At 41.4% G+C, this 144,179-nt stretch overlaps 1 protein-coding gene across 3 annotated transcripts; it reads left to right on the plus strand.

Annotated features, from left to right (window-relative positions):
- The first annotated feature begins 21,460 nt into the window (after positions 1 to 21,460).
- Positions 21,461 to 100,402, plus strand: LOC125750481 (delta-sarcoglycan-like). Of its 3 annotated transcripts, XM_049028343.1 has the most exons (9): positions 21,461 to 21,997; positions 66,056 to 66,244; positions 81,389 to 81,490; positions 83,922 to 84,009; positions 84,745 to 84,864; positions 89,116 to 89,188; positions 92,379 to 92,502; positions 99,638 to 99,724; positions 100,220 to 100,402. In XM_049028343.1, the coding sequence occupies exons 2-9, from the start codon at positions 66,056 to 66,058 to the stop codon at positions 100,373 to 100,375; spliced, it is 939 nt and encodes a 312-aa protein (XP_048884300.1). In that variant the 5' UTR covers positions 21,461 to 21,997; the 3' UTR covers positions 100,376 to 100,402. The 3 variants fall into 3 exon arrangements, with proteins under 3 accessions (XP_048884300.1, XP_048884298.1, XP_048884299.1); XM_049028341.1 differs by lacking the exons at positions 21,461 to 21,997; positions 66,056 to 66,244 and adding an exon at positions 78,097 to 80,056 and having other exon boundaries at positions 100,254 to 100,379; XM_049028342.1 differs by lacking the exons at positions 21,461 to 21,997; positions 66,056 to 66,244; positions 99,638 to 99,724; positions 100,220 to 100,402 and adding exons at positions 78,097 to 80,056; positions 96,248 to 98,098.
- Positions 100,403 to 144,179: the final 43,777 nt, after the last annotated feature.

The following is a 144,179-nucleotide window of genomic DNA, read 5'->3' on the forward strand; positions in this document are numbered from 1 at the left end:
CCCTCATTACTCCAAGATGTCACTGCCTACTTGATGTGTATTTTACCTGATGCTTGAGAGCTTGAGATATGTCTGCTGTTGTGGAGAAGGGGGGGGGGCAGTCTTACCTGCAAAAGACTGTGTATGCAGGTGTTTGGGGTAACCTTTACGTCAGCTTTCAAACCCAGGAGTGAGAACTCATCAGTCGTTCAGTCCTATAATTAGTAATCTAATTAAGGAGTTTCACCGACAACCCGCACACCCAACGGCCCTTTCTGGATAAGACCGGCAGTCCCTATTTTAGAGCATTTCCTTCTGTTACGATCTCAGCTTCACACCTTACCTTTGTATTTTATGCTGTTGCTGTCCATCTTCTCCAACATACTGTTATTTGGAATTAACTGCCGTATGAGTCCATTGGTGTTGTATGTAATTAATTGTAATTCAAGGCAAAGTAGGGCAAGGCGAGGTGCATCTCACTTAGTCTCTTGAATTACTGAAAATAGATGCTTGTCTGAGGGGTGTCATGGTGCTGCAGTGGTCAGCACTGTTGTCTCACATCCCTGGGGTCAGGGTTCAGGTCTCCGCCATGGCTCCAGTTTGCATGTTCTCCCCAAGTCATTGTGGGGTTTCCTCTGGGTACTCTGGCTTCCCCCATGCAGGTCAAAAACATGCTGGGGTTAATTGTTGTGTGTCCTATGTTGGGTTGGCACCCGATTTTGGGTTGTTCCCTGCTTTATGTCCACAGGCTCCAGACCTCCTGTGGTTACAGAAGATGGACGGATGGATGGAGACACTTGTTTCCAACCGGAGCTGTGAGCTCCTGAGTGGGCAGAAGGGACTTTCGTTAGTGCCACACTGCAAACCCATGGTGATCATGCTGTAACGTTAATGGCTGACAGTTTGCTTGCCCTTCATTGCTGCCACACAGTGGTGGTCTGGAGTCAGGCAGCCTGTTATTCATCCTTTCACTCGCAGACACTGCAGATTCCATCCATCCATCTTCTGTAACCTCTTGTCCTATTCAGGATCGTCGGGGGACCAGATTCTATCCCAGAGGCTACGGGCGCAAGGCAGGGAACAACCCAGGATGGGATCCATCCAACCCATCGCAGGGCACACTTCAAATTCCTGAAGGCAGTTTACATTTCTGCTTGTGCTTTTTCATCCAGTTCAAATGTGACACAGTTGCATATATGCAGACAAAAATGATTCCCTTCTTTCAGTTGATAAACCTCTGCTTAATAACGAAGGTAATAATTATTTTAATTGATTTGTCAGACATGGCAAAATTTAACACCATTACTTTAGCGTGAAGTTAATAATATCAACAAAGAGAATTTAATAAACACAATTCCCTTATTTTCACTAAACTGTGAAAACCAGAATACACAAATAAAGCAGATTTCTTTTTACAGTGTACTATGTAATCGGACCAGCTTGCTTCAGCTTCACTGTGAAGAATAAAGTGGCTGCTTTATCTCTTCAGCTGTCTTCGGTGCAATGCATTAACCAATGATCCTGCCGGTTTCAGACCATTGTTATATCTCTAGGTAGGATTAGCCTGCGTTTATCACTAATCATCCTTCAATATTTCGCGGATCTATTCGTGAACATTGCATTTTGCGTTTAAATTAGTTATTCAAATGTGTAATTGCCAGATACGCATGTTAAGCTGTAATGCTACAGAGTTCCAATGAGGTTTGTGAGGTTGATGATGTGTATAGGCTGATGCGTAGAAAATGTGCCTGGTCATTTTCATTCATTCAGTTTTCACTGGAGTCATTTTCTTTGATTTTCCTGCAATACCCGAGGTTTTCTTCCTTTCAGGCATTACTTGGTCTCATTCCGTCATTGACTGGGGAAGTTTCCATCTGAAACCGAAGCTCGGCCGATACAAGCCTTATTCATTCTTTCACATTTTTCCATATGTTAAAAAAAAAGCCTACAATCTAGATATTGTAGAAAAAAAACACAGCTGGATGTCATATTTAAATACTGTATGTTTAGCTTTAAGTATTTAGCTTTGGGAACATGGGCTCCTTTTCACCTGTGAAAATACAGCTTGTCTTTTACTGACCTTTTATAAATACAGTCGGCCACGGGGGATCGGTTCCCGGACCCCGCGCTGATACCAGAATCTGCAGATGTTCAAGTCCCTTAAATAAAATGGCATAGTATTTGCATATAACCTACGCACATCCTCCCGCATCCTTTAAATTATCTGTAGATTACTTATGATACCTAATAGAATGTAAATGCGGTTTACGGAATAATGACAGGGAAGAAAATCAGTATTTGTTCAGTGCAGATGCAACCATGTATCATAGTAGAAACAGAAAATATAATTGCATTTAGAGAAATTATAAATTCATTTATATGACCAGGCCATGGGATTGTGAGGGTCAGTTGGTCATTGTGCCACAACGATGGGGTGTGACGGAGGTGTGGTGTTGTGACAGTGAGGGAGACCAGAACCAGAAGGGAACCACGAGTGGCCAAACAAAGGGAGGCTGGTTAATCCAGGATATACAACTACGTGCTGGGGGGGGGGCACAAGGAAAAGCACCTAAAACAATCGCACAGAAACTCAGGCAAGTAATAACCTACAACACCTACTTGGAGCATGCAGGAAGAAAACACAATGACTAGCTGAGGAGCGGAATAAAGCATTTTACTAAAATTTTACTAACATACTCTGGTCACGACCCCCACTGTGGGAACCTCTGTTATAATCACAACCACAGTACCTTAACCTGCTGATCCAGGTGTTACTCCTATGTATTGTATGTTTAAGAATAGAAAGGCTTAAAGCGATATATTTAATATTATGACATTAAATTTACAGCTCTACACAAGTTCTAAATTGATTTTCTAACATTGCCCAAGTGATCTATATTAGTTAAATAGTTGGTAAGAAGCTTGGCAAACAAAATAAAGAAATAGTGAGCCAAACTGTCACTAGTGCTTAGATGAACAGACCTCGTTTTTCCTTTTTAAGGTGACAGTTATTCATTCCTGTGAAGTTTGCCTGGTTCTCTTCTGTAGAGGAATAAGAATTATGTGTCACGAAGAAAGTGCTGCACTGTGAATTATAGCACTGTAGGGTGTGAGATTTAGGATGATCAATTTTACATGGCTACACTGGAATCATAGTAGAAAAGAAATGTCAAAATATGACAAGCGTGAGGCAGAGATTAAGAACCTAATTCAATCTCACAGCAAACCTTTTTCTCTCGAGTGAGAGGCTTTTGCTGGAAGTGCTGTGCTTAGCGAACAATCGTTGCAATTTATTTGCATAATAGAGTTTGAGGGGATGCTGTAATGCATTTGCAGATAGGTAGTCTGCTTTACCGACAACAAAAGAACCGTCATAAGGTATGAAGAAGTCCAAGAGTATTTCACACACAAGACAATGTTTTTAAAAAGCTCTTGATGGAATTACCATGGTAGAACTGGAAATGGAACCAAGCCTAGATTACAGAAGCTTTAATTAAATATTGCATTAGAATGGAACTGTAGCACTGTTGCCTCATACCTCTGGGACTAGGGTTCGAGTCTTCGCCATGGAGACGTGTGGACTTGCATGTTCTCCCAGTGTCATCATGGGGTTTCCTCCAGGTACTCCAGTCTCACCCCGCAGCCCAAAAACATGCTGAGGTTAATTGGAGTTATCAAAATGCCCTTAGGAGTGACTGGTGTGTGAGTGTACCCTGTGATGGGTTGGCGTCCCACCCTGTGTTGTTCCCTGCCTTGTGCCCAAAGCCTCCAGATTGGCTCCAGACTCCCTACACAGGGCAAGCGGGAAAAGAAAATGGATGGATGGCAGTATCATGATCATGCGTGTTATCAGTATCACCTTGCAGTGTTAATGCTACTCAGTGCTGCAGGGTTTGTGGCTCTGTGGATTAGCGCTCCGTAATTTCACAAGACCCTTCAGCAAGTAATCAGACCCTTAGCCCCCGTCCCTCCCAGGAGCTTCGCTGCTCCCACTTTGTCGGCGGTATGTTGCTTTTCATAAAAGATACATACATACTAAACATTAATTCTCTCCTAATAAATACAAAGAAAAATTAGTTTGTGATTTTTTTCTAATTCTAAATGTAAACACACCAGACACTTGCACAATTTAGATTAAATATACCTTATATCTTATTACAAAAGGCATTTATGCTAATTTAAAGTCCCGTTTGGCGCACGATGAAAGGAAAAATACTAAACCAAAAATGGAAGAACATTTCACTTTCAAAACTCCAGTAGCTGGTCTCCTCAGTGCCCAAACGTTTATGTCGTTAAAAGAAGAGGTGAATCAACATAGTGGGCAACATGCCGCTGCCCCGGCGTTTTTGAAACATGTTGTTGGCATCAAGTTCAAGTTGCGAACAAGGACATGATTTGGAAGGAACATGTGAAAAGAAGATGAGAAATTACACTAGATGAGCATTACACTATATATTGGAAAAACGGTGCAAGTGACGAGTGATGCACGGTACTTACAGCGATGGTCATTATGTATCCCTGCACCCCGATCCCGGGTAAGTGCTTATCAAATGGATATATGGCATAATTATGCATGCATATGTAACTGAAGTATTAAATTCCAACGTACCTGAGCAAGAATGAAAGAAAAACACATGTAAGAGATATAAGCAAATGTATGTCAACGAAAACATGTCACAGTTGCATGGTAACAATAATATTCTTGAATAAGTATATATAGGAGTGAAAGAAGTACATAATTCATTATTTTTACATGTAACAGAAGAGAATCACACAATGCTTTTTATTAAGCTAAATCCTGTCCTCTTGGTGTAATTGGATCAGCAAAGACGGCTCTTGGCAAAGACCAGTACAACGTGCACGACAGTGTTATACCCTTCACCTCACGTGGAAAAACACACAGGTTGACTGAGAGCCATCAGTGAATATAATGCTTGTTTTGCTTCAGTGCTGCCTGTTCCCTTGAAATTAACACCAGGTTTCAGGTTTTGCATGAGTGAGTATCCCATTCCCACAGAAACACCAACAAGGCAGTTATAAATAAAAACCTACAAAAGGGTAATGCAAACTCTATTCATTATGAACTATTTATAATCACTATTGCTTTTAGCAAGGATATTAATGTTACCACAAGATGTTAGTCTGGAAGGACATCGATGGATTTCCCTAAAGAGAATTTGTTTTGAGAGATAAGGATCGGCTTCACGTGTGAACCTGTGAGGAGAAACAGCACTACATGGAAACTGGTAACACTACACAAATATAGTATTATATTATTAATTATGTATTAATTAACCACAAACTAAGTCTTAGTAACATACTGATCTTATGTTAATTCGTTATTAATGAATTGTGACGCATCTTTTATCTCAAGCAGTTACTATAGTTGTTACTATATCTGTTAATGCTGTAAACCGCTGTGAACTATTGAAGGAACAAGTCATGAACAACGGAAATTAAATACTGATCTCATGTTTGTTCATCATTAATGAATTGATGCATCTTTTATCTCAAGTAGCGATTATATTTGTTCTTGATTTGTTCAGAATTTGTATTTCAGTAGTAATGGAGTCATTGTATTTGGAGTAATGGAGTATTTGTGCCCCGTCGAGTAAAATGTTACCTGGAAACTACATGATGTTGGCTGCGTCTTTTTACTTACATTAAACGTAATGTAGATTTATTTTTGCATATGTTTCTATATACAGATGTTTGAACCTATGAAATTATGTTTGCATGCATTTATAATAATCATATTCCTTGTAGAATAGCCCTGTTCTAGTCGATATTTTTTGGTATTTCATTTTAATGGTTTCATTTAAAAATATGAAGCTGTATTATTGGTAGAGAGACAAACTGGGCCATATCTAACTGATGTCAACGGCATCTTCTGCTTTCCTAAATCAAACATTTGTTTGGTTTGTCTTTTGTCCTTTTATGAATCAGACAGAGCCGAGTCTTATCATTATGTTAATAGTTTGTCAATGCAAATCTTTGCATTCATTATTGAAATCTGAATGAATTGTTTGCTTCACAAACTCCAGTAATCACTCTGTCTCAAGCTAACCCAAGCGTCTTGCTGAATTGTTGACTGAAATGCCTGCAGCTCTCATGGCAACAGCTTAGAGTGAATATAATAATTGAATCCTAATATTTTGGACCTTGCTACATTGTATGTAAAACAAACAAACAAACACAGAGATAAATAAATAAATGTTTTCTTTCCATTTACATTTTTATTAAGTAGTTTTATTGCAAATCGCCGGATGCCAGGATTCTTGATGAATTATGAATAGCTGCTGCAAATTCTCTGCTGAGATCCGCAAATTCACACGTAAATGAGGTTCATGGCTCACTGCCTTGTGAGCTGACGGTTGTCGCATGTCAGGTTCTCACCGTGCTGGAGTGCTTCTCTGCTGCTTCTCTCCCTGTGCAGTGCGAATGGAGTCTGTGCCAAATGCAAATCCACAAGTTATTTATGAACCAGACGTATGTTTTCATAAAGAACATAATTAGTGGACACAATCTTTTCTTTCACCACCGAACAAGGTGCCACTTCACACCTGCACTCATATAAATAACTATGAAGAATTTAGTGATGTCAGTCAACTAAACTGCATGCCTTTGGTCTGTGAGAGGAGACTGGGGTACTCAGAGGAAACCGGCACAACAGGGGAGAGCATACAGCGCATGTGCCCAACACAGGAGAGCACACAGAACATACACGTGACAGGGGAGAGCATACAGAGCCTGTGCCCAACACGGGAGAGCACACAGAACATAAACGTGACCGGGGAGAGCATACAGCACATGTGCCCAACACGGGAGAGCACACAGAACATACACGTGACAGGGGAGAGCATACAGCGCATGTGCCCAACACGGGAGAGCACACAGAACATACACGTGACAGGGGAGAGCATACAGAGCCTGTGCCCAACACGGGAGAGCACACAGAACATACACGTGACAGGGGAGAGCATACAGAGCCTGTGCCCAACACGGGAGAGCACACAGAACATACACGTGACAGGGGAGAGCATATAGAGCCTGTGCCCAACACGGGAGAGCACACAGAACATACACGTGACAGGGGAGAGCATACAGTGCATGTGCCCAACACGGGAGAGCACACAGAACATACACGTGACAGGGGAGAGCATACAGAGCCTGTGCCCAACACGGGAGAGCACACAGAACATACACGTGACAGGGGAGAGCATACAGAGCATGCATGCGACACGTCAGAGGATAAAGAACATATACGCAACATGGGAGAGCATGCAAAACATGCATGCAACAAGGGAGAACATGCAGAACATGCATGCAACATGGGAGAGCATACAGAGAATGCTCGCAGCATAGGAGAACAAACAGAATCGATGCATTTTGAATGAGTATTCTCTCTTGGCAAGCGGAAAATGCATGCAATCTACATGTGAATAAAGATGTAATATGTATAGATTGAGTCATCCAGCCAGTGACATCAATTTCTCTAACATGGGTCACTGCTGCTCATTATAAAGTAGCCATGCATTACAGTGTAAGGCAGCAGTTAATGGTTTGTAACAAGGATAGATATAATTTTTCTTCTCATATAGGAAGAGTAAAGTTTTATGAAAGACATTGCACTTTCATGAAGGGGAACCACATTACATTTTAAATATACAACAAAGCACAGGAAGGCAGATCCTTAAAAGGATATAAGTTCATCTTCAACAACTGTCTCCCAAAAATAGCTGGATTTGGCTTTACTTTGTTGTAACGGAGCAGAGGACAGTCATCGCAGCCTGGCAGACTGGCAGTCATTTCATTTCTTGCAAAAAAGCTTGCAGAAAAACTTCGGTTAAAATTTCTACAACAAAAAATTGCAAAATACAGTAACTGCCATGTGTTTTCATTAAATGTAAGATTATCAAGATGATTTCATACAGCAAACAGATTACTAGTCCTTAAAATGGCTGTAGGATAAATGAATCAGTAGCTCATGGTTTATACAGAAGTGTTTGGGGTGTTTTATGCAACAGCGCTTAGAACAATTTACGTACTAGAGAGACTGGTGAATGATGGAATATCGAACGTATGTCGTGGTCCCATGGATTGAGTGGGTATCACTAAGACCTTACACATCCAGCATTGTCAGTGTGATGATGCCCTTTCAGCTGGCCCGGATTAACCACATGGGCCATCTTGAGACAATGTAATGTTGTGGAAATGTACTATATAAGTAAAATTGAATTGAACTGAAAAAGAAAAAAACAATATGAAAGGCTCAGCGGGCCATTGTTTAGGAAATTCCTGGTACAAACCATTTACAGTACTGGCGAGAGCTCCTCAGGATGTAAGAATGAGGGATATTTATGCATTATTTCTTGACCGGTGAATGTTGGATGATTGCTTTTCTTGCATGAAATTCCAATCGCTTCAGTGCAAAACACATTCTTTTTTTGACATATATACTGTAAAATACAACATGGAGCATAAGAAGAAGAAAAGACAACAATGAAATAGTGCTATTTGACATTAAATCAAATTGATCTCAATTCACAGAGTCTGACATTTGAATATGAAGAAGAGAATCAACGCGTGGGATTGGTTCAGGATTCATAACCTTTCGTAAATTGTTTCGAGGAAAGCTGACTGAGTATGAGGCAGAATGACAAGAGAAAGATGAATGATGTGTTTTTCATTAAATTACTTGCTTCCATCAAGAGAAAACTCGGCTTTTCTCTGCCAACCAATGATCGTTGCTGGGCAGCCAAAACGCTTCACTTTGCTTTCATGTTTTTTGCATGAGTGCATAATTTCCTCTATACAGTACAGTAGTTTTTGCCAGTATATTTGCACATGTATATAATATATGAGTAATATTTGGATGTCTATGCATAAAGGTGCTAAAAACTCATTACATCATCCATCCATCCATCCATTTTCCAAACCGCTTATCCTACTGGGTCACGGGGGGTCCGGAGCCTATCCCGGAAGCAATGGGCACGAAGCAGGGAACAACCCAGGATGGGGGGCCAGCCCATCGCAGGGCACACTCACACACCATTCACTCACACATGCACACCTACGGGCAATTTAGCAAGTCCAATTAGCCTCAGCATGTTTTTGGACTGTGGGGGGAAACCGGAGGAAATCCCACGAGGACATGGGGAGAACATGCAAACTCCACACACATGTAACCCAGGCGGAGACTCGAACCCAGGTCCCAGAGGTGTGAGGCAACAGTGCTAACCACTGCACCACCATGCCACCCCTCATTACATCAGACAACTGAAATTAATGTGCAATTCCATGTGTATTTCCTATTGTTTCATTTCCCTGGCAATCAGTGAAGAAACTGTGAGTGACTCTGCCTGTCCGGTGATTGTGATCAGAAGGTTGCAGGTTCAAATCCCATGGCCGGAACAATGACTTCACCCTTGGCCCCCCTGAGCAATACCTCTGTGTCTGTCCAAATTCTTGCTTGGTATCAATCGATTTTGAGCGACTGGCAGAAAGTGGATGAAGGCCTGCAAGGCTGTGATGTCATCCTGTAAGTGGAAGAACATGGGGTGTAATTACACACTTCATGAAATGTTGCTTCACACCTCCCAAAACAGCAGCCATGCTCTGTGAGGTTTCGGAATCAGAAAGGAGGTCTGGAAATGATGCCAGACTGACGGCTCCTCTGCACCTCGCACCCTTAAAGGAAACTCCCCTCGCCAACCTCCACCTCCAGTTTACCTTAAAAATGTTCATTCACTATTTCTTGGAGTGAAGCTTCAGACAGTCGCCACCCATTTTCTTATCTTCTGTCTGTACGTTCCTTTAAATCAGTGCTTCTCAAACTTGGTCCTCGGGCCCCACTGCCCTGCTTGTTTTCCTGCTATCCCTGCCCTACGCACAAGTCCCAGCTGTCGTTCAGCTTCTGATTGACTGAACACACCTGATCCAGGTAATCAGCAGTGTGTGGGGCAGGGACAGCTAGAAACCGAGCAGGGCGGTGAGGACCGAGTTTGAGAACCACTGCTTTAGAGTTTGGACACTTTATTTCCTTGTTGATATATATCTCTGTCCAGCTTAAAGGTTAAGCCCCAAGTCCCTCTGGTTAGCATTTCCTGCAGTGGCCTGTCCAGTGATCTCAGGGACCAGCAGGCAGAGAACCTGGCGTTATGGCTGGATGGCCCAGTTTAGGGTGCACTGCCAAAAATGCCTTTTTTTAAAACTGCGCAACTGTTGCAGTTGTGAAAATAATTCCACATTATTCATACAAAGCATGTATAATGCATTTTGTTCACGTCATATTTATAGTGCGCGGTCTATTGGAAATTCTTTCACCTGTAAAACAAACATATCTAATATAAACACCCTACCCTTTCAAAACAGTTAGAAAGTTGGGAGAAAAAAATAGACAAAAATATACACGACAGCAAAGTTCTTAACTGAAGTGGTACAAGGGTCCAAACTACAACTTTAAAATGTATTTCTTTCATGGTGCTCCTATTACACCTAAAATTAAGAAATTTTATAGTGATTTCTGTTCGGTGGTGAAAGAAAAGATTGTGTCCACTAATTATGTTCTTTATGAAAACATACGTCTGGTTTATAAATAACTTGTGGATTTGCATTCGGCACAGATCTTTAAGAACTTTCTACCTTATGCTGCTAGTTTTAGATGTTTTTTGGATGCAGTAGAAGCCAATAATGTACCAACCACTAATAATATAATACATTTTTAATTCTTAATGTAATAAAAGTCAATAATGTAATATCTGGCCAATTATGTAATACGTAAACTTTCTGAACTAATATCGTAATAACTTTTTGCCAGCTATGTAATTTGTTATTACATTATCGACTTGTATTACATTAAGAACAGAGACATTTCCATTGATATTAGCATGTTGGTACATTATTGCTAGTAATTATATTATTGGGTGATGCTCTTTTCACATACAACTTGAAGCATGTATCTGCTAGTGAGATACTCACTGGCCACTTTATCAGGTTAATAGATGCACCTTGCTAGTTAAGGGGCGGGATGCTCTCTTACCTTCTGATTGAGATCTAGTGACCTTGGAGGCCATCTGAGAACAGTGAACTCATCGTCATGTTCAGGAAACCACACTGAGACGATATGAGCTTTGCGACATGGTGTGTTATCCTGCTGGAAGTAGCCATTAGAAGCTGGGTACACTGTGGTCATGAAGGGATGGACATTATCAGCAAGAATACTCAGGCAGGCTGTGGAATCTACACAATGCTGAATTGGTACTAAGGGGCCTGAAGTGTGCCAAGAAAATATCCCCCACACCATCACACCACCTGCAGCAGCCTGAATTGTTGATGCAAAGCAGGATGGATCCATGCTTTCATGTTCTTTATGCCAAAATCTGACCCTATCATCTGAATGTGGCAGCAGAAATCGAGAATCAGCTGGCAGCGTTTTCCAGATCTTCCCGTGTCCAATTTCGGTGAGCCTGTGCCCACTGTAGCCTCAGTCTCCTGTTCTTGGCTGACAGGTGTGGCACCCGGTGAGATCTTCTGCTGCTGTAGCCCTTCTGCTTCAAGGTTTGACGTGTTGTGCATACAGAGATGCTCTTCTGCATATCTTGCCTGTAACAAGTGGTTATTTGAGTTACTGTTGCCTTTCTACTGTTGCCTTTACAGTATAATGCAGTACAAAGCATCCTTAGTACTTATACCGACAATTTTAATGCATGATGAAGGTATCTATAGTATATTATAGACGAAAGCTTCATAAAGCACTCATAATGCATAATAACATGACTATAATGTGTTATGCCTATTGATAAATATTTATAGCCATGCATAATGCTTTATGAATGCATTATTATTTGTTATAAATGTGTTTATAAAACTACAACAACTATTCTTCTGTTCTTTCTTGGTTGACCTCTGCTCTGAAAAAGTCAGTGCTGCCACCTACTGGAAACAATCGATTTCCTTGCACATGCACCTGCAATGTGGCCAGACACACATGATTTCCAACGGACATAAAAGTCTGGGCTAAACCTGCGTTGTCTGGTGCAACCCCCTGATGGCGAAATTAACGTCACCCTGAGTGGTTACCTAAAGTGCCGCAGAAAAGCAAATTATAAACTGGCCTTTATCTTGTACCGAGTTATGGCAAACCTGGAGCCAATCCTGGGAACTTTAGAGCTCAAGCAGGGGTAGCCGCTAAATGGGATGTTGATCCATCTCAAAATACATACTCTTACAATCAAAGACATAGGTAATTTCAGCTAGTCCGCATGTTTTTGGTCCTTTGAAGGAAATTGGAGTTCCTAGAAGAAACCCATATGCAGAATGAACGTATGACATAGACTTAGACTATATGGACAAAAGTACTGGGACACCTGGCCATTACACCTACAGGAACTTTTATGACGTCCCATTCTAAACGCTTAGGCATCAATATGGAGATGATCCCCCTTTGCAGCTATGACAGCTGACGCTCTTCTGGGGAGGCTTTCCACAAGTTTATAGAGAGGTGTAAAGGCCAGGTGTCTCAATACTTTTGTCCATATAGTGAATATCCACATAGAGCAGGGGTGGGATTCAAACCTTCGACATGTGAGGCGTTAGTCATACTGACTGCACAGCACAGAAATGTAAGACTTATGCTGCAGTTTCCTGTCTATCCAGGAAGTAGGAAATGCAGGAACTGAATGAGGATGTGGAGTATGTGCTGAACTAAGTACACGCTGGAGATAAGAGATAAGTAAAAGGTACAGGTAAAGCTGATAACTGCTACAGGCATAAAGCAGAATTGCAGATACACAGTTTAACAAATTATTCAATAGATATAATTGGAAACAAATCATTTTGACGAAATGCAAAGCGATAAAAGAGGAATAACAGGAAAAATGATTTCACTGTTAAGGGTTAATATAACGCTGACTGCAGTATGATATCCCAGGAGTGGAGAGATCGCCCTGCAGTAACCTTCCTCAGGCTTCCTCTAAATGTGGGGGCTGAACTCTAAGGTGTGGGTGGAGGGTACAGTTTTACTTACTTTACTTCTCCCTGAAAACTGACGCCCCAGCAAAAAATAATGACAGTGACTGCGCCGAGAGCTGAATTCATTTAGAAAAATTCTGAAGTCATTGTTCTGAGCTGTTTTGGGCTTTTGCTTTAATTGGACCAGTCCATCAGTTAATATAACATCTCAACACATATTTTTAAAGCATAATAATCGAATAATAAAATGAATATAAAAATCTTTCTGAACGTTAAAGCTGTTCAACCTTCCCAAAATAAGATGAAGTGAAGTATTGCTCTTTTTAAATTTTCCATTAGGTATAAATCCCATTAAAATGCACTTACAGCCACAATGTAAATTTGGTCACTTAATTTAATTTAAAGAAATTAACATTAGTAGTTTCAATGGAAAATGGGCCAAAAACATACTTTACACCCGGATATGGTTATTTCTGGCTCAAATATTGACATTTACAGTATAAATTGGGCTTGTTATTCCAAGGATCTTCTAACACAAGTCTAAAGGACGGAAGAAGGTCGAGCTGAGTTATTAAAATACTACTGCATGGATCTCAGAGTGAGCCAAGAATTACAGGTAAAGTTAATTGAATTGGATCAAAACTGAAAATGAGTTGTTTTATATGACTGGCTTATTGCTTCCATTCCATTATGAATGTATAAAGAATTAATGCAGTTTTATACATACATCCTACAACTTCATCTCATGACTAAACAAAGTATTTAGGTTTAAACTGTGAGGGAGTGCGTGAGTAAGTGACTGAATAAGTGAGTGAGTGAGAGTATGTATGAGTGAGTGAGTGAATGAGTGCATGTATGAGTGAGTGAGTGAGTGCATGTATGAGTGAGTGAATGTATGAGTTAGGGAGTGAGTGAATGAGTGAATGTATGAGTGAGTGCATGCATGTATAAGTTAGCGAGTGAGTGAATGAGTGCATGTATGAGGTAGTGAGTGGGTGAATGAGTGCATGTATGAGTGAATGAGTGAGTGCATGTATGAGCGAGTGGGTGAGTGAGTAAGTGAGTGTATGTATGAGTTAATGAGTGAGTGCATGTATGTGCCCTGGGATGGACTAGCATCCCTTCCAAGGTGTATTCCACTCTGGAATAGGATCCCAGACAAACGGTTGGCAGATAGATGGATTATAAATGACCTTATTTTTTCTTTATTACTAGTGATATTTATTTATCTTTAAAAATAAACTATTCTGAGATCAAGCTAAAGTGCAGGGCTAGTTTTCAATGAATTGGCATTTGTTATAGAGACAATGGACATTTGTTATGCTCCATTTGGCAAAGGAAGAGGCAGAGAATGAATTTTAGTCAGCTTTGAATGAAAAATAAAATTGTCAGAAATAAAAGAGAACAAGATTGGTAGATCCAAGAAAGGAGAGAGGACATAGGTATCTGAAGCAGCGACCCTCGAAAAGATCTGCATAGCCATGTGGCAAAGTTATTTGACAGCTAATTATTGATATAGTACACATTTATTTACTTTAGTGACCATCCATCCATCCATTTATTTTATTCTGCTCAGCATGAGGCGGGGCTTGCACCCTGTCCTGGGCACAAGGTTGGGGTACATTCTGGACAGGCTTTTAGTCCATGACGTACATTATATGGTCAAAAGTATTAAGACACATCTCTTAATCACAGGTATTTCATTAAGACCTAATGCCACAGGTGTTTAAAATCAAACACCCAGCCATGCAGTGAGGTTTATAAATGTTTGTTAAAGAATCGGTCATTCTGAAGAGCTCAGTGAATTAAAGTGTGGTATTGTCATTGGATGCCACCTTTGTAATAAGTCAGTTCATGAAATTTCCTCTCTGCTCGATATTCCATGATCACTTGTAGGTAGTATTATGGCAAAGTGGAAGCGTTTAAGAACAACAGAAATTCAGCCAAGAAGTAGCAGACCATGTAAAGTAACGGAAGAGAATTGCTAAGTGCTGAGGTGCATAGTGCATAAAATTCACCAACAAGTTCCACACCTCCACTGGCATTAACCTCAGCACAAAAACCATGTGCTTGGAGTTTCACAGAATAGCTTTCCGTTACCAAGCAGTAGTAATGGACAAAATGAGGCATGAACCATTTGCTGTATTTTTTGACCCCACTAGGTGGCTCTCTTGGTTTACTTTGGCCCATGCTCTGTGCCCTTTTTTGAACAGAGAGCACCATCTAGTGGAGTCAAAAAATACAGCAAATGGTTCATGAAGTGTTATTTTGTCTATCTCTACAGAGCAACTGCATGCAAGCCTTACATCACCAAGCACAATGGCAAGTGTTGGATGGATCGGTGAAAAGCACACTGCCACTGGACTCTGGAGCAGTGAAACCATGTTCTGAGGAGTGAGGAGTCATACTTCTCTTCTGGAAGTCTGATGGATGAGTCTGTATTTAGGCCAGAAAAACGTTACCTGCCTGACTGCATTGTGCCAGCTGTAAAGAGTGATAATGATTTGGGGTTGTTTTACAGGGCTTGGGCTTGGCTCCTTAGTTCCAGTGAAGGGAACTCTTAATACTTCAGCACATCAAGACATTTTGGACAATTATATGCTTCCAACTTTGTGGGAACAGTTTCGGGAAGGAAGGCCCTTTTCTGTCCCAGCATGACTGCACGTCAGAGCACAAAGCAAGGTCCATAAAAACATGATTGAGTGAGTTTGGTCTGGAAGAACTTGACTGGCTCACACAGAGCCCTGACCTAACCCCCATCAAACATCTTGGGATGTGGGATGAACTAGAATGGAGGTTGTTGGCGAGGCCTTCATATCCAACATCAGTGCCTGACCTCACAAATGCTATTTTGCATGAATGAGCAAAAATTCCCACAGACACACTCCAAAATCTTGTGGAAAGCCTCCCCAGAGGAGAGGCAGCTGTTATAGCTGCAAGGGGGGGGGGGCATCTCCATATTGACGCCTATGGGTTTAGAATGAGATGTCATAGAAGTTCCTGTTGGAGTATTGGCCAAACGTCCCAATACTTTTGTCCATATAGTGTATGACCACAGTCACATAAACTACTAGGAATATTGAGATGCCAATTAATTATTGCTGAAAAAGAAGATTTATATAAATTTCTGTGGCTGTTTATTACAGTTTCAAGTAAAATTTAATGAGTTTATTCTTTTATAAATACAATATATTTGACTGTTGTCTCTTCATAAATTGCGAGTACAGCATACAAAACAATTCAAAGGAATAAAAACTTGCACTTACATTTTAAAAATAGTATTCCATGAATAATTTACTAAAGGAAATGTATGTTATTTGTTATTCTGGTCAGTATGAAATATGAATGTATACTTTTGCTTATTGTACTCATTACATTTTATATAACTCTTAATACCATTTACCCAATGCTGAAAGAAGGAAAAAAAATGTTTCAGATGGCTAATAATGTCACGAGCCAAAGGTGACAGAGGAAGGAGCAGGAGTAAAGGCAAACAATAAGGAGTTTATTAGGGTGACTGAACAGGGCTAACAACAGTGGGAAGTTCACAATGGGGTGAGGTCAATGACCGGACTGGGGAGCACAGGACTGGGAGACACTCTTATAACCACTGATGAGAAGCAAACGAGAGGCATCTGGTGTGAATCACATGAGGGCCGAAACGATAAACAAGACAAAATTAATAACCGATATGGCTCGTTAGAGCCAAGGGGGCAGGAAGGAGGGCGTGACATACAAAGCAGCACTTGTAAACAAATGAATGACAAAAATGGCACAGTAATGTTGCTGTAGTTCTTCATTTCTGGAGGTGATTTGTCTTGTTGGCATTTCCTTTAATGGTTTGCTCCTTGTGGGTCAATAAACTGCAAACATACAGGATAATTTAAAGCCCGCCTTATTAGACAACCATACGGTAAATAACTGCACAACATGTTTATGGATTTTTTTTTCTACAGATCAGCTGATGTACGAACTGGACAAAAATATGAAAATAAACAGGAGTGAAGTCACAAGTGTTGCGTGAGCCATAAATAAAAGGGAAGTGATCCGCAAATGTGCAAAACCCATTTTAGGTGTACAAATCGCCCAATGTATTTGTGGATATGATTTTAAACATCACAAATAAAAATACATATTTGTGGATAGTGATACTTGTGATTTTTTTCTCTACAGATCAGCTGTGGTAGGAATTTGGACAAAAATCCATAAATAAATAGGAGGGAAGTCACAAATGTCAATGGACAGGACGGGATCCACAAAGGTGCAAAACACGCTTCATGTATATAAATTGCTCTGCATTTTTGTGGGTATGATTTTATACAGTACAAATAAAAAATTCATGGATAGTTAAATATTTGTGGATTCCATAAACTGGCTAACTTAATTGCTGATAGCTGGGAGCACCAGTGAAAACGACGCTTCGTGAGCCATTTGCAGTATTTTCTGACCACGTAGGTGGTGCTCTTGGGTTGCTTTGAGTCATTTTCTGAACATAAAGGATGATTGAGCGGGATCAGAAAAGACAACAGATTGTCCATGAATCAGCGTTTTGGCCATGTACGCAGCACAAGTGCAACAGATTACGGTATGTGGAGGGGTACCATGCGGCCAGGCATTCACGCAGCACAAGTACAACGGATTACGGTATGTGGAGGGGTACCATGTGGCCAGGCATTCACGCAGCACAAGTACAACGGATTATGGTATGTGGAGAGGCACCATGCGGCCAGGCATTCATGCAGCACAAGTACAACGGATTACGGTATGTGGAGGGGCACCATGCGGCCAGGCATTCATGCAGCACAAGTACAAAGGATTACGGTATGTGGAGGGGCACCATGCGGCCAGGCATTCACGCAGCACAAGTACAACGGATTATGGTATGTGGAGAGGCACCATGCAGCCAGGCATTCATGCAGCACAAGTACAATGGATTATGGTATGCGGAGAGGCACCATGCGGCCAGGCATTCACGCAGCACAAGTACAACGGATTATGGTATGCGGAGAGGCACCATGCGGCCAGGCATTCATGCAGCACCAAGACAACGGATTACGGTATGTGGAGGGGCACCATGCGGCCAGGCATTCATGCAGCACCAAGACAACGGATTATGGTATGTGGAGGGGCACCATGCGGCCAGGCATTCATGCAGCACCAAGACAACGGATTACGGTATGTGGAGGGGCACCATGCGGCCAGGCATTCATGCAGCACCAAGACAACGGATTATGGTATGTGGAGGGGCACCATGCGGCCAGGCATTCATACAGCACAAGTACAACGGATTATGGTATGTGGAGAGGCACCATGCGGCCAGGCATTCATGCAGCACCAAGACAACGGATTACGGTATGTGGAGGGGCACCATGCGGCCAGGCATTCATGCAGCACCAAGACAACGGATTATAGTATGTGGAGGGGCACCATGCGGCCAGGCATTCATGCAGCACAAGTTCAACGGATTATGGTATGTGGAGAGGCACCATGCGGCCAGGCATTCATGCAGCACAAGTACAATGGATTATGGCACAGTATGTGGAGGGGCACCATGCGGCCAGGCATTCATGCAGCACAAGTACAACGGATTATGGTATGTGGAGAGGCACCATGCGGCCAGGCATTCATGCAGCACAAGTACAACGGATTATGGTATGTGGAGGGGCACCATGCGGCCAGGCATTCACGCAGCACAAGTACAACGGATTACGGTATGCGGAGGGGCACCATGCGGCCAGGCATTCATGCAGCACAAGTACAACGGATTACGGTATGCGGAGGGGCACCATGCGGCCAGGCATTCATGCAGCACAAGTACAACGGATTACGGTATGTGGAGGGGCACCATGCGGCCAGGCATTCACGCAGCAGAAGTACAACGGATTATGGTATGTGGAGGGGCACCATGCGGCCAGGCATTCACGCAGCACAAGTACAACGGATTATGGTATGTGGAGAGGCACCATTGCGCTCGGGCAGGATACTGAAGGCAGCTTGTGATTTGCCTTGTAGATTTTTATATGATCATTTGCCAAATATTTTCAGAATCTGAGACTGTATCACTGGCCGCCTCATTCAACGCTTCAAAATAAAAGTCTGTTTCACTTAATGGATTAATGAAAACTCATGTCCTATTATACTTCTCTGTTGGGTATTTTGCACTGATTATTGTAAGTTCACAATGAAGTGCGAATGAATGAACCAGTCAGTGTGAGAATGAACCAGTCAGAGCAGCAGCGAATCCAAGTAAGCTGCCACTGGGACTGAGCTGAACTGGGAAGGAAATATGAAATAGTGTGCAAAAATATGCCAAAAATAAGCATGACAGAGGGAGGGAAATGCTGCTGTACCTGTAGGTGAGCCAGCAAGATCGGGGGAGTTCTGCTCCAATTAAATGCCTGGATGATTGAATTTAATGTGCAGATAATGTGGCTGAGAAGCAGGGATGTGTCCTTGTTCTTCACAGGCGTCACCTGGGCTGGTGTCACGACAGATTTAGGATGCAGGTCCACCCCCCAGCTTGGAGCTTTATAGCACATTATCATTTCTTTTTCTATGGGGGCCACAGATCATTTCGGGAGTTCAAGCGTGTCCCCAACCCTCAGTGCTTTACATTTTGTTTTGCTTTGTTTTGATGCGACTCCCATGCCTTAAGAATCACCAGCATGAAGGGAACCTCGGTTCCACATCCCATCTTCCCATGTAAGTGGCTCTGGCTTTGAGCTGTACTGCTTTCCCACACTTAACGGAAAAAAAAAGCATTTTAGTTTAATTTCAAGCCACAGTAAGTTTTACACAAGGATGTGAACAGTAAACAGCCTATAAAGAACTTGCTTTAGGCTGTGGTGCTGAATGTGTATTTCGTGGATCTGACAGCTTGACCCAACTATCAATGAGTTGGAAAGGCTATAGGAAATAAACCGTAGTTAATGTAATATATCCTCCTAATATTGTGTTTACATAGTCATGCGGGGGGTATGGTGACATATTGGTTAGCACTGTTGCTTCTTACCTCTAGGACCAGGGTTCAAGCCTCTAGCAGGGCTCCATGTGTGTGGAGTTTGCATGTTCTCCCCCTGTTGTCATGGGGTATCCTGGGTTGTTCCCTGCCTTGCACCCATAGCCTCTGGGATTGGCTCCAGACCCACTACAACACTGAATAGGATACGCAGTTACAGAACATGAATAGAAGGACAGTTATAAGAAAACTTGCCTTAACATGTTAAATATCATGGATATTACCAATACCCGTACCTTTATTTGAAGAGATGTTTTGTGTGTCTGTCTTACACCTTACATTGATGTCATCAGTTTGTACTGCATCTTTTTTGTTTTCTTCGATTGCAATCTTAACTTTATCCCGTGTTGTTACAAATTTTTAGATTAGAATTGGACACAAGTTGATAGTTAAAAAGTCCTTTTTGATGACCATTCAATGTATTTAATGGAGAAATGTTCCGCAACAATTGTTAATTAAAAGCGAGCTAAATGTGAGCTATAACAGACAGATAGGCAGACAGACAGACAGACAGACATCTGGGGTTAACTATAGCATGATATTGACCAAATCAACAACCAACTGTCTGTAATTAGATAACAAACAAATTAGCATTGTAATCTTCTTTAAAATCATAAGGTAAGACAAAGCAGACAGAAGAATCGTTTATTTTCGTACTTGGATCTGTGCTGAGAGTTAATATTGCTAAAAATGCTTAAAATATAAGGATAATAGCCTGCTTGATGTCTGAGTACAACTGGAACTGGAACTCACTGTATTGTCTTTGGGGCTTCGACTTACTGCAGTTACTGCTGCTCATCCAGTGCAGGGTTACCGTGATTCCAGGAAACAGGGGTTTTCTGGACAGGATGCTAATCCACCACGGGATGCATGCACTTATACACGCTACGGGCCCTTAATGCACATGATCTATTACATGGTTGTGCGGCCAAAACATATTTGATTTCTGTCTGGCCCGTGCAATGAGATGAAATGTTAAACTCAAGTTTGCAGTCTCAGGAAATGCAACTGCGGGGTCAAAAGGAAAAAGAGAATCTGGACATGAAGAAAGACATGAGGTGGAATGTTTTACAGCCTGATGGGGTGGCACATGCTTTCAACTGGAAATAGTATTCTGGGTCAACTAAATGTGCAAGAGCATCAGAACATCCCCAAATTGATTTTCTTTTGCAAAATGTAGTGCAGCTACTTGTTTTGCTGGAATGTTTGCAGCTACACGCGCACCTTAAAATGATGCTTTTTTGTTTTTAAGATACATGACAACACTTTATATATGTTAATGGAAAAACTTGCGAAACTGAACTAGTGAATTTGCTAACATTAGAAGAGCTGTAGAAGCAAAAGAATTCCCTTTACCCCTCCTCTCTCTTTCTCTCTCTCTCTCTCTCCCTCGCTTGCCTCCCTCCCTCCCTCTAACATTCTCACTTATCCTTTCACCACTCCTCCCACTCGCTCACTCTCGTCCCTTCTTCTCCCTCGCTTGCTTCCTTTCCCCCTTTATAATCACTGTTCGTCGGATTTCTAACCATGATACCTTCCACCGCGAAAGGCTCTCAGATGCTGATGCAGTCTTTCACTGGCACTGCAAGCATTTTCCTGTTCCCAGATTGAGTCCCACATATGGAAACGGCAGAAGGATGCTTGGGAATAGCAGTGTTCATGTTGCTTTTCCTCTTAATCTCTTTCAAGCTTTTCAGTTGTAAGGATTATAGAAACAGTCAGTTTGGATTTCTCATTGGAAAGGATGCTCCGGTCTCTCATCTCTTCAGCTAAAGCTAGAGAAAGGACTAATGTACTTTCCTGATGCTGAAGACACCTGCCAAAGAGTTCATTTCAGCCACAGGAAGCATGACATCCCAGCCGGCAAGCCCCGTGGACGGCGAGTGGATTGTGGATTTTTCTGTTTTTTTTTTTTTTACTGTAAAATTCTAAAGTGAACGTTTCAGAGACACAAGAAGATAAAAAAATATTGTGTGCTTTTCAGATATATGGCTTTCTCAAGACTGGAGTTTGGTATCTAACAAAGAGGTAGGATAATTATTCTGAATTAATACTAATAATAATACTTCTACAATTTTGTCAGTAGAGATCACAATATCTACTAAAGCACTGGAATTATATTTTAGTACGTATTATTTTTTAAAATATCATTATCAAATGTCATTCATGCACCATATTCCAAAAGCAGAAATATGTTGTTAGTTACTTCAGTTTTAAAGTCGGGCGTTTTATGTTTTACTATTAACATTAAAACAAAAGTTCTGTTACATATCTGCAACACATATACCCGGTATACTTGCATTGCATATTGTAACTGGTACAGTATATGGTGAGTATATAAATTTCTAAAGTTTTAACTAAGGTGAATTTACAGATTTTGTATTCTTTAGTCCTTCTTTTCCCTGCTTAGCCCCTAAACTTGTGCAAACTGTGATACACTTCATTTTCAATGAAGTTTCACTTCTAAGGAACGCCAAACGGATCAGATCAAATCCTTTCTCAATGAAATGTCTCCACACAGGTCATAGAAACAATGTTAATCTAAACGCATTACAGTTATGGAGAGAGTGTTTCTGCTGAAGTGCTTCTTGCTTGGTTTTGTTTCCTGATTCCTGTTCTGGGTACAGATTTGAAACAAGTGGCAGGTCATGTGGCATCAGGGTTCACCGTTCATCAGGGAGCAGAGACCAATACACACAGACAATGTGGATGTTAAGAGGGGTCGCTATGAAATACTATAGCCATGGAAAGTGGCTTAATTTAGATATATATAAAGACTGGAAAGAGTTACAGAGTCCGGTCAAAGTGTCTGGTATTTGGTCAGGTGACACTGCCATGAAACACATGGCCAATACAGTGAATCACTGTAAACTATCAGCCCAATATAAAGAAATGTAGTTGTAAACATCCATGCAAATTTGAAGCCTTGATCTCCATGATTTCCATTATACTGAGAGAGCAGTGGTGCTGCTTTTTTTCTCTTGAAAAGCTTGTATCCCCACAAAAAAAATCAACCAGCTGGGAATTCGCTGTCCATCCCAAACCAGCTGGGAATTCTCTGTCCCTCCCCAACCAGTTGGGAATTCTCTGTCCCTCCCCAAGCAGCTGGGAATTCTCCATCCCTCTCCAACCAGCCTGGAATTCTCTGTCCCTCCCCAAGCAGCTGGGAATTCTCCATCCCTCTCCATTTAGCTGGGAATTCTCTGTCCCTCTCCAACCAGCTGGGAATTCTCTGTCCCTCTCCAATCAGCTGGGAATTCTCCACCCCCCTCCAATCAGCTGGGAATTCTCTCAGCTGAGAATTCTCTATCCCCCTCCAATCAGCTGGGAATTCTCTGTCCCTCTCCAACCAGCTGGGAATTCTCTGTCCCTCTCCAACCAGCTGGGAATTCTTTATCCCTCCCCAACCAGCTGGGAATTCTCTATCCCTCCCCAACCAGCTGGGAATTCTCCATCCCTCTCCATTTAGCTGGGAATTCTCTGTCCCTCTCCAACCAGCTGGGAATTCTCTGTCCCTCTCCAATCAGCTGGGAATTCTCCACCCCCCTCCAATCAGCTGGGAATTCTCTCAGCTGAGAATTCTCTATCCCCCTCCAATCAGCTGGGAATTCTCTGTCCCTCTCCAACCAGCTGGGAATTCTCTGTCCCTCTCCAACCAGCTGGGAATTCTCCACCCCCCTCCAATCAGCTGGGAATTCTCTCAGCTGAGAATTCTCTATCCCCCTCCAATCAGCTGGGAATTCTCTGTCCCTCTCCAACCAGCTGGGAATTCTCTGTCCCTCTCCAACCAGCTGGGAATTCTTTATCCCTCCCCAACCAGCTGGGAATTCTCTATCCCTCCCCAACCAGCTGGGAATTCTCCATCCCTCTCCATTTAGCTGGGAATTCTCTGTCCCTCTCCAACCAGCTGGGAATTCTCTGTCCCTCTCCAATCAGCTGGGAATTCTCCACCCCCCTCCAATCAGCTGGGAATTCTCTCAGCTGAGAATTCTCTATCCCTCTCCAACCAGCTGGGAATTCTCTGTCCCTCTCCAACCAGCTGGGAATTCTCTGTCCCTCCCCAACCAGCTGGGAATTCTCTATCCCTCTCCTACCAGCTGGGAATTCTCTGTCCCCGTCCAATCATCTGGGAATTCTCTGTCCCTCTCCAACCAGCTGAGAATTCTCTATCCCTCCCCAAGCAGCTGGGAATTCTCTGTTTCTCTCCAACCAGCTGGGAATTCTCCATCCCTCTCCATTTAGCTGGGAATTCTCTATCCCCCTCCAATCAGCTGGGAATTCTCTATCCCCCTCCAACCAGCTGGGAATTCTCTGATCCGGTCAAATCAGCTGGGAATTCTCTATCCCTCTCCAATCAGCTGAGAATTCCCCATCCCCCTTCATTTAGCTGGGAATTCTATATCCCTCTCCAACCAGCTGAGAATTCTCTATGCCTCCCCAACCAGCTGGGAATTCTCTATCCCTCCCCAACCAGCTGGGAATTCTCCATCCCTCTCCATTTAGCTGGGAATTCTCCATCTCATTCCATTTAGCTGGGACTTCGCCATCCCTCTCCAAACAGCTTGGAATTCTCTGTTCCCCTCCAGTTCCGCTGACCTCACCATTCATAGCCAAACTAATATATACAACATATTTACTAATTTCATCAATCTCCAATGAAACAGAGATGAATTGAAAATAAATTTGCATCCAGTGACAATTAAAGATGAATTTTTTAAAAAAGGAAAAAAAGCTAACATTCACCACACATCCGTAAAAACATGCCTTTGAGTTTTTCTTATTACTTGTTAACTTCTTAGTGAAGGATTCCTGTAGTTTCCATTTTTTTTCTGTTAATATTGCTGTGCCTGACCTTTTGTCTGATTTGAATAACCTCCGTAATAGGTAGGTATAGAAAAAGTATTCACTCTATATAAGTCAGTGAAGTTGTACAAAATTACATAAAGGTCTTTCCACCAAGATAGTTTCATGTTGCCAGGCTGCAGGATCCTTGAGTCGGCAGTATGACAGGTGCAGCATTCAGTACTTTACTCCTGCTTCTCCTCCTCTCACTATCTCTCCTGTTAAATACCTGTCGGGGAGAGCAGCAATAGGAGATTACTGTCATCTTCCGATTGCTTCACAGCCACAACTGTTTCGCCCCTGCTTGTGTTGAGGTGAGGGATTAGTGGCCGTATTCCATTAGGCAGAAACTGGATTCGTGGTAGCTGGAAGATCCCATTAGTCGACTCATGACATTCCTCTGTCTAGTTCTATACCGTTGCCCATATGGACTGACCAGGGCTGAAAGGAGCAATGGTGACCAACTAGGGAAAGTGGTAAGGAAGAAAGAGCAGAAGAGGGCCACCACACTGGGCAGTCTGTCAGCATCTCCATGAGTTTGACTGGTCTGGTGAGGGGTTTTAAAGGAGGGGTCCTGCAGGTTCAGGAACCCCAGGTGATATGGGGGTTAGAGTTCTTAGACACGACCATGCATTGTAGTAAACTGCGATCGTTCATGAGAATAGCCCCCCCGCCCAGGAAGTAGTACGACAGCTTCTTCATGATCTCCAGTTGATGTCCAGACCTTTGCATTCCACAGTGACGTAGTTCCTTTTGGTGGCACTGAGTTTCTTAGATAGATGCAGCTCCCAGTGCTACCTTTCATGCATTTGAAAAAAATGACTGGTTGAAGGAAGAAGTGGGTTAGACATTAAGACAGTCATGAGTGTTAAAAGGGCTGCTCAGCTTCCTCGTTTCATGGCAGACATATCAGACTCTTCCGAGCGAAGTACACTAAGGGAGGGATTACAAAGGAAAAATGCAGCACAAAGGGGTAGTATCCTGGTAATACTTGGCAAATGTATATCCTCTCTCTACTTTCTTTTCTTGGGGCTGGGGCAGGCTTCATCTGATGAGGTACCCTAGGCAGGGTTGGTGGTAATGCACGTCTGAGAGATGGTGTCCAGGAACTTTCTGAGTCAAAAGAGATGTTCTTTTCCATTGTCGGCACGCACCACCATGTCACTGAGGTAAGCAGGCCAGATGTGGATCAAGTATAATGCTTTGCAAGCTGAGAGGGTCTTGAATCTGGGCAAGTCATGTCTTAGCAAAGGTTTGACAAGAAGTTCTTAAACAAAACCACCCATCAGACTTCACTTGCCAGCGCTGCAGAAGCAGTTGACGGGGTGGGTCTCCATGAGTTTAATCACTGGGACCAAAGCGACTTTCCTCAGGGGTCACAGCAGCCCCAGGATCCATGAATGCGGGGATGGGGGTTTCCCTCCAAATACATCACAGTGAGTTGCCTGCTTGGCTTTTTAGGACTAATGGTCAAAATCCTCCATCCAAGATTTTGTGCATCCTGGAATCTGTGGGCATGGCCTCATCCGGAGAGCCAACCATAGTTGATCCATGGGTGAGAAGCTTTTGGATTGGGGTTTGGGGTTGCTGCAGACCAAACTACTCTTCCTTAGAGCTGCAGCAACAAATTAAGATTCTGGGCTTTTCACCAATCCCTATCTCTTTGGTTATAGTAACATTCAATAGCATTAATCAGTTTCTTTGGTCGAGGGGAGGCTTTGATACACTTCCAAGTCATTCCTGGGATAGGCCAGGACAGAGGGGTCTATGGTGATCTTTTTGGCCATCCGCTGTGGAGTATTTTACTTGATATGGAGCCAACGCTGTGCGATTTGTAACAACTGGTTAAACTGAGCCTGCACTAGTTAGTGACTATAATACTTGGAACCAATGTACGACTGCAATAGACAACAATCCTGACCGAGCTTTCAGGGTGTCTTAGAAGTGAGTCAGGGTAGGGCATGGAATGTAGCCTGAGCTTCTCTGCTTTGGAAGGGGGCAAGAATTCTCAGCCACTCCCATCAAGGCCATCTCTCCCTTTCTGAAGGACGCTCAAAGGTGCTTAGATGTTCCCCATCTCAGTTTTTTTTAGAAATCTTTAGCGAGACGGAAATCCCCATCGGCACCTGGTGTGTTCATAGGTGGGCTGCCTGAGACATGCTGGAAAAGGGCCCTAAGATGGGCAACCAGTTCTCAGGCTGCTTAAGGAACAACTGCTGTAGCGACAACTGCTGTAGCTGTTGCAATGAACATTGAAGAAGTTACCGCAACGATGTCCATATGTGAAGATCATCCTCCTGGTCTCATGATACCAAAAATCACAGCTAATTGTTAAAATGAAGCGGGATATGAGAGTCTGGAGTGTGACAGACGCAGAAAATGCTTTATTTTGTAATTTTATTCAGCGAGCGAATTGATAGTGAAGGATTTCGAGAGGAGTGCAGCCTCAGCCGAGATGGGGGGGGGGGCGTGATTTTCTGAATTCTTCTCAGCTACTGTTTGTTGACACTCATACAGGAGAAGTAGGAGTCCGGTGATCTCCTGTCGGCCAAACTGTGACTTCTGATTTCTAGCAAGACTGTTGCTGTATACAAATCTACCACGTTATGTGGTGCTTGTTCCAACATTTTATTTCATGCTACTAAGGGCTGGACTATTAATAGTGTATATGTATAAATAATACAGAGGATGTACAAGCATGAAAACTGATGGGGACATGCTCTGGTATACATTTACAGTAGCAGTGGACCATGTTTCTTTTACTTTCTTTTACAGTATTTCGTTAGCCGCCCACATTGTCCAGCCAAGGAAGAGGGTGTTCGCTGCCCCCTGTGGGAAGGGGCGAAGTGAGATGTGGGCGGAGCGAGATGTGGGCGGAGCGAGATGTGGGCGGAGTAAGATGTCACACAATTACCATATAAGGATACAAGATGTAAAGATGGCGGATGAGATGGTGCGCATTTATTGGTTAGACTGTTGTGTCACTGTAAGTAAGAGCTGAAGGATCTTAGTGTTTGCTAGTAACACAATGTCTACAAACACTGTGCATGTCTTTATGGGTTTTTAAGCAGAACACATCGGTATAGAAACACATTAACGTTAGGTTTCGCGATTCACTGATGAGAGTAGGAAAATATACCCATTAACGTTACTACTTAGATTATGAGGAAAATCACAAATGCCAGGCATATAAAAATTGTAACAAAATATATTTCGAAACAACAGCCAAAGCAACAACTAATACTCACTGTGTCATCTGCCATCATTACATCTTGTAAACATAACCCTGACCCTAACCCTAACCCTAACCCTAATCCTAATCCTAACCCTAATCCTAATCCTAACCCTAATCCCCTGATCCGCTTGCGGTACCATTAACATCATTGCACCCATATACGATAACTGAGTGTCATCTTGCTCCCCCCATATCTCACCCTGCCTCATCCTGCAGGCTGCAGCATGGTATACTTGAGCTAAGGTCCCCCCCCCACCGTAATCATGTTGACTTGACAGCTGGACCTCATTGAATCATATTCATAATTATTTATTAATTTTAGCGCACGACATCAACAAAACAACTTTTTCTTTTTATTGTATGCAAACGATCCAAACAGGACCCATGTATTTGTTGACTCAACCACTAGCATATCGTGTCTGGCTAATTAATATCTCTTCAAGTTATTTAACTTCATTAATTAAGTGAAGCGATATTCTTCCTGCCATCCTACAAGATACCAGTAATGTTTTGGAAAACAAAAGACATTTCTGTTACTTTTCATTGTGTTACTGTTCATTTGCATATATTCTAATGCTACTAATGTTCAATTCTAGAATGGCATTTTATGCTTGAACTAAGATAACAGTGTGATCACATTCCAGCAGTTTTCATATAACATAATTTCAGGGATGATAATAATGTTTTGCAGAATTACTTTTTTTTATACTTTCCCTTTCTCACAACACAAATTTCCTTCGGTGTTTCCCTCATTCGTGTTTGACTTACCAGGGGAGTGAAATCAACTCCTAACTCTTGATCTGCTGGGGCTCATGGACTGCAGAATTTATTCATTATTTGTTTCAGGTACAGCTTGCAGAGCTTGCAGCATAATCACCATAAAGCCATGCAGTGAATTTTCACTGTTGCCCTAACATACAGGACCTGCTTGTTAAACTGCAGATAATATGTGAATGCAGTTATATATGGAAATGAATCTTGTCACCCACGTTTGTCTTCATACATACCCTTGTGATTTATGAGCAAAAAAGGTAAAAGTCTAAAGTGGGTGTTTCTTAATATAATTTTCTTTTTAGATGCAGTTACAATGTATGTTTTACAATGTATGTTTTTTTTCTGCCAAATTATTTTACATGTATTTGTACCTCTGTGCACACATGCATGTAAGTACAAAGCTACACAATGAAATTATATTTAGATATATATCGTAAGTATATATGAGTAAGCCTGCCTACTCTAGTTTACTACTTTACTAATGTAAATATTTCTATAATTTGATAATTTTCCAAAAATCCAATTTTTGCTAAACTAATATAAAAATATTTTAATAGGCTTGTATTTCTTATTTTAGCTTGGTTATTTGTATACATTAAATGGTTAAGGTTGATTAATAATTCCTCTATAAACTGAGAAACAGGTGAAGTTTATATAACAAGTATATGGCGGTCTGACAGATCCCCCCAAAAATAATATACAAAGATGCAAACATAAAAACAGGCAAATATATATGACTTTTTATTCACCAAGTAATTTTTGTGATTGCTTGGTACCTCCGTAATTTACACTGAACATTTTCACATAATTACTTACCTTAGGTAGGGATCACACTATGGCATATCCCAGTTCGGAGAAGAGAAACTGGAAATGTTTATCATTAGTGGCGATCAGGTAATCATATATATATAACTTTGCTTTTTTTCAGTAAAATTGACCTTATTTATGTTTATATGTTTATATGGTTAGACAATTATTAGTATTATCAGGCAACATTCTACTCTATAGATCAACTCTACTGCAAAACATCTACAGTACCTGAGATAAAACAAACACCGACCCCCCATTCCATGTCTTTGCTCAGCTTGGTCAAGGCCTGTTTGCAGTTCCTGGTAGAACAGCACATACTGTAAAGCAGTGGTACTTCATAAGCGGTGTGCCAGTGCGTCATAGGAGGCCTGGACACACACCGACACACAATAATACACTGTGGGCAACGGAGAGGCGCCATTTAGTCTAACTGCCTGTCTTTGGATTACAAGAGGAAACAAAAAGTATCTGGAGGAAATCCATATGACTGGAGGGGAACGTAGTTCATACATAGAGAGCAGAGGCAGGACGCGACCCCCCAGCCCCGGAGGTGTGAGCCCGTCGTGGGGTTTTAAAGGCATATACCTTTGAATACTACATGTGGATGCTTAACAGTATTACTAAACATAATACACAAACAGGAGGTGGTTGGAAGATCGATGGATGGAAGGATGGATAGATGGATGGATGCGCAGATGCAATTAGATTAAATGATAAATACACTTTCATGGACAGAGGATTTGAAAAAACTGCATTATAGCAGAACAAACAAACACCACTGAGAGCCTATCTCAAGTATGATTTAAAGCTTCACAAGTAGCCAGTAAAATAAGAATGCGATGTAAATGACACAAAAAAAGTTGCGTCTTTCTGTCTGACGGATATGGTTAAACTTAGCTTAGAACACATGAATCCGGCGATCTATGTCGCAGTTTATGTTGCAGTTTTATTTATATTAGACAGCAGGTTTGTCTCCCGTGTAGAAAAGCCTTACTCTCTAACGCTGATACATTTAAGAATAGGATGTTCCTTTTTCATCTCTTACATAGCTCGTGTCTCCTTGTCACAGCACCTGCCCGAAGCCAGTATCCTTTCCCCCTGTATTTTCTCATGGATGCTTTCAGGTTCTGCTATGCAATAGATATATGAGTGTAATGCACATTATGGTGTCATTAAACGAATATAATATTTAGGGATGTAACAATATTGACCATATCGCGCTATCGCGGTAATAAAAGTGTCTCGATATCGTCGTGGTCATGTTACGATATTAAAACGCCAGTTATCCTTAAAAAAAAAATAAAAAATAGGCAGGTTTCTGCGGAATAACGCATTGTAAACTACATAACCCATGATCCGTTGCGCTACGGCATTCGCTGTTGAGCCAATAGTAGTTTACGCTGCCCGCACAACAAACAAGCATGGCGGATAGCGGCGAATACAGCATGGCTCATGTTGATACTTCTGAAAACGCCCCCGAAATTGAGATTGTGCAAGCCCCTGCAGCATTCAAGTCCGAAGTATGGAAGCATTTCGGCTTCGCTATGTCAACAAACGCTAAAGGACAGAGGGTGTTTTCAGTAAGCTTTTTCACTATTTTATTTAAGTTATGTTCATAGATACTTGATTGTTTCAACAAGCTGTTTTTATTTGCCTAGCACATATGATAGATTAAACCTGGCTTAACTTGATCTTTCTTTGCAGTTCCCTGTTGGGAATTCCTTTCTTTGGAATTGTTTCTTTGTTGTTTACAGTTGTTTGAGAGAACATTGCACATGAGAAGAAGAATCAGTTGTTGAAGAATCACTGTATCATACGGGGTATATTAATGCTCCTTGAATTTGCATTTTAAAAGCATTAAGGGATCAGCATATGTTGTCATGATCCTTAAATATACGAATAAATGTCCTGGTGACTGGCAAAAGCAGTTAAATTTTTTTTTGTTGGTTATTTTCATTCTTAACACAATTTTGGGAACTATTTTACAATACCGTGAGCCTCTCCACAATATCGCAATAAATATCGTATCGTGAGATCAATATCGAAATTGTATCGTATCGTGACATTTTAATATCGTTACATCCCTAATAATATTTGTGCCCTTGAAAGGTAAAGAGGGTCATCCCACATTTTTGACCCCTACCCCTTTTTATTGAATATTTTCAATTGGATAAGTTGTTAGTATCTAAGTCATACCTCTGTGCTACCTATGATATATATGTATATATATATATCAATTGTAGGGTATAGGCACACTGATTTTTTTTTAAATATTTCAACTTCGGAGCTCATTTTCTCAAAAGTTTGTTTATGTGGGATAGCCCACGTTACCTCTCAAGGGCACAGTTACAACCATAATTGCAAATCACATTGAGTTAAAATTGAACAAAACTGCAACAGTTATGTCACAAGCATTGTTCATTCTAATTAAATCATGACAATATTAAACATCTTATCAGCCTCTGGGGAATTACTGAGTTTATAGATATGAAAGAGGTTAAAAATAAATGTGCAATTCAGATCCAAATCTAGTTATACCTCTGTCATGGATAAGGATGTATTGACATACTTTCCTTTGTTGGGATATTGATAGCAAACAATATTTTTGCATTAGAAGAAAAATCAGCCTTTTACTTTTCATGAGGTGATCTGTGGTGAACTTCAAAGAAAACTTTTTTGTGTTGTCAGTGCTACAGTCGTTTAAAGCTGCTGTATCTGCTCAGCTTTCTCTTCATTGGATCATTATGAAACGTATTTTGTAGTAGCTGAAGTAGCTAAATTATTTTGGCTGGTCTTCAAGGGCATTTTGATGGGCAGAGATGATGCAAGGCAGCAGCAGAGCTTACAGATGCTGACTGTGCAGCCATGTCCTGGCAGGTGTCAGCTTCTTTGCTCAGTTATCATCCTAACCAGGTTTCAAAAGCAATATGTCTGGGGAAAATATTCAACAAGCTAAACAGAAATTGTACTATCATTAGAAGAACATTATGTGGTAATGCTGCAGATTAGTTCAGTATTTTTGTTGGATTTATTGGAAGCACAAGGAAGATAAAGAAAATTAAGTTGGAACCACAACAATGCATCCCCCATCACCCCTCATCTAATCCCTACTCCTCCATATACACCAGCATCTACAATCTCTGCAGTGAGATAACTCAAAAAGTGTTTGATGGATCTTTTTTCAAACTTTGCAGATATACTAAATGCCTGAAGATGTGGAATCTTCAAATTGTGAGAACACATTGCACCAAAACTGAAGCAGTGCTGCATAGTGATAGCATCAGACACTTATGAAGTTATAAAGAGTGAACTCAAAAAGAATTTGATGGATCTTATTACTACTTCACAAAAATATTATATGGATGAAGATTTACACCTGACTACAATTAGATACAAATTGTACCAAAATTGAAGCAGCAGCCCTGGGTGGCAGCAAAGGCAGAAATGGGGAACTGCAGAAGACACTTGATCGTGTGAACACAATAACTCTAAAAGTATTCAATGCATCTTTTTCCGACTTCCCTGGACCATTGCATAGGTGATGATCTAATGCATATTTCATTTTTAGGATATCACACCACAACTGAAGTAGTATCACGTAGCCACAGACTCAAATCAGGTGAACCTGATAACAGTGAGCCAAGTCACACAAAGTGTGGCTTTTAATAAAGAATTTGGGAGAGGTGGGGAGAGTGTACGGGGTGGAGATTGTAAAGGTTGGGGGTATGAGAGGAGTAGGGATTAGACGAGAGGAGGGAGCGAAGGGCCGATCCAGAGAATACACTGTTGTCGTTCCAACAGCATTTACATTTGAAAGGGACACGCAGCAAATAACTACCCTCTTGAGATGCGTAGGAAAGGCAATATTGCGCATGAACAAAGTTGGTTAGCCACACAATTTCTTGTTTGCTGATCGTAGGGGTGGCACAGTTGTATACACCTTGGTTATTATCTATAGTGAGCATTTCTCTATGAGGTCCAAATTGTATCTTTACTACCCAGGAGCTTGCAGCTGCTGTTGGTAATTAATATAACAGGATAAGAGGGTGCATATGACAAAGCTTTGAGCAAGAGCTTTTGCAGAAGCTAATCACACTACTGCAGGCCTCAGCGCGACTGCAGGGTGTCACCGTTACCACAGATTTATAAAACTACTCTGGAACAAAAATAAATAATGCAATAGGATGGAAGAAACTGGAACATTTACCATATTTCAAAATGAACGAATTAGAATGAATTTTGAAACAAGTGACATTGTATTGATAACTCTTGAGCAGCAGCAATGTCCATAACACTGTACTGGAGGAGGCACAAATAATGGGCATTGTGATGTAATTATGTAGCATTACTCTATTGCTCAATTATTAACTGCAAACTAAGTCTTAGTTACATACTGATCTCATGTTCGTTCATCATTAATGAATCGTGGCTCATCTATTATCTCAAGCAATTATTGTATTTGTCACCATGTCTGTTAATTCTGTAAACCTCTGTGAACTACTGAAGGAACAAATCATGAATTACACATTTGAAATACTGATCTCATGTTTCATTAATGAATCGTGATGCATATTTTATCCCAAGCAGTTACTATATTTGTTCCTCTATCTAATTCTGTAAACCTTTGTGAACTACTGAAGGAACTTCTGAAGGAACTACTAAGGAACTACTGAATGAGCAAGTAATGAATAACATAAGTGAAATACTAATCTCATGTTTGTCCATCATCAATGAATCATGACACATCTTTTATCTCAAGTAATGACTATATTTGTTCGTGATTTGTAATTATTTGTGCCCCGTCAAGTAAAGTGTTACCGTCCTATATAATTTATCTTCTGTACACAGATTGTGGCGAGCCAAAAGTTAAAATGTGAGATGTACTGCTCTCTTCTAGTCAGAGAAGGCTTGGGTGCAAAGTGTCATCAATCCAAAATGAGACTTGGACACTTAAAGGCTCCCCGCTGGAACTACATATAAATACCCTATTAATCTCAGTGTTCAAACAAATGTGTCTCAGGTCAGCACTGTAAATGACTTTTGTTGTCAATTGCCTAGTTTAATGAACAAATTCCTAAAACCACTTAGCCTTAAACACTTTGTAAATTCTAAACTTTTGAGCTTGCATGCACAGATTGTACTTTTTGTAACTAAAGTCATTGTATAACCATAAAAACACACAAAGATTGCTGCAATCCATTATTGCCTACTCATTTTTAACTCAGTCACTTTCTTTGAAATGTTTATATCCGCAAAATGCGACATATTAGATTATCACCTTGGCTTCTACAGCTACATGTTGATAATAAACAAAGATTATTAATAACAACAATTTATGTTTGATTTCTTGGCGGTCCCTTGCCAAAATCGAATTATTTCCAACAATGTTTCCCTTCCCGGTCCTTAGGGACCCACAGACGGTCCACAGTTTTGGTAGAGAGCTAGGAGGAAGCAAAAATGTGGACTGTCTGCAGGTGCCCAGGGACCCGATTGGGAAACGCTGATTTACAAAACAAACAGTTTCAGTTTAGTGTATTAGCTCAGTCTGGGACACAGTGAGTACTGTAGCATTGTGGGCACACGCCTGCAGTCCCCTGCCCTGCCTTATTGACATTACTCTGGTTTTCTTCCACAGTCCAAACACAGGTTAGGAAGAGTGGTATATCTAAATTGTGGAATTTGTGAGTGGGTGCTCAGTGATGGGTGGACTAGCACCCTGGATCTTGCATTATGTTTCCAAAGATTCCAGCTTTGCCAGATATGTGAATTATACACAGTGTTATGGGCAAATGATTCAATTAATGTTAAATACCCTATTCTACTGTACATCAACAAGATGTTTCCTGAGCATGAACCCACTGCTGAATGTTATTAATATGGCTCCATCAAATGCTGCCTTGACCAGTAACACTTTTATTTTTTTTTTTTTTGAGGAACTTGACTGTCATTTTTTTCAGCACTATATCCTGCAAGAAAAATGCTGTCCAGCGACATTGAGAACAAATTACTAAACAAATAGAGGACATGGAAGAGATAAATATCAATTCACCGAGTGATTAAGCCGCTTCCGCGTCACAGAAATTTGCTTCAAGGTGACTTTTCTTACCTTTTCTTTTGTGTTGTATGATTTTTTTTCTGCAAGCGCTGTACAGTAAAATAAAGGTAAAGAAACTGTGAGAGAAGGTATAAAAAAAGATGTGACTTAGATTTAAGTAAAGGAATGGAAAACAGACAGGATTATAAGCGGAAAACAAGTGAAGGCACTTCCAGCAGATATGAAGGTATTTGCGGTTTGTGTGGGCGACACACTAAATCCACATCACCTGGCGCATACAAACCAGTCTGCAGCCGCACCTTTCTGAAATCGCCACGTTGCTATTATCATTCAAATGTGGCTGCTTGTGATTCAGTGGGACACCTACCCTGACCCAAATGAGGTTGTTTACTATATTGCTTTCTTGGCATACTAGAAATTGTCTCATATTTACCCTCAGAAGGACTTACACACTGTAATGGATGAAGGTTACTAAATGAGTAATAATGTACCTGACGCATAGTTTCGCACTTTGGTGTCTAAAGCTCCTCAGCTGCTATTGAGGCCCATCAAATGAAGTTCATAAATATGAGGCACTCGGTCAGTCATATATACTGAGCTTCCTAAAGTTTTCATTTTATCCTAAAGTACGACCAAGTTGACATCGGACACATTTACGTAGATTCATCATACCATTGTTACCATTGCGAAGCATCCTTGCCACTAGGCTACAAAGAAGAATATATAATTACTAACAAACCATGTAAACAGCAACTCCAAGTAAACTAAGCACTTGCTGTTTACTAATGTATTACCCCTTTAAGTCAATAGTCAGTTAAATGAATTACATGGTCCTCCATATATAAGACTTTTAGCGGCAACACCCCTTTCTTATTATACAGTTGTTTTGTGTATCGAACAACATGTTTAGCTAAAAACTTAATTCCCATCTGTGAAAACCAGGCACAAAGCGGTGTGGCATTTAGGGGCTTATTTGTGCCGGTTTAATGTGCATTTGCTGGTGAATTCTACAAATCACTCCGAGGTATCAATCTCTGGAAAAGCATTCCTATTAAACATTTCGACAGCGCAGAAGGAAGCGTTTCACACAATAAGCCCCAGCTCAGTGGTTCAGAAAGCCTGACTTGTAAGTACTGACCAGAAGGTTGGGGGAGCGGACAATTCAGCGCCTGCTTGCTGACCCAAGAAGCTTCTCTGGTAGTTGACTGCTGGTGCCACTTCCAGTCATCGGCACCTGGTCCCATCTGTCAGCGTCCACGGTGATTTCGGGAAGACAATAACTGTCAAGACCAAAAAGGTGTATCTAGTCCGTGGCTTACACATGGATGTCTGAATGGATCATTACATTTGGACTGTACACGTCTGTCAGAATTATGAACGGTGCTGGAGGAGCTTGGCTTGTCTTATAAGCATTTTGTATTTCATATCATTTCTTAAACAGATCTAAAAACACTCAAAAAAGGTACTAACAATGAATGCAAGAAATTATAACCACAGCATCACAATTCTAACTTAAATACTTTGTACTTCGATCATTTTAACTGTCCTGTTAAAATATAATTTCCATGATTATCTGTTATCTATGTAGTTTGTAGACCTCCATCAGAATTTTCCTTTTCACCATTTCATTTTTCGATGCTAGTAAAAGAATTTCTGTCCCATGTACTCTCTTAACTACTTTATATGGTAGCTAGATCATTTATATTTCTTTGGGATCGATTTTTAATATTATATAGAATATATGCCATATAATTTATGTGGTTAAATGAAATAGCAGTACTCTTAATTACTTCTTAAGTGCTAGAGTGTCTCAGATTATGTCTGAAAAGAAACATTATTATTTTTTCGTCGTGTATCAATGGCTGTGGGTGTTACCGGTGAGACCCCGGGACTTTCCGCACTACCCTATGGTCTCTGTGCAGCACTTTCTGTTTAATTACTCCAGAATCTGCTGGTAATAGGTCACCATCTGCTGTACAGGCTCTTGTGCTCCCCAGTCAGAAAGGCGTGACTCTGACCTCATTTTAAAGGGAGCTGACATCCACGTGTCTTTAGCATTTCATAAAGGAAACACAAACGGTGCCTGTTGCTCATCACGCCTGACAAGGACATTAACACAGCTGTGACTTTCTCCTGATGTGCTTTCGGCAGTGGATACACTGACTGTGAAAGGAATGCTAAGTTTTCATTGACGTATGTTCATGTGCGCGAAGAGTGTGGTGCTGCTCACGGACTGTGCTGCATGCTGGGTAACGACGGTTTCTTTTCCCTAACTCGTCCATTTTCTAAGGCTTTCCTGTAAAACCGGGGGGTTTCCTTGATGTCACAAGAGCTGCCCTGATCCTTGGCTTCGAAACGTTTCTGAAACGTTTTCGTATGAACAGGCACAAGATGTGGACAGGTGGCTCTTATCCGTAACCTATATAACACCATTTTGTAAAAAAATGCCTAAATTAACTCTCTATATAATATTATGATGATGCTTTAAAATCCATCCATCCATCCATCCATCCATCCATCCATCCATCCATCCATCCATCAACTTACTTTCTGAAATTGTTTGTCTTATTCAGTGTGGTGTGGGTCCAGAGCCTGTCCTGGAGGCTATGAGAGCAAGACAGGGAAGAACCCAGGATGGGTCACTAACCCATCACAGGACACACTCACACACCTTTCACACACACATGCATACCTATGGGCAGTCTGGTAACTACAGTTAACCTCAGCATGTCTTTGGACTGTGGGGGGAAACTGAAGTTGACGCTTTTAAATATTTAACATAGATTGCAGTAACATTACACTGTTTTTCTTTTCTACTAAGAGCAGCAGTCAATAATTGCCCGTGGCACATGTTCTCTCTGCCCATGTGACTATCAGTGCTGCATTTGCCTACACCCTAACCCTACCGTGTCTCCTTGCCTGTCACGGTGGTGGAGAGTTCAGGTAGGAGGAGATGCTGCAGCAGACCTGCAGGACCTCACCTCTGAAAGCGAGAGGGCTTGAATAGTCCATGCACTGCAGCATCTGATGCAGATGTCCTCTAGGGTGGGATGAGACTTCATTGCCAGTCTTGGCATGATCTCCCAGCACTTCCAGTCCTTCCTTGCCTGGGGGCTGGAGGGAACCCAGGCGACTCGTCCTACTCTGTTTCTTACTAGGTTCTCCACTGAGGACAAGGTATAGCTCACTGTGTTTGAGTGGGCAGCTAAGAGTGAACGGGGCTACACTAGGGCAAGGCTTGCATGCTGGCCTCCTGTCTTATAAGGAGGGCACTGGCTACCTATCAGCCCCTTCCCTGGCTGGTGGCTGATGAAATCGATCCTCATTCACTTGAGGTTCTCCCGTCACTGCATCACTCCCAATTCACATCTGGTGATATCTCCCTGAGCTGCTGGCACTGCAGCTGACACACTACTAACTAGGGAGCACACTGCAACTGACCCAGTACTAGCCGTGGAGCTCACTGCAGCAATTAATCAAAAGAGTGGCTATATACCTTTGCTTGTGCTTCTCTCCATTTGCTAAGCAGCAGACTGTCTGCCAGCTAGACCCAAGCACAGTCTCTGCTTCTATGATGTACATTGCAGGCCTACTGGGGAAAGTGGGCTGCCAGAATCAGGGTCAGACCCAACCTGCTGACACTGCTACTACTGGGCTGGGACTGGCCAAATTCTGAAGCCTCGTGCCAGTAGTCCCTACAATCCCAGAAGCTCACCTCTGCCAAATGACTGTGGAGCAGGAGACTCTAGCTATCAAATATCTCATCCAAGAGTTGAGATATTATCGACATCCGTGGTCTGATACACTCACTGGTTCTTCAAACTACAAAACTTTTAGCGCATCACTAGTCATGAGGTAGCCCATATGGGGTAGCCCACGACCTCTCTTGCATGGGAAGCCCACAGCCTCTCTCATATTGGGTAACCCAAGGCCTCTTTTGCATGGGATAGCCCACAACCTCTATGATATGCGGTAATCCGATGTCTCTCCTACATGCGGTAGTCCAATGTCTCTCCTGCATGGGGTAGCTCACAGCCTCTCTCATATGGGGTAACCCAAGGCCTCTTTTGCATGGGATAGCCCACAACCTCTATCATATGCAGTAGTCCAATGTCTCTCCTGCATGGGGTAGCCCACAGCCTCTCTCATATGGGGTAGCCCACAGCCTCTATCATATGCAGTAGTCCAATGTCTCTCCTGCATGGGGTAGCCCACAGCCTCTCTCGTATGGGGTAGCCCACAGCCTCTCTCATATGGGGTAGCCCACAGCCTCTATCATATGCAGTAGTCCAATGTCTCTCCTGCATGGGGTAGCCCACAGCCTCTCTCGTATGGGGTAGCCCACAGCCTCTCTCATATGGGGTAGCCCACAGCCTCTCTCGTATGGGGTAGCCCACAGCCTCTCTCATATGGGGTAGCCCACAGCCTCTATCATATGGGGTAGCCCACAGCCTCTCTCATATGGGGTAGCCCACAGCCTCTCTTACATGGGGTGGCCCATGGCCTCTCGCATGGGGTAACCCACAGCCTCTCTCATATGGGGTAACCCACAGCCTCTCTCATATGGGGTAGCCCACAGCCTCTCTCGTATGGGGTAGCCCACAGCCTCTCTCATATGGGGTAGCCCACAGCCTCTATCATATGGGGTAGCCCACAGCCTCTCTTACATGGGGTGGCCCATGGCCTCTCGCATGGGGTAACCCACAGCCTCTCTCATATGGGGTAGCCCACAGCCTCTCTCGTATGGGGTAACCCCCAGCCTCTCTCATATGGGGTAGCCCACAGCCTCTCTCATATGGGGTAGCCCACAGCCTCTCTTACATGGGGTAGCCCACAGCCTCTCTCATATGGGGTAGCCCACAGCCTCTCTCATATGGGGTAGCCCACAGCCTCTCTCATATGGGGTAGCCCACAGCCTCTCTCGTATGGGGTAGCCCACAGCCTCTATCATATGGGGTAGCCCACAGCCTCTCTTACATGGGGTGGCCCATGGCCTCTCGCATGGGGTAACCCACAGCCTCTCTCATATGGGGTAGCCCCCAGCCTCTCTCATATGGGGTAGCCCACAGCCTCTCTCATATGGGGTAACCCACAGCCTTTCTCGCATGGGGAAGAAGGTCAGGAGAAGGTAAGGGCTGACTGCTTTGAAGGGTCCGCCACTGCTTGACTGACCAGTTTGCAGATTTCCGCCCATTTATCTTAAGAAACCTTGTCCCTCTAGGACTATTTTCCCACACCATAGTTGCCCATGCCTCCTTGCCTGACACAGTTGCAAATACCAATTGATTTAATGTAATGCATTTATATTATATATGTCACAGGAAGAGAGAAATGTAAGCAAGCACTATATCTCAGAATTAGTTAATAATGGCAGTTTTTATGAGGAATGGACAGAATGGGTTTGGAGGAAAAAAGGGAAGCATTGAGGGGTTGTGTGGACCGATGGATCTGGGCTGGCCCTTGGTACCGGTCAGGAGGCTTTGGGCACGCCAGTGCCAGCGCTGCAATGCTACAGCCAGGCTGGAGACAGCAGCCAGATTCTGTGTGTGCCAAAAGGCATCGGAGGGAGCCTTTCCTTCAGCTCCTGAGGGCTCTATCCCAAAAGTGAACCAGCTGGGGTCATTAGTGGGAGCCAGGCGTGCAGAATTAGGGTCAGGGTGACGTTTGACAGCTGCTTTCGGCTGGCTGCTGTCCATGGTTCTGATTGAAGTTGGCAACCATCGGTACTTTGTCTGGAGAGGCTATAATATCTGGACTATGAAGTGAATCTTTTGATATTATTAATGTAAGTAAATGCACTTATTATTCATGATTATATACAAGCCAGCATTCACATAAACTCTCACAGCATGAGATAGAACTTGGCCTTTAACTGCCTTTGGAGAAAGAGCCAGATAACTCGACATACTGGTGTTTGCTGGTCCCTCCTCCTAGTTCAAATTGGCCTGTTCTGTTTTATCTCACCTGGACTCTGGTTTTATTTTACATTACAATAGTACAAAATGAAAATCAATCAATTGATCTATTTATCTATCTATCCATCCATTTTCCAAACCGCTTATCCTACTGGGTCACGGGGGGTCTGGAGCCTATCCCGGAAGCAATGGGCATGAGGCAGGGAACTACCGAGGATGGGGGGCCAGCCCATCGCAGGGCACACTCACACCAGTCACTCTCACATGCACACCTACGGGCAATTTAGCAAGTCCAATCAGTCTCATCATGTTTTTGGACTGCGGGGGGAAACCGGCGTACCCGGAGGAAACCCCACGATGACATGGGGAGAACATGCAAACTACACACACATGTGACCCAGGCGGAGACTCGAACCCGGGTCCCAGAGGTGTGAGGCAACAATGCTAACCACTGCACCACCATGCCACCCCTCTATCTATCTATCTATCTATCTATCTATCTATCTATCTATCTATCTATCTATCTATCTATCTATCTATCTATCTATCTATCTATCTATCTATCATTTTTATATTAAAGACATAGTATGCATGTACCCTAACACATATTAAATAATGCTAATATACTGAACAAAAATATAAACGCAACACTCTTGTTTCTGCTCCCATTTTTCATGAGATGGACTTAAAGACCTACAATTCATTCCAGATACACAATATTACCATTTCTCTCAAACATTTCTCACAAATCAGTCTAAATGTGTGATAGTGAGCACTTCTGCTTTGCTGAGATAATCCATCCCACCTCACAGGTGTGCCACATCAAGATGCTGATCTGACATCATGGGTAGTGCACAGGTGTACCTTATACTGCCCACAATAAAAGGCCACCCTGGAATGTGCAGTTTTTTGCTTTATTGGGGGTCTGGGGACTCAGAACCGGTCAGTATCTGGTGTGACCACCATTTGCCTCATGCAATGCAACACATCTTCTTCGCATAGAGTTTATCAGATTGTCAATTGTGGCCTGTGGAATGTTGGTCCACTCCTCTTCAATGGCTGTGCGAAGTTGTTGGATATTAGTGGGAACTGGTACACGCTGTCGTATACGCCGGTCAAGCACATCCCAAACATGCTCAACGGGTGACATGTCCGGTGAGTATGCTGGCCATGCAAGAACTGGGACATTTTCAGCTTCCAAGAACTGTGTACAGATCCTTGCAACATGGGGCCGTGCATTATCTGTCTGAGTGGCTGGTCTCAGACGATCTTGGAGGTGAACCTGCTGGATGTGGAGGTCCTGGGCTGGTGTGGTTACACGTGGTCTGCGGTTGTGAGGCCGGTTGGATGTACTGCCATATTCTCTGAAACGCCTTTGGAGACGGCTTATGGTTGAGAAATGAACATTCAATGCACGAGCAACAGATCTGGTTGACATTCCTGCTGTCAGCATGCCAATTGCACGCTCCCTCAATGCTTGTGGCATCTGTGGCATTTTGCTGTGAGACAAAACTGCACATTCCAGGGTGGCCTTTTATTGTGGGCAGTATAAGGTACACCTGTGCACTACCCATGATGTCAGATCAGCATCTTGATGTGGCACACCTGTGAGGTGGGATGGATTATCTCAGCAAAGCAGAAGTGCTCACTATCACACATTTAGACTGATTTGTGAGAAATGTTTGAGAGAAATGGTAATATTGTGTATCTGGAATGAATTGTAGATCTTTAAGTCCATCTCATGAAAAATGGGAGCAAAAACAAAAGTGTTGCGTTTATATTTTTGTTCAGTGTATTTAGACATTTCATGATTTTATATGATCAAGTTTCAGTATCATTTATACATGTTCGTCTTACGCATTGCGTGCGAGCTACAAACTGTTCATGGCCTCACAAATGACCAGAACTGCAAATGTCACATTTGCGAACGTGCCATGGTTACTGTGTATTCTGCATACGAGTATGTGGGTCATTATTTTCTGGAACCCACTGAAATGAGCTTTTAGAGCATCAGGTCTCACATGCTGCGGGAGAGACTTGGATGAGCCTATTCACAAACTCACACCTAATCTGTAATTTCTGTTGCTTTGTGCTGTTTTGTATGTCTGAACAGACACATTGTAATGTGTCATTATGTAGTTATTCTATGCGGAACATGTAAATGTGTGAAACGCCCAGAAGCCCCCATACTGACGCTCACGGTAATCACTGTAGATCATTCTTCTTGCTTTGTCACCCTGTCAGTCAAGCCCTCCAAAATCGCACATTAATCTTTAGTCGGCAGCCTGCAATATCGTCCAGCACCAAAGAAAGCAGTGGTTTGATACAAGCCAATTTTGTGTTATTTTAGTTTGTTTTTCCTAAGAGACAATATTCTGGCAGTGAAAAAGAAAGACATCTCCTTCTTTCCTTATGACAGAGTGAGACCCAGAATGAGTTTTTATATGAAAGTAGAGAGAATAGCTCCCTGCTCAGGGTTATATTAGGGTGACGGTCCTTTTAGTCCACAATCAAATGTCCTGTGCATTCCTGTGTTCCATTTTGCAGTATTCCAAGGGATGCTTTGGGATGCTTTCACTTCCTACAATATACTGACAGGTATTTAGCATATTATAGATGGAGACTTTGAAATCAATGCTGGTGATAAGGTTTCTTTTCTCTCCTGGTCTAACATCAAGTTACTGAGTGACTGTGCTTACCCTTTTGATAACTAACTGCTGTTAGGTATTTATGCAAGCTGTGAACAGAAAGGAACAATTTCAAATAAGATGCTGGGCACTTTCCCAAACACTTTACTTCAAAATGAAATTTCAACATGGAACAGCTCTGACTTTATTATAAAATGCAAGCAATTTCCTAAAACGTCTGACTTGCTTTTATTCAATCTTCACACTTTTCTGACTTATGCCTTATAATTTGCAGTGTCAAACGAGGTTAAACTCAGGGTGAGCCTATTTCTAAGTATTTCTCCGCAGGATGCTCCTTATCTACAGTATAACCTGAGCTTGTGGGGTGAGGGACTGAGTTGCAGCAGCCATTTATTGATGTCAGGTTATATTATTGTGTTCCTGTATTTTCCTATATCATGCTTTATGTCGCAGTTATTGACCTGAAGGAATCAGCTGGTAGAGAGATTATCAGACTGGGCCACAGTGCAATTTTTCTGTGGTTTTACACTCAAAAACTGAGTAAATTATATTGTAATTATGAATGAATTCAGTTCATTGTCTTTTTATATTATATATTGCATTATCTTTATTTCAACAGACAAACAAACATAATTACAAGGTGCAGAAGGAGACAATAAAGTACTCAGGCATTTTGTTACATTCCCCTTTTGTCCACACTAATTCTGGTAAATGCATTGCTTGATTCTGCTTAATTCTATGTGGAACTCCCAAAAGGGCATCAATTAACCCAGGACAGGAACCATAAAAAGTCTGTTAACAGGACAATAATGACTTGTCCTGTTGAGTCTTTCACTTGGGCAACCAAAGACAACTATTGAGTCTTTAGGCACAGGATGTAACCTCTGTGTTTATAATGATATATGATCAAATGGGCAGGGTATAGAAATGTAGGCTTGGTTTTAGCTTATCATTAAGATTAAGCTAATATGCACTTACCCATAATAGTGTCCAGTAAACTGCATTTGATTTTCTACTGTTTCTAGCTTACTGTGATAATGTATACATAATTGTTTTTAAACTTATATATACATGGTTTTGTTTTCCTTTTTTGGAACTTGAAAACTGCTTCGTTTTAATTATATTTCTGTTTTGTTGCATTTTTTTGGCAACGTTTGAAGCTTATTGCGGACACAGTCTTGTGGGATCCACTGTTATACGTAGATTATCACCACATTATCTGTGCAGTTATATCTTATTGTCGGGAAATTCCAGGAGTACGAGTCTGGCTCCATGCTGACATCATCCATTGTAGTCAAGACAAAAGTTACATTGATTTGTTGAGCTGCATAATTGGGTTTTTAAGTGGCCTAATGCTCCTGTCACAATAAGACACATTGGGTATAGTGAGCCCTGGTCAGTGTTAGTTAGTTGTACGGACATTGCAACTTGTGAGATCAGTCAAACATGCTAAACGTAATGTATTGATAATTAAATGGATATTTGCGCAATATCTATAGAAGATTGTCCAAACAAAATGTTATAGTGTTTATGTAAATCTCTGGTGTTTGATTCTTATAGTTAATCTTTATTGATTCTCTTTTTGTGAGTCAAGAACATATCGGTTAGTTTGAAGCAGCAGCATCACTAACTTTGATGTGTTCTTCCATCTCTTATTTATTCTCTGCTGGCAACACAGAAACAGCAGTTTACTCAGTGAGTCTTATTTATGAGTCCAGCATCTAAGAATAAAATAAAAGGCTACACTAATAAGGATATCAAAGACTCTCCAAAAGATGGAAATTATTGTTCACTTTTATATTGCTAATTGTTTAAACAGCAGAGTGAAACTGACCTCACCTAATCTGTACAATTTTACCAGATATTTTGATTGATTTAGACTAATATTCCAAAATGGTTTGCTGGTTTCTTGATATTCTCCATATTGAGTTTACTTAGTTGCGATGGGCTGGCCCCCCATCCTGGGTTGTTCCCTGCCTCATACCCATTGCTTCTGCGATAGGCTCCGGACCCCCCGTGACCCAGTAGGATAAGCGGCTTGGAAAATGGATGCATGGACGGAGTTTAATTAGTACTGCACATTTGTCACTCTAGAATATCTAAGCATCAGTAGTATATTCTGCATCAAAATAGATTTTTGTGATTTAGCTAATGAGCTGCAATGTAATGGGTGACGTGGCAGTGCTGTGTTTAGCACTGTTGCTTGACGCCTCTGGGACCCGGGTTCGACTCTCCGCCATGGCTCCATGTTTGTTGAGTTTGCATGTTCTGCACCCGTAGCCTCCAGGATAGGCCCTGGACCCCCCCGTGACTCTGATTTGGACAAGTGGTTACAGAAAGTAGATGGGTGGAATATAATATAAGGTAGTGAAATATGAATATAAGTGTAACTATATATTTATAACTTCATACATTCTCTTTGACAAGTCTGTGAAGCAGGAATGTGGTACCATATTATAAATGATTGCTTACAGTACAGGATTTAGTTCCAGATGAAATACTTTATTATAAAGCAGCATGACCACAGCTTGAGAAAAGAAAAAGCATAAAATATTTGAGGGTGGTAAGTGGAAAGGCCTGTTCTGTGCACTAAAATGGGCAGGCTCTGCTTTCCCGAAGCCCACATGAAATATACCTTCATAGACAAGCATGGTACTCGGAGAATACAATCTTAAGGAACTGCAGTTTTATTGTAAATGAATAAATTTGCAGAATTACAACATCCAAGACCACAGTACTGGACAAATAAATGCGGAAACCAGGAAAAAATGGCACTCAGAAATTTGCGGAGCTGTGGGCCGAGTCCCATGATGTCTCAGGGGCATCACTGCTACCTGACGCTCATTTTAAATTGCACCTCGGTCCAGTCAAGCCAAGCTGGCTTCACTGTCATACCACAGTGACACAAAGCAACATTCCCCTGGACCGCGGTCTGACATACAGACAGTGAGTGGCATGAGAAGGATGTCACAATACATTCCTATTAATATTCCCTTTTTTCTTTCTTCTTTTTGCTGTTTCTAAATCTCATTGATACTCTAATTTCTCTCACAGTCCAAAGCAAGGATTGTCAAACTGCCTGATCAGGGGTGAACATGACTCCTCTGTGTCTGTGGCAAAATGTTTTGATTGAGGGGAATAAAACAGCTACATTTTTAAATAGCCTGTCCATTGATAAAAATGTTGCCATGGTGTTGAGCGCTGACCCAAATGTAAATTATTATATTGTATATTGTACATATTATTATATTGCATAATGTATATTACTGTACTATATTCATACACATATGCACACACTCTACTATAGATGGACATGGACTGTCTGTGAGTCCCTGAGGACCAAGGTTGGGAAACACTGATACACTGTACAGCATAGCCTCAGTAAACAGTATAGTCTCAGTAAACAGCATAGTCTCAGTAAACAGTATAGCCTCAGTAAACAGTATAGCCTCAGTAAATAGTATAGGCTCAGTAAACAGCATAGGCTCAGTAAACAGTATAACCTCAGTAAACAGTACAGTCTCAGTAAACAGTATAACCTCAGTAAACAGTACAGTCTCAGTAAACAGTATAGTCTCAGAAAAGAGTATAGCCTCAGTAAACAGCATAGCTTAAGTAAACAGCATAGCCTCAGTAAACAGTATAGCCTCAGTAAACAGTACAGTCTCAGTAAACATTATAGCCTCAGTAAACAGTACAGTCTCAGTAAACAGTATAGCCTCAGTAAACAGTACAGTCTCAGTAAACAGTATAGCCTCAGTAAACATTATAGCCTCAGTAAACAGTACAGTCTCAGTAAACATTATAGCCTCAGTAAACAGTACAGTCTCAGTAAACAGTATAGCCTCAGTAAACAGTACAGCCTCAGTAAACAGCATAGGCTCAGTAAACAGTATAGTCTCAGAAAAGAGTATAGCCTCAGTAAACAGCATAGCTTAAGTAAACAGCATAGCCTCAGTAAACAGTACAGTCTCAGTAAACATTATAGCCTCAGTAAACAGTACAGTCTCAGTAAACAGTATAGCCTCAGTAAACAGTACAGTCTCAGTAAACAGTACAGTCTCAGTAAACATTATAGCCTCAGTAAACAGTACAGTCTCAGTAAACAGTATAGCCTCAGTAAACAGTACAGTCTCAGTAAACAGTATAGCCTCAGTAAACAGCATAGCCTCAGTAAACAGCATAGCCTCAGTAAACAGTACAGTCTCAGTAAACAGCATAGCCTCAGTAAACAGCATAGGCTCAGTAAACAGTACAGTCTCAGTAAACAGTATAGCCTCAGTAAACAGTACAGTCTCAGTAAACAGCATAGCCTCAGTAAACAGCATAGCCTCAGTAAACAGTATAGTCTCAGTAAAGAGTATAGCCTCAGTAAACAGCATAGCTTCAGTAAACAGTATAGTCTCAGAAAAGAGTATAGCCTCAGTAAACAGCATAGCTTAAGTAAACAGCATAGCCTCAGTAAACAGTATAGCCTCAGTAAACAGTACAGTCTCAGTAAACAGCATAGCCTCAGTAAACATTACAGTCTCAGTAAACAGTATAGCCTCAGTAAACATTATAGCCTCAGTAAACAGTACAGTCTCAGTAAACAATATAGCCTCAGTAAACAGTACAGTCTCAGTAAACAGTACAGTCTCAGTAAACAGCATAGCCTCAGTAAACAGTACAGTCTCAGTAAACAGTATAGCCTCAGTAAACATTATAGTCTCAGTAAACAGTATAGGCTCAGTAAACAGCATAGGCTCAGTAAACAGTATAGTCTCAGAAAAGAGTATAGCCTCAGTAAACAGCATAGCTTAAGTAAACAGCATAGCCTCAGTAAACAGTATAGCCTCAGTAAACAGTATAGCCTCAGTAAACAGTACAGTCTCAGTAAACAGTATAGCCTCAGTAAACAGTACTGTCTCAGTAAACAGTATAGCCTCAGTAAACATTATAGCCTCAGTAAACAGTACAGTCTCAGTAAACAGTACAGTCTCAGTAAACAGTATAGCCTCAGTAAACAGTACAGCCTCATTATACAGTATAGTCTCAGTAAAGAGCATAGCCTCAGTAAACAGCATAGCCTCAGTAAACAGTATAGCCTCAGTAAACAGTATAGCCTCAGTAAACAGCATAGCTTCAGTAAACAGTATAGTCTCAGTAAAGAGCATAGCCTCAGTAAACAGTATAGTCTCAGTAAAGAGCATAGCCTCAGTAAACAGCATAGCCTCAGTAAACAGTATAGTCTCAGTAAAGAGTATAGCCTCAGTAAACAGTACAGTCTCAGTAAACAGTACAGTCTCAGTAAACAGTATAGGCTCAGTACACAGTACAGTCTCAGTAAAGAGTATAGTCTCAGTAAACAGTATAGCCTCAGTAAACAGCATAGCCTCAGTAAACAGTATAGTCTCAGTAAAGAGCATAGCCTCAGTAAACAGCATAGCCTCAGTAAACAGTATAGGCTCAGTAAACAGCATAGGCTCAGTAAACAGTATAACCTCAGTAAACAGTACAGTCTCAGTAAACAGTATAACCTCAGTAAACAGTATAGTCTCAGTAAAGAGCATAGCCTCAGTAAACAGCATAGCCTCAGTAAACAGTATAGTCTCAGTAAAGAGTATAGCCTCAGTAAACAGCAGTCTCAGTAAACAGCATATCCTCAGTAAACAGTATAGTCTCAGTAAAGAGCATAGCCTCAGTAAACAGTATAGTCTCAGTAAAGAGCATAGCCTCAGTAAACAGCATAGTGTCATTTATTCATGTGCTGATAACCAGTGTGCAGTATGAGATGCCTTTTAAGATGAAGCTAAAGATGTAATATTAGCATAATTTCCTCAGTTCACTGAATGAAATGATTCATTTATCATCGTGTTCCAAGGTGTAAAATTTTTCAGTATATTATGGAAAAAAAAGTTGGAACAAAAGAAAATGAGGAGTCCAGTGCTATTTGTCTTCATCAGTCATAGCCAGTGAATCGAAGTTTCAATGACATCTGAGAAAAGGCAAAGGAAACTATTTAAATAAGATCGCATATTTAAATAAGATCGCATTTTTTTTTTCTCATAATCAACATCGCACATCGATTTAAATATTCCAATCAGATTACATATACAGTATCGTATGTACAGTATGTAGGTGTGCGTGTGCATGCGCATATGTGTGTGTGTGTATGTGTGTGTGTGTGTGTGGGGGGGGGGGGGTATTTATCAGATTGTGGGGTCCAATGTCCCCACAATGTGATAAAAACCTATTGTTTTGCCTTTGCAGGGACATTTTTTTGGGGAAACTCAATTTTCTAAAAATCTGCGACTGCAATAAAAAAATGATAAATGCCAAAAGTATTGTATTTTGTTTGGTTACTCATGGTTAAGGGTTCAGGATTTCATTGTTGGGATTAAGGTTTTTCTCATAGCAATGAATGGAGAGTCCCCACAAAGATGAAAAGAAATCTACTTATTCACATCTATCTAATCTATCTATTATTTGATATATATTTAATATATCTTGAACGGCTCCTCTGAGTCGTGTATAGAAAGTGGAGCAGAAATGTGGCACGTAGGTCACCTCTAGAGACGCCTGCATGTTCTGCCCATGTTCTGCATCTTTCCATCATATACAGCCATGAAGGGCCGAGTATAAATTCTCTGCTGTGCATTTGTCCCGTGATGGAACGACGTCCCGCCTCCTTTGTGCTCTTTGCAGCCTGATTAAGCTATGAACTCATCATTACCCTCTACTGGGTAAATGATTGGATGGCCGACAGAAATATGCTTAGACCGATTTTCTGAGATTCTCGTTCACAGAAAAACTTTTTGAATTGAAGATGTTACCAGGTTTGTTTTAAAAAAACATGCATTCAGAAAAACAAAATATTAATGTCAGATAACTTGTGGGGAGACAAAGACTCTTACTGTACTTCTCTGCAGGGAACTGCATAGAAAGCAGGAAAGAGAGAAACAAATTAATGATGTTTTTCTTTTAATCTGTTTGGTAGTGTTAAGGAAACTTTTAATTGGGTGTTAAACTTTTAGGTTTTTTAGTCATTTTATAAAAGGAAAGTAGTAACATTATGTTTTGTTTTTCGAAATAGTAACTTTAGTAATGAAGCTCTTGTTTATGTTCACTTGGATAGAATTAAACATTACTTTCAAAAGAGAGCTTGAAGCAATAGTCAGCGGAGAAATTCAAAGAACAATTGTACTTTTCTAACGGTTTGTAAACCTATATAATGAAACAATGTTGCCTGTAGACTGAATGTGTCATCTCCCCATTAGCCGAAGATTAAATCATTATTTAGTACATGGTACAGTATTCCTGCTTTACAGCAGCCAAAGACAATCAATTCATTCAAAGAGTATTAATAAAATGATATATATATATATATATATATATATATATATATATATATATATATATATATATATATATATATATATATATATATAGATCTTGTGTGGTGTGGTCCCCGATATGCAGTGATCGATGCCTACCAAATGTGGCTCAAGGAAGGCCAACCAGTGAACCAGGGATGGGGTCATGGGTGCCTAAGTGCTACCGATGGATGTAAGGAGCAAAGGCAAATCCATTTGGTCTGATCCCCCAGGAGAGCTACTGTAGCACAGATTGCTGAAAAAGTTAACGCAGTCTATTATGGGAAGGAGTTAAAACAGACGGGTTCCTGCCTATGAGGCTGCATAGCCGCAGACTGGTCAGAGTGCCCATGCTGACTGCTGTCCACTGCTGGATGGGTACGTGAGCTTCAGAACTGGACCGTGGAGGAGTGGAAGAAGGTGGCCTGGTCTGATGAGTCACATTTTCTGTTACCTTCTGTTATTTACCTGGTGAAGAAATGGAAGCAGAACGCGCTGTGCAGACCAGTGGAGGCAGCGTGAAGCTCTGAGCGATGTTCTCTCGGGACACCTTGGGTCCTGGTTTTATGTGGATGTCACTTTGACACGCACCACCTACCTAAACATTGTTGCAGAGTAAGTTCACCGCTTCATGGCGACAGCATTCCCCATGGTGGCTTTCAGCTTTCCGGAAGCTATTCCCTTCATTCCTCTAACAAGAAATGAAATATATGCTTGATAAGTATTTTCAGAAGTCTATACAGAAATGCTAAAGATAATGGATTAGTGGATGTCTTGGGGGGGTAGACCCATATTGTTTGTGATGTTTGCAAATTAAAAACCTGAAAAACAAATGCTTCTGCCATCCAGCACATCTGTAACATAATTTCACATTGGCACCCGTCTGTATTTCCTGTGATAAATTTGTTTGACGGTTGGTCATCAAACCATATAATTTAATAAGCATTTAACTTTCAAGGGGACATTAATTTCTGGGTGGCATTTGAATTTGTGTCAGAAGAAACTTTCAGAAGTACGTGCTAAAGATCTTTGGGCTGGGCGACGCCCTTATTCTGATTAACTCTGTCTAATTTTAAAGGTCTGCATTTATGACTCATTAATTAAATTTTAATGTCTGCTTGCTTCACTCTGAAAATTTATGAATGTGTTTAATCCGTATAAGAAGAGCTGTGTCCGGCTTTAATAAGCTTAGCTAATCAACAAAATGCAGAAATGCAATGTGAAATTAATTCCCAAGGCTCTGTTCTCAAATCAGGTAAAGCCTTTACTTTGTTATGAGGTCTGGGGTCAATACCAGTGTCTTCTTTTCCACGGACCCTTTCCTCTCACTCTGGAGGTGAATTCAAACTGCAGACACATCAGAAGGACGAGATGTATACAGTAAGTGGGATTTCAATAACAAGCTATGGAATAAAATTGTAAAATGCCACAGATAGTCTCCGTACCCTCATTTGCATTCATTCACTTTTCACATTCCTTCTTTGTCCTTTTATATTTATTTATGCATGCATTAAGGCAGCGAAGACTCTACTCTTATTAACGCTCCAGTGATTCTCCAAGCCATGGCATCAAACTGTCCTCCAAGAATGTATAATTACAGGAATCTCGGTGACTCACTGCCTCAAAGAGCTTTGAGATCCGGGGCTTTTACTCCTTATTCATTTAGCTAATTATGCTGTTTGAGCTACGGAATAAATTATGTTAAATGAGTATACTGTTGATAAAAATTGGTTATTTTCAGTTAACAAACATATCCTTGTCACAAGATAGCAAGGAAAAGAATCCATTTTATATATCGGTGTTGAGCCTGCCCCTCGCTAATAAAAATATTCTTTGTATTTAATTAATTATGAAGTGTAATAAATATATTTTAATTATTGTCACTTTAGTTTCATGTTTTGAGAGAGATTTCTGTATGTAATGATTTTTACAAGTTTCAAGTTATATTGTCATATACAGATAACAATGTAGTATCATTAGTGAGATATTTAGAATGTGGGATGCAAAATTGTGCAGTGAGAATTTAAAGTGACATTGTTTAAAGTTACATTGTGAAGAGTCCAGTAGTTGTGGTGAGTGTACATCGGTGTGTGCAGAATGTCAGCAGTTCAGAAGCCTGATGATTTGTGGGTAGAAACTGTCTGTGTGCCGGCTGGTGCGGGTCTGCATGCTCCAGTTCCGTCTGCCTGACGGCAGGAGCGTGAAAAGTCTGTGGCTGGGATCAGAGAGAATCCGCTGCGTCTTCCTCCTTCCTTACATTTATCACACTCACATTTTTCCATGTTATAATGTACAGCGTGCACTAATGATTTAATCATCTTTCAAAATCATATGTTGTGTTTTGTGACTTTATTTTTTGTACTATATTGTGTTTGTGCTTGTAACCCCTTTATTCCTGCATGACTTGTTAAGTCACTTTTGGATGATAGGAATCTGCAGTCGCTGTCTGCATGACTGTCTGATTCAGGATAAATTGGCACAGCACTAAATAGCTACTTATCTAGCCAAAAGTCAGAAGATGATGGAAGGAACTGCAAAATGACAACTCGGGGGGGGGGGGGCTCTCTGAAGACAGTTACCTCGAGAGAATAAATAGCAAAAATTATTACACAATGGTTCTGATACACATTTAATAATTTCATAAGTTCATCAGCAGAGGGAATTTTTAATTAAACTGCCTGACAGATGCCATATACACTCTGAAATTTAATTATTTAATGCGAGCACATCATTAGTAATAAGGAATTATTTTCTATGGATATGCTTAATCTTGCAAATGTCCTCAAATGTTTTATGGATATCACACTGGCACCCTGTTCAAATCAGTTTGCACACTCTCTGCGGCTCATATTCCATGAAATACCTTTGAAGTATATTTCATTATGTATTACAGTCCTAATTAAAATATGGTGTTCCATCATCTTTGTGAAAGTGTGCTTCTGCTCATCCGACACCATCCATCCATCCATCCACCATCCATCCATCCACCATCCATCCATCCACCATCCATCCACCATCCATCCATCCACCATCCATATCCTGAATATAGTCAGATGAATAGGGCACGAGCTGAGCTGCATCCTGTTAGAAAATGCTAAATAAAAATACTTAAATAGATTTTTTTTAAGTCTCTCTTAGAATAGTGGGACTGTAGCTGCCCATTTAATAATGGTCTTTGATATATTTTTCATATACACACACAGACAAGCCCTGCTGTTGCCATAATGGATGGGATTTTGCACAATCTGTGTAGCTCAGCCCAGAGTGCACCTGATCATTCTTGCTGTCAAAAGGCCTGGATCAATTGTAATCCTGTTGATGGAAAATGTGCCTTAGATCGGCACCTTGTCAGATGACAAAAGAGGCAGGTGTTACCCTGCATCTATAATGGGCCCAGTGATAGCAGGGGCTGCCTCATCTCATAGACAGACCGGTTCTATCAGTGTTTGAATGGTACAGCAGCCGTCAAGTCTCTTCTCCCAAATCCCTTATAAACCCTTAAAAGCTTATAAGACCTTAAACCTTACAATAGCCTATGGCTATGGCTTCTAGTCATGTGAGGGATCATACATTGACTGTGTTATGATTAGACTTCAGATTGAAACCAGTTTTGTTCTCTAGATGTTCAAATATAGCAATGTAAAAAGTACTGTGCATCATTTTAATAAAAAGCTACTACTAATTGTAGCAACTAACAGTATTGAATCGTCACGGACAAATTAAATGTATTTATAAATGCACTTGCTTATTTGACGTTTAAAATGCTTTTAATAATTAAAAATTAAATGTGCACTTAATTCCAGTTTGCATAATGAAAACATATTGCTATTAAAACAAAATTGCATAACCCATTATATTACATTACTGTAAGCGTTTGAATTTGTTTCAATTTTAGTCATTGATCTCTTACACTGTATGGTCTTTTAACTTCTTTCTTGTTTGTTTTTGACTTTAAATGGTTATATAAATGGATTGTATGGCCTTTCAGGTTTATTATTGGTTGGTAAGCTAATTATACCCCAGGAAACATGAATTTTAGGGATACATAATGTACTAGACTCTGATTAAAATGTAAAACAATTCTCTATCCATCCATCTTCCAGCTACCTCTCCAGTGCAGGCTTGCACTGAAGCTGGAGCCCTATCCAGGAAGTGTGGAACGCTTCCTGGATGGCTTTCCTCTGATGTCATAGCGTGCACATGGTACAGGGGCCAGCCAATGAAAGTGGACACTGGAATACCAAACCCATGCAACACACAGTGTAGAGTAAATGTGAAGCAACAATGCTACCCACTGAGTCCTTATCACTGATAAAACAGTGAGAATTAGAGAATAGCAGTGATGGGCAAAATGACGCCTCATGAACCATTTGCTATATTTTTTGTTTCTACTAGATGGTGCTCTCAGTTCAAAAAAGGCACAAAGCATGGGCCAAAGTATTCCAAGGCCACCATCAAGTGGGGGGCGAAAAATACAGCAAAAGATTTATGAAGGGTCATTTTGTCCATCACTAGAGAATTGTGTATGTATAAAGCATATATAATCATTACATGGTTATCCATTCTCAGAATACCGACCTGTCACGCATCAGTTTCCTCTTTTTTGGCTTATGTTTATCTTTTGTTGTTGATGATTCAGTGAATGTGCTATAGGCACCTTAAGAACAGAGGAAGTCAATAGATTTCAAAGATCCATCTACTGAAGCGTTTTAATAAATGACGGTTGGTAGGAAAAATGTAGGGAAAATTTTTTACAAAACTTGCCAAGAATAAATCCTGAAAATCAATATGACATCACAAAAGTAATCAGTGTCAATGATTTCAAATGAAAAAATAAGTAGTAGTAAGGTGGAACAAAAAAAAAATCACTTTTAGTGCCTTTAGGAGAACAAGGAAGAAACACAAAAGCGACACTGGTGCAGTGACCTAAAGGGTGACGTCATGGGTGACTTTATGGGTGACCTCATACCAGTGGCCTTTGGGTCTGAGGAAACTCTCACTGTGACCATCACTGGAGTGGTGGATTAATATCATTTTAGTTTATAGTTTAAGTATCATCCAGGACTGGCCTGCCCTGTAGGTGACATTTGATTAGGGGGCGCAAATAAGAAAAAAAAATCGAAATAAATACCTCTGGTTGCATCACATGACTTTACAGTTATTTATACTAGTTTTAATATTTCACTGCTTTTCTTATGAAAGTCATGAGTTAGTAGCCTGATACACTGTGCTATTGAGATGTTTTTAATATAAATGAAATGATACAATTTGTTTCCTGCTGGGGGGATGCAGCAGATTCTCGCCTCAGGTGTCAGAATGTCAGAACTCCCCAGTGCCAGCCCTGGTATGGCATAATATTTTACATTCATTATATGTTGTTCTTTATGTACTAAATTGCAAAAATGCTAACAGAAACATTAATGTTAATATATTAGACCCAAAGGCCATACCAGGAGAAGAGAGACTCCATAGCCGGGCGAGATGGAGGAAATGAAGAAATTAAAGAATTTAATGTCCTACTCTCTCTCTGCTACTGGATCCATGACTTTCTGAGTGACAGGAAACACTGTGGCTTGCTATTGTAGTCAATCACATTTTATACCCCTCAGCCACGGCTGTGTACGTTCTCCCTTCATACACCAATTAGACCAACTATACAGTACGTCACACCGTGAATCTGTAGAACTTCTTAAGTTTGCAGATGACCCCACTGGTTACACTTATGATAAATTATGACATTTCTGCTTCCTGGGAGGAAGTAATTAAACTGGTATCATGGTGGTGAGTGTATGGAGATGCATGGCTATGGAAGAATATCACCTGCAGAATGAAGGAGGCCCAAAGGTCTCTCAGTAAACGCTGACTGGGCACGCTAAAGATGAGGGCTAGTTATCACCTGTACACCTGTACAGTACCTGTGTTTCATTCCCTAGGCCATAGCCAGTCTTAATTAGGACCCTTTTCACCTTTGAGCTTCTGTACACTTGCAATTAATGGGATTTTAATTCAGAATGTTCAGAATCCCAGAACCCAAATGGTCCAGGGATGTTGGCGTATCTTCTCTCTGATCCCCACATGCATGTTGCTTTGGACAAAAGTGTTTGCTAAATACTGTAAACATCATTGTCACATTGGGGTGGGCAACGCTGCTGTCTACCTGCTAAATAGAGTCTTTAACTTATTGGACAAAGCCAACAGCACTGTGAGGATGGAGTTTTTTTAATTTTTAAAGTCTGTTGACAACCCTGTGTTGTTGGAGGAAAAGCTTTTTCAATGCAGGTGGACCGTCTAATGGGAGACTGCAGTTTGTGAGACGTCAGGCCTGAGTTCCAGAAATGACTGTAAGCGAGATAAGGGTCCCTCAGGGAACAGTATGACTCCCGTCTTGTTTAACCTTGGTCTTCAGTTATTGACAATGAGAAATGCGGAAGTTCTCAGATGATAGTGGGGGCATCAAAGACGGACAGGAAGCAGAACAGAGGAGGTTGCTGAAGGAGTTTGCTATGTGGTGCTCAATAACAAGAACCAAGGAGATAGTGGAGGATTTCCGGAGGTCTATCGGTCCCGTGTGGTGCTTGTAGCGATATACAGATAATTGGCAGTGCATTTTGGCTACAAGCTGGAGTGGACGGCGATCACCGAGACACTGTAGAAGAGCTTGAGATGCCTATATTTCTCGAGAAGGTTCAGATCCCTTGAAGTACAGGCAGTCCCAGGGTTAAGAATGACTGACTTATGGATCACTTGTACTTACGAAACTTCAGGTCAAACACAATAGTTTGTAATAACAAAAGCACACAATGCTTGGGAAAACATTACACAGCTTCAGTGGTTTGTCAGCTTGAAGTACCGTACAGCACCATATATACTTTTATTATTTCTGTACAATAATTATTCTTATCATATACTGTATTATTTTTCTGACTTAACTATAAATTCGACTAAAGGACATTCTATTTTAGCTAGTCAAATCTTCTGTGCCATATTGTGCTGGGGCCACAACTATAGTGTACAGGCCAACAAACTCAATAAACTAGCTGAGCTGGACTTTGTAGAAGCAGTCGAGTGGACAAGAATGCAACGTAAAATTTGGACACCCTGGACAATGCCTCATACTCCTCACATGATACTCTACCCAGAAAAATTACTTCCTTCAACAGTACATTCAGGCAACTTCCCTTTCCCAGACATATCAAACGCCTTTATTGTTGTGGTAGAGGGAGCAGGTACAGTACTATCTATCTATCTATCTATCTATCTATCTATCTATCTATCTATCTATCTATCTATCTATCTATCTATCTATCTATCTATCTATCTAGTTCAAAAATGCACAAGTACCATAAAAACATGTGTCATGAGTTACATCACATTTTCGCTTCCTGTGATCCAGCACAGGACACAGAACGTGACAGAACGGGCAAATTGTTATGGACATTCACCATGTTTCCTGCAGATATGTGCTTTGATGCATCGTTGCATAATTTATGTGAATTACACAAGTGTTTTAGTGCTGTTTTAAAGTTAATATTTTATGTAAAATATCTGATTTTCAGCAAATATAATCCATACTATTTCAAGCTATATTATGACATTCTGCCTCTGTAAAGACTCCACCGTCTGTGTGTTCCTTTATTCTCGCTTGCTGTTTTACTGCTGTCCTTTTGATGATCGTGCAGTAACGCTAAAGGCAGCTAAAAATGTAACTTTGGTGTCTGACTCATAATGCCTTCGCCACTCAAACGCCATAATAATTTATTTATTTGATCTGTGACACATTTATATATTATTATTAAATCTGGCCAGCAGATCAATCTTTTGTTTTTCTCAGAATAAAAAAGAGATATCCTTATTCAGAGTGAATGGTGTGTGAGTGTGCCCTGTGATGGGCTGCCCCCCCATCCTGGGTTGTTCCCTGCCGCCTCCGGGATAGGCTCTGGACCCCCCGCGACCCAGTAGGATAAGTAGTTTGGAAAATGGATGGATGGATGGATATCCTTATTCCGCTAATAAACTATCAGTTGTATCACTGCCAGCACCGCAGTTATTAGACTAAACGATATAGAATTTAGTGATCAGTGGTCATTGTTGACACAGGACAGCACACAGTGCACAACAACGAAATGTGTCCTCTGCATTTAACCCATATGTGACGTCGTGACATAGCAGGGGGCAGCTAATTCAGCGCCCGGGGAGCAGTGCTTGGGGGCGGTACCTTGCTCAGGGTACCTCAGTGGTGCCTTGCCGATCATGTTATGGACTGAATTTTCCGGGTATAAGGAAGATTTGGACGCCATAACCCATCACACTTTCGCTGACGTTCCGGTACCATATTCTGAGCCCAGCTTGTCTGTGGTGCCATGCTGGAGCTATTTTTTTTGGGATGAAAATGTGTGGAACTGATGACGGATTGGGAAAAAGTCTGGTGCCAGCACCAACGCTTCGTTGATTGGAAACGAGGCGAAAGTAAGCCAAGGGCACCATCTAGTGGCATCAAAAAATACAGCAAATGGTTCATGAGGTCTCATTTTGTCAATCATTAGTAGCCACCTGTACAGTGTAAAAACCCTAAACATATCAGCAGTCCCATTATTGTGTAGTAAGAACGGCAAATTGTCAGGTTCCTTGTGCAGTCTCCTGTTTTCTGTTCCACTTTTATCTTCTAACTGTATGCCTGTGCCGCTGGTTACGTTTCATCACAAGATCCTAATCTCCTGAGGAATGATTATGATGTTATAAAGAATTCATATAAAAGTGATCTGAACTACAAATAGAAGAAACTTTGAGAATTCTTCTAAGACCTGGTACTTTTGCCTGTAGTCAATAGAGTATCATTGTTACCATTTGAGGACTGTGATAATGTGATATCCATTCATCTTCTACATACGCTTGTCCTATTCAGGGTCGCAGGAGTTCCAGAAGCTATGAGCACAAGGCAGGGAACAACCAAGCATGGGGTGCCAACCCATGGCACGACACGCTCACATACCATTCACACCTACATGCAATCTGGTAACTCCATTTAACCTCAGCATATTTTTGGACTGTTGGGGGGAAAACCTGGAGTACCTAGAGGAAACCCCACAACTACACGGGGAGAACATGCAAACTCCACACAAATGGAATCACAACAGGAATCATGGCAGAGACTTGCACCCTGGGCCCATAAGCAACCATACTAATCACTGCACCATTAAGTCATCCTGGTTTGATATCACAGAACTCATTTGCATGCTATTTATAAACAACACCTAGATAAATGGCTGTTAAACTAATGTATACTTCTTACTGTTGTCTAAGTTTATGTGATTTATAAGTTGTTATTCTATTCTTCAGGGTGCCATAGGATACAATCACTCATGGACCAGAGACTAATATGACATGATTTTGACTGTAATTACAAATAATGTCATTCTCAGAATAAACTACAGTGTTCTGTTTCATTTCAAGTTTATTTTGCATGTATAAAACCGTAATATGCTTATGACATGAATGATGCTCACTACTGATCCCTTGCCATATTCGATATACAATAATATAAAATACGACCTTTCAGCTTGAAGCATTTTTGCTGCCCCAGTGTTCTCGGCTATTAACGAACGTCATGTCTGCATGTGTGTTTCTGTAGAATTTATGTTGTAAATTAGAGGCATATTAGTAGCCCATAAAAGTACTTGAATTGTACAAATACTTTCAAACAATTTATGGCAGAGTACCTTGCATGAGGACATAAACGTGGTAAACATGCAGTAATTAAATGAAGTTTTAGTCTTAGGCGCCTCCCTCAGTCTCAAAAAAGTCAAATCACAATGCATTTCATTCATTTTCCCTAATCTTGTGCTAAAGCTATTTAAATGATAATGTATCACTACGACTTCACAACTCTGACTGAGATAAGTGGCTATAAAGCGAATGTATGGATCAATGGCTGAATGGATGAATAGATGATGCAGAGTAATTCTAATCATTTTCCTTTTTTCTCTGTACTCTTTGTATGACTTGTGTTAGTGGCACGTTGCTGATACTTTGGGCCAGAAAGTGTGATGCTATTAAACGGTCTCAATGCACCAAAGAGAAGATATTTTAAATGTTGCTTTAGTGTAAAAGATGGATAAACTTGTGTATGGAATTCAGATTTTTATGTTTCTCACAGGTAGCTTTGCAAAGAGCAGTTGAGTGAAGGAAAAAAAGTTTTTTGTTTGTCATGCTTCCTCAATGGCACAAAGATTATGCGAGTGAATTTAATTTGGGCGAGAGCTTTCAGGCCTCCGTATCAGTGGAAGGACCAGTGCTGTCTGACTGGGATCTAAGGATTTAAATGGTCACATTATATTATTATATGTCGTATATTTGTTTGGGGAGGCTGATTAAAACAAGGTTACATTGTTGAAACTGTAACCAGGATTTCCCAGCAGTGGGATATACAGTACTGGCTGCATTTGTAGTAGTGCTTCTCAAACTTTTTCTGCTATGCCCTGTTTCGGAAGCATAAAAATTTGCATGTCTCCACATCCAACATAAGCTGTTCAACCATCATTATCAGCAAAATGAGCCAGGTTTAATACACATTTTTATTGTAATAACATCAAGAAGATGCACTGCATATTACATTTCACATGTTTTTCAATAATTCCCCCCACATGATCCAACTTCATTTCCATCCCTCATTCACCTCGGCTGACGTGTGGCACACAGTCTGAGGACCACTGATTTATAATGACAGGGACGAAATCCACAAGGGTCACAGTCAACGGGAATCACTCTCCCCAGCATTATTAATGTGAGGGACTGCTGTAAACTGAGAAAACTTTTGTGTTTTGCTAAGGAGATGTCTAGGCATTTTTAACCCTTCCCTTTAGTTTGAAACCATTTGCCACTAGGGGTGGGTCACCACACCTAATAGTCACACTTAATAGTTAAAGGAACAGGACAGATAGTATAATAGTTTCTGCATTTCTTGGCGAGTCTGCACTCAGTGAATTTGTGATCTTCCGCAGTTGAACCTAATTTAATAACAATAGCATTTGGCAGCTTAGGATGGGGATATTTGTATATTTGTGTGGAAACTATAGAAAGACACAGCTGAGAATATGTGAATTGAGTTGAGTGTGCTCTGCTGTTAGGGTGAGTGTTTGTTACGGTAAAGAGACCTGGAGAGATTCCTGCACAAAAGCCGGTAATGAGGCCACCAGAGGATTGTGAGGAGCACCGTCACGCGGCTACATCTGTCTCCGCCTTGTCTGCTTTTCTCTGTTGCTGCTCACTCCATGTTTTTCAGTAGAGTAAATACAAATAACTGATTTGTGTTGTTTATTTTCTTTATATTTTTTAAATTCCTTTTCAAAATGCCAAATTTATGTAGCATTTTTAAATTTGCATTTTAAATACAGATATTTAAAAAAATTATAATTGAATAATGGAATATATATTTATCCTAAATATTAATTTACTCATTTCGAATTTATCTCTGTAACTATCTTTAGTACCAACTTTTTAATTTTAATTATTCATCTTATGAATTAAAAGATCAATTAACGGATTAAAATACAGGTATCATGCAATCAGTCACAAAATTCTCATTCATCATTTCCACTGATGAGTGAATCTTGACAGAAATGTATCGGAATCAGGAAAAGCATGTCAATAAATGAGACCAGAGGAGCATTGTGCCATTTGCAGTGTTGTGGAGAAGGTCACTGTGACATTTACAGCTTATCCAGGTGAACCTTACTGATCAAAACCTTGGGCTGTGGATTTGTCATGTGTGTATGTGCGTGTGTGTGGGGCCTGTGATAGACTGGCATACCATCCACAGTCTTCAAGGTCCCCTGGACCCCGTATTGGAGAAGTGATTGGAAGATAGATGGATAGATGGATATTTTACCTTCCCAGCCTCAATTCACCACATTATTGGAAAAAGAGCAGGCAGGGAGTGCTGAAGTTGCGTTCAGGTTGACTACAGACCACAGCATTGCCCGCATATTCCCCATACCATGCGCCCTCTAGTGGATGGGAGCAAACTGTCTTTAGTGTGGTGAATTTATAACGAAAAGAGTGTAACAATGAATTCAACTTTTTGTGGGAAAAAAATATGTGATTGTTTTTCTTTTTAACTTATTTACATGTGGTCACCCTTTTTTTAAACAAAAGATAAAACTTTTAATACGTTTTGTACACACCATGAAATAATTTGCCGGTTTTTACTATTTGCAAATTTGTATAGATAATTCCCCACACAATTTACAGGACTGAGACGTCAAGGTACATCCTTTTTCTAATAAAACACCAGGAACTCCAGTTACTCCAGAGTGTGCATGACTACATGCTATGGGCGTAATTTATAATGGTGCCGATTCCTGCTTGCGTCTGTCATTTGGGACAAGGCCCGAAGGATGAAGAGGGAGCTACAAAAAGCAGGAAGGCAGCCCATTTTGATTATATAACTTTTATTTAGGATTTAAATTAAACTGGCAGAAAAAAAAATGAAAAAGAAAGGATTGCATTGCTGACATGACGGGCAAAAAGGCTGAATAACAGCATATAGTATCAAATTAAAAAGTGCTGGAAGAAGTATCTCAGTCGCTTCAGTTTTAACAAACATTATAATATACTTGTCATGGCTTTTCTTAAAAATAACCAGAGTAATTACCTCACAATAAAGCTTTTGTGAGCCCGTAGCAAGACATTTTCTGAGCGAAAAGAAAAAAAAAAAACATTCTGTACACCGTCGCTTGATATACAGCAAACGTTATGATAATAGACCTGCTGGTTGGAAGTCAACTTTTTCAGTTTATGGAACAGCTGGCTAAAGCTTTTTTGTTTGCGTTGTATTGACTGAGAAAGATATTACAGCCTGAAGCAAAATTCCATGGATCACTCATTTGGAGGCATTTCAGATATTATTTCCGTCTTATTACAGTCCTGCCTGTCATAAAAGACAGACTTTAAGTACCAATTTCATAACGTCATACATGACTTTTCCCCTTGCAGTGGTCAGCTGGGGGTTCCTCAGCCACTTACCAGCCCATTCTGCACAGTTTGACCTTTTGCGCACTTATTCCCTTCTGCACAATGGTGCCCACAATCAGTTTACTTCACTGAAGAAGAGAAAAGCGAGAACTGGAAACAAAAAACATCATAATAATGACACTCTTGCTGACCCCCATGGGGAACTTCTCCTTTCACCTACTCCTTCTGGCTCTCCATGACACACAGACACATATACAGCTGAGAGTAAGCTTGGCAGCGAAGGGCGGCCACCTGCAGCGTTGCCCACGGAGTTGGGGGTTAAGGGCCACGCTGAAGGGCCCATGGACGTGAGAGCTCTGTCGAGGCCGGGGCTGAACCGACGACCTTCCGATCACGGGCACAGAGACTTGAAGACGTTTGCTCTGCCCACATAGTGCACACATATCGTTAAAAAAAAAAAAAAAACTCCACATTTTCACAAGTATTTATCTCAATGATTCCCCCACTTCATCAAACAACTGCCTGCAGGGTTTTTTCTTCTCCTCGTTTATATGTTTCAATTCAGAGAAGATGCAGCAGATCTCCAGCAAATATGGGATTCAGCCAACCCACCTAGCAAAGGAAAACCTTCCAAGAGGCATTTGCCAAAGTGATATATAATGAAGATGCATGTTCACAACGGGTTTAACTCACGTCGGCACTGATAATGCTGTTTGTACTCCTTGTTAACTGGGGATTCATCTATCGACTTGTACATTATCGCTGTGGAGGGACAGGTTTCCTGAATGATAATTGTTGAAAGGAACATCTCAATATTTCACAGTTATCATGGTGGGTAATTCACTGACATGAAGCTGCCAGGACACCATGCTATGTGCTCTCACCTCAGAATAGGAGGCAGGGGATAAGCTGCTGTATTTGTTAAGGAGCAATTACATAATTCCCAAAATGTGAGATAAAAAAAAAGCTGTACAATGATCGCAAGCTTTTATTCTGAGTGAAAATGCATTTAGTGCAAAGTTCTAGTGCAAAGATCTTAGTCTTAGAATTCTTATCTCTCCAATAATACTGGAAGCTCACATCTTAGGTGGTTAATTCATTTTAGTTAATATGCTGCTTGGACAGAGCATTTCAGTTTTTTATTTTATTTTATGCTGTACAATTAAGACAGGATATAGTTGGTACGGAAAGACGGAAATATATGTAGTCACATGCCAATTTGTAACCGAATCATCTGGCATACGAGGGGGTAAGCGGCCTCACGTGTTACCAGACTTATTATGGTTTATTTCCCATAAAGGCACTTAGTTGTCCTTGTGCTACTGAGCGAGGCGCTTAATTTAAATAACTTCACTTCGACATCCCGCTGAATGGACAGAAATAGGATCTGGTCCCTTTTATAGACCATCTTCATAAATTGTCTCCTAAGCAACTTTTTTTAAAAAAATCTCTGTCTCTCTCTCTGTTTTCTATACCTTTTTAGATGACCCAAGATCAGTGTGCTGACAGGAACAATGTTCAGATGCCAGAGAATCCACAAGTCTCGTACAAAGTGGGCATTTATGGATGGCGGAAGCGTTGCCTTTACTGCTTCGTGCTCCTTCTGATGGTTTTAATCCTGGTTAATCTTGCACTAACCATCTGGATCCTCAAAGTTATGAACTTCACAATGGTAAGTAAGCTAAGTTTGATGCAATGGTTCTGTGGGTGTTTATGCATGAAGGTACAGGGACACATGAAAACGTCGACAAATCTCATGCCAAATGACCATCTTGCAAGGAATGCAGTACTATTATTACTAGTCTTAATATCTCTGAATATTAAGGGATGATGGTTTAATTTTGTCTATTCTTGGTAGGTATAGTTGCATTCAATGACACTTAGAATGATTCAAACAAAGCCCCGGATCAAGAAACTACAGTACAGTTCCTATGTTGACTTCAGAATCCATACTTTTAAGCACATAAACATCCAATTAAAAAGCCTACTTCCGTTTTTCCTTACTATGAATGCGCCACTTATTAAAAACAATTACAACCTTTACTTTTTACTTTTACATTTAGCAACAATAAGTCATATAAACGTTTCATTGCATGTGATATCTAGGGTGATTCTAAAAGAGTGGATTTTATGATTGTGGAATTTATTTTCAATGAGGTCTTTATCCATTCTAAAATATACTCTAAATTAAAATCTGGCATTGCAACATGTTGTACATACAACTACATAGATATACAGTACATCTGCCCATTCTCCCTATTGCATAGTAACATGGGTAGCTGCTGCTGATGACCAAGATATTGGCAGAGGCTGAATGCAAATGAGCACATAAATAAGTAAGAGTACAAGTGGATTTGATTTTGCATAATAGGTTTTGATTAATTAGAGGATTGTCTTCCATATGGTCCATCAAAGCCCTGTTTGCCCCATTTAAATATCTCTGTCTACAAGGGTTGTTCCTGTGCCTGTTAATTCTACTCTTCTAGTTTATATTATTTTTATAAAATTGAGTTCAGGTGTCTCCATGTCGCTGTAGCAATTTAACTATAGCATGGAATAAATATGAATAATGACCTTTAGTAGAATTCATGTTTTGGCAGTTACTTACTTAAATAATCTAATTTTTATATCTAATGTGAAATTAGACATTCTACATATGCATGTTTCTTTAATTTATGTTGCAATTCTAAAAACTAAAAAAAAAAAAGCATTTGAGATTTGGTCTGCAATGTAATGCAAGAAGTTTCCATTGCAGAATGCGAGAATATGTTTGCATACTTAACACAAAAAGTACAGGGAGCAGCGAATGGTTTGAAAATGCACTCAGGTTTGAAAAAGCTAACTATAAGTAAAAATCTTTTGAGAAATATCGTCTAAGATGGTTGCCTGTATTGGGAAGGGTCTGCAGACTACAGAGCTGGGAGTTGTGATGCAGACTCTGGGCTTCTTGCCAGTCTGCCCAGTCCACAGCTCTGCCTGTGAAATGTTGTCGGCTAATGGGGTGACAAGGGGAGACAGATTCCCCTCGGAGCAGCTTTCTGGCCCTCTGTTTGGAGGAGGGGTCTATGGCCTGTGAGGCGACGCAATCTACATCAAGATCTAAACTTTCATGTGCAGCCTAGCAGTCTAATTATTTCCCCATCAGACCCCCAGAATGCTGCTGTTTCAATGCCCACCACTATCTCCATGCTGTGCATTGTTTCCCTGCCTTGTTAATTTTGTGTACGTTTTCTCTAGATGCTATTCTGGGCCATGGATGAATTTTTCTGCTACATTAAAATCTCTTTAAAATAAAATTGATCCATCCACAGGTCAATAGAATGTATCATGGGCAATAATATTCACCCCCTTGCTGAAAACATTCTTTACTCTTGCAAAAAAACAACATCTTTCATATTCTTTTATCTTGCATTTTCTGTCAGCTACTGGTTGCAATTCAGCTGTGGAATTGTACAAGTGCAGCATGTCTGTACATTTGTTTAATCCTTTATATGACAACTTATCGAAGACACAATTTAAACCAAGAAGCGGCAGAAAAATTATTATTATTTTTATTTTCATTAAATGAGAGGAGCAACATCTGTTTCATCTTTAAACCTTATTTTACATTTATTCAACAAGCTAAGGATAAATTGCATTTAGTGCATTTTCATTACAGGCAAATGCATCTGTTGTCACATCTGGTAATACTGGGAGGTGTAAAGAAACCCCAGAGGCAGCCTTGAAGATGATCAATCCTCAAAGCGGCTTTTATTCAAGAGATTAAAGTAGTGAGTGCTTCCCTCCACAGACCTACCGGGAGTTTGCATATGAACTGGAACACGATGACAGGTCTGGAGAGTGCAGGACGGAGGGGCACATATATACACTGAGGACTAAGGACAGACAGCTATAAGAAGTTATCACAATGGACTAGGGATAACCACACACAGGTGAGGGTGGTAATGAGAGCCAATGAGAGCTACATGAGGGACAGGTGTTAATGATTGGGGACATGGGAAGGTCAGCTGGGGGGGACCCAGGACAGGACCGAGGGAGACAGGGCGTAACATCTATCTCTCATAATAATAAGAAAAAATATCCCCTTTTTGTAATATTAGCCTTAGAAGCTTTAGGTCTGAGCATAATTGTAAAGTTACATGGTCATTCATCAAGATTTTCCACAGTGAAATAACGGGAAAATAAGCAGTTGTGGCATTGTGAGAAGCACTGGCATGAAAGCTGAGTTTCAGCAATAAAGGTGCATACCGGCAGGTACGCCAGCTCCAGAAGTCAATTGCCTTGATGGTTTAATTCTGTCTGTCCTTGGCTGATTTATTGCATGGATGACACTTTTCATCTTAAATGACTTAGAGCTATTCGGGCAAAGTCAGGCACTGAAGAATACTACGACAGTGCCCTTCTGTAAACGTCAGATCACCACGTCCTTAAACTATCACAAACAGTTATTATTATCCATGTAAGATGCCCACCTTTAGACATTTCCTGAGTCCTTCAGACTGAGAAGCTAAAGGGGTATGAATTGGTGGTAATTTAAGCCTTGAAACAGAATTCAGTAAGCAAACGAAACTGCTGGGCTGGCTACCCTAACTTGACTTCCTGGCTTAGAATAGACACCTTTGAGATGGGCTTCAAAGGCACTTTTCATGACCTCCCGCAGGGGCAATCACCTGAATGGGGGCTCACTCCGTAACATTCGGCTGATACCTTTGACATGGGCTTGAAGGGCACTTTTCATGACCACCCGCAGGGGCAATCACCTGAATGGGGGCTCACTCCGTAACATTCTGCTGATACCTTTGAGATGACCTTGAAGGGCACTTTTCATGACCACTCGCAGGGGCAATCATCCTCACTTGGGCTCACTCCGTAACATTCTCCGGACACCTTTGCATTTCCTTCGGAATTATGGACAGTACATACTTATGGATAAATCTTGTGAGTAAAGGACAACTAGGAACATATAAAGGAGAGTAGGAGTATCTAATATCAAGATAAAATGTTTACTTATACTGTCACAGCAAACATTAACCAAATGTTTTAATTGAGAAACCCTATTGGATGAGACAGACTGTTTTCATTGTTGTTATCATTTTGATGAATTGCATGGGGAAGTCAGGAAATTGCTTTGGGGAGAATTCAGGTTTATGGATGGTTATATGTGAAACAAGTAAAGTAAACGAGCTATTTAAAATCGCTTTTAGATTTAATTAACTGCTGAACAACATCATTTAAGTAAATATTGAGTGGCACATCATCTTTTTGGTCTTTGTCACTCAGTATCAATAAGGAGACAAGGGTCAGGGGTGTTGGGACAGCTGCTAAGGGCTGGTCACCTGTCTGTCCGATTTAATGGATGGCCTGGTACAAAGAAAATGGCAGAATAGTCCGCAAAAGTAATTCTTGCCATACATAAGCTGCCAGGTGCTGAAATATTAATACGTTGCTTGATCAGCTCAAACAGATACTTCAGTCAAGCTCTCAGAGTGCTATGCTGAAGCTGCACCCAGGAGGCGTTCCAGTTGCCCCTCTGGCCAGGATAAGGAAGATGCCTTGCCAAGCTCACCAGAACCTGACACTGGCAACCAAAGATTGCCGCTTCAAGAGAAATCCATGCCCCCAAAGTAATCGTTAACTACTCGCTTTATTTGTATATTCAACTCTAAACTATTAAGCATGGTGTTGTGTTTATGTTAGTGGATATGGACTATTTCACTGTGAGCATCAGACAGAAAGAATGATACTTTATACTTTTTACTCAGTGTAGTCAAAGTGTGGTTTTTACTCAAGATATCACTATTCAAAAAGACTTCCAGAAGAACAAGTACAAAATGTATTTTCCCTGCCAGGCACCGAACCACCAGATTCTATGTTCTTGATTGAATCAGTTTCACTCACAGTCTTTTATTAAGGTCCTATTGATGTAACAAGAGTCGGAAAACTGTTCTGACCTGAGCTCACATGGAATGTGACTGAACCCCCCCCGTCCCTCAAGGTAACAGGGTGAAGATTAACATCATGTACAGGTCAGGCTGCTGAAGTTCGGCAGAGTTCTCTTCTTTAGAAGCCAGCAAAGTTCTTCTGTTTCAGCTGGGGAAGGAAACAAGCCGTCAGTGTTGAGCATATATGAAGCAGTTGAGTGACGTGACATTTCTTGAGCACCAGAGAAATGCTGCTCGACATTTCCAGGACGTATATGCCGAGATGAGAGAATGGCTCTGAAGAAAGGGCAGAACAGAAATACAAAGAGCTGAGTCCTTAGCTACAAATGGGCCATATAGCACATGGCAGGACACTGCAGAAAGTGCATTATCACAAAAGCATACCAGAGTTTCAAAAGCTTCCGTATTAAACAGAAAACAGCATTTAGCAGTATTAAAGAGAGCAAAGCATTTACCTCTTCTGGTGTGGAATGGAATCGTACTGTATTTTGTTATTCTGGAGTTGCTGAGCTCAAGTAGAGGAAAACTTTGGCCTTAGTGCTGAGCAGCAGGACAGACAGGAGCCCAAGAAGACATGTGATGCTGAGACCCCCTTCCCTACTGGGCGGCAGGGTGACTGAGCAGCAGGACAGACAGGAGCCCAAGAAGACACATGATGCCGAGACCCCCTTCCCTACTGGGGGGCAGGGTGACTGAGCAGCATGACAGACAGGAGCCCAAGAAGACACATGATGCTGAGACCCCCTTCCCTACTGGGCGGCAGGGTGACTGAGCAGCAGGACAGACAGGAGCCCAAGAAGACACAAGATGCTGAGACCCCCTTCCCTACTGGGCGGCAGGGTGACTGAGCAGCAGGACAGACAGGAGCCCAAGAAGACACATGATGCTGAGACCCCCTTCCCTACTGGGCGGCAGGGTGACTGAGCAGCAGGACAGACTGGAGCCCAAGAAGACACAAGATGCTGAGACCCCCTTCCCTACTGGGCGGCAGGGTGACTGAGCAGCAGGACAGACAGGAGCCCAAGAAGACACATGATGCCGAGACCCCCTTCCCTACTGGGCGGCAGGGTGACTGAGCAGCAGGACAGACAGGAGCCCAAGAAGACACATGATGCTGAGACCCCCTTCCCTACTGGGCGGCAGGGTGACTGAGCAGCAGGACAGACTGGAGCCCAAGAAGACACAAGATGCTGAGACCCCCTTCCCTACTGGAGGGCAGGGTGACTGAGCAGCATGACAGACAGGAGCCCAAGAAGACACAAGATGCTGAGACCCCCTTCCCTACTGGAGGGCAGGGTGACTGAGCAGCAGGACAGACAGGAGCCCAAGAAGACACATGATGCTGAGACCCCCTTCCCTACTGGGCGGCAGGGTGACTGAGCAGCAGGACAGACAGGAGCCCAAGAAGACACATGATGCTGAGACCCCCTTCCCTACTGGGCGGCAGGGTGACTGAGCAGCAGGACAGACAGGAGCCCAAGAAGACACAAGATGCTGAGACCCCCTTCCCTACTGGAGGGCAGGGTGACTGAGCAGCATGACAGACAGGAGCCCAAGAAGACACATGATGCTGAGACCCCCTTCCCTACTGGAGGGCAGGGTGACTGAGCAGCATGACAGACAGGAGCCCAAGAAGACACATGATGCTGAGACCCCCTTCCCTACTGGAGGGCAGGGTGACTGAGCAGCATGACAGACAGGAGCCCAAGAAGACACATGATGCTGAGACCCCCTTCCCTACTGGGGGCAGGGTGACTGAGCAGCATGACTGACAGGAGCCCAAGAAGACACATGATGCTGAGACCCCCTTCCCTACTGAGGGGCAGGGTGACTGAGCAGCATGACAGACAGGAGCCCAAGAAGACACATGATGCTGAGACCCCCTTCCCTACTGAGGGGCAGGGTGACTGAGCAGCATGACTGACAGGAGCCCAAGAAGACACATGATGCTGAGACCCCCTTCCCTACTGGGCAGCAGGGTGACTGAAGAAGGGACGACGCTTCTTGCTTTTGACATTTACAAGGTTATTTTGGTCAGTTATAATAATATTAAATGCTAATTAGATGTGTGACAAAATTCACAGTAACACAATTAAAGGTGAATAGGAAGACAGTTACATCTGAGCCCTCAGATAAAATACAATTTGAATACCAGTTGGTCCTTAACAAGCTACAAATTGCAACAGCTCAAAAGACATATGAACATATTATTTACACAACACTGGCAGTCAAAGATTTGATCAAATAAAATAAAACAGTGGGGCGGCATGGTGGTGCAGTGGTTAGCACTGTTGCCTCACACCTCAGGAACCTGGGTTCGAATCTCCACCTGGGTTACATGTGTGCGGAGTTTGCATGTTCTCCCCATGTCGTCGTGGGGTTTCCTCCGGGTACTCCGGTTTCCCCCATAGTCCAAAAACATGATGAGACTGATTGGAGTTGCTAAATTGTCCATAGGGGTGCATGTGTGAGTGAATGGTGTGTGAGTGTGCCCTGCGATGGGCTGGCCCCCCATCCTGGGTTGTTCCATGCCTCGTGCTGATAAGATAAAAGAAAATGTCTGCAGTAACGGAACTACAACGAAGGGAACTACAGTGAGAGTAAAGGCACTGTGTCACTCTGCATTCACCAACCTGCAGTCTGAGTGACGCGCAAAGCACTGTGCCACTCTGCATTCACCAATCTGCAGTCTGAGTGACGGGCAAAGCACTGTGCCACTCTGCATTCACAAACCTGCAGTCTGAGTGACGGGCAAAGCACTGTGCCACTCTGCATTCACCAATCTGCAGTCTGAGTGACGCGCAAAGCACTGTGCCACTCTGCATTCACCAATCTGCAGTCTTTGTGATGCGCAAAGCACTGTGCCACTCTGCATTCACCAACCTGCAGTCTGAGTGACGCGCAAAGCACTGTGCCACTCTGCATTCACCAACCTGCAGTATGAGTGACGCGCAAAGCACTGTGCCACTCTGCATTCACCAACCTGCAGTCTTCGTGATGCGCAAAGCACTGTGCCACTCTGCATTCACTGACCTGCAGTCTGAGTGACGCGCAAAGCACTGTGCCACTCTGCATTCACCGACCTGCAGTCTGAGTGACGCGCAAAGCACTGTGCCACTCTGCATTCACCAACACACAACAAGATTACTTTAAGTAACCTGAGAGTTTTTTTTTGGAAAAGACTGAATATCCTTTGACATGGACACCTTACCTTCAGAGATCAAGGGAGTAGTAATTCATCAAAGAGACAGCACAATCACTGACAAGCAGCCCAGAGAGACTACGAAAAGAATAACTTTAAGCAGTAATGACACTTTGGGTCATCGCTGTATTGCCTTGATGGTAATTGGTAGCTGCCTTTCATGAAGTAGTCTTTGACATGGTTCAGCAGTGACACAAAGACACTTAAAATCCATTTAAGTGTAACAAACATAATCCAAAAATATTGGCAATTTTCCATTGTTTTCTTGCATTGCACTTATCTAGTTAATAGTGTAGCGGGCATTTAATACACTTCATTTACCAATGACATTTAGTAAGAGCAATCAGGAAATCCAGAGCAACAAACATCATAATGAGACATTTGCAATGAAGCACAGATAAATAACAATAATATACAAAAATGTATTAATGTCAGGGAATTCTTATAAAGCACAGCAGTACATGTATTCTGCCTCCTATAAAGTCCCAATTGCCACCAGTACTATTGTAAAGTAACTGTGACATGCAAGGATACATATTCCTGCAATTTAAGCCCTGCCCCCAGCCCCACCCAACTGGGAGGAGAACTCCTAGCTCTGAATGGATTTTAATTCAGTAATCAGTCTCAATATTGTTTTAATGGACTTCAACCCAAAGCCCTGATTTTGTGTCTCTGACTTAAACAATACCAGGACTTGGCAGAAAGTCTCACCATAGTTTTAATGACCTTCAACTATCATGCAATTATGTTTAGAGGATGAAAAATTATCAGCAGAGTTATATTACTGCTTTTATATTGATTCTTAATAATATCATATTACTGGGTGCTCATCCATTTATCAAAGGCACTTATATCACTGAAATCAATAAAATTATAAGACTGAATAAAATTTTACTACATGCCACACAAAATGGTTCAGTACTTTACTATGGATGTGGTATTTCCTCTGCTAAAAGAGGCCTGGGTCAAAGTGGAATATCCATTTACACACTTCAAAGCAACTGCAAAAATATTTCATGCATTATTATAAAAAGCTGTTTTTCATATTTTGCATGTTTGTGTGCTGCGGCGAATCCCTGTGTGTGTAGCACGCAGTGTACACACACTATACAAGCACCATACACACACCATACACACACTATACACGCACCATACACACACCTAATTAGGTGTATGTTGCAATCTTGATAAGGTCCCCACAGAGGGGAAAAAAAATCTTAACAAATACAAATGCACAAGAAATATACAGTTAATCAATAAATTCCCCGCATATTTATACAGGCTCAAGGCTTCAAGGCCATGAGCCCTAATTAGCGTAATTAGGTTGGTATTGCTAAACGTAAAAGCTTGTTTATTGGCTAAAGGTCAAAAGATGCAAACATATCCTGGTAAGAAAACTATCTGAATTCTAAAAGATAATGATGAGCAATTTGTTAAGATGTAAATGGCAAATTTTTCACCATGACAGTGAACCAACCTCAGTGACAAAGTGATTTAGCTGTTATTAAGTGTTTTGTCAGGATTTTTTTTCCAGGAACAGACCCAAATAGAACAAGGACATATAACTTGAAGTGAATTAAAAGGAATGGGGCTTTGATATCAATATTGCTAGCAGTGAAATTATAATCTGTATTTTATTTTCAGTTGCAAAATGAGTGTTGTACGTCCAGATCTTCAGAGAACTGTACATACCCTGGTCAGGATGCAGAAAGTACAGAATTACACACAGATAAACATATAACAGATGGATTAAATTAACCCTTATTATTAAGGTCACTTAAATATCCAATGAACTGACCTTTTTGTACAACCAGGCATGTTTCCATGAAGGTTAAAATTAGAAGCCTTCTTTAAATCATACTATATGTTCCGTCACCCTGAAGCAAGGGTATTATTAGAATATTCAGATCTTTTATCTTTAACAATCCCTTATCAAATCGTCCCACTGTTCATACATCTGTCAGATTCATTGCATAAGTTAGGCCCATTAGTAGTTGCGTTAACAGATATGGTCAACATCTCTGAATGTAACCGAAAATGTGTTTGATTAGTCAAACTATTTAATATGTCAGGCACATATGACTTGTGTTTAAATGCAATATTTTCACAAGTGTGAAAAGCCTTTTATATGGTCAAGATCTCTGAATGTAACCGAAAATGTGTTTGATTAGTCAAACTATTTAATATGCCAGGCACATATGACTTGTGTTTAAATGCAATATTTTCACAAGTGTGAAAAGCCTTTTATATAGCAATACATTTCCAGGGATAAATCCATCCGTTTTCTGTAACCATTTGTCCTATTCAGGGTCACAAGGGGTCCGGAGCCTATCCCAGATACTACGGGCAAAAGTCAGGGAACAACCCAGGATGGGGGGCCAGCCCATCGCAGGACACACTCACACACCACTCACTCACACATGCACTCACTCACACACCACTCACTCACACATGCACTCACTCACACACCACTCACTCACACATGCACTCACACATATACATATGGGCAATTTGGTAACTCCAATTAACCTCAGCATGTTTTTGGACGGTGGGGGGAAACCGGAGTACCCGGAGGAAACCCCACGATGACATGGGAAGAACATGCAAACTCCACACACAAGAAACACGGTAGTGTCCCTATATAGACAACGTATTCAAAATACAGTGGAGTTTTAAGTTTCCACGGCTTCCCAAGCAATGCTGCACTGGCCAGTGAGGATCCGTCACATCCGCTTCACAATCACGGTCTACAGCAAAGTCTGCAGTTTGCACTTCACTGAATATCAGATTATTCTGTCAAAAATGATAGAGGGGAAAAAGGAGAATAATGAAAGAATCTGTCCCGATATTGTTTCAGTTGAACTATTACTTGTACAATGACTGAAAACCTCCCACTTTTCCTTTCAGCAAATCAGGTACAACGGCTGTAAACCTTTGAGCGGAAACTACGTGAGGGATGTTGAAAGTGCGCAATCCCTCATAATTGCAATGCACCAATAATGAACCTGGCCCCCGCACCCACGGACGGTCAGATGGGTGCAAGTACATTTGCCATTTAATCAACATGGGTGTTGCATGGGAAAATGACAACTGCGTCTGTCTCATGCTAGGAGGAATGTGTGTATGATGTCTGAGGCCTCTTAGAATAGGGCCCTAAATCAGGCCCTTAAAGATAGTGTCATGGATATGGTAAAATTGCAGATTAGGCATAGTGTTCTGAAAACACTGTGCTCCATATCAACAGTGCTCTTTATAACCCATCCGGAATTATAAATTTTTTATAAAGGGTCGATAGTGCCAGGTTTAGGAGCACCGGAACAAAGTGGTGGCTGACTAACGGCTAGATGATAGATATGGACAGGTCCGGGTGAGAAGGTTATTTAAAGGGGTAAGCGAAACTGTCTTCTTTAGGAAAGTGAGAGAGAAAAGGCAGAAGTGAGAATCTGTAGTGGATCTGAGCTCGAGTTTCATGGGACAGCCTGATATTAATCAGGAAGATGAATGGAGAGAGATCTGGGGAGACATGCTGAAGAAGTGGTCCAAGGATTAGATCCAAGGGGACAGATGGCTTGGCTGATTTCTGGAACAATACTGAGATGTGGGATGGCATTCTCTGAGACTGTAGGGAAGCTCAAGACTGTTCCTCAATCTGCATACTTGACCATACTTGCGTTCTTTTGTACCTGTCATTCCTGATCTTACATTGCCGAAATACAGTTCTGACACTAAGAACAGAAGTACAGAGGATAGCAAAAATAGTTCTTGACCCACACCAAATATCAAGGATCCATCGATTACATCTCGGCCAAACAAGACCGATCCAAAGATTCATTGCAACCAGAGTTCATTCCTGTAACGCGGGTTAACAAGACCGCTCTTACCAAGACCACAAGTATGATCTTTGCATACTTGGTATTAAGAAACACCCTAAGAGAGGGTCGTGTGACACTGCATCAGCGCCTCGAGGCTGAACATCAGTGGGGCTGACCGATGTCTGTATCTTTTATACTGACGAAGAATGAAAACTGAAACGCATCTGTGGTTACAGTGTGACCCTCTTGCTGGAGCCATAAGTTAGCAGACAGTCAGTCTACAGTATAGTTGGAGAGCTTTGTCAGGCAGATATACAGCTTATTCAGGGACAGTCTCTGGCAGTGAAGGCATTCCGCCTTTTACTCTGAGTTTTCCAAAGCACAAACATTTCATCTTGGACCAGTTATTCTTGCTAAAATGTAATTCCTCTAAAATTATTGTATAGAGCTTTTGTGTTTTTCCAGTTGTCTTTTAAATAAAATTCAGAATCACCTGACTAACATTCTCAGTTTTCCTGCTTTTTGTTTTTATTTTTTTTATTTTTTTCTGTTTCAGGGGAATGGGCGGCATGGTGGTGCAGTGGTTAGCACTGTCGCCTCACACCTCTGGGACCCGGGTTCGAGTCTCCGCCTGGGTCACATGTGTGCGGAGTTTGCATGTTCTCCCCGTGTCGTCGTGGGGTTTCCTCCGGGTACTCCGGTTTCCCCCCACAGTCCAAAAACATGCTGAGGCTAATTGGAGTTGCTGAATTGCCCGTAGGTGTGCATGTGTGAGTGCATGGTGTGTGAGTGTGCCCTGCGATGGGCTGGCCCCCCATCCTGGGTTGTTCCCTGCCTCGTGCCCATTGATTCCGGGATAGGCTCCGGACCCCCCGCGACCCAATAGGATAAGCGGTTTGGAAAATGGATGGATGGATGGATGTTTCAGGGGAGCTGAAATAGAATCCATGCAAAACCATCCGTCCGCTTGTGTGCAAAACAAACTCTGAAACTTCTAAGTTGTGTAATGGTTGTACATTCATTCTGTTGCAAAGACAAGAATTCGTCACCCAAAAAGGCAGCCGACGCTGTGAATTCTGGGCAGACTAGGTGACCAAATACCAAGACATCACCCTGCTGGGCACAACTGTGTCGTATGATTGGAATTTAGATGAATAGAATTTTGTCTTTGTCTTTGTGGCATTTAAGATCTCTGCAGAGTAGAGAACATGTCAAACCTTCACTTTGCTCAACATAAATATCAAAGGGTGCAGTGGCAGCTTTCTTAGGAGACGGTAAATCAGTTTAGCTTTCGATGGTGCATGAACGTGAAGGATAAAGCAGAGGTTGGCTGATTTTCAGTGGCGTACAGTGTCTGCTTGGGAGCACTTGAGTGCACTGAAGCTGTCATATCCTAACTCTGGCGGCTCGATCTGCTGGCACGAAAAGTGTCAAAAACATCCTTGGGTCCAAGGCATTCTGGAGGACACCAACAAAAGCCTTTGGCTCCTTTTCCTGTTATTGTTTGAAAGTTGTAAGCGTTTGCTGTAGGCCAGTGTTTCCTAGTCGGGTCCTTGGGGATCCACAGATGGTCCGCGTTTTTGCTTCCTCCCAGGCATTCCAAATGTGTACTGTCCCCAAGGACGGGATTGGGAAACACTGCTGTAGGCTGACGGTCAACAGGAAGGCAGTCTTTTATACTGCTACCCATAAAGTTAACAAAGTATTTTTGGAAAAACAAAAAGTACGCTATTCAGAATAAACATCAATGGGCAATCCTTTGTTCTGAACAAGTCTTGCCAAAAGCGCATAACAGCCTGATACAGTGAACTCTGGCAATGTTACAACGCTTCTGCTGACTTTGCTGACAGGATACAGAGAACAATTCAGAAGACAATTTGAAATGGTGCAGATAAAAGCCTCCAAACTGGATTGTCTGAACTGTTTTAATTTAAATTGGTTTTCTGTTTGAACCGGCTCAAAATATTGCCTTACCTCTCCCTTGTATTCATGGGTGTAAAGGGACTTCATTCTCAGCCACAAGGAAAGCCATGACGTTTAGTGTGTCTGTGGCGTGCATTCGGGGTTTGAATAGATGGAGCCAACCGGATCAGACCTTGATGCAGCCCAGCTCCGCCTCCTTGTGTCCAAATCGGACCTTGCTGGAGTGCAGCTCTGCCTCCTTACGTCCAAATCACACCTTGCTGGAGCCCAGCTCCGCCTCCTTATCGCCAAATCACACCTTGCTGGAGCCCAGCTCCGCCTCCTTATCGCCAAAGCACACTTTGCTGGAGCCCAGCTCCGCCTCCTTATCGCCAAATCACACCTTGCTGGAGCCCAGCTCCGCCTCCTTATGTCCAAATCACACCTTGCTGGAGCCCAGCTCCGCCTCCTTATCGCCAAATCACACCTTTCTGGAGCCCAGCTCCGCCTCCTTATCGCCAAAGCACACTTTGCTGGAGCCCAGCTCCGCCTCCTTACGTCCAAATCACATCTTGCTGGAGCCCAGCTCCGCCTCCTTATGTCCAAGTCACACCTGCTGGAGCGAGGTGCGTATTTTGACTTATTTCCCTTACCATACTGCTGCCAAAAATTTGCTATAGCTAGACTCCGTTAGAGTTAATTGGTGTGTAAGAAGTGATCCATGAATAAATTGATATTTTAACGCATGAATGTGTGACAAACTGAACATACTTCATCTTTAAGATTCTAATAAACATGGTAACTAATAAACTAACATAAAGAGCAGCTTTTTCAGCCCCTCCTCTACCTCACAGGGCTCCCCTCTTCTCTGAGGCTGATTTAACCCTTGCATGCACTAAAAAAGTGACAGTGAGATGCTTAAAATCATGAAAGAAGCTCCTTCTGTTTGGAAAATGTCCCTAACACTTATTCGGGCTGATTGTACCTACATTGCAGATGCCTTCCTCCTTTATATTTAAAGTAGCATCACATACAGTATACATCCTCTGCTTGGGAGATCATTCTCACACCAACAACAAAGCTTAATGTAAATAAATATTTAGTTGCACATTGTTCAAAAATATAACGTAAAATATTAAGGGCATGAGAATACAGAGTGAATGAAATTGTGCATCATGGTATTTTGCACTGGCATCCTTTCCAGTGTGTTTTAAGTTGTAATGACAAAAAAAATGTATCTTTACACTGTAAGGCAAGGATCATTATTTGTTATTGGTTCAATGCAAATCTTGTGATTTTTTTTACACATTTTGGTTTGTCATATTTCTCTGTAAAAATAAATATACAAATCAATATTTCATAATAACACTTATGCATGTGTCTGACCTGTTCAGACTCAGTCACAGACCATGCCTTTAATGGTCACAACCTTTGTAAAAATCTTAGAAGAACATCAAGAAGTCAGGTAGTTAACAACACAGACGGGATGTCTAAGGAAGGCTAAGGAGTAATAATATACAGAACAACAGCTGTAAACCTATAATTCATATCTGGAGTTAAGCTGCCCACAAATGTCTACACTCTACACTGAAATCTTTACTCTGACTGGTCATCCAGATCTGCATTCCTTATAGATGCTATTCACGTTCTGTTAGTCACGTTCTGCTATTCACATTCTGCTATTCATGTTTTGCTATTCACCTTCTGCTATTCATGTTTTACTATTCACCTTCTGCTATTCACCTTCTGCTATTCACGTCCTGCTATTCATGTTATGCTATTCACCTTCTGCTATTCACCTTCTGCTATTCACGTCCTGCTATTCATGTTATGCTATTCACATTCTGCTGTTCACATTCTGCTATTCACATTCCCTCTATTGAGTTATTGTATATGAAACAAAATATAGAAATACATTGGTTATAACGATCACTTTTGTTTTATATTATTTGTCACAGGAAGGTATGGGACATTTAAGAATTACAAAGACTGGTCTGGAACTTAATGGGGACTCAGAATTCCTTCGACCCCTCTATGCCAAAGAAATCCAGTCAAGACCAGTAAGTAGAAGAACTGTATTTTTCAGGGTAAGGTTAATACTGTCACTTACAGCGCACACTTACACTACAGCCGCCATGACAGGAAGCACATGTCTTGGTTTTGCAGAGTTTGACGTGTCCCTGGGTCAAGAAGGGAGGGGCTTGCATTTAACGTCTTTAATTAATCACAGTGTTTGTTGTATGCCATCACCACATTAACTAAAACCAGGGTTTTCTGTGAAGTACCTGTTTTATTGTGTCAGCCTTTTGTTAAGGGACATGTCACAGATACAAAACATAGCAATATACTTACCTGCAAAGACTCCGTAAAATACAGAGCAATCTAAGGGTGTGCCTTTCATGATGATAATATTAGCAGTAGAAGTAGCGATAATAATAATAATACTACTATTGTTAATAATAACACTACTACTATTAATAATAACAAATAACTGGCTTGAACCAGCACCCTTGCAATCAGACACAGAGGCTTAACCTACGGAGCCACACGCCGCTCCTGTGCTGATGGATGGAAGCCTTGGGTTTGAAAATGAGGGAAAAAAACAGACTAATGCAGTGATGTTATACGATGAAGACTGTGATTGGTTAAAGAAGTGAAATGCAAGCCTCCCCCCGTTGACCCAGGGACTCATCGAACTCTGCAAAATCGCGACGTCCAACAGGAAACCATAAGCAGCAACCGTAAGGACACTGCATGTCCCCAGTGGCTGCATACAGGGGTGACTGCAGGACGTTCTGGTCTGCAGGCACCAGTAGGACACTGCATGTCCCCAGTGGCTGCGTACAGGGGTGACTGCAGGACGTTCTGGTCTGCAGGCACCAGTAGGACACTGCATGTCCCCAGTGGCTGCGTACAGGGGTGACTGCAGGACGTTCTGGTCTGCAGGCACCAGTAGGACACTGCATGTCCCCAGTGGCTGCGTACAGGGATGACTGCAGGACGTTCTGGTCTGCAGGCACCAGTAGGACACTGCATGCCCCCAGTGGCTGTGTACGGGAGTGACTGCAGGAAGTTCTAGTCTACAGGTACCAGTAGGACACTGCATGTTCCCAGTGGCTGCATACGGCAGAATTATGAGAAGATTCAGGTACAGGTGCATCATCTAGGTGTGAACCACAGAACTTTGAATCCATCACTGCACAGCTGGTAAGGCTGCAGCAGGAAGTACAAACGTCAGGCCTCTCGCTCCAGCGAGACCCCGATGCCCTGATCCGGCAGCCGCCGCAGCTCTCAGCTCTTACACAAGCGGCTGTTCACAGAGGAGACTCAACAAACTGAAGCCAAATATTTGTGGGAATTTTCTCATTTGCCATTTATTATCATATTGCTGTCTATGTATCTAGAGATTTTAATAGCAGCCAATGCCGTCGTATGAATAATGAAAAGGAATTAGGGTCAGGAGCACGAGTAGTGCTCTGGTGTTGCACATGCACATCGTAACAGGCCAGTAAGAAGTGCTGGGATCAGCAGGCAAGTGGGATTACTGTGGAAGAAACTGTGCAGTTCACTGACATGCAGACTGTGTCCGATGTACTTTTTGTATGTAGTAAAATAGGAATATTTAACCAATGAATAAGTGTATGTCAGATTATGGGTATTTACGGTAAAACTGGTTAAATAGGGCTGTATTAAGTTATGAAAAAACGTCATGAACCAAATGTGTGGTCAGAGATTATTAGGGATTATTTAGCAGAAACTGATTCATGTCAAAATTTTGTGACATAATGTCTAAAGCTACGTAGCAGGTGCACAATGCACTCACAATCCGTGCCATTCTTTCCACGGTGTTTTCAATTTAAAAACGTCTCTATACAGTATAAGATCCATCCTTTTGTTTTGGGAAAACAAAAACTTCCAAAGAGAACAGCAGAGTACAGAACTGGGTTTGATGATACAGCAAAATTTACAGTCAGCATATTTATTTAGCGTTCTTCTGTTAGCACTGGACCATTCAGCAATGGATTGTGCTATAAGATATTGTGAGGACAGCAGTAACCCTGTTGAATTTTTATTCAGTCGTCTACTGAATAATTCCATAAGGAAAACTTTATATCTCTGTTTAACACTTCGCATTCAGAAAATAAGCAGTAGTTATCTAATACATGATATATTGTGGTCAGCATGGTGGCCTGACAGCTGCAGGGTTATTGGTTCAAATCCCACCTCTGCTCTGTGCTTATATGTTTTCCCTGTGTGTGTGGGTCTCCTCCCACAGTTCAGAGATACACAGTTAGACTAACTGCTGCATATAATTTGCCTATAGAGTGTGACTGGACGTCCCCTGTGATAGACTGGCTTCCTGTCCTGGGTGTAGTTCAGCTTTGTACCTGCAGTATAAATTGTATAAATTCATATGTATATTTTCTGTTCAGTTCCCAGTCTGCACCAAATTATTCCAATTCTGTGTTTTAAAATCTGTTGTCTCAACAGGGCAGTCCGCTGTTCCTCCAATCTTCCAAAAATGTATCTATCAACATCCTAGATGGGAAAAATAGGGCAGTCACACAGCTGGTAGCAGGTAAGGCGGAAAAAATTAAATAGCATGCAGCCACAGTTATTTTATATATTGCCTGTGCATACCATTCATTACTGTTTCAGTTTACGAAATACAAAATCTACAGCCACCATTATTTTGATTGACTTTGCATAAATTCTGTTCTTTCTCTGTTTTATTCTCTTACCTCCTGGCCACACAGTAAACATATTTGTGTTCTGCATTACCCTTTTCATACCCAACATTTAAGATTGTATTTACATTTACATTTACATACTGTACACATTTACTGATACATCAATTGATCACAAACTGTTTAAACTGCCTGCTTTCATAAATTGTAACCATTTTGTAGCTTTCTGGGTGAATAGTGGCACAAAATAGAACCATTTGTTTTCCTTTCAAAAGGCCCTGTACGGTATAAGCACTTAGATCTCACACCACTGCGCCATTTGAGTTATTTGTCTCGATTATTGGCTAAGGAGATTAAGTGGCTCAGTGAGTAGTCAGCATGGACTCACTCCAACATGCTGAGGTTGACAAGGAAAGTTAGAGTCAATTTATTTTGCTGTTTGCTCTATAGCAATTTCAAAAAGTGAAAATTTTCCATTGAATGAATGAGAACAATTTTTTTTTTCTTAAATTCTTCATGCGGCTGATTTTGTAAGAACAACAGCCCTGTAATATATAAGGATTTACTTTGTCCCCATACCTTTGGGCTCATTCTGTATTTCTTGTGTGAAACTGCACCCTTTACAGGATCCAGTGGAATCCACGCCTGTTGCAAGCTGCTTGAGGTGAAATCGAACACTGGGAAGCTGCTGTTTTCTGCAGATGCCCATGAAGTCGTGGTTGGAGCTGAGAAGCTGCGAGTCCCCGGTATGTCATGTAGGCCAAGATCAAAGGTAACATGAGGAGGCCATGCAGCACTCTGATCATATAGGCTGCCACTGTGGATAATCTGGTTCGCAATCTTCCTTTTTTAATGATCCAGGCTATCAGGTCTTATTCTGGCACATGCAGAATTGCTTTGATGATTCAGTGTCAGTCTATCCAATGACAAATTTCATTACTCGCGAAATATACCGGGATTTTTCACAATATTTATATCAGTTCATCTTACAAAGACAAGTTAGAGATCCCAGTTAGGCAAGGTGGGGCATGTTTATCTACAGTATATGGCGCCTTTTGTACACTACAGTCATTCAAAATACAAAGAAAATTCAGTAAAAAATATGTCAAAAAAATTCAAAACATGTCATAATAGAAATCAATAATATGATTAAAACCTGATTAAAAAAATAGATTTAAAAGCAAAAAAAGTAAAATATGAAAATAAAAAGTTTGCACTGCATACTGTATCTTTGGACGATTAACGGAAACCTGAATGACAGGAGGAGAACACACTAACCGAACACACAGAGTCATGCTGCGGTCTGAGATCCCGGCAGTGGAGCCGATACCCTTAACAATTTGTTATTTTATCTACTGTTTTAGCGCCCAGATGCTTGAATATAGGTTTTTTCCCATATTATCTACTGCTGCAATAACTCACTAATGCTGTATTACCTGTTATGCACTTCAAACTCATGACCAACCTCATCACATTGATGCAAATCTTCACTGACCAGTGCTCTTCTCATCTGACTCAATGATGCATCTGACAGTATTTTTCTGCTGGTTAGAGGAGACGCATTCATCTTAAGAAATCAAATCAAAGCTTGCAAGACCTTGTGTTATTTCCAAAAACCTTTATGTCATTAATAATATCATAATGTACGCGGTACAGGGCCAGGGTGGGCCTGGAGCCCAGCTCAGGCCGCACAGGGCACCAAACACAGGGCACCCTGTACGGGATGCTAATCCATCACGGAATACACACCCATGCAGTGGGCGCAGTTTGGAAAAGCCAGTTCAGTAATAGCATTTCTTTGGAAAGCAGGAGGATAGTGGCTGCGGTAAAACCATGCAGAAGCTACAAACTGCACATCCTAGCGTGAGATCGGAGGTGACAGCTCTGCTCCCCGCGTCACCATGACACCCATCTGTGACATCGTTTATTTTCATTGAGAGCCGTTTAATGTGATCGGTATTTGGTACGGGATGAAATAAACTGCTTATAACATGTTTTTGTAAAAATGAATAAATACAGAGCTCTTGGCAATACTATATAGGTCAGCACAATTTTTCAGTCAGCAATCGCATTTCATTTCAGTGCTTTTGAGATACATGGAGAAACAAAGCGAAAAAAATGCATGAATTCCGTAAACTTTCACTTGTAGTTTTAATAACACTGTTAACCAAGAAGGGAAACAGGGCTTTGGCATAACAACCCAAATAAAAGATGCATTTCTCAAATGTATGGTCTCCCTCACTCCACAATACTCTCTTTGTTTTGAGACAGAAGCTTTTTCTCTATATGCATTAGACAAGTTCTTTTTGCAAATGTGTGATAAACACTGAATGAACACGATCATCGTGATATAAGACTTGGATGTCGTCATTATTGTTATCATACACATCCATTGTGAGTGAAACGTAACTGACTCCCAGTGACAATGTGCCTATTTCTCTGTGTCACTGTGCCACTTTGACTCTGTATTGATGTGGGTTTAAACGTTATCACTGCTTGCCTGTCTTCTTTTGACAAAACAGTGCAACATCATGTATGGTGAAGAATACAATGATGCATTGCACCTTTGACCGGCGTAACTCTTTATCTTCATCTACTTCTGGTGTCACAACCAAGGAAAGTCAATTCTAACTTGTCTGGTTGCCAGAATCTTATTGTGAAGAAGTCCGACTGGAGATCAGCCTCACAGTCCTCACAGACTTGTTCGAATCTTCATGCATCTGGTGTGAGGCTTTCATACCTGGATTTTTTCAGGCCTCGGGTGGCGTAGGAGCAAATAAATAATGTCAGGTTTGTTGTGCCTGTCTCATGTAGGACCAGAATGCTGAAGTCGCATCTCTCAGCTCAGGTTAGATTTGCCTTGTTAGCTATTGATTGTTTGCTGTGTATCATGGGTTTGTGAGCTGTGATAATATAATTAAGCAACAACGAGCTACAGCTGACGTCGTTTTTTTTTCCGTACATTAAAAAGTGCTAAAAGTGCATTGTACTAAGACTCATATTAAATCACATGACTTTCTATTTACATGAAAGGGTTCACTGGGGAGTCTGGGTCTTGTAATCAAGGTGATGCTCAGTTCACTATATCATTAGCGAAGATTTCATGTGTACCTGCTCGCAGTCCTCAGCAAAATGTTTATGTGATGTATACTAGACTCATTCTGTTTATAGGTGTCTGTTTTTTTATGTATGTCTATTGATAAATACTACAAGCAGGTTGCATATCAGTCAAGTTTATTTTTCTACTGTATGTCTGTGGCAAGAAAATTAAGAGTAAAATTTCTTCCTGCTGGCTGGGAATAAGCAGCTGCGATTAGTTTTATGTCAGATCCCCATGTTCCCAATACAAAATCAGAAATCCAGTGGAGGAAAAGCGAAGCAAAATACTGTTTTCGTTTTTACGGGAGAGAGAACAGCAATTTGGTGAAATTGGTGAAACAACAGAACACTGCAGTACCAGAATCAGGATGAGGTTCAATTCAGCACAGTGTCTTCACACATGCAGGTACAGGGAGTTTGTCTTCGGTCATCAGTGCTCACATGCATGCAGTGCATTACAAAAAAGGTTGAGACAAAACAAGACAATGGTTACGTATAATTCTCCAGATATATTTATTTCAATTCAACTCAGAACAGAATGATATATGAAACAGGGAAATGCACAGTGAATCCCTGCGGTTTTGGCCATATGTTTATAGCTGTGTCTGGCTTGGATGGCTGTACTGTATGAAATAATAACACCAATATATTATGTACAGAATAAGGTTCCTAATATACGTTTATGTCATATAGTAATGCATTTTAATTATTTTTACAAAAAAATAGTTGATTTTTTTCTGTATTTGTATGTCTGACAGTTTATCTGTTGCTGCGTTGCATTTAGCTCAGAGGTCGTGGCTGACAATTCTGTCACACCTGAGTTAACTGCGTTCCAGTGCGAGTCAGAAAGCCATTTAGCCTCACTAGGGATATGATTCAAACAGTGGGATTTCCAGCTTAGCCAGATAACTTGTTGGATTTAAAGTACCCCAGTTTAAAAGGCCTTTATCTTCATTCACTTGCATTTAGTCCAAACCACCTTAAATCTGAAAAGTTATCCATCTAAGCAAGAAATCTGGCTTCCTGAAAGAGGCCCCAGCTCTAGCCTGGTTCATTATTAGGCATTATTAGCAATACCAGTTGATATCAAGACATTATGTGGAATTTTGCACATAAAAACACTACAGCAGTATTGTATATGTCCATAAATAGCAGCCACGAATAACACAGTAGGAGCTTGGAATGACTGTTACAAGTCAGTTACGGAATGTCAGTAACGAGTCCAAATGGAATGCGGCATAAGTCATTGTTTCCCCACGCGGTCCTTGGGGACCCACAGACAGTCTGGCAGGGAGCTGGGAGAGAGGAAAAAAAGCATCTGTGGATCTCAGAGGACCGGATTGGGGAAGACCGGTCTAAGTGGAATCGTTATGCAGATTCCCCACTGCGCTGTCAAATCCCAGTCTGTGGCTGCAGAGCACAGCAAACTGTTCACTTTCTGTCCGCCAGTCCACTGCCTGGCAGTTTGAAAGGACAGTGCGATATACATCATACCCTCCTGCTAAATATGTCAGATTCATTTTTACCATCATATTGATACAATTTATATCGAAATGAGGTTTAAGTCTATCAGATTTGCAAGAATGTTTTAGGGTAGACAGATATTTTTAGTGATTTTTTTCTCTCTCTTTGAACACTGTGCCCGTTACAGTACATTTTAATGTTTCAGAAACGTCAACAAGAGAAAAAATGATGATTAAATAAAAATGAGGAAGAACCGCAGCAGTACAAGCTGCTGCCTTACTGTCATTCTTAAAAAAGCATAGCGAAGCCGAGGATGGGATTCCTCGACAAGCGAACATTAACTCACCATTCGGTAACTGTCAAAGCAGAGGTTGCATGCACTGAATCCACAGTGACAGTGATGGTGAATCTTTATATTTTGTCTTTGTTTTCAGGTGCTGAGGGCGCTGTGTTCAGCAACTCTGTAGAAACGCCTCACGTCAGGTCCGAGCCCTTTAAGGAGCTTAGGTAAAGGTAACGATAAGCATGTTAGCATCTTCACCGCAGAATAGCACTCATTCATTTAAGTATTGGTGCTTTGGCAAGATATTACCTCATTCCGATTTCATCACAAAGTATTTATAGTAAGTTTAACTATGTAATGAATGTGATAAAGGAGAATATAACTAAATCAATGCCTGTAACACTAAGCGGTCGTATTTGTCTTAGGGGAGTAAAGCGTGTGTTTATGGTATTTGGATTGTCGTCTCTTAATGGACTCACGTTTTCCTTCCCCAAAGGTTTAAGCCCATGTTCTGATTTTGTGTCCAAATTTAGTGCTTTGCATTATATGATAATGACGTTTCAAAAACTTGTAGCACAACTTTCTATGAAGTAATAGTTTTGAAGAGGTAATTGACCAGAACTATTCCAACACCAGCAATTAACGATTCCCTTTTAGAGAAAGTCGAAACAAATTAAATAATGCAAAACGATATAAATCAGGGAACCAGGGAACTTTTTTGTTCCAATTTCTGACTTTTGCATTGCATGCAGTTTGCATACAGCTGAGAGTTTAAAACGTAAATGTTTAGCTTTTTGTTTACAGTGAACTTATAAGTATTATCCCTGGGTTCTTGGCACATGAGTTGCTGCTTAGATCAGTGCCCCAGTGCTCATCACAATCCAATTAAAGCCCCTTCACATCGTCCAAAACAAACTTGGATGCGGGGAAGGAGAAATGGATTTTAGAGAGCTGACAAGACATGGCTGGCGGGGCTAATTTATGGGTAAATAATGAGCAATAAAAGCTATCAGAGATCAGTCCCTCAATGGCCTTACCAAAGGATTTTATGAAGCAGCTGAGACAACGTATTTCATTTGGCCTTCTCGTGTGGAAAGATTCACTTACTCATAGCCGATATTCTAAGATGAGTTTACTGAGGGATATAAAGACAAAGAGGAAAATACTAATAGATGTGGCACAGAGTGAATTCACTCTTCCTCCAAACCTCAAGATTACCTGCACCTCTATAAACTTGGTATATCACTGCGTGATATATTCTCAACCAATCACGTTAATTTATATGGTGCTGTAACAGAAGTGCTGTTCACTGAATATATGAAGTGTTTGGGTGTATGGCAGAACAGGGCTTCTCAGAACACCGGGATGCTTTTTCATAGGACAGGATTGTGATGTGCACTAACAGTGAGTCTTCACATACACGTTTCTGGGATCTGAGCCCAGGAGCCTCTCTCTAACCTATGGCTTACTTAGAATGAGAAACCCGTGGCCTAATTACAGTGAACAATTGTTCCATGCAAAGTGATTTTCAGATCATTATGGATAATAATCAAAATTAATTAAGCCTGATCATTATAAATCCTCAAATCACGATTGATTAGTCTGAAATTATTGACATAAAAATTAAGAATCCACACTAGCTGAGCACAATCAGGCGTCATGTATTAAGATGCAAACGTGAGGTAATGTAAGAGTTTATTGGGGCTTAAGAGACAAAAAAAAAAATCATGTGTCAATCAGTCTTTCTAAATGTTTGTTTAGTAAATACTACAAAAAATGCAGTTTTAAATTGGAAAATATACTGGCATAAAACATAGTTCCCCTTTACTGTTACCTGTTATATTGCCAGGTAATAATAGTCAAAGACCTCGAACGGGTCAGTCGAGAAAAATCTAACCGCAACTCGACCAAGAACACAAAACATCCATCCGCTTTCTTATCCTACTGGGTCCGGAGCCTATCCCAGAAGCAATGGGCATGAGGCAGGGAACAACCCAGGATGGGGGGCCAGCCCATCGGAGGGCACACTCACACACCATTCACTCTCACATGCACTCCTACAGGCAGGAAAATCAGAGAACCCAAAGGAAACCCCACGACAACATGGGGAGAACATGCAAACTCCGCACACATGTAACCCAGGTGGAGATTCGAACCCGGGTTCCTGAGGTGTGAGGCAACAGTGCTAGCCACTGCACCACCATACCGCCCTAAAGACAAAACACAACTCCTAAAACTTGTATGGATCGAGACGCGTCTCTCATTGGCTGACACAAAGCCAAGCGGACCAACTGGGACGCTGACGCCTATGAATCGCAGTCAGTCTCTGGGTACCTCTCGACCAAGCTCCTGTGTTCGGTGTGAATTTTTCATGCTTTATCTATAGTACATTTAGTGATTCAGTAATCGTAGCCCCTAAGAAACCAATGAGGGAAGTAATGAGAGTAACTGTAGAAAGGAAATTATAGCGACACTTGAAGGTGGCGCACATGTGCCTGCTCTCGCTTCAGAGAATGGGACGGTCATTTATTTCATGTTTATCGTTTTTGTATGTGTGCTTTTCATGTGTGTATTAGTTTTATATTGATTGTTAATGCTTTTTATCATTATTTAGGTAGGTTGATGGGTTTAAATAGGCAATCATTTGGGGGTTTGGAATAAATTAAATTCATTTACATTATATATTATGGGGAAATTTGACTTGGACCTCGACCAAATCGCAACTCAGCCAGCCTTCTGGAACCATGTTCCAAGGTACCACTGTACATGACAATAAGTGATATTCCCTCAGCCTACTGTATGTGTTCGTGTGTGAAAGTCTTTAATTTCATCCACTCTTAAACCAGTTTAAATTCAGTCATTAGTATCTTCTCCTGTGTAGCTGAGTCCTGTACCATCCTAATATGCGTAATATTAATATCCACCCCGTTTGACTAAAAATGCACCGGTCATGTGGGTACTATCACATTAACTCTGGACACATCAATGTAATGAAACTTCATCATTTTGTTCCCTAGTGCCTCAAACCAAGCTGCTTTGAGTGTTTGGCTGATGTAGGCTCCCCCATAGGCTGCTATTGGCTACAAACGTTTTACCTATTTAATAAGAAACCAAAAGTCAATAGCACAAATAACAAGTTCTTTGATGGAAGCAATTAATTTCTTTTGGGAACAAAAAGAGGGTAAAATAAGATTTAAACTGAAATGACTTTATGTCAACGAAGGTGCACAGTTCTTGGTGTTTGTTAACTGTTCGTAAGCTTATAAGTAATCAGTTTTGAAGTTTTCAAGAAAACACACATAGTTGTTCGGTTTCATTGTAAACCGCTGCACTAATAGAGTATTAGGGCTATTGTGTCGAAATAGGAGTGGTTTTAAATAGACTGGCTATTGACCCACACTGTCTTCATTTCAGACTGGAGTCTCCAACCAGATCACTGTACATGGAGGCACCAAAAGGTGTCCAGATAATGGCAGAAGCAGGAGACATCAGGGCTACCTGCAGAAGCGAAATGCGTCTGGAGTCAAAGGATGGAGAGGTACAGCACCATGTCATCATTGTCCTTGTTTTAGGAGAAAGCACCACCTTGACCACCTGGTCAGTGTAAAAGCCCTACTGCCCAGAACCTACACTGACAGTAATTTCACAGAACCCCTGCTTGTAGAATGGGTTCTCTGCTTCTATCAGAAATGTTGAATCACTGGCCATGTTCAATGTAAATCAGTCAGATTTTTGGACATGTCACTGCAAAGCAACATGAACATGACTGATGGCTCATTTTTGGTAGTCGGTAACAGGGGACTAGGTCCTGGGGGGGGACGTGAACCCTCTCCCCCAATATCAAACTCTCTCCTATGCCCTTGATTGGCAGTATTTGCCTTAGATATTCACCATTTTGAAATAGAAAATACAAAGGCTTCTGGGAGGAGGGTAGTAGGATTTTGTGTGTGATATATGCGTAATATATATGCGTAATATATTCAGTATCTATGGATATACGGTATATATATGATGGTAAAACTTCCATCAAGTCGACTGCTATTGTTCGTCCGAAGGCAAGCAGCATGTAATTATTTTGGGCACACAAACATAGGGCTGTCAGAGAACTCTTTGGCTCGTATGCCTGATTAATTTAATTGCTGGATGTAACTTAAAAAAAAATATCTAATCAAAATTCAGTTGATTCATATCACGCTGCAAAGTTACAGTTATTTTTGATACAATTAAAATAACTTCAGAGTTCCAGGAAACAGTAAATGCATAACAATATTTGCAGATCTGGTAACTGAGTTTATGCAAAGAAGACACATAGCTAATATTGAACAACATGGACTCAACACAAAATAGTAGTTTCAGAAGATATTCCTCCACCTGTTCAAAGCATTTTTTCTTGTTGATACCTTCATCCTGACTGAGTACTGGGATGCTTGCCCAACAAGACTGAACTATGCATACAGTGAAATGTTTGCTGAATTGTTTAACATCTTTTTAGGACACCTGCAAAAAATACGTCTGCAAATCCAGAAATGTAAACTCTTAGTTATGCTTTTTTTTGTATTGAGGATTTCACCCAGAGCCCGTGCTAGCAGAGATCAGGGCACGTGTTATTATCAACACTGGTTTAGTGACTGATGCGTCAGGGAAACAGCCATGGCAACGTACACAGTTAATACATTCTTACCTGTATTTTAATGTAATAACATGTTTAAACATGTTTCAGGTATTTGGGTAGTTATGAGTACAGAAATTTTGCAGCGTATACCACGGGAAGCCAATCTTATCCAGAAAGGGCCGCAGTGTGTGCAGGTTTTCACTGCAACTTCCTAATTAGATTACTAATTAAAGGACAGATTAGCTGAAAAATCCTCACACCTTAGTTTGAACAGCTGAGCTAAAGGTTACCACAAAAACCTGCATACACACTGGCTCTTCGCAGTGTGCCTACCTCTGGTATATACTAAGAACATTCTCATAAGTGATATATAATGTATCAGGGAGGGCCAAAAAACTCCATTATGACTGTAAGTTTGTTGTATGTTTATTGGGGGGAGCAATGGACTGGTTTTACTGGTTTTGTAGATTATCTGTGTTGTTAAGAATGTTCAGTTCATTCATTTCCTGCTGTTTGGTCAACGAGTGAGTTATTGCTTAGTTTGTACACTATAGTAGCCCAGATGTGCCTATCCCGGAAACAATGGGCACGAGGCAATGAACAACCCAGGATGGGGGGGCCAGCCCATCGCAGGGCACACTCATACATCATTCACTCTCACATGCACACCTACGGGCAATTTAGTAACTCCAATTAGCCTCAGCATGTTTTTGGACTGTGGGGGGAAACCGGAGTACCCGGAGGAAACCCCACGATGACATGGGGAGAACATGCAAACTCCGCACGCATATAACCCAGGCGGAGACTCGAACCCGGGTCGGCTGAGTATCATTCTTGGATATTTTCAAATAAATATAGACATGAACCAAACAGTTGCAATTTGAATTTAGTGAGGTATCAGACGTATTATGAAAGCCTGTTTGACAACAGCCTAGACAAATTTTGGTTTTTAACAAATGAAGGAAACAACTTGTTTCCGCTGTACTGCTCAAAAGTTAATGCTAAATGAAAATTATACTCGCTAAAATATTAACAAATTTTATACAGGAACAAAATGTACTTCAATTACTCAAACCTTTTCAAAAGTGATGCTCTCATTAAAGTAAAAGCTATAAATGGACTAAAGGAAAGTTGACTGAGTGAAGTACAAACTATGCTGATCAGTGAATCATGTGAAGAGGTTAAAAACATAGTGAATCCGTCATTATTTTTTTTTGACGGTATTGATGCTTTAAAGAAAATGCCTTTAATGTTCTGAGGCCTTTGACACAAAGTAGGAAGTGCAGCGAGGAGGACTACCGCCTTACGGTGGTGAATTTACACTTTGAGGTAGTGAGAGTGCATCGGAAAACATTGAGGTTGAGGAGATGAAGCTCTGTAGGTACGCGGGTAAGATGGGATGGAGCTGCATTGCAGGGCAGGTGTGGCAGCTGCAGGCGTCGTCTTGGATGAGCCAGAGCAGAAGAACAGGAGACTAAGAAGTTAAGGTCAGTTACAATAAAGTTCACCTCCATAACGGCCTGGAATTTCATATAAAAAGGGCAAAGGAATGTGCATTTCTATATGTTTACTAAGATATTTCGGACAATTCTATGCTTCCAACTTTGTGGGAACTGTTTAGGAAAGGTCCTTTTCTGTTCTTTTCTGTAATCTTTTCTGTAATTTAATTTTATTGATCTTAATATGCCAAAATAGCATTTTAATCTTATTATTAGGGCCAAAAGTACCTACAATGGGCATGTCAGCATCAGAACTGGACCATGCAGCAATGGAAGGAGGTGGCCTGGTCTGATGAGTCACATTTTCTGTTACTGTACCTCATGTGGACGGCTGGGTGCGTGTGCATCGTTTACCTGGGGAAGAGATGGCACCAGGATGCACTTTGGGAAGAAGGCAAGCTGGCGGAGGCAGTGTGATGGTCTGGGGAATCTTCTGCTGGGAAACCTTGGGTCCTGGCATTCATGTGGATGTTAATCTGACACGTTTCACCTACCTGAATACTATTGCAGAGCACGTACATCCGTTCGTGGCAATGATATTCCCGATGTCAGTAGCCTCTTTCAGCAGGAAAATGTGCCCTGCTACACTGCAGAAAAGTTCAGGAATGGTTTGAGGAACATGAAAAAGAGTTTTTCACTTTGTAGGTTAAAGTTATGTTCAGATAAACTACATGGTGAAGTATATCAGTCTGCAAAAGAATAGTTACAATGTCTAACTGTAATGAAAATTAAATGGAATTGTGGGAACCAAAGTTTTACTTTTATGGTTTGGCAAGGCCTTATAAAAGTGGAATCTTTCTGTGATGCTAAACCATAAATACCAAGAAGGTGGTGATGTTGTGAGTATGCTAATCTGTTTCAGGACAGAGTTAATGCGATAACATGATTGTCCTCCTTAAAAGGGGGGTCGGTGTGCTGGGATTTATTATTAACAAAGAGAAATCCCCATTACACATGATTATTACCTTATTCTTTATATTTCAGTTTATTTATTTAGCTGTTGATTTTATTTAAATTGATGTTTAATTCAGAAAAACAGAGTCTCCACTTTTCTTGGGTAATGGGTTTTCGTCAAGATTAACAGGGAGTTAATTGTAAATTCCAATTTTATTTGTATAGTGCATTTTCACATTACATTATCTCAAAGCACTTTTCATTATCCCTGCCCAAAGCCCCCACAGAGCAAGCAAGGGTGACAGTGGCAAGGAAAACATCCCTAGAAGGAAGAAGCCTTAGGAGGAACCAGACCCAAAGAAAGAGCCCTTCCTCCAGGGGGCAGCAGAGGAAGCCCTAACCCTAACCAGACCCAAAGGGGAGCCCATCCTCCAGGGGGCAGCAGAGGAAGCCATAACCCTAACCAGACCCAAAGGGGAGCCCATCCTCCAGGGGGCAGCAGAGGAAGCCCTAACCCTAACCAGACCCAAAGGGGAGCCCATCCTCCAGGGGGCAGCAGAGGAAGCCCTAACCCTAACCAGACCCAAAGGGGGAGCCCATCCTCCAGGGGGCAGCAGAGGAAGCCATAACCCTAACCAGACCCAAAGGGGGAGCCCGTCCTCCCGGGGGCAGTAGAGGAAGCCCTAACCCTAACCAGACCCAAAGGGGGAGCCCGTCCTCCCGGGGGCAGTAGAGGATGTCAAATGAACAAGATGGCAAAGGCCTAAACTGCTAAAGATGAACATTCCATCCTACCTGTCACACATACACCCCTCTGTATTGAGCAGCTCTATTATAGACGTTGAACACCTCACATTATTGAAAAATATCAGCAAACTAGTTCTCAGAAAAAAATGAGTTCTTCAATAGCAGCTGTATCAGTTACTTCACTGCATTTAATGCTGTACGGTCCCATTCATTTTTACGCCTCTTTTAACCCTGTTTTCTTGGTTATAGCAAATAGCAAGCAGACCTACAAATTGCTTTTTGCTTGTTTCTCAAATACTGGTTTCCATATTCACATCTGGCAGGACCATGGAAGTTGTCATATTTAGAGTCGAACAGCTTTTATGCAGCATTAAGCTGTTTTCTACATACTGGAAGGTTGTTGGCTCCGACAGAAATCTGCGATTCTCGACTCCGCCGGGTCAGCGCTGTTTCTCAGCCCAGGAGGGAACTGTCAGGTCGGCTCAGACGAGACTTGACTCACACGCTCACTGGCATATCCACTGGCCCCATCTCAGCCCCCACTGCGTGAGAAGAGGCCCACGGCCACATCTCACATACCCTTTGCTCATAAACTCCTCCTTTCTTCTCCGGCTCTCCTAGGGCTCGCTTTTCTCCTGACCCAGGCTACACAAGTCACTGCATAACGCTTTTATGTGAGAAACATTGTCTAATAAAAATTCAGGTGGTGTACATCTTCATGTTTCTTCTTACTGGAATATTCTCAGTGTGACTTGTACAGTACATTGAATCATCATGAAGATATGGAAAGTCAGGAGAATCTTGCCTTTTTGGAACACTAACCCCCATTTTAAACTGCTGGGCAGTTATCAATCATTTAATCTGGCTGTTTATTGATCCTTTGACATTTCATTCAGAAATAACATAATTTTTTTACATCTGGCCATATATTCTTTTATTGTTCTGCACTATGGAAATGCCTGTCACTGGCTTTGAGATTTAAGGAAGGGTCCACAAGATAACCAGCTAGTCATTCTGTAGCAGCATCTCCTGCATGGTCCTGTGTGATTAACATCTCCAAACAAATTTCATATTCACCATGTGTATCTTCCGCTAGGTTTGTATGACTGATTTGTTGTATTTTTTATTTTTTTTGCATGCTTGCTATAGGAATGTAGTGAGGTGGCTTCTTTAGACAGATCTTGGTACTGTGCTTTAAACTGTAATCGATGAGTCTTATGTCTGCACAGCAAATACCTTGTTTTGATCATTTCTGGCTCTTCCGAAATTGCTATCTGTACTGGATTCCTAGCTTGTAATGTTACTGCAGTTCCTGGCCTGGATCTGTACACATAAGAGCACTAGTGTAACACCTTGGGGCTTCATAATCTAATGGCTCTAACTTTCTGTCGGGTAAAATCTAGGTGAATGAATAAACAGTATTATACACCAATAAACTGCTTTGCAGCGTCTGAGTTGAGTAAATAGGATATTCTGCGATTTTGCCCGAGCTGCATTGATTGAACTTGCTGACTCTTGGCTTGCAGCCTCAAGGGCTGAATCAATCAGACATATTGGGACTGCGTCAGACCCCGAGATGATTTCGTCAAATGTGCTGAAAACTGCCTTTCAGCCTCAGAGTTGATTCAGTGATAATGAGCGGGTGCCAGTTCCGGAGCTGACCCGACAATGTGCAGGAACATTGCAATCCTTGAACTGAGATCAAACTGGTTTCAGGCTGCACCCACGGATCTTCTGAAAGTGAGTTCCAAAGGGGACAGGGCGAGTTAAAAGCAGAGATCAGGAATAATCAAAATAACTCAACATACCTTGGTTTCATTCGAAGTAACATTTTCTTGAAGGCGCAAGGAAAGATCTGCGCACGCTAAGTACCTTATGCTGGCCATGTGGATTCATCATTGGGCCAGTGGGTGGCTACAGTACTTATTATATTAATATAAATGAATAACAACTGTGCTGTGGAGCTGTACAGTAGTAAATGTGGTTAACAGTATATGTTGCAGTTTAGGGGGGGGCATGGTGTGTGCGTGTGTGTGTGGGTAAGTGAGTGGTGTGTGAGTGTGTGAGTGTGCCCTGCGATGGGTTGGTACCCCTTTCTGAGTTGTTCCCTGCCTTGTTCTCATTGGCTTCGAACCCCCTTCGACTTTGAATAGGCTTAGCTGTTTCATACAATGAATGGATGGATGGATTTTGCAGGGGCTCTAACCCTCCTGACCGGGATGCAGAGCTGTACGATATTCATTAAAGGCTTAATGCTCTAACTAGACAGGCAGAGAGGAGTGTTTTTATAAAATAAAATGATATTCAGAGAACATCCTGGAATGCTTGCTTAATTCAGTAAAAATCTTGCAAATGTATTAGTTTCAGAACAAACGTTTGTTGACAAACGATGTTTAACATATCAGCACATATCTTCTGCACATACATTTTCCTCTTATTAAGTGTCATAATTTTTTTGACTGACTCATTCAGTTCGGTTCTTGCCTCCCAAAGCGATACTAAACACAAATGTTTGGTTTTTTATGTTATTGCAAAGGGTTAATTAAGAAGCACTCAAATGACTGCATGTCAGTTAACTTTTCAACTTAGAACAGCTCTTTAAGAACTATAATTTAGGTTGCAATTTATTACTACTTGAAATGATTGTTTTATTTAAAACTACTGATTGTACTAATACGATACATATTTTTACAAACAAATGATTTTTGTTATGAAACCAATAAATTTGCAAGTTTTACTAAGCTAGCAGAGTATGATACATATAAACTGTTTGAGTTATTTTCCTTCTTTTTAATAAAGTGTACTAAGTATATAATGCAAATCATTGATGATTTGTAGTAGCACATTTTAATAAATAAATAATGAAAATAGAGGAGTGAAATAAATAAGCTTGTTCGCTTACTCATCTTTTTCATTTCCAGATAACGCTTGATGCCAGGAAGATCAAGTTTCCCAGACTGCCCCAAGGGAAGGCCTCAGCAACAGGCAGCAGGCAGACTGTGTTTGAGGTGTGCGTGTGTCCCAACGGCAAGCTATACTTATCACAGGCCGGCTCCGGCTCCACCTGCCACATTAACTCTAGCATCTGCCTATAAAAAGACAGGAAGATGGACAAGGTGTCCCCACATTCCCCCAGTAAGCTCTCTCCCCATTGATATATAGACCGAATTTGGTGGCAAGTGGAGAGAGAAGAGACACTGTGAGTGACAGCTTTCTAATTCTACTTGAAGTTTCAGTACCAGAAACACAATAGGACAGTGTTTCCCAGGCCGGTCTTCAGGGACCCACAAACATTCCACATTTTTGCTCCCTCCCAGTTCTCTGCCAGAAAGTCCACATTTTTGCTCCCTCCCAGGTCCTGGTAAAACGTGGACGGTCTGCGGGTCCCCGAGACCCGGACTGGGTAGCACTGTTATATTGTGATCACCTTAAAGGGGGATAATAATGCCATATTGGTGATCACTTTGACTCCCATTTCACTATAAAGCACCTTTTCTATTCAGCCGCACGGACATGTCTCCCTGATACATCTAACAGAAGTAATGGCCTGTGAGGACGGAGAAGAGGTACCCATGCAGAAGACAGACACTCACCAGCGACTTCAGCTGCACGACATGCCGGATGAGAGAACAGAGAGAAGAGAAAAGGCGCTACAGTGACACATGGAAGCCAGCAAAGTGGGGTCTCAGTTATTATTAACAAATCACAATTAGTTTTGTTCACCTGTTTTATTGTTCACACATTACATAGTATTCAAGCCAAAAATCATACTAAGAGTTTAAATGCATGTAAATGTAACGTGTCCTTCTATTTGTGTCTAGTGCACATATTTATAGTGTCAACCCAGAAGACATCACCCCATTGAAACAGTGACCACAGAAGAATGTGATGATGAATTACTTTTCAGTTAAATGTTTTCACTTAACTTCCAATCAGAGGCGAGAATTCATTGAAAATCCAAAAATGTTTTTGTTCCTTTGACAATAGGCATTTTTCATATTTTTTTACTAACAGAACATCGATGAGTGGATAAACTAGAATAAAAAAGTGCTTTTGTAACAGGTAATTCAGGTAAATCTCTTTATTTTTGCATTCATTGTAAATGACAGTTGGTCAAATTATGTGAAAATGTCTTACTGACATAAGTTTGTATGGACTGAACAGCTACAACTGCGCAGGCGGATCATGTCAGTATTTTCCTTGAAAACAACATTGCTTTGTATTATGTCCTTGAAGTTAACAATGTGTCATTACACACATACTGAGAGATTGCCGGTGCACTTACACATGAACTGCTGTTCCCTCCCCATGCTATAAAAACATACAGTAACACTTTACATTAACTGCACCTTCATAATGCTTTTGTATTGCATTCATAAAACGTTCAGTACACCTTCATAATGTAGTCATTAAGTATTCAGAAAACATCCATAAACATCATGTATGTATACCTTTACATCCTAGCATCCCTTAACAGCTGTAATATACATTAATAACAAACATTATATAATAATAACAAACATTATAATTGAATAATCATGTAATGTTTGTTATTAATGTATATTAAAGCTGTTAAGGATGTTAGGATGTTACGGTGTACTTGCATGCTGCTTATGCATGTTCTATAAATGCATTGTGAATGCATTATGAAGGTGCACTGAACGTAAAGTGTTACAGTATATTGTGCACAGTGTTTACACAGTTTGCATAAGTTCCAGTTTGCAAGTTTTATCTTGGTTCTCACTCTGTAAGCTACTTGTACTGTGACAGTACAGATTTTAACTGCTCTCTTCGGAAAGGTGGACACTAAGTCGGTGCCCTATTTCAATGCACCTCTGGCATAAAGAAGCACATAATTGACTTTCCTGAGTCCTAACAATGGAAATGCAAAGAATCCTCATGTGCAAAAAGGTCAGCTGGGGCACACATGCTCTAATAAATATATTTGGTCTTTTTTCATACCACTGGATTAATGCTGAATTCTCAAGTAAGGTCACTTTATGCACTTCCCTAGTATCTGCACTTCACATACACAAAACAAAAAAAACTGAAATAACAAAAACTCAAATAGCTAACAGCTGATCATACTACAGACTGCAAAGTAGCCTGACATTAAAATATAGAATAGTCCATGCCAGTCCATACTGTTATTGTATAAAGCATTGAGCAGGATCCACATGGCCAACATGCAGTAACAGAGCAGCAGTTTATGAAGCATCAGTGTAATAAACGAAGCAGAGCTTTGCACTCCGAACACTGGCTTCTGAGTAAAGCTGTTGTATGTGTCCTATTTTTATTAGTCCTCTTTGATCTTCCTCATGAGGATAACCTCAGATGGCCCAACGAGGTGCTCATTTGACTGACAAATCGCTAAAACATTAGCATTTTAGCCAGAGCACTGGGTACCAGTCTTAATCTCACAGGGCTGAAAAGTAATTCAAATGCAACATATTTCAGCTTTCGCTATTCTTTCAGCAACATTTGCAGTCAAATAAATTATGGTCTAAAAACACACGTGCTCCGTCTTCCTCCGACACTTCCACTTCCTCCGTGGGCACGCATGGGGGAAGGCCGAATCTCTGTGATTATATTACTCTCCTAAAGTCACACATTGTCACCATCATTACACACTCACATGTGTCCTTTTATCGGTGGTTATTATGACTAAAATTCAAGGACGTAACACAATCTTACTGTCAGTCACAATTTATACATGCTTAATTGACCTTGGTACTGGGCCAAACCAATCTGGCCTACAGCCAACGCTGCCTCCTCCCAGGGCTCTCAATGACTGATTCATATATGCTAGGGATTCTAAGGAATCACCATATTTAAAGCTATTAGCTCAAGTAAAGCCAAGCCATTCATATCTCCTGCCTAAGTTAGATTCATATAGGAAGTACTTATTGAAAAAGTTATGGATACTAAAAGTGTGATGCATTTGAATATTTGTTACGTTTCCTCTCTGGATCTGGGACTGCCAGGGAAATAAAAATAAAATAATAAAAAATCATGGAAATTTCCAGAAAGGCATGATCAAATATATGCACCTCGGAGAAACAAGCAAAACCAAATCAGGTCCCAGGCCAAAGCAAACATTTTTCACATAGTAAGTGCTTAGAGTCAACACAGCACCTATCCCCCCCCCCCCCCCCACACACACACACACACACACACACACACACACACACACACACACACACATATACAGAAAATTTATCCAAATGTGATCACTTCGAAATGAAACAGAATTGCATTGGTGATATACCCAAATATTCGCATAGTTTGTGCAATAGTTTATGAATACAGGTATGTGTAATAGACCATATATATACATATATATATCCATCCATCCATTTTCCAAACCGCTTATCCTACTGGGTCGCGGGGGGCCTATCCCGGAAGCAATGGGCACGAGGCAGGGAACAACCCAGGATGGGGGGCCAGCCCATTGCAGGGCTATACACATATGTGTGTGTGTGTACATAATGAATGAATGAATGAATGAACACTACATTTATACAGTGCTTTTCATGACACCCAAACCACTTTTACCAATATCATGTATCCCTTATCTTCTAACCTGGTCTGGGTCATGAACCCCCGGCTGCATAGGGAACAAAGCCGGGACGCGTCCCAGACGGGATGTCTGCACATCACTGAGTAAATATTATATCCCAAACGCGAGCCTATGATCCAGAACCATACTTCAAATTTGAAATAACGAATAGATGTACAATGTCACCTACATTAGCATACAAATGACTGCAGTAACTGCTGTCCGAATGTTTATCTCCAGTCAGTTGGTTACAAGTAAACAAAATGGAGGAGTTTAAGCTTAAGATACATTTTTCTTACTTTAACTTTTATATATTGACACATAAAAGGATTTTCTTTTCTTTCCTCAAATGTATGTTCTGTGTCTGCCAACAAAAGTATGCAAAGTAACATCCTGGTCATATTTGTACTTGAAATATGTTTGTTTATGTCAGACATAACTGTGTTACACATCATCAATGCACATGTTTAATGTATGTTTAATTACCAACATATTACCAATGGGGTCCATTTGCTTAGACTTAGTTAGTTAGTTATGTATAACTATATATGTATCTATAGTATATATATAAATAACTGATGTGCCTTCAAGGAGAGCTTTTGGGAACCTGGAGCATCCAAAATGTTTCTTGTTATTTTTTTATTGTATTCTAATATTAGCGTTTTTGTCTGAGCAAATCCGTATACTTACTGTCCAGATAAACAGCTCAAAGCATAATTCTCATTGGTAACCAGACTATTGCAGAGTAACATAATTTGTTTTTGACTTGTTAAAGTATTGGACCTTGTGTTATGGTTACATGAATAAAACAGCTGTGTGTATGTGATGGTCTCAAGAATGATCTGAGATAAGAAGCAGAGTAATGCTTTTGTTTGTCAGAATAAAGATAATTACTCCTAAATGAAAGAACATTTTAAAAGATTGCAAAATGCAAAATAAACAAGATATTCACAATATTCACAGTACATACAGACATATGTCAATAACAACTGATTACAATGTATTACATTTATTGTTTAAGCTATGTATACTATGTACAGTATGTATGAATTTAGTTGCACATTTGTGAACTGCATTAAAGTATATATATATATATATATATATATATATATATATATATATATATATATATATATATATATATATATATATAATATCTGTAATTAGAGAAATTCTAATGGCACAATGTACATACTTAATATACACAAAATTATATTTTGCATAGGAGTATTTGCATCTTTTAATATCTGATAGTATGATCATTGGGGAAGGAAAGACAATCACAGGGTGCATATTTTTAGATTATTTGCATTCAAGATTAGTTAGCAGCTGCATGATCGCATTATGTTACTGATTTTCCTAGTCTCCCTGACACACGCTGTTAAATGCGTTTCTAACTGTTTGGTACATGCACCTCAGATGTTGCCAAAGTCTGATCCAGAAAAGTCATTCTGTGAATGTATAAAGTCATTCTGTCGTGTATAAAACTTTATGCATAAAAATGTGCTTATTGACAATTAAATATATGTGGAACATACATAAACTGTCCAGAATCTACACATAAATTTGGGCAGTTTGACCATAATACAAATGATGGAGTTTAGCATTAGTGCCAAGAGGAATAATGAGTAATGAAGCAATGGACTGATAAAGAAAACAAGTCATGAACTAATATATTGATTTCCTTTCAGATCCTCTCTGACTTGCATTTAAAAGACTGATTCGCACCGAATAAAGACATTCTGAATACTGTATGGGGAGACAGCATGCAGGCTGCATGGCACCTAAGCCGTCTCTAATTTTACTCGGGTAACGTACAGTCAGAATGTGCTTCTGTTTTTCTTTGTTTTTTTCCTTTTTTTGGAGATACTGTGTTTTGTATTTAATCCCAGTTTTTATTAATCATCTAGCCCGGGCAATTATTCACTGTGAAGGGCCAAATACTGGCATCCCTGTGTGAGTAGGGGCCACTTTTTATGATTTATCTAAGTAGCATTTCGCGATTATTCAAGGTTTATTTTTCTTCTTTTAATGATTGCATGGGACAATAAAAATAGGGGCAGCTTTTGGCCCTATTAGACTGGCTTTCTGAATGCCTGCAGCAATATTATTATTGATTAAAAAATGAAGGCTCTGTGAAACATGACCCCTATAAAATAATGGGAGTTTACATATGACTGAGAAGAAACATAGCACTGCGGCTAATTCTTATGTGATTCCCGTTTAATTGCTTCCTAGCTGTCCATCTTCTTTATCCACTCATCCTAGGTAGGGTTGTGAACCTTTCCCAGAAACAAGGCAGGGTCTTGAGCCTTTCCTAGAAACAAGGCAGGATCATGAGCCTTTCCCAGGAACAAGGCGGGATCGTGAGCCTTTCCCAGGAACAAGGCAGGGTCCTGAGCCTTTCCCAGGAACAAGGCAGGGCCCTGAGCCTTTCCCAGGAACAAGGCAGGATCATGAGCCTTTCCCAGGAACAAGGCGGGATCGTGAGCCTTTCCCAGGAACAAGGCAGGATCGTGAGTCTTTCCCAGAAGCAAGGCAGGGTCCTGAGCTTTTCCCAGAAGCAAGGCAGGATCGTGAGCCTTTCCCAGGAACAAGGTGGGATCCTGAGTCTTTCCCAGAAACAAGGCAGGGTCCTGAGCCTTTCCCAGAAACAAGGCAGGATCGTGAGCCTTTCCCAGAAACAAGGCAGGATCGTGAGTCTTTCCCAGAAGCAAGGCAGGGTCCTGAGCTTTTCCCAGAAGCAAGGCAGGATCGTGAGCCTTTCCCAGGAACAAGGTGGGATCCTGAGTCTTTCCCAGGAACAAGGCAGGGTCCTGAGCCTTTCCCAGAAACAAGGCAGGGTCCTGAGCCTTTCCCAGAAACAAGGCAGGGTCATGAGCCTTTCCCAGAAACAAGGCAGGGTCATGAGCCTTTCCCAGAAGCAAGGCAGGGTCCTGAGCCTTTCCCAGAAACAAGGCAGGGTCCTGAGCTTTTCTCAGAAGCAAGGCAGGGTCCTGAGTCTTTCCCAGAAACAAGGCAGGGTCTTGAGCCTTCCCCAGAAACAAGGCAGGACCGTGAGCCTTTCCCAGGAACAAGGCAGGATCGTGAGCCTTTCCCAGAAACAAGGCAGGATCGTGAGTCTTTCCCAGAAACAAGGCAGGGTCATGAGCCTTTCCCAGAAACAAGGCAGGGTCCTGAGCCTTTCCCAGAAACAAGGCAGGGTCTTGAGCCTTCCCCAGAAACAAGGCAGGATCGTGAGCCTTTCCCAGGAACAAGGCAGGATCGTGAGCCTTTTCCAGAAACAAGGCAGGATCGTGAGTATTTCCCAGAAAAAAAGGCAGGGTCATGAGCCTTTCCCAGAAACAAGGCAGGGTCCTGAGCCTTTCCCAGAAACAAGGCAGGGCCATGAGCCTTTCCCAGAAACAAGGCGGGATCGTGAGCCTTTCCCAGGAACAAGGCAGGGTCCTGAGCCTTTCCCAGAAACAAGGCAGGGTCCTGAGCCTTTCCCAGAAACAAGGCAGGATCATGAGCCTTTCCCAGGAACAAGGCGATAACAAAAACAAGACATAGCGTCGCGGGGTTTCCTACGGTTTTCCCCCCACAGTCCAAAATCATGCTGAGGCTAATTGGACTTGCTAAATTGCCCATAGGTGTGAGAGTGAATGGTGTGTGAGTGTGTCCTGTGATGGGCTGGCCCCCCATCCTGGGTTGTTCCCTGCCTCATGCCCATTGCTTCCAGGATAGGCTCCGGACCCCCCGCGACCCAGTAGGATAAGTGGTTTGGAAAATGGATGTTTATATTCTTTTTGTGCTTGTCAGCAATTTAAAATATAACAGATAGTACAGTTAAATACAATAAACAATAAAATAATGATTGTGGTTATAAAACATGCCATTAAAGTTAAGGCCCAAATCAATAAACCACGTTTATTTTTATTTTTTTAAATCAATAAAAGAAATTTGTCAAGTCTATTCAATAAATGCCCCAACTGTGCAGCAAAACATTATAACAAGACAAATGGTATGTGACCAGCAGTCATTGTAAACACAGATATTATTATATATTTGCTTACTGTAGACCATGTTATCATGGCATTTAAGACATTCCACCATAAGCAATTTTCAAGTAAATTCTTATATTTATTAATAGACAGCCTACGTCAGTCATTGAACACTAACAATGGTTGTAAAATATAAGTGTGAGGCTCTTTGAACACGGGGGACGTGATGAGGGATTGTGTGGTCCAGCAGGTTCATGCCAGGTTCAGCCAAGCTCCAGCCACTGCAGCACTGCAGTAGGTGAGAAGCGTCAGGCAGACAATTGGCACAATATGTCTGAGCAGTGGTGGACAGTTCAGGTCCAGAAAGTAAAAATTCAGACCAAGAATTTGTTTCAACCAACTGGTTGAGTACAAAGAGTCACAGCCACAGAGTACTCAACTGTTGCTTGAAACAAAATCTTGGTCTGGATTTTTACTTTCTGGACCTGAACTGTCCGCCTCTGCATCTGAGAGAACTTACTTTTTGACTGCTGAGGGAGTCGACCCAAATGTAGCCATTAGTGACCCAACTGGAGCTGTTGCTGTCTATAGCAGTGTTTCCCAATCTGAACCTCGGGGAGCTACAGACAGTCCATGTTTTTTCCAGAGGTGGGAGGGAGCAAAAAACATGGATAGGCTACGGGTCACTGAGGACCGGATTGGGAAAAACTGATTTATGGCATGTGTTTGTCTCTATGTATGTGTACAGTGGTTTCAAACCATGTTTGTGTTTTAATTATGAGGCAGATTAAAGAAGCCATGACTGATGTGGATACTGTAGGTGTGTTTCATGCTGCCTATTATAAACTATGTGGGTTTCAGAGAGTTTCTGCATTTCCTGCATCATGAAATCACTGCCATCTTGCAAACGGCCATACAGCGGTCTGCTGCAGTTTGATAAGGCACTGCACTTTGAGGGATTACAGGGGAGTTTGAGGGATTGAGTCTCCTGTCAGACTCATAAGCTCACACTGAGCATCTTAAATCTGTTCCTAAAATCTGCCACACATGACACCCGAATTCTAAAAGCCACACAGTGTTCTTATCTATGGATTCCAGTTTCAGAAAAAAAAATCATATTTGAATTTGTACATGTGTGTACGGTCCTGTCATAGCATTCCTAGGCAGATAAGGAAAATGTATAAATCTGTTTATCTGGGTAGTAAGTGTATATTTGTTCATAAAAAGAACATAATTTAACATTGTAAATATATGCAAAAGAGGACAATAAAAATAGCAAGAATCCTCCAAACTTAGCTTTATCTGTGTTTATCAAAAAGTACAGTTTAACTCTCACACCTACCCTGAGGTCAAATTGACCCCAAAAGGCACATGTCAGGTCACTTGTCTTAGTAACATAATTAAGAGTGTGAAAGAGTTAATCTATGAAGTATAATATAATAATAGTAGTATTTTAAAGATGAAGAGAACCATGTTGTCCGATTTAGGCTGTGGACCGATTTCAGATTCTCCGGTACTGTGCTGTCATGAAGTGAATACATTTTAATTTGTACAGTAGGCAGGAGTGGTTTTCATAGCAGCATTGTTCAAATGAAAATGAAACTGAATAAACAGACATTTAAAAAATGACAGTGGTCAACAATCAAATATATATGTCAGATATATATGTATATTGATTCTTTTTATCTATGTCAGTCGCTTTCAGCTACGTTGGAATCCTGGACAGGATCCTGTAGGACTGGACTGGGTATCTGTCATACCTGGGGGGCTGATGAATATGTAGGGAGGTAAAATTCATCTGGCCAGCAAAACCACAGAAAAAAAGGGTATAGCTCAGGTGCAGTTTTGTACCCCGAGGTACAGACAACATTAATGTCTGCCCAAATAGTACAAAAATGTTCCTCAAAGTCCATTTCTGTACATTAAGAGGTACATTTACCTACAGCTGGGGTATAATTGGCAGACCCTTGAGGGTTCAGCCCCAGTGACAAGTACCTGTACCCTCAGAGGTACAAATTGGCATTTCTTTCTGACAGTGTGGCAACAAAAGCTTTCATGCCCCCCATCCCCAATCAGTCACTCCGGACGTGACGTCAGCCCACTGCAGGTCACACACACACTGCAGGCAGTTAGGCACAAGGCTGGGGGTCACTCCGGACGTGATGTCAGTCCAGTGCAGGTCACACACACACTGAAGGCAGTTAGGCACAAGGCTGGGGGTCACTCCGGACGTGATGTCAGTCCAGTGCAATTCACACACACACTGCAGGCAGTTAGGCACAAGGCTGGGGGTCACTCCGGACGTGATGTCAGTCCAGTGCAATTCACACACACACTGCAGGCAGTTAGGCACAAGGCTGGGGGTCACTCTGGATGTGATGTCAGTCCACTGCAGGTCACACACACACTGAAGACAGTTAGGCACAAGGCTGGGGGTCACTCCGGACGTGATGTCAGTCCAGTGCAGGTCTCACACACTGCAGGCAGTTAGGCACAACACCTCACCTGGTATCTTTTTAACCTTTCTTATCCTGGGGAGGTACATACTGAAAATTTTGATCCCTTCAGGGTTTACGCACCTCCCAATGAAGATTTATTGCATGAATAACCAATACGGCTGGTTTCTATTGCGCCTCCTTTCCTGTCACCCTTGAGGCCGCCTCTGTCGTATGGGCTAGACGAGAACGGGAAGGCAGCCGGCACTGCACTGAGCCCCCATCCGTTGCCACCATCTGCATCACTGCACTCAAGCCCTTCATACACATCGAACAACTTTCAAAGTGCGATTCCTCAAGGAGCGACTGTGATAAAATAATATCGACTGCTGTCCAGAGCTGAGACACCCCCCAGCTGTAATTGGTACTGTCCAGCTCGCAGGCCAGAGGGGGGTTGTCAGCTAATGAGGCCTGTTTGCTTCGCTGCTAAAATGTCATGGTAAATTGAATGAATCGCGGTGATGATATTGGCTTAAAATAACTTGTTTACTGCCAGCCGTGTTGCTTTAAGCGCACATCCAGTCACACCTACACTTTTTCTCCCTGCCAAAGATATTTAACAGGTATGAAATAACGAGAATATAATAAAAATGCCAACAGGTGGCCTGTCAGGTCTGGTATTTGAAAGCCTGCATCTGTTTCTTATTGTACATTTCTAATGTGATGTATTGTATTTTTGAGATTTGCTTCAGCAGGCAAGAAATCCTCTTAGTAAGTTGTGGTGTACACAACACAGATATAACTTTATTTTTCCAGTTTATCAAGAAATCTAATATACGTCCCTCCTTGTTCACAGTACAGTGAGACACAGTACAATATTGTATTTGCATCTTTTCCAGTGATGTGAAGGTGCCTTATGGGATATTGAGGGTCATTACAGGACCGGCATCAGCTGTGGAGCCAGTGCTTTTAACGATATCCAATAAACCACCCCCATGACTGGCTATTTACGAAATTACTGCAGAATGTCATTACGTATATGACGTGGGTGGAGCCTCTTATAATTTGATGAGGTATTGATTAGCCATATGAGGTAGTCAAGTAAGAAGAAAAGACGCTGGTGTATTGGATGGATACCGCAAACAATGGGCTGAATTTAGAAGAGCTTTTGATTTGATTAAGTTGATGCATTTAGAGTGTGTGTCCAGTGAAGGACTGGCACCTCATCTGAGGGGGATCCCCAGCATATGGGGGGGAACCCCAGCATCTAGGGGGGATCCCCAGCATCTGGGGGGGAACACCAACATCTGAGGGGGATCCCCAGCATCTGAGGGGAAACCCCAGCATCATGCTGCCTGGGAAGGGCTCTAAGCCTCCCTGACAGGGGTAAGTGCTTAGGAGAAGGACGCATCACGCACTTCACGTTGTTTGTAATACTGTAGACAAAAGTCACTTAAAAACACTATTACTGGACAATGACAGATCCTGGCGAGTTATGTGTTCGGCAAAAACAGAGGAAAAAAATTCAGCACCACGGAGAGCGATAGTCTCCCTTAAGATATCACTGTACAGCTATCCATCCATCAATCCGCCCATCCATCCATCCATCCCGGCTATGGGCGCAAGGCAGAGAATAACCCAGGATGTGGCGCCAAACCCATTGCAGGGCACCGTACATAATAATAATAATGATAATAACAATGATAATAATAATAATAATAATAATAATAATAATAATAATAATAATAATAATAATAATAATAATAATAATAATAATAAAAGGGCAACGTGGTGGGACAGTGGTTAGAGCGCTACTGCCTCGCAGCAACAAAGTCTTGGGTTCGGTCCAGCGTCCTCTCTGTGTGGAGTTTGCACGCTCTCCCCGTATTCGGGTAGGTTTTCGCCGGGGGTTCTGGTTTCCTTCCATGGTACAAAAGCGTGCAGGATAGGTTGACTGGTGAGTCTAAATTGGCCCTGCAGTTCTGTGAGTGTGCACACCCTGCAGTAGGTTGACGACTGCCCAGGGTTGATTCTTGCCTGCGCCCATTGGTCCCAGGATAGGCTCCAGTCCCCCCTGTGACCCTGGTTGGGATTCAGAAGATTCAGAAAATGGATGAATAATAATAATAATGGCTATTTGTTGATCCCTTGTGAGGACATTCTCTCTTCACCTTCCTCATCTTGCTCTCCAAGTTTAGCAGTGAAGGGCATTGAAGGACAGTGAAGGACAGTGAAGGACAGTGAAGGGCAGTAAAGGACAGTGAAGGCCGGCCACCTGCAGCGGCGCAAATGGAGCTGAGGGTTAAGGGCTTTGATCCAGGGCCCACGGATGGATAGCCCCCCCTGAGCCCCATCTTCTCATCAAGTGTGTGTGTTTAAGAATATGGCTGTTTGAGAAAGGCTGACCAGCCCAGTGCACCACTGAAATAATTCTCCTTTTTGACAGCTGTAGCTTTGAGCATCACATTATATTATAAGATAATGTGGATCCTATAACTGTAACCCACAGGCTGGATGTTGCCATGTGCTTGCAGTATATTGTCAAGGCATAGTGTTGCAAGAATGCTGACGCTGCGTGACACAATCAGAGGAATAAAAACATTTTAATAATTTGAATACAGATACAATGTAATCATGTTTAAAAAATTTCCTCTACTTTCTCACTGAATTAAATGTGTTTGACCTCAGAGATAAGAAAGAGAGGTTAATACTCAGGAACCACGGTGGGTCACTGACTTAAAGGGCACTTTAGATTGGACTGAAAGAGTTGGTCATGCTCGCAAATTACAGCAATTTCAGCTCAATTTCTCTTTTGTGAGTTTATCCAGTCAACTATTCCGCTACATGCCATGTGTTCTGGAACATGTAACATTGTGATTCTTAATCCCTGCATATACCTTCCTTTTAGCAAGCATGTCCACTCTTCCCTGTTTTCAGTAATGTCACTATGCCCAGGGGGGGTTGGGCAGCCAGTTGACCTTGGACCCCCAGAAGTTTTTTTTCTCCTTACTTGAGTGTTTTTGATTCCTCTCCTCCATTATTTCCGGCTTTCTTTATTGAATTTCTTTCCTTCCTTTTTCCGGTTCTGTATCTCTCTCTGATGATGTTTTTTGTATCACAACACATCCATGTAAAGTGCTTTGGGACGACTCTGTTGTGAAAGGCGCTATATAAAAATTAATTGAACTGGATGGAATTGAATGCAACAGGAAAGTACAGAGAGAGGTACACTTTATACAGTGGCTTTGCAATGAGTTTGAGATGAGGGGGCAGGGGGGGCAACTACAGAATTTTAACAGAAAGGTCTATTTATGGGGGGAGGGGGTGAATGAAGCCACATTATATATGGGGGGGGGACTCCCTTTCGTTGGAACTTTGAATACAGCTGTATACAGAAAACAGGCCAGCGCACTATGCAATGCAAGGCATCCTGTCCTTGTTCAGTGTCAATGTGTCCTTGGTTTAGGGTTTTCTGTGTTGTATGTTCCTTTGAAAATGTATATCCTGCCATCCCTCCATCCATCCATCCATCCATCCTTCTTCTATGCATACTATTCAGGGTTGCAGGGGTCCAGAACCTAATATCTAGACATGCCTGCTTTTAATGCATTTCTCTCCATGTCGTTCTTTGCAAACTAGCAAAAGGCCTCAAAACAGGGACGTAACACACATCAAACATTGCAGCAACCAAGAGTGTCCAACATCTAAAAATTTCATCGCATCTCAGACTCTTCATAATAGTCCCTCTGCGCCCTGATAACAGCTTTGCAGACTCTCAGCATTCTCTCTGCCAGCTTCCACATGCAGGCACCTGGAATGCTTTGCTCCTGCAACAATCCTGAAGGAGTTTCCATGAGTTCTGGGCAGAAGTTGGCTAACTTTCTCTTTGATCCAAATCATCCCAAATCAATTCTATAGTGTTTAGGTGGGGGGTGTGTGTGTGTGTGTGTGGGTCTTTCCTTGTTCACAAGACAATACAGTACTTACATAACCTCAAGACATGTTGTGGGTCGTTATCGTACTGAAAAACAAATGACTTTCAGTAACTGTGTCCAGACTTTTGACTGGCACTGTATTTTTGGCTCGATATATGCCAGCCTAGTGAAGAACTGCATCTTTCTGAAAGTGTGGGACTTGTCAAATGGTAACACCCTGCCGTGAAAGCCCTTAACAAGATGAGCTAAATAAAAGCAGAGCCTCCCGGCTGCCTTCTCCCCGGCTCCTGTCAGCATCCAAAATGGCTTCTGTAGCAGCTGCCTTATGACCCGGGAGCAGAAGCGCTATTTAGAATGGGTGGGAACGGCCTCCAGTGTAAGAGTCTGCCAGACGGAGGCAGAGGCCCAGACATGGTGCTTTCCAGCAGCTATGGAGACGACAGCTCCCCAGAGGAAGGCTAAGAACACAAACCTCTGAGGCGTAAATTTTCGGCCGATGACAGCAAACTTGCACCATAACCTGCCCCCCTTGAGCACCAAGCCACGCGATCTAAGATCACAGACGTCATAAAAGACGATAGTGAAGCAGCACTTCTCAAGCAATCAGTCAGTCCAAATACGGATGGAAATTTTTATATGTCACCCCCTCCCTATGTTATCCAGGGATGGGTGAGTTTTTTCCTCAAACTGACTGCAAGATACATGCTGCATAGAGCCTGTCGCTTTCCATCATGTTTGCTGACAGCAAGGCCCAGACCTGCTGCGACTCTTCAGAGACGTGGGGAAGTGACTCGGCAAGCATGGGCGGGGGGTGGAGTAGGGCGGCGAGTGGCTGTGGGCTCCCTCGCAGCCGGCAGCTCATTAAGCTGCAGGAGAACGTCTCCTTTGCTGGTCACATCCCAGGCTACAGTGGGCAAGGAACTTACAGCGGGACGTAAGGAAAGCACAACAGTCGACTGAAACGGACGGCCGAGCCGGTTATCTTCCTGCTTTAATGGCAGACTGAGTCACAGGGAGCCATGGCACCCTGTCGGTACACACTCTTCATTTAATGCCCATTTTATGCCATGTCAAGCCTTACATTTCAGCACAGTTCACCTATAAAGCATGTAAACAGCCTAGTAAACAGCTTTTGCTTAAACATCTGGGCTCTTTTTGATTTGATTAAAACAAAATTATTTTACCTTATGATGCATTGCTCTTTTTTTGTATTTGTTTTAATTATCCGTCAATATCCAGTCAGAAAAGCTGATTTGCAGTTAGGGCTGGGAATCAAGCTGTCCTGTTTGCCTGAGGCGAGCACAAATAAGTGTCTACTAGCAACAAAATTGCATGCTGGGGTATATGTTTCACTGAATCAACCCAGTTATTTAGTAGCAAAAATTCTTCAGTTTCCTCTCTGTATGTACCATTTAAAAAGCATCTGTCTGTAAAATTAAGTATGCATGTATGGACAGACGTCTCATCTACTTACAGTTACACTTTAACAGAGTAAATGTCTCCTTCATATCCAGTGATGTGATGCAGTATGAAACTTACATTGTACATTGTCTAAATATTGACTGCAGATGACTTTTGTTATATGAGTATATGAATTTTAAATATGAGGTTTTCCACAGATACTTCCAGTGAGAAGGTCAAAAGACCATTTTCCCCACACTGATTTTTGTGGTGTTCATGGCATTTGGTGTGAAAGGTCATGAAGCGAATCTATATTTTTTTACCAGTGACATTATGATGCTCAAAAGATGGTGTGACTTTATTTATTCCTTGAAACTAATAACAGATACCTGAAATCAGAAATGTCATCTTCCACAACAAACGTCCGAACTGTCCACCCTGCACTGCAGAAAACTACATTTGTAAAACAAATACATGCATTAAATGTTGTGCATCAAACTCTGACTACATAGAGGGCGGCGTTACCCCCGGCAGTAAATAACGTGCCCTGTGCTGTGGGGGCCGGGCCGGAGCCGGGTATGCACAGCCAGGCAGTGGTGGGGGGGGGGAGGTAAAGCAGAAGGTAAAAGAATAAAAAGGAGGAGGGTGATTGAGAGTCAAGAATGTGTAGGTACCACTGCCATCCCTGAGCGTGTTCGGCTGGAAGGCAGTGCTCCACTCGTAAATCTCGTTAGCGGCGAGCGAGAGAGAAACATGTATTCAAATGAAGAACTTAAGCTTCTTTGAAATTGCATTAATGGAAAGAGAGACAGCTATTCTGTCCTCACACTCACAAAGGTTGCATGTCACTTCTGCCTGCGAAATAAACTTCCTTTGAACGGTCTGAGTGCTGAAAAAGCTTGGGGCCCTAAACTATTAATAGGGAGCAAACCACAAAGTGGCAGAGTGTACAGCTGGACTTTAAGCCCCCTTTGGACACAAGGGACCGGCATCGATTTGCACCTGAGCCAAATACACCTGTGTCTAGATAGGCAATATAGACAGAGCCTTGAGGACACGGTTATAAATGAAATTGTCAGGTTGGTGCCTGTAGGTGCCCTTAAGATTTCTTCCCCGTTTGACCAGTAGCTGTTGCTGACCATCTCATCCTGCTCTCTCTTTGAATCCTTTACCCTTGTGTGTTTCTTTCAGTTCCCCAATTGCTGCAGGGCTCAGGGGGCTGAGTGTGCTGTTCAGTGAATTTGGAACCCACTGGGCATGGGTTCAAACCTTGCTTAAGTCCAGTCTAACCATTTTTTTGTTGTCCTTAGTGTTTAGAGTTTCAGATTATGATTTTCCTACTGTTTATTTTCTTAGTTCTCCCACCCATGGTCTGCCCTCCTTGTGTTAGGTTCTGGTTTTATACCTTTAAATTCTGTACTAGCCATGTATTCCTAGTGTTAGATTGGTGTTTTCGAGTTTGTCTGTTAACCCTTCTAGTTCTGTGATTATCCCTGTTCTTTAGTTGCACCTGTTGCTTGTTACTCTGCGTTCTCTTTGATTGGTTGTCTTGTTGATGCTTCACTCCTGCGTCCGCATGACCGCAGTTTGATTTGTGTATTTAAGTTCCTGTCTTAGTTCTTTTCCCCAGTGAGTCGTTGCATGTAGTTGTGTCTGTGGGTGCAGTGTGTCTGTGGGTGCAGTGTGTCTGTGGGTGCAGTGTGTCTGTGGGTGCAGTGTGTCTGTGTATATGCTTTTTTTTGTTCATAAACCCCTCATGTTGTCTTGGAGCCGCAAAGCGGGTTCTCGCCTTATCCCTGCCTACACCACGCCGCCATAACAAATATAGCGTGAACCACATCACAGAACTGATTCTTAAACTGCAAGGCCTTCAAAACAAAGTGAACAGTCCATTACGAAAATTGGTTCCTCAATCAGGAATGTTTTGTAACTAGGTGATGACACCATCCTCCATATTGCTCTCTCAGGAAGGATCCCATTTATTAACTGTATTTAATATTAACTGCTTTTGGTTCCAAATGAGTGGCATGGGGAAATAACTGATGATAACTATATGTCCTTTGCAGGATATGCAGACATCAGCAAGTGATCCTTCTTGCATCGTGAATGAGGTTGCACGTCACTCATTGCAGTCTAGGTTAAAGGACCTTTGACTTTGACTTCACCTTGAGACTCCAGAAGGAAATTCTGTGCTGGAAGAAAACTCAGATAACAGGCCAAGTTTGTGAATATTCTCAGGCAATCATCCAAAGACCATTACAAAGATGCAGTGGAACCAAAAAAGTTTTATATTTTACCCGTCACTCTGTTACTGGGTAAGTACCTGGAAAATGGGTGGATGGACTACTTGTGTTTTATGTTTCAATGCCTGCAGTTCCATTGCTCTCGTATAGATAAAACTTCCATAAAATGTATATGGAGTAGATATACAGCTAATAAAAAAGAATTTAAGAGAGACATGGCAAAAGAATTTCGTAATAATTATGGTACCTCAAGAAAATTATGCGAAGGATGAGATAAGCAAGTTCATTGAATTTACTGTACTGTGCAAAAGTCTTAGGCTGCCAAATAAGATTGCATTTATGTTGGTGTAAAACTGTGAGTTTATGTCTATCAAAGTGTGTCTGCTTAGCATTTTAAAACCTCTCCTTAAGTCACCCCAGTATTTGCAGCTACCAGCTTACCATGCAATGTTTGTTGTAACATACCACTTATTTGTTGAACATGTTGACTTGTTTGGCTATTCGATACCCCAAATTAAGTTAATTTTGTGAGTTTGTGGTAAAACTTTCATATATGAAATATCTAGGGTTCTGTTAAGGAGATGTTTGGAAACCAAACTGATGTTCTCTCCAAAAAGATATCAGAATAGAAGAAATTCCTGTTACTTTATTATTAATTGTATTATTTTTCATTTGTACATACTGTATTTTAATGTTAATACAGTCGAACCTCGTTACTACGTACCCGGGATATAACGTTTTCACCTTTTCAACGTACAGGTTTCTAATTCCCGTTTTTAGCCTATGTATTATTCCAATAGCAGCCATTGTTTACAGCGTACACCCTTACAGCGTAAACTTCGATACAACATCCAAATTTCTAGAGAAAATACGAAAACTAACCACCGTTACAACATACAGCACTCTTCCCGCCCACTACAACTTGTGTCGCTACATCTACCTGTATCTACCGGATCTTCGCCCGACAATGCACATTTGTCTATTACGTTGCTTGGCTATTGCGTTGATTTAATTTGACCAATATTTCATTAATATTTTCAGGCCAAATGGCAATTTGGATGCAAATGTTTATTTTAAAAATTCATTTTGACCAGCCATTGTGTATTTTCGTTGCCGTTTATCACCGGCCGGCACTAAGTAATCGTGAGTAATTTAAGGAAAATTTCAAGGATCCAAATGAGCTTTGTTGAATTATTTAACAAGTAATAATGTGTTCGTTTGTTTTGTAGTCAACTTAAGGGTCTGTTCTATTAAAGTTTTATCATTTACATGGATTTCGTTAGTTCTTTCATCCATCTTGCACTAAGTGGTTACAGTTCTATGCTTATAACGTACATGTTTTTGATATCCCGTCTTGTACGTAGTAACGAGGTTCGACTGTATCACTTTTTATGAACAAATAAACTGAGGATTTTTACTCAATCAGATCCTAGATGCAATATGACATCCATACCCTATTCATCGACATCAAACATTGCAGTATGAAGCTGGTTCATCATAGCATCCAAACGGCATGAACTCGAACTGAAAGAGGCCAGGTACCACTATTCAATTGTCTTCCCATCTACAAGTTTGATTATTCCAGTAGATACGGCCGAAATGCAAAATTAGCATTTTTTATGTAGCAAAATATTTATATCCTGGCTGTTTTAAAGAGTTTATGCACCAAAGTATAACATAATTTCAATTATTTTTTCTAATATTTTAATGACATTTAAACATTTTTTTTGGTCTGCATCTTAGATAAACAGCTTTGAACATAAAATACATAAACACATAAACAGAATATATTTTTTTGTACAGTAGGCCTAATGCATATTTAGATGTTTAGTTTGAAGGTTTAACCAAAACATCAACCCTTTATGCAGCCAGATATGTTTAGTGAAGTCGTCTAGATTAAGGATTATGTCCAAAGGCAGCCCTCCCAGGACCAAGTCAAGTCAAGCACATTTAAAAATAACAATTGTTAATCCAAAGTGTTGTACAAAACAGGAAATTGAAACTAATAAGAAATACTGACACATAAAACCATCTCAACTGCTCTTTAACAGAATGAGAGATTTAGGACATGATTTAAAAGTGCAAGGGCAAATTTAAATTAGAAATGTATATAGTAATGAAGGCAGATAAACAGCAATAGAGATTAAAACTGAAACTATTAAAACATTAAAAACTAAAAACATCAAAAAGTTTCAAATGCCCTGAACCAAGTCACTATACATACGCTACCCCTGACCAGGCTGCCTTTCCAGTGGAGGGGTGAACTGGCTTGTTATTTCCAATGCTTTTTGCACACAAGGAGTGGGGAGTGTAGGTGGCTGAGAGCGCATAACCAGTATTGAACAGTGGACTCGAAATCCAGAATCCAAAAAACAAAAGACGACCTCCGAGAGGATGTGCAGCAGACCAGAACAAAAACAACCCCCCCCCCCTATTTTCCTACCACCAGGGGCAGCGCAGTGCCGAAATAAAAGCCATACCAGGCACAGTGCACCTGCTCCAAGGCACTCAAAGCAAAAGACCCAAAACTACACGTCTCACTTGCACTTGCATATTGCTGGGTCTGAATTCCAAGCTGTGATCCGAAGTGTGCAGCAACTGCTGTACCAGCTAGTTACAATCCGGCCAGTGAAATAAGCAATATTGTTCATTGCTGTCTCCACAAATGTTTTCATTTCCTTTAGAAAAGCATACCAACCCCCCCCAACAAAGACTGACTGCTATGTCCAAATATTTTGTCAGACAGAGTCATCACTGCCAATCACATGTGGGCAAAGTCAATTTTCATGGTGTGATTTCTTTGCAGAGTCCGAGAGTAACACCTCACAAGTTACACAGTTACCTCGGTTTCCTTCTGTGTACTAATACATACAGTATGTATATAGTCACAGGTGTCCACAGTAGTTGGGGAAAAATTTAATGTTTCATAAAACTATCTGCAGATGGCTTATACTGTATCATCACTTCATATTTTAAATTCAGTAGATAAGTAATATAAAACATATTGTGTAGTGTGTATGAGTGTGAAAGAGTTGGGAAGAAGGCCCTCCACTGAATGTCTGAGAGGGATGAACGTTATCAGGTGTCTTTTGTTAATGGCACTGCGCAGCGCTCCGATCTTTATCAGGGGTCTTTTGTTAATGCCACTGCGCAGTGCTCAGATCTTTATCAGGGGCCTTTTGTTAACAGCACTGCGCAGCACTGCCATCTTTATCAGGGGTCTTTTGTTAATGGCACTGCGCCACAATTCGATCTTTATCAGGGGTCTTTTGTTAATGGCACTGCACAACACTCCCATCTTTATCAGGGGCCTTTTGTTAATGGCACTGTGCAGCGCTCCGATCTTTGTCAGGGGTCTTTTGTTAATGGCACTGCGCAGCACTGCCATCTTTATCAGGGGTCTTTTGTTAATGGTACTGCGCAGCGCTCTGATCTTTATCAGGGGCCTTTTGTTAACAGCACTGCGCAGCACTGCCATCTTTATCAGGGGTCATTTGTTAATGGTACTGCGCAGCGCTCTGATCTTTATCAGGGGCCTTTTGTTAACAGCACTGCGCAGCGCTCCGTTTCTTTATCAGGGGTGTTTTGTTAACAGCACTGCGCAGCGCTCCGTTTCTTTATCAGGGGCCTTTTGTTAACAGCACTGCGCAGCGCTCCGTTTCTTTATCAGGGGCCTTTTGTTAACAGCACTGTGCAGCGCTCCCATCTTTATCAGGGGTCTTTTGTTAACAGCACTGTGATCTGAGACTCCGGTGTGGAAGGGATGCAGACTCTTACAGGAAGGAGGAGTCGAGGGTGGACCGGCACCTCGTACGTGGCCCTGCTAACAGCTTCGCAAACATAGCAGTGATAGGCAGCGTTTGTACAGCTCATTCATCTGAAGTCTGTGGCATAGAACAATTAAACTTTTTTAACGTGTGCTTTTCTCATAGCCAGTCAGTCCTTTAATTAAACGATAGTCAGACACAGACCTTGTTTATTAGAGAGACCAGAGAGATTATGATTACATAATACCTGCAGGTGACAAAAGACTTGGTCTTTCTTCATTCACCAGTGACTCTTTACACAGTATCACCCATGAATAAAACAGCTGCCAGGCGATGTGATTTTCCGTAGACATTCCCTTTGACCCAGCTGTGCTCCCTTCTCTGGCCCCAAATGACAGTGTTTTTTATTTTAATTTCTTTGGAGAGCCAATTCCATCACCTCAAGGTAGCAGCTCCCTCTTAAAGGAGGGTACTTCTGTTAATAACCTGGGCAGAGGAGTGGAAACAACTAAACAAACCTTGCAATTTAATGTGCGTAAATGTCTTACAGTCATAAATAACTGTTGTCTGCCACCACAGATGTGATTGCAAATCTGAAAGCGCTGCGGGCTTTGCGGGACAGTAAGGCCAATATTGCTGGAGTAATGAATCTGAAATGTACAACGTTAGCGCACAAAGAAAATCACAGATTCATTTTCGAGAAATCCAGTCGAAAAAGACACTTTGGGATAACCTAAAAATCCACATCACCTTCCCAATGCAACAATTTTGTGTGCTTTTCAGCAAACATGATTTCATACAGAACAGCACCAAGTGTAGTTTGTGCTGGCAGGATCTCAAGGTGATACTGAAAATGACAGTATGTTGCTGGATCATTGTGCCACGCCATGATGGCATGGAGACACTGGGAAGGTCAAGAACCTTTTTTGCAGAATTCTGGAACCATTATCCACTAGAAGTTTCTTCCTTTCATGATTACATGATGAGAGCAGAAACCAGTACGGTATGAAATCCTCGTACCGGGTTCCCTTGGGGACCACAGCCGGTCATGTCCACCTCTTAGACCTACAGAAGGGAGACAGCTGTACCTCTTGATCTAGACAAGACGTCATCTCTCCCAGTTGGACTGACCTGAAGATCACATTTTACTTATGTAAGCTCAGTCTAGAAAGATTCATTATGTCTCGGTTCATATACATTACAGGGCAAAATGCTATCTAATGGCTAGATGGCCATACATTAGAAACTTGGCAATTAAGAATGGAGTTAAGCCTTAGGCTATAGTGATGATTTCTCACTGTCTTGTCTGCACATAAAACTCACAGTTCAGCTATAGGGCAGTATAAGCAGTCATTCTGGGCTAATTTGACTGATAATGGCACTTCCATCCTTGATCACTTAATAGAAGCAAATGGTTTTCGGTTAATTTATTGATCAATTCATGTAGTTTTTACCCTAAAATGTAAAACCATTTTGGTCATATAATCACCCCCCCTCCATTGACATGGATTTGCCTGTTTCTCTGATGATAATTTAGAAATGGCTGTATAAAATGTATCACATAATACGTGCAGATTCTGTTGTAACTGGTAAGGGAACACACCAGTCAGCTGTGGGATCCTGTAGCACATTAGTGTAAAAATGGAGGGATTAAATAGCTTAAATGTAACAACTAAATTCATTCATTTATTTTATACTTCACAAACACGACTGATAGATAAAAAAAAAAAGATAAGAAAGTGTGCAGGTGTCAGGACGCCCTCGGCAGGGAGACGCGGACCCAGGAATGCGGAACAGAGCGATCTTTATTAGATCGAGCAGGCAACAGGCTTTCAATGGGCTAGGTTAGAAGAACGGTCGGGGATGGAAGGTAGGGTCGGTTGCCGGGGAGATCCAGTCCAACAGGCAGGCACAGGACACGGAGACGAGGGGAAGGGGAGACGAGAGATCCTGGGGCTGGCAGGGAAGGCAGGACGGGAGGTTCAGGGAAGAGGGCTGGTCTGGGAAAGGGAGGCAGGCAAGGTAAGGAACGAGGGAATGACACTGGGCAAGCAAGCGCTCGGTATAGCAGTGAAACACTGGCAATAATTCACAACCCCCGTTGTGTGTGCTGTCACTTTGTAGTCTCCTGTCTGCAGCCTTAATTGATGGTATCCACCGGTGTACGCCTGGGGGGCGTGACAGCAGGTATATCACAGAGTGACAGCTGTTAATGAATTCTGAAACATTAATCTGAGCATTGAGATTATGCTATAATCTATCAGCCCGTGTTGCCCTGGCATTGTGGAGAATAATTACTGTTATCTTTATATCTTGTTCTAATCATAATTTATTTTTATCCATAATAATATCATTAAGCATTTTTGACATCATTAAATAACATCAGTGCTGTTTTTTTTTACTAAATATCGGGAGTAAAATTTCAGAGTACATGTGCGGCCTGTCTGCCTGCCAAGAAAAAAGTACTGAATTATGGAGAAAAGTGAAATGATTAAAGAGGAAGGTGACCTCAGTGCAGAACCTCGCAATGACACCTCCAGTCATTTGTCAGGCGCTGACTGTTGTGCTCCAGCTGGCCAGTGCCGCCATGCCTGACTGCAGCGCAGCACGCACCCAGGTGGGGGGGCCACAGATGCTGCAGGGCTCATTAAAGAGCAAATGAAGGGAGCAGGACAGCAGGAGCGGTGGTGACACGTGCAGGCACCCCTCTGTCCAGCAGACACCCATATGTCCATCAAATGGAAGGACGAGGTATCCTGCTCTATCCCAAACACCCGCAACATCTCTGCATTTGCATGTCAGTCTTAGTGGGTGGTTATGTCTGATGCTGCGACTCAGTGGGTGGCAGTGTTAACTCCCAGGCACCAGGTGGAGGTTCGAATCCCACCACTACTCGGTCTGTGGTGTTTTAAAGGGTGGTGTGTGGGTTTGGATGCTGCAGTCGTGGTCTGTGGTCACTGCTTCAAATCTTGGGGTCTTCGGAGTAATATCACTTTTGGGTCCTTACACAAGCACCTGAGGGCTGTTCCACGAAGCAGGGTTTCACGCTTAGCTGGATAACTTTTCAGATTTAAGGTAGCCTTAATTAAATGTAAGTGAATGAAGATGAAATCCATTTAGCCCAGACTACCGTAAATCCAACATGTAATCTGGCTAAGCAAGAAATCATGCTTTGTGGAACAAATCCCCCCCCCCCCCCCAGTAGAAGATGAAGCCATTTTAACAACTTAAACAAGGCAGATGGAGATAAGACACTGGCTCTCAACATGACTTTCTGAGGGGGTGTCATAAGCAGACACATTTTGTTTTGATTGATTTGGTCTTAATATCAAGTTAATATCTTGGCTGCTTTTTCAGCTCTATTTTTGTATGTCTGGTCGATTTTTATTATTGGTAGAAGAGAGTGTTTTTTGAAACTGTTAAATATACTGTTATTATCTGGCCAAAAACCAATGAGAAATTATGGATACAATAAAAAAATTAATAAATAAAGAGTCACTCTTAAGATGCATGTTTCCATCTTCTAAGCCCTTATCTGGATCGGGGGTACAGGAGCCCCCCCGCAAAATGAACCACAAACAGAAACCCCACAGACAGACCTGAACCCACAGCCCTGCACTGCTACCCCCTCTGCCACAGTCTCAAGAAACCACTCTTGTATATCACCCACCTTCTTTCCACCACTATATTCAACAAGTTGAATATGAGTAACAAGTTCTATGAATGTCATGTCTATAATAATCCATTAATGCAGTATAATATATTCATAATAGGTCACGTCAAGTGGGGGAGCATGCACTGGTACAGTGTGTTATTATAATCAGGTCACGTCAGGTGGGGGAGCATGCACTGGTACAGTGTGTTATTATAATCAGGTCACGTCAGGTGGGGGAGCATGCACTGGTACAGTGTGTTATTATAATCAGGTCACGTCAGGTGGGGGAGCATGCACTGGTACAGTGTGTTATTATAATCAGGTCACGTCAGGTGGGGGAGCATGCACTGGTACAGTGTGTTATTATAATCAGGTCACGTCAGGTGGGGGAGCATGCACTGGTACAGTGTGTTATTATAATCAGGTCACGTCAGGTGGGGGAGCATGCACTGGTACAGTGTGTTATTATAATCAGGTCACATCAGGTGGGGGAGCATGCACTGGTACACTGTGTTACTATAATCAGGTCACGTCAGGTGGGGGAGCATGCACTGGTACAGTGTGTTATTATAATCAGGTCACGTCAGGTGGGGGAGCATGCACTGGTACACTGTGTTACTATAATCAGGTCACGTCAGGTGGGGGAGCATGCACTGGTACAGTGTGTTATTATAATCAGGTCACGTCAGGTGGGGGAGCATGCACTGGTACAGTGTGTTATTATAATCAGGTCACGTCAGGTGGGGGAGCATGCACTGGTACAGTGTGTTATTATAATCAGGTCACGTCAGGTGGGGGAGCATGCACTGGTACAGTGTGTTATTATAATCAGGTCACGTCAGGTGGGGGAGCATGCACTGGTACAGTGTGTTATTATAATCAGGTCACGTCAGGTGGGGGAGCATGCACTGGTACACTGTGTTACTATAATCAGGTCACGTCAGGTGGGGGAGCATGCACTGGTACAGTGTGTTATTATAATCAGGTCACGTCAGGTAGGGGAGCATGCACTGGTACAAGGACTAGTTACAAGACACAGCTTGGGATCCCGGTCGTTGACCCTGCAGGCCGACATGTGATCCAGTCCCACCCTCCATAAATGGCCATGTATCTGCCAAAGTCAGGTGTGTCCCCTCAGCCTGGTCCAGCCACTTGATACTCGGCAATGAGGATCCTGTGAGCCGGATCACCCTCAGGGAAACACGCCACATGGCCATTATACTGTAACTGATGCTCCCTCACAATGCAGGTAATGTGGCTCATTCGACATAAACCAGCTGAAAGTCAAACCAGCGGTACCCGACGATTCTCCGAAGAGACGCGGTACTGAAGGTGACCCGTCTTCTTCTCAGCTCACTGGATAGCGTCCATGTCTCACAGCCATACAGCAAGACAGGGAGCACCAGGACTCAAAAGGCTTGGACCTTCGTCCTCTTGCAGAGATATCAGGAGCGTCACACACCCCTTTCCAGTGACCTCATGACCCCCCCCCCCCCCATGCTCTCCCAATCCGTCTGCTGACTGTATTGGAAGAGTCAGCAGAGACATGAATGTCACTGCCGAGGTCAGTGAACCTCTGGATGCGGTTGTTCGACATTCTCTGCGCAGACAGGCACACTACATTATAGTGCCATTTAAATATAAATATTCAAAATATAAATATTTATAACCATGTTTATAATGGTTTATGGATGCATTATAATGTGTAATAAATGTGTGCATAGATTTGTATAGACATTGCGTTCATAGAAAGTGTTCCTGAATATTGTTATGTTATGTCACTGTAATGCACTCTTGATAAATTGCCACACTGTGTCAGATTTTCCGCCTCCCTATTAGCACGACAAACATTTTCCTCAGCTGTGGAATTCGCTGTATATTTTAAATTAAATAGCGGAATCACTATATAATCCGCAATGTGTTCTGTCTTATCTGAATATGTGTGTCGTATCACCTAATTTTTGTATTTAATCAGATTTTGAAATTGTTCACATCTTTCATCATTTTTCAAAACAGCAAAGGGATTAATGCATACATTATTTGTTATGTAGTATTTTATTCAAGGCCTGGATGCTTAAATGCTGATTTCCAAAAGCCAAGCATCTCATTATTTTTGTTGACCTAAAAGCTGAAATATGAAAGGAAATATATGACAATTACTAATAGTATTCAGATATCCGCATACTATTTTATGTGTGCAGCAGTTACAGCCAAGTTAACAGCTGCAAACTTAATAGCAGGATGGTATGATTTTGACCAATTCTTTTTGACAGATTCAGTCAAGCTTTTAAGATTATTGCTTAGGAACAGGCCATGTAATCCTTGCTCTGCTTTTTCTCAGTTAGGCCTGTCAGACATAGTAGTTTTCTTGACAAATAATCATTTTCTAAGCATCTTAAAGTTAACTATACTTTCATTGCACAATTTTTTGGAAAACTAGACAGAATCTATGTAAACTGAACATCTATATTTGATAAAAATCTGAACAGCCTCACTATGAGCAGGAATGAATGGTGAAAGCTAAAGGTGCAGTAGGTACTTGGTGGGTAGTGCTGACTTAATGGTTAGGGAAGCGCACTTGTAGTTGGTTCGAATCCCTGTCTGCTCCCCGGGTGCTGAATGTTGCTGCTATGGCACATACGGGTTAAATGCAGAGGACACATTTTGTTGTTGTGTGCTGTGGTGCCTCAACAATGACCACTGATCACCTAATTCTGGAATAATAGTAAATAATTCAAATACAGTAATAACATTTTCCCCAAAATGTCTCCAAGGAGCAGCCTGCAGGCAGGAAATGTTACTCGGCCTTGACATTTTATGATGTGAATGGAAACAAGCTAAATGGATTAAAGGAACTATTTTTGGTTCAAGCTTAAAAATGTCCTGCACAGTTTTCTACTAGAAGTATTTCCATCCATCCATCCATCCATCCATCCATCCATCCATCCATCCATTTTCCAAACCGCTTATCCTACTGGGTCGCGGGGTACTAGAAGTATTTCACATCCCTAAATACTTTTGTGACTACAAATGCAAAATTCGCATTTAAAATCACAGAACTTACTGCACTCACTCTATATCCCCTAAGAACAGCATCGGAGTTGACACTGCATACAGAATAAGTTGAATTTCATTATTTATCAAACATAAGAAAATCCGCAAAATGATAATATCCATCTTCCAACTGCTTATCTTGAAAAATTCCATAGATTTCACAAAATATTTCATAAGGAGAAAAATAGCATTGATTTCTGGATAGTAAAACAGTGCTTGATGTGGAGCGTACTGATACGTTCAGGTCTCTTAACCACATATCTTAAAAATACACCAGAGGGAAGAGCAGAGAGTGGTTCAGCTAAATGAGTCTCTCCAGCCTCTCTGCTCCTCTCTTAGTGATAACCGCGTGAAATAATCACCCGGGAGAGTTACAATGGCGAGCGCGAGGACGAAATGCACAGGGCGTGCTTAGAGCTTCACTGCCTTGCATTTCACACTCCACGTATTTTTAATTCCGCTTAAAAGGGCAAACAAAGACGAGGAGGTGAGGATCGCAGCAGCTTTACTCAAAGCCCTTACAGAGACTGCAAAGGCCACTTTATTTGCTTGTCGCCATGATCTGCCAAGTCACACAGCGGGGACTTAGCAATGTGACTGAATTAAAGGTAAAGATCGCAGCTTTCTAGTCTTTCGGCTATGTGAGGCATATCCTGGATGCCCTGAAATACCAGCCGGTGGCAGACACTTCATTTCTCCCAGGCATAAAACCCTTAAGGATTTTATAGAGAGCTGGTGCTGATTTAACCTTTTAAAAACAGTAAACAGAGCCAATTCTCCTGCTGCCAAATTCAGATGTCAGAACAAAGTGAAAGCTCCCTCGCTGTGGCGCAGTAAACAAAGGAGATGTGACAGCCATTAACTGTCGCTGCAGGACAGCCCCTGCAGAACACCTAAAGAAACACTCCTAAATTAAAAATAGTCATTTTGCACAGCAGCAGTTGTAGTAAATCAATCCGAAATTCTCTATTTGCATACAACCTCGCCAGACAGTAATTCATAGCTCACTCAGGAGTCAGGGGCTTTGTTCCTTACTATTACCACTTTGTTACAATGGAACTTACAATTGTTAAATCATATTAGCATTGTGTCTCAGATTGCTGAGAGGCTGCCTAACGATGCCATTTCAAAGTCATCATACATAGTTACACTTCTGCCCCATGATGTCAAAAGCAACCAAACAGGTTACAGGATAGAAGGAAGTGAAATGGTCAAAAGTTCAAAAGGATTTGTCTCAACTTCCCCGCAGGACCTGCATTTGTGACAGGTGCTATTCCCCTTTCATCCCTGATCCTGGATGGATTGCCATTATAGATAAAGTGAATGATCCCATTTGCCTTGACATTCAAATCCTTCAATCCAATCTCTGCTTCTCCCTAATACCCACAAAGCCCTGGCCAATAGCATTCAAAAATGGTTCAGACAAATGAAATTTTCAGACACTCTGTCCTATTCCCGTGTTGCTTTTTCTCACAGTGTTCAGCCATCCCATAATTTGTGTTTTCAAACAAAGTAAAGAAGTCCCAGTTAGATCAGGTACTGTAACTAGTCCTAGAAGGTCTTCCAGGATTTTTTGCTTAGCCGGATAACTTGTTGGATTTAAGGTAGCATGGGCTAAATGGACTTCATCTTTGTTCAATCACATTTAACCCAGACTACCTTAAATCCAAGAAGTTATCCAAGTAAGCAAAAAAAATCCTGTTTCGTGGAACACCCCCTACTCCTCACTTATCTGGAAATGCAATACACCGTGACTTTCTGCCCAAAAACAAACCTTATATTTCCACTATGAGTTTTGTGTTTTATTCAGTTTTCTTTAAGTATCAAGGCATTTTAAATTTGAAAAGATTAATTTAATTTGAATCAGGTATTTTTCCCCAGGAACTAATTTCTTCAACAGCTTGCAATTTTCCGCATACACTCAGAAATAGGTCTGTTGCCCCGTATGAAAATAAATGACAACAGCAAATGATATGGTTTGTCACAACTGTTTAACAGAAGCATGCTGTACTGGATGTCAGAATGTGCCTGAAACCATGACTAAATGAATAACCTGCATCTCTTTTACAAGATGCATCTCAGAATAAGATACTCACATGTTTTATAATGAAACTTTTTGTTTATGGCATCTGATAACTTACATTACAGGATATTTTCCCATGTTATAATCCCGATAAAGCACTTTATCCATATGTAAATTAGAATAAAAACTAAGAATGTATCTATTACCTAGAGCAATGTTTCCCAGTCTAGTCCTCGGGATCCACAGGCAGTCCATGTTTGTGCTCTCTCCTAGTTCCCCACAGGGAGCAAAAATGTGGAGTGTCTGGCAGGGAGCTGGGAAGGAGCAAAAATGTAGAGTGTCTGGCAGGGAGCTGGGAGGGAGCAAAAATGTGGAATGTCTGGCAGGGAGCTGGGAGGGAGCAAAAATGTGGAGTGTCTGGCAGGGAGCAAAAATGTGGAGTGTCTGGCAGGGAGCTGGGAGGGAGCAAAAATGTAGACTGTCTGTGGTTTCCAGAGGACTGGCTTAGGAAACACTGATCTGTAGTTAAAATGAAGTGGTAACATTCAAAATGGGTTACTGTGTGTTGATTTTTACATTTTCAGTAGAAAACTGGCTTGATCCATCACCTGCAAAGTTTATTTTGAATGAAAGATTTTTCTTAGGAGAAAATTTAGAGGAAACACATAAATGTAAGCCATCTGTCTGATTAGTAAAATGTAATCCCAAAAGACTACTTTAAATCCAGGTGGCTAGATGTACGGGGTCATTAATTCAGAAATGTGGATTCCATAAGGGGAGAAGACCTTTGCTGTGTTTTGCAAGCTGTTCAACTTGTTAAATAATGGCAAGGCATGGTAAATTATTTTCAGAATAACTCTGACCTTAATGTTTTCTTAAGGTTAATCCATTTCTGAAGCAATTAAAAATGTAACTGTCATACAAAATCTTTGCATTTCGATGCCCCCCGAGGAGTACAAGAAGTTAGAATGCCAGGGGTGCTGGTTCATTTTCACGTCAGCAGGGGGACAAATGTTTTTATAGCAATTCTTTGTATACTATACACAAGTATGTTAAGTTTAAGGAGGCCAGTAAATAAGGGTACAACTATAAGATACAGAAGAAATAAGGAGGGGAAGTCAATGATTTTGAAAGATTTATGCATAGAAACTCTAAGTTATACCATCTCATCTTATCATTATACCTGCTCCTGGGGGAATTCAGACAGTGCATGTTTTTGCTCCCTCCCAGCTCCCAGTCAGGAGCACAAACGTGAACTATCTGGCAGGGAAGCTGGAGGGGGCAAAAACAATGGTAGTCGCAGGCTCCCTGAAGACCAGGTTGACAAACAGTGGTCTATAAGAATTATCACGATTCCCTGCCTCTCTCTTAGTAAATGATACTTTTTCATAGAACAAGACAAGCAACAAACCTTTATATTATCACCTTTATATTATAACTGCTGAATGAGATTTGTAATATTATTACTTGGTAGATGTTTACAGATGCATGTGACTTTGTTATATTGTTTCTTATATTGTATTTTTTGATCCCACTAGATGGTGGTCTTGGTTTGCTTTGGGGCATGTTTTATGCCCTTTTTTGTACAGAGAGCACCATCTAGTGGGGTCAAAAAATACAGCAAATGGTTCATAAAACATCATTTTGTCCAAAGAGATTCAAAGAGAATCCTTGCTCAGCCTAGACACTTCACTTAGTCCAAATTTCAGTCATACTGAATGTTAGAAAATCTACAGTAAAACAGGATAAAGTAGGAAAAGGAGTAAAATAGGGCAGCGGGGAAGGCTGCCGCCGCGCTGCTGTGATCTGGGTACAAGTACAACCTATGGCCTCATTATAATGAATAATGGTTGATCCCAAAAGTAGAATCCAGATCATTATGAACAGCTGGGTTGTGAAAAAATAATCTCTAAACGACCTGAAAAAACTGATGCAAACAGAATCTTTATTCCATCACACGGGTAACACATCCGACAGCTATTGGGAGGGAACACTTCGAATATTTACGACAAATATTTATACGGTAAAAAGCATTGATAAAAAATGTTTCCTAACATAATACCCCATTTCTATCGGATGAGATTGTCTTGAGATGAATATCAGTGTTTCAGTTCCTTTGAAATTCTTTGTCTCTGCCCTGACTCGCTCATTATCACATAGACCCCTGCTCAGTCACAGGATTCGTTGTCTTCATTGTTTTTACAATTACCATTACAATTACCATTACATTCTTTTAGCGAGTTGTGGTAACTATTTACATTCCACCGTAATTAACCTGAAATACAATGCCGCTCCTTGGCACCAATGAATGACATTTAACCCACTCCCCAGTATCTTCCCATGAGGTTTCCCTAGCGTAGTATACAGTATTACCGTCATGTCGCCCAAAACAGCCCCCTTAGCCAAGCCCCCCTTCTTGATTTTTCCCTCACCCATCATCCTGATATGAATATGCCTGAGGTGGGTCGTCTGAAGTGTAGACGTATTGAATATTTAAACTACTAATATAAAACACTTTTACATCGTTCGAAAAAAATACCACTTTGTACCTTTGAGGGTACAATTACTTGTCACTGGGGCTGAACCATCAAGGGTCTACCAGTTGTACCCCAGCAGCAGGTAAATGCGCATTTTAAAGAAATGAAATTGAATCTACGGATCATTTTTGTACCATGGGGGGTACATTAATGTTGTTTATTCCTGTAGGTACAAAACTGTACCAGGGTTGTATCCATTTCTGACAGAGTAGAAAAAAAACACTGACCAGTTCACACGCCACAATAGAAATCGTGAAATTCGAAAAAAAAAAATGTTTCATAAAGTATCCTTATGTTTGCCTTTCACCTTTCTTGTTTACGGAGCAAATGTGAATCACCAACACTGGAGAAAAGAGGCTAGAGCAGTACTCAGTGAGCCAGCAGAAAATGCCAGTTTGTTTGTTTCTTCACTTTTTTATTGGCTGTGTCCCAGGGATACCTCTCATATTTGATATATCGTCTTGACCCTTCCCTGCGTGCAGCGCATTATATCAATGTTGGGACTGGCAGGCGGGACGGCCGAGGTCCAGTCCGACTCACACATTCACCTGCTGAGGCTGCACATTTTTTTCATAAGACACACCTCACTCTTCTAAAAGAAAATAACAACGGCAGAAAAGAGCAGCAGCGTTTCATTTTCAGTGCAAAAAAAAGGTAGAAAATTCATGAGAAAATCACTAACAGCCACTTTATCTAACTGGCTCAGTCTGCTCCTTGTATCTGTCTGACTGAGCTCTGGTTTGACATCCTGAAATAGTTTGAGACGTCAATGTCTACTTACTTCCTCTCTGCCCACTTTCCTGTAAACGATTAACCTTTAGGAGGGGCAGAAATGAACAAAAGAAATATAAATAATGGATGATCAGAGAGGAACATTGAGGACAGACATGTGTAGGTGTGGAGTTACCGTACTCCAGAGTTTTATTATACTAATAATCCGATGATGTCAGCCTTCTGTCATTCAAAGCTCGTGGCAAAATACAAAAATTCAATGGAATAATTCTGGTAACATTAGACAAAAGAAAAATTCAGAAACAATACAAAATATTTGATTGACACTCTATGGACCAATGAATAAACTCTGTTAAGCGTTAAACATTGATAGTCAAAACAATGGTTTATGAACCATTTGCTGTATATTCTGACCCCGATAGATGGTGCTCTCTGTGCTCATAGCATGCCCCAAAGCCAACCAGGAGCACCATCTAGTGGAGTCAGAGAATACAACAACGTTCAAGATTCTGCCAAATCCGAAACTGAATACAATCATGATGTGTAATGCATTATGAATTATGATTGCAGACCATGTTTATTGCAGTTAATCCTTTTATTGGCCTATAGGCTTAATGTGAAAAAAGCAAACATAGTGTATTACTTGTTCATTCAAATGCTATAATTTAATAAATCCATCCATCCATTTTCCAAACCGCTTATCCTATTGGGTCGCGGGGGGTCCGGAGCCTATCCCGGAAGCAATGGGCACGAGGCTGGGAACAACCCAGGATGGGGGGCCAGCCCATCGCAGGGCACTAATTTAATAAATATTGATAGAAAATATTGATAAAGATAAATCATAAATGTAACCTAAAACAACATAGGTTACAAATTCAATAGTCTGTGAAATTACTATTTCCATGTTACTCTAGATCTCATAGCCTGCAATGTCTAATTCAGAGTTCATGGCACTTCATGAACCATTTGTTGTATTTTCTGACAGCACTAGATGGCGCTCTCTGTCCAAAAAGGGCTCAAAGCATGGGTCAAAGCCAACTCACCTACTCTGGGGGTGGGTCACAATATACAGCAAACGGTTCAGGAAACATTATTTTGGCCATCATTAGTGTTAAGGATCTGTGTGCTAAAATCAAGACAAACGAATTGCTAATGGTAGAAAAAGAAATACGACTGACTTATTCAGAAGAGCATAATTGGGAGATTTTTAAACAATGATGTATCCATTGGCAAAATTAATAATTGCTTCAGTATTTTCTTGTATTTATTCAGTCTCTCCCTTTCTTATTCAATTGATGTCAATTGCTTTAACGAGCTTGAATCTTCCAGGGCAGCTAAAGATGCTTTTTTTGATAATGAAATAATGCTTTAAAAATAAGTGTGATTAGGTGATTTACAGAACTGTCCATTTGTTTTATTATTGTTCCTGTAGAATGTTGCTCACATAAATAGCTGGGAAAGTAGCACCTCACCATCGACTAGAAAGCAGCACAGTGCTGGATCCCGTACATTCAAGTTCTTTTTGTTTGTATTCCTGGGCAGATTTAGATTATTTTTTTGCACGCAATTAATTTACACAGTTATACTTTGCAATAAAATACCAATCATTGTCTGTCACATGGAAGTGAGACTCTTATTATTTACATCATTTAAGTTCTTACTTAACACTAAACACTGAACAGAAACCACTGTACAACAAATTTTATTGCACGTTCACCTACGAAGAGCCAGTGAGGGAAACTTTGGCATCAAGGTTAATTCATGTTAGATCAAGAACCCAGAGCTCAGAGAAAAGATTATCAATGGTGCTGACTGATACAGATCATTTTTAATGTTTCTGTCCCTTAGAAAACTCCCATTCAGTGTTGTCCATTTTGATCTGGAGAGAGGGAGATTATGAGTTTAGTCTTCATCCTATCTGTTTGTTAAGTAGGAATATTTATGTTTTTTTCCTAGCAATAATCACATTCTGTAAGCACAAAAAGTTTTCCTTGCCACTGTTTATAGATTGCGCTTTTGTTCATCCATCATTTTTATGTACCGGCTTGTCCAATTCAGGATTGCAGGGGGTCCAGAGCCATTTGCAGAAGCTATGGACACAAGGCAAGGAGAAACCTAGGATGGGGTTCCAACCCATCGCAGGGTGCCCTCTTGCACACATGGACCTTAGTATCTCCAATTATCTTTTGTTGATAATAGATATATTTAATGAATAATTGCAGTTGCAAATACTGAGATCAGTTTTGCAAAGTCCTACAGTGAGTTGTATTCCTATACTCCCGCTTGGTGAGGCTTAAGCATTGGTAGTGCATCCATAAACCTATGGCCTGTGGCCTCGCCCAGGTGTGCTTATCGTATCTAGATTATTCAGTGAGCCTGGGGGTATTTTTACATCAGGCAGGCACCCCTGGGGGAGGGCAGTGATCTGGGTAGAGGGGGAGTATGGTTTCCACATCACAGGAGATGCTGAATTAGCTGGCTAGCTGCTGTGAGTGGGAGTCATTATCCATAATGGAAAAAAGATTCCCTCAATGCAGCTGTTACATTCACCCAATGTTTCCCAGTCTGGTCTTCAGGGACCTGCAGACAGTCCATGTTTTTGCTCCCTCCCAGCTCCTGGTAGGGAGTAGACTGCTTGGCAGGAAGCTGGGAGGGAGCAAAAACTTGGGCCGGCTGTGGGTCCCAGACCGGGTTGGGAAACACTGCCTTCACCTACTCTGGGGGGGACTCAACAGCTCCGGGCCAAGCTAGGAAGCACTCCCTACACCTCTCTTCCTTTCTTCTGGAGTTGGCGTGTTTTGTTATGTCTTATATCTATAGGAGAGTTGAAAGCTATGCAGCGTGTCCGGCAGGAAGGCATTTAGCTTTCAGGTCAGCTGACGAGCTGAATCGGAGCTCCAGAGCCTTCCTCGGAGTTAATCTTCTAAAAAGTCACATGTACCACATGGGCCGCAGCAAAGAGAGACTTTAATGTTTTCCATTACCCTTTAGACAGATGCCATCCAGCATGACTCAATGTCTGTTTTCAGCTCCCCTGACAGATTTATGCAGGCAGACTAAAACCCCCTGCTCAGACTCCAGCACCAAGCCTCGCTCTTTCCACTCAGAAACAGGGTTACTGTTCAGAAGCAGAACTAAATGAGGACCAATGTGCCAGTTTGAGAATTAGCTATATGATATCACCACCTGAAGTGACCACAGACTAGGTCTAAGTGCAATAAAGCTGGGATTAATGTTTATTAGTCAAAAGCAAGGCAGTCTGCTGCCTTTGGGAAAAAAGATGTCTCATACCTGGTATTACTAAAATAAACTATCTATCTTATACAATCACATATCAATTATAAGTCTGCGATGGACTAGTCTCCTATCTAGGGTGTCCCCACCCTTGTGCCCTGTGCATTCTGGGATAGGCTCCAGGCGCACCATAAGCAGTAAGGAAAGTAGATGGAAAATACGTAATGTTTACCTTCCCAACACAATGTGTTCACAAAAATTCCTTTAAGTTATTCACTAAGATATTTATTTTTTTCAAAATCAAACAGGCTCCACAACCCTGACCAGGATAAGTGGTGGGAAGATAAATGTGTGGATGGGTAAACTAAATAGCCTTTTTATGGATACAAACAACAGAACATCGAATTGATCTTTGCAAGTGTGCTTTAGCTTCTTCGCTTTGTTTAGATGAGATAACAATGCTTTGCGTTATACAGTAGCTCCTTTACATGAAAGAAGATCCGTATTTAAGTATAGACTCAGCAGCAGATAGGAGAGTCAGGTGCTTATCTTCCTCTGAAGAGAGAATCTGTTTCAGAAGAAATAACAGAGAATCACCCAAAACAGACAGGAAATTGACAACGATGAAATGTGCGAATCTCACCCAAACTTTTGTTCAGTTTGGAAAAAGAAGAAAGTAATTTTGAGTGGCATAAAGCCAGACATTTGTTGTTAAATCTATTCTTATTTTATACAATACAAAGATTAGTGTTGAATTAAAAAATTATAAAAAGCACTCTCAAAAAAATAGCAGAAATTATTTTATTTATGGTGCCTAAATTCTGATAGTTTCTTGATCAAGCTTGTAATTGTAACTTCATAGATTAACAGCAAGATCAGTCTAGAAATACAGCATGAGCAGAGAAAGAGAGAGAATCACCTGTCATGCAAACACAGTCTTGTGTACAACGATCACCCCACTCCCCAAACACTCCAGAATAACACGTCTGATCTCTTACAGAGTGTCTGCGACAGAGGTCATGCTTATTTTTGCTTCATCTTTTGAAGACATAAAAAAATCTTTTGAAGGTATTATTCCAAAGTAAAAGATTAAAAGGAAAAGTGAACAACTGACACAGGGCTATGAGGTCTTTGGTCTTTAAAAATATACAGATTGATACCAGTGATGGTCCTACAATAGTTTGAGAAAATAACATCTGAGTTTGATTTGAACTGTTTGGACCGACATGAGAATACTGGCAGATCTAAGACCCCAAAAAGAACCAAGAGCAAATTCGAACTGCCCGAGACATTCTGTCTGTAAGTTAAACATGAACACAAACGTTAAAAGCAGGACACAGTGGCCTCTACTGGCAACACTCAAAAATACAATAGGCAGCTCGATTAAAGTGCATATACAGCTGAAGTAGTTTTAGCATTTCACCATTCATCAATTGCAGCTTCTTTCCAAATAACTCTTTGAGAACAAACTGAGAGGGGGAGCCACTGATGGTTCATAAGAGACTACCAAGAAAGAAATGTCTCTAAACTTCCAATTTGCCTTCATCTAAGAATGGGACAACATAAAATTTTCAGGTTAAATTTGGAATGAATTTGGAGTTAGGGTTAGGAGAGAGTTATAGCACGTTGGCATTTCTGTAAAGCAACATGTTCTATGTTACAGCCAAGCATGGATGTGAGTGCTGTGTGTTTGAAACTTACATATTACCCAGAATGTTGTCCTGAGCAAGACTGACAGGTGACCAGGCCTATACCCTCTATAGTGCAGTTCATTACAAAGGCAGAAATCATTGTTAAGTAAGATTCGCTCAAAGCTTGGCATGTATAATCATATCGCATTGACATCGGTCAACGCAACCCGATGGAAGAGAAATTGCCAAGGACTTGGGAGGCAGATATTTTCCCTTGGACAGTCTGGTCATTTGTGGTGTCAGTAATGGTATCCATTCATTCCAAGTCAGAGTGTTACAGACGACAGCCAACTGGCTGCCTATCTGAGCATATGGTTACCAGCTGATATTATGAGCGAGCCAGTTGGTATGTAGCATCATAAAGATGCATGATGGGAGACTCGCCTACCTGCTGTTATGATGAATGGGGGCACCAGCTTGATGCCTGACAGCTCTTCCACACACACGCTCCATCACTGAGAAAAGGTCCCACATGAAGGTTTTTCAGTTCACTTCCTGCATGACAGGAGACAGTGTTCCTCTCTGATATCATTCTTAACCCTCCCTCTGTTCCATTGCTTTTCCTAGATTAAATGAAACAGGCAGGCTAATGGAGAGCAGCTGTCTGGGGAGCACTTTCTATGGAGCTGCAAAGGTTTCTCTACTAAATGGGATTGTGCTCTTTATTTATACAAAAAAGAATTAAATATAAGGAATTCTTCAAAGCTCAAATTATGCATAGACAAATTACACTGGGCAACAAATGTTTACATTTTTTTGTCTGGCTGCATTTTTTGATGTTTCTTAACTAATTTTGACATGCTGAATTCAAATATGGCATTAGTTTCTTCATACCTTCAACGGTCTTTTCACAAAAACAAAATAACAAAATCTATATTTTATAATACAATTTACATTCTTACGTCGTAAACACAAGCCAGAGTTAAACATAGTTAGTCGTCAAACGCATTCAAATTTGTTTGCAAAGGCTCTCATTAGACTGTAGCAACTGTTCACTAATGACCAATGGGTATTGAAGGATGTACATCGCCATTACGAAGAAGAACGGCGTTCAAACTTCTTGAGGAACTCTCTATGAAAAGACGCCATCCTTCTGGAATATGCTGCATACCCATTGCTTCAAAAAGTCCAGGAACGTCACAGCAGTAACGCAATGAATCACTCGCATTGTAGAACTTGGCAAACTTGGCATGTCGGCTTCTGTATGCAGATACTTTGCATGATGAATCTAACAGATTCCATTCTTTCAAAAGCTGATGTTAGTAACTCTGACCACCCTTCGTTAGAACCAAATCTCTCATTAAGTCATCTAATTCAGCTTGATTAGGAAAGCGTGGTACACGTTGCTCACAGATGCTGTCGCGAGGCCGGTCTGCATCACCAGACCCTTGATCATCAGATCCTGTGTCACTTCCTTGTCCCAGACGTGCCTGTACTGATATAGGCGGCTCATCACTGTGTAGCACAGGAGCAATGGCTGATAGTATGTCTGGATAAAATATAGACTATTTATCAGTCGGCTTCTTGTGTTTGGATATGTCCACCATACAAAAGTAGCAGTTATCCGAATGATCGGTTGGCTCTTGCCAAATCCTAGGAATGGCAAATGGGCTTTCTGCTGCCTCTGAGGCATCCTTCTAACATTGATCAGCAGCAACCACATATGACATGGCGTGCCCATGACTTGTCTTGGTCACCGATGGGCAAACCAGAATATGCTTCAAATGCAGCACAGTATTTTCATCCGAAGCAAATGATGTCTTTAACTTGCTTTGGCCCAATGTAAAATCCACAAACGTAACGAAAAGAATCAGGAGATAATTTACATAATTTGTGAGCCGTTGTTAATTTTACCTACCTGCAACAAAATCACAACAAATTTATATTACAGGTTTGATTTCACAAGGGAGGCAGTGTGGCACTCTCGAAAATATACCGCGCATGCGTGTATTCCATCCATCCATTTTCCAAACCGCTAATCCTACTGGGTCGCGGGGGGTCCGGAGCCTATCCTGGAAGCAATGGGCCCGAGGCAGGGAACAACCCAGGATGGGGGTCCAGCCCATCACAGGGCACACTCACACATCATGCACTCACACATGCACACCTATGGGCAATTTAGTAATTCTAATTAGCCTCAGCATGTTTTTGGACTGTGGGGGGAAACCGGAGTACCCGGAGGAAACCGTACGAAGACATGGGGAGAACATGCAAACTCCGCACACATGTGACCCAGGTGGAGACTCAAACCCGGGTCCCAGAGGTGTGAGGCAACAGTGCTAACCACTGCACCACCATGCCGCCCCCACATGTGTGTATTATACGCAAAAAATTTAATTTCCAACCACAAGCAAACCGTTGATGTAAATAAAAAAAAAGGATACCACTGACTTCAGCACCTCAAAATTGTGTAAAAACAGTTAAAAATAGCAGCCAAACAATTTTTTGTTATATTGTGTTATATGCTATTAATACAGTCTTATTACATTTGCTTACACTAAAATGTCAAAATTGGTTGATTAATTCCATGTTTTGAACAAAATTACCACATACTGTATAACAACATAAAATAGCCATACCTCTTTAAAAAATGCATTTTACTGTCAATGTTTTATATTTTCTGAAGTCTGGCATTGCTTAGTTTGTACAGAACATTTAACATATGATGGAGCCTTTTATTGATCGCTTTTGTGTAGAACACACAAGCAGAAAATCATGTTGTACTTTCTTTTCATGGTTCAAACATCAAAATATTAAATGGATTATTACAACAATTAGACTTCAAAACAGAACATGAAGGAGAAAAATACAAATATGCATTCACAATAGATGACAATATAAAAAAGATGGCCTTGTCCTTCCCTATAAAGCTATTTCAAACATGAGTGAATCAAACAAAACCCACAGGCCTCATCGGAAGAACAGGAACTCGAAGCTGTCAGAGAACTTGTGATAAACAGCGTAAAATACACTGCTCTAAACTAACAACGTCTGATTAAGTGATTGTCTAATACTTGTCTGTTTGCATTATTAAAGCTAACCTGAAAGTCAGCTGGAGTAATGAAGCACATCTAAAATAACTGCAAGGTCAGGCCATCAAAGTGCTTTATTAGCATTCCTGCCTAGTTTGAAATGTATGTCTTGCAGGAAAGCTTAACACAAACCTATTAAAAGATAGGAAAATTTTTGACAAGGGGTTTGACTTACAAAGACAATTTACTGTACAGTAACAAGTTCCCTGAGCCTTTGAATAAAGACTACAATCAGCATTTCCAACCAAATTACATGAAATGTCTTCCTTGCTGATATTACCTGTTCATTTATTACCAAACTTGGAGTGTGTACAGCGTCTACCTACATACTTAGGATTTGATAAGGTACAAATTATTTCCTAGATATGCTATTGAGACAACAAGCACAAGTCTTAGTTGTGGACCTGGACATCATTGACCAATAAAAAAATAAAACTTAATTTAAGTTCATCTTAAGGACAGGGCAGATTCTCCATCTGGCTTTCTGACTTCGAAAGACATGAGGTCCTTGAAGAGGTGAACTTCTTGAAGACAGACCTTGATCTGGCATCCTATTGGAAATTCAGAAACAAACACACTCATACTTCAATAACAGGCTGGTCTGATGTTGCTTAAATAAGCTTCTAATAACTGTCATTACATCTGACCACCAGCTTATGACAAACTAGCATAATTTTTGTGCCATTTTTTTCCTTCTCAGCATAAAAATATTCCCCAAAAAGATCCCCAGATCTTCACAGTCAACAATGGAAGTACAAATAAGAGAAAAGATCCATGATGAGTACCCAGTGCATTCCATCCATTCGTGGTCATTGATCTTCTAGTGTAATAAACTATTATTATAGGAAAACATACATAAAACCAATACTGTATGACAGAATATTTAACAAGCAATATGTATTTTTTTGGCAAGTTAATGGTGTCAACTTCGTTTTGGATTGATTTTTTTTTTCTTATCATTTAATTAAACCGTCCTTTCAGCGAATGGAGCCACTTCACAATTCCTAGTGAGTCAGAAGCGTGCACACACAGTTTAACAAATAATCAGAAAGTATTTGGAGAATCACGACACAAAAGCATGCATTACTTTCCTGGATTCTAATTTAACTGCCTAATGCGGTGATTTGCAGGCTTACTGAATAATTGATATGACAAAGAAACACGTTAATATAGTAAGTCAGGTGTACAGCACAGAAACACCAAATGATATTTTGCTTGGGGCTGGTGGGTGGTTCATTGGGGTCAGAAGGTTGGAGGGCCAACGTCAGCAGAACAGTCACATATCTGTGTGCAGGCTGACCCTGCCCTGTGACCCCCCAAGGTATTTCTGTCTGTGTGTCTCATAGAGAGACGCCCCATGGTAGGTGAAAAGAGAATTTCCCCACAGGGATTAATAAAGCGTCTCTGTTTCATGTTTCTGTGGTCTGCAGTTGTTTACAAATGTCATACAGGGCATGTGAGATGTGTAAAAGCGAAAATGAACCTGGAATGAAGCCAAACTGCCCCATGAAGCAGGGTGGCCCGACACTGTTTGAGACATTTGAAATATCGGCACTCTTGAGTTAAGACCCCCACAAAGACATTGGTTCGGCCCTTGAAAAATTCTGCTGAATTTCTCCCCCATTTCGCCCCCATTCTCCGAACCAAAGCTGCCATTATCCCCTCAGCCCCCCCACCCCGGCTTTCCCTTTCTCTCACCCCCCCCCCCCCATGGAAGGCTCTGTAGGAGTGTAACCAGGTTTATCCTCTGTTTCATTTCATAAATCTGTGTATTTTATGTTTCATTTACATCAATATCTGAAATTGGTGTTCTCCATACTATTGTATTACACATGGTCTCCACCCCTTTTCTGTCCCATGTATGTCCGTGCATGTTGTGCACGTAAATCTGCACATTTAATACGTACTGTGTTTATATCGCCCTCTATGATTTCATCATTGTCCATTGTGGCATTTCTCATAATCTTCCACAATCAAATGCTACAGTCACACCAACAGTGTCTCATCACACCCAGTTTACATATATTTGCGGTTAGTGTTACTATGAACTTTATTTTACCCTTGTGTGTCGTTAGCTTCATGCATGTTGTTGTGCAACCGTAAAGCTAAAGTCATTACTGCCTTTCTGACAGGCTTTCCACCTACTCCGCCATATAAATGCCAGTTTGCTGAGAGGCAGATAATTATACGACAAAAACATAACATCAGACAAAAGAACAGTGTTATATATTTGCAAGAGCATCTTTATATGCTAATTGCTTTGCTGTCCATCTCTCATTGGAGCTGTATCACAGATTCTTTTATTCAAGATTCCAAGAAGAATATCATGCACTATGCTTAGGAAACTACTGAATTAACAAGTAAAGTAAACAGGATTCCTGCTTATTTCCAGGCCTTGACGCTATTATAGGCATTAATAAAGATATCAACTGCATATAAATGTAACGGCTGCCTGTTTTTACTGCAGTGGATTACTCATGGCAATTAGGACTTTATTGGCAGAAAGACAGCTATCAACCGGACTTCAATTTGCTACGAGGTGTGCAGTTGGATTCTCCTGGCATTTAGATTCTGCCTGTCTCATTGTTACGGAGGCTGTATTGTCTCACCATAAGAGTGCAGATTTCAAGACAGCTACAAGCCACCCAGTCTCCAGTGTACAGAATCTCAAAATACTCAGTCATTGTATTTTAGCATTTACTAAACTGAGTTTACTTTACAAAGTAGTTTTTGTGCTGGAACTGCTAGCCAGATACTTGTCAGAAGGAACTGTAACCTTAGTTTGCTTATATGTCGGTTTATTGCAAACCTCTGCACTTGCAAAAGTATGAACTTTTTATATCTTCTTTGCGAGTTTCTCACAAACAAAGTGCGAGCGCAGCTCATTCCCCGCTTCTGAAGGGTAATGATCCTCTTAAAGTCGACCGCAGCTTCAGTGACAGCCTTATCGCTTCAGCTGACAAAATGATTTCTGCAAAAAATGTACACGATCCTTCAGAGCATGGTCCTTGCTTCAAGATAAATTTTCAATCTGGAAGAAACTGATTTTAAATCTTTAAACTATGGAGCCTTCTATAATCAGAGCTGCACAGAACACAACACTCACTCACTGTGTGTTCCATTCATTTTGTCCAAACTCGTGGACATTCAATACTATGCGGTATATGCATACCACCTCTGTG

This window comes from Brienomyrus brachyistius, chromosome 10 (genome assembly GCF_023856365.1).
Source record: "Brienomyrus brachyistius isolate T26 chromosome 10, BBRACH_0.4, whole genome shotgun sequence".
Classification (NCBI taxonomy): domain Eukaryota; kingdom Metazoa; phylum Chordata; class Actinopteri; order Osteoglossiformes; family Mormyridae; genus Brienomyrus; species Brienomyrus brachyistius.

Excerpts from the sequence above, each read along its gene's own strand:
- LOC125750481 (XM_049028341.1), top strand. The coding sequence starts at position 79,559 with ATGACGTTTAGTGTGTCTGTGGCGTGCATTCGGGGTTTGAATAGATGG. Across the intron at positions 89,189-92,378 it reads GAGCCCTTTAAGGAGCTTAG|ACTGGAGTCTCCAACCAGAT; the intron begins GTAAAGGTAACG and ends TCTTCATTTCAG. Across the intron at positions 92,503-99,637 it reads TGGAGTCAAAGGATGGAGAG|ATAACGCTTGATGCCAGGAA; the intron begins GTACAGCACCAT and ends TTTCATTTCCAG.